This window comes from Peromyscus maniculatus, chromosome 7 (assembly GCF_049852395.1).
Source record: "Peromyscus maniculatus bairdii isolate BWxNUB_F1_BW_parent chromosome 7, HU_Pman_BW_mat_3.1, whole genome shotgun sequence".
NCBI lineage: Eukaryota > Metazoa > Chordata > Mammalia > Rodentia > Cricetidae > Peromyscus > Peromyscus maniculatus.
The window spans coordinates 70,259,888-70,403,195 of NC_134858.1; the positions used below are offsets into that span (position 1 = coordinate 70,259,888).

Below are 143,308 nucleotides of genomic sequence, written 5' to 3' on the forward strand. Positions count from 1 at the left end.
CCGTGTAATGGTCCTGGCTGTCCTGGAACTCACTTTGTAGACCAGGTTGTCATGGAACTCACTGAGAATTGTCTATTTCTGCCTCCGGGATTAAAGGCGTGCACCACCATGCCCAGTGATCCACATTTTTCTTATCCATTCATCTATTGACGGACATCTAGGTTGATTCAATCTTCTAGGTACTGTGAATAGAACGGCGATGAACATGAATGAGCAAACGTCTGGTGTAGGATATAGAGTCATTTGGGTATATGACCAGGAGTGGTACAGTTGAGTCATAAGGCAGTTCTGTTTCTAGTTGCTGCTCGTTTTAACTAAAAGCTCATAAACTGGGCCCGGAGAGGTGTCTCCCCGGCTGCTCTTGCAAAGGTTTGGATCCTGGCACCCACACAATGACTCACATCCATCAGTAGCATCAGTTCCAGGGGATCTGATGCCCTCTTCTGGCCTCTCTGGACACTGCATACACATGGTGCACAAGAATTATATCCTGGCACACACTCACATAAAATAAAAATAAATAAAATTTTTAAAAGTGTTCCTGGGTGTGGTGGCACACTCCTGTAATCCCAGCACTTGGGAGGCAGAAGCAGGCAGATCTCTGTGAGTTCAAGGCCATCCAGGTCTACATAGTAAGTTCCAGACAGCCTGAGCTATATAGTGAGACCCTATTTCAAAAAAAAATTTTTTAAGTAAATGCTTATAAGTTATAGTTGGAAGATGATGCTTTTGTAGCAATTTATATGTTTTCTCAGCTCTTTGATTTTATGAATTTGTTAATAGCTGAAATTTGTGGCTCTTTATCCTTGGCAATGAAAACAAACAATAGTATTTGCTCACAAGGTTTTTCTCCCCTTTGGCTTTTCAAGGGTTTCTCCTCCGTGTAGCCCTGGCTGTCTTGGAACTTGCTATGTAGCCAAGGTTGGCCTTGGACTTGGAGATTCACTTGCCTTTGCCTCCCAAGTGCTGGGACTAAACGTGTATACCACTGCCACCACCAACAGGCTACAAGTTTTTTGTTTGTTTGTTTGGTTGGTTGGTTTTTTTTTTTTGTGTGTGTGTGTGTGTGTGTGTGTGTGTGTGTTTTAAGTGTATGAATGCATGTCTGTCTGTGCTCCTTCCCACAGAAACATGAAGAGGGCATCAGATCTCTTGAACTGGAGTTATAGAAGTGTGTGAGCCACCAAGTGGGTGCTGGGAATCGAACCCAGGTCCTTTGCAAGAGCAGCCAGTGCTCTTAATCTCTGAGCCATCCCTCTATCCCCTGCACACAAGTTATTAATGACAGGACTGGAAAGATTCAGCAGGTTAAGTAAGGAGCTTGCTACCAAGCCCAAGGACCCAAGTTTGCTCTCCCAGACCCACATGGTGAAAGAAGCTATGTGCATGGTGGAATGTACACAGACACACACACACACACACACACACACACACACACACACACACACACACACACACACACCAAAAGCAAGTTCTGAATTTCAGGGTGATGCTGTACATGAGACTTACCTATTGTAGGACCAAGTCATATGCAGTAAGAAAACAACAGAGAACCCACAAGAATACAGACTAATGGAGCAATGTGAAGTTCTCCCAAGTATTCTCCCTAGTGAATGAAAAAGATCTTCCATTCAGTTTTCATTTTACTGGTTGACTGGTGACATATCCACTTAATGATGACACAGAAATTCCCACCTTCAAAGAATTTCCAGATTAATTCAGGGAATACAATAAATTCATAGGACAGTATATTAGGTATTGTGAGAGTGGTATGTGCAATTTTTTGGCTTGTATAGTCTGATGTTTTTGTTGTTTTGTTTTGTTTTTAGGTTTTTTTGTTTGTTGTTTGTTTGTTTTGAGACAGGGTTTCTTTGTGTAGCCTTGGCTGCCCTGGAACTCACTTTGCAGTCCAGACTGGCCTTGAACTCACAGAGCTCCACTTGCCTCTGCCTCTGGAGTGCTAGGATTGAAGGAATGTGCCACCACTGCTTGGCTGGATAGCATGTTTTGAGACAGGGTCTCATGTATCCCAGGCTAGCCTTGAATTTACTATGTAGCCAAAGATGACTCTGAACTCCTGAATTCCTGATTCTCTTGTCTCAACTTCCCTGGTGCTGAGATTACAGGTGTGTGTTATGGAATAATTCTTCTGTACACTGTGAAAATGTGTTGCTCTCATTGTTAATAAAAAGCTGATTGGCTGACAGCAAGGCAAGATGTTAGGGTGGGGGGAGAGAATGCTAGGAAGAAGAAGGGTGCATCAGGAGCTTGAGCCAGATGCAGGAGAATCAACATGGGAAGTTCATAAGTGAGGTAAATGAGCCTCAAGCCAGCACATAGATTAATAGAAATGGGTTAATTTAAGTTGAAAGAGCTGGCTGGAGACAAGTCTAAGCTATTGGCTTTGCCAAGACAAGATAGGACAGTCCTTCAAAATTCACTGCTTCTCAAAAATGTCTGTCTAGGCCTGTAGGGCAAAGTTGGATGCCCCAACATTGCAGAAGAACTTTGGGTGACTGTCCAGGGAGCCAGATGTCCCTGTCATTAAGTAACATTTCACCCTTCTGGGGTCTTTGATGGAATTAAAGACTAAATAACTAAACTTACAGTTTTCCTTAGTTATGATAAAAAAGTAAATTAGGTATAAAACTTTAGAATCACAAAGATAAGATAGATAATAGAGTATTTCTAATTTTGCCAAATACAAATGGATGGGATATTGTAACTGTAATTCTTACATGATGACTATTTTTTTTTTTTTTACTATTTTTGTTATATATAGTTTTACTATGTTAAAGTTAAAACCTTTTTTTAACTAGACAAAAAGGAGGAAAGGTTATGGAATAACCTTTCCGTGTTGCTCTCATTGTTAATAAAAAGCTGATTGGCTGATAGCTAGGCAGGATTTTTCGGGCAGAGAGAATGCTGGGAAGAAGAAGGATGCAGTCTGAGAACTCACCAGCCAGATGCTGAAGAAGCAACATGGGAATTTCATAGATGAGGTAAATGAGCCTCAGCACAGCGCATAGATGAATAGAAATGGGTTCATTTAAGTTACTAATAAGTCTCTGAGTGGTTATTTGGGAGTGGCTCCTGGGACACAGAGAAACTCTTCCTACAGGTATGCACACTACACCCACTTTATGCAATGCTAGGGGCAGAACCCAGGGCTTCATGCATGTTAGGCAACCGCTCTATCAGCTGCATCACATTCACAACCCTGTACGGATAATTTTTGAAAATTTGTTTTATTGTTGTGTGGGTTGCAGGAATTCATACTAAGGGATGTGTGGAGGTCAAAGTGAACTCTGTGGAGCTGATTATCTCCTCCCACCTTTACGTGGGTCCCAGGAATTGAATTTTGGTCTCCAGGCTTGTGCGGTGAGCAACGTTACCTGCTGAGCCATCTTGCCAGCCTTAAAATTTTATTTTTAAGATCAAAAGCTGCTGGGCATGGTGGTACACATCGTTAATCCCAGTACTCTAGAGGCAGAGGCAGTCAGATGTCTATGAGTTCAAGACCAGCCTGATCTCAGAAACTCAGTTCTGGTTTTGGGAGGAATACTGTAAACACCCCAGAATCACTCCAATAGAAACCGGGTTTACATTATATTGTCATGTACAGATCTCAAGGGTCGGGGCCCAGCCTACTAGCTAAGGATTCTATTTCTGTGATAAACAGCACGACCAAAAATAACTCTGGGAGGAAAGGGTTTATTTTAGCCTACAGTTCTGAGGTCACACTCCTTCTCTGAGGGAAGTCGGGCAGGAACTCAATCAGGGCAGAAATCCTGAGGCAGGAGCTGAAGCAGAAGCCATGGAGGAGTGCTTTCTGGCTTGCTCTCTGTGGCTTGCTCAGACCAGTGTGGCAATGCCCACGTTGAACTAGGCTCTCCCACATCAATCATTTATATATAGCCCCACAGCCTTGCCTACTGGCCAGTTTTATGAAGACATTTTCTCCATTTTGATCCATCTTCTCATATACGTCTAAATTTGTGTCAAATTGGCAAGAACCAACTAGCACTGTTAGATAAGGGGAATGCAATCAGCGAGAGGCACACTCTCCCTGAGCTGGTTTAATATCCTGGTAAGGAATGCTGCTCTGGTCTTTGTGGTTGTGATGGAGAATGAACCCGATGCCCATGCACATTATACAACCCTAGATCAGTTTTAATACCCTGTTGAGCAGTTCTCTGAAGTTTGGACATAAGTATGACATAAAGCAAATGATACAGATGTGTCTGAATTGTATCAGTAGTCAAAATCAAACCAAACCGAACTGGGACTTGGGGGGTTAGAATTGATTTGATACATGGGGCAGAGAACTAATCGCCCAATTCTAATCCCTAAAGAGACACAGAGGACACTACGTTGTCGTCTGGTCCCCACAGGTGTGCCGTGTGACAAGTGTGCACTCTCTCTCCATAATAATAAATACATTTTTTATTTTTTTAAAGATTCATTTATATGTACATAGAAGAGGGCAGCAGATCTCATTACAGATGGTTGTGAGCCACCATGTGGGTGCTAGGAATTGAACTCAGGACCTCTAGAAGAGCAGTCGGTGCTCTTAACCTCTGAGCCATCTCTCCAGCCCTATATTTTTTTTAAGATTAAGAAAAAATGCTGGGGTTGGGGATTTAGCTCAGTGGTTGAGTCCTTGCCTAGCAAGTGCAAGGCCCTGGGTTCGGTCCTCAGCTCTGAAAAAAAAAAAAAAGACAAAATATCAAAAAAGAAAAATGCTGGGTGGTAGTGACATACAACTTCAATTCCGGCTCTTGGGAGGCGAATCTCTCGGTTCCAGGCTAGCCTGGTTTACAGAGGGGGTTTCAGAACAGACAGGGATACATGGAGAAACCCTATCTTGAACGCCCCAACCCCCCAAAAAGATTAAGAAAATGATGGATTCTGGAGGAGCAGAGAGTTGTGGACAACCCTACCCGGTGATAAGTTAGCTGAACAATGGTATGGTGTTCCTGGTAGGTAGGAACTACCCCCAAAGGGTAGCAGTGAGCTGGACTGGTCACGATGAGTTGGTGACAGACCCACTCACAGACTGTTTCCTGTCCTCACAGTCAGGCACTCCAGGGTTAGACATCTTGGCTCCTGGTGTGGAGTGGAGAGGATGTGTCTTCCAGGAGAGGCAGTGAGGGATCTGTTGTGCTCCAAGCTATGACTACCTCCCCAGATACTTAAGCTCCCCATGCTCTGCACTTGCAGCACACAGGAGTTACTGGATCAAGGGACGCAGCTCAAATGGTAGGACAGGACGCTTGCCCAGCATGCCTGAAGTCTTGGGTTCAGTTCCTCGAACAGCATAAACTGCGTGCAATGGTACACACCTGTAATCTTAGCACTCAGGGGCGGAGATAGGGGAATTAGAAGTTGAAAATTATCTTCAGCTACCCAGGGAGTTGTGGGCCGGTCTGGGAAACCTGAGACCTTGTCTCAAGGGAAAACACAAAACGTTACCATGTTACCAGTGCTATACTGTACCCTGGGTCTTAAGCTTCTGCCACCAGACTACGTGGTAAGGCTGGGTCTCTATCTCCTGGGCTTGATCCCCAGCATGTCACTACTGGAATGTGGAGGAGTTTTGCGGAGGTGGGATCCAGTGGTGGTCTTTAGATCTCTAGGGATGAGCTCCTGATGGCGACTGAGGGACACCCACCTCTTTCTTTCTTTCCCTTTCTAGCCACGAGTTGGGTAGATAAGCTCCACCAGGCTTTCCCACCATATGCGCTTCATTAACACGGGCCCAAACCACAGAGCCATCCAGTCACGGGCAGAAACATCCACACCGGGAATCAAAGCGCAGCTTTTCTCTTTCCGGTTACTGCGGGCGTTTGCCATACAGATAAAGGGCTGACGCTGGCTCCCGTGAGGAGCCACGGCTGGGCCACTAACGGAGAGGAATAGGTGCTGAACTGGGGGGCAGGGTGCCCTGGTGACATATCTCAGTACCTGCATGTCCACTGCTAACTGTAAATGAACACTGAAGGCAGCGAGTATAATTAATGATTCATACCCTCTGGGGATGAAAACCGGAGTCACTAATAGGCAACAGCCCAGATCTGCTGAATGCTGGCCAAGGGCGGTGACATTTGGAATGGGTAGGCTAGCAGGGAGATGAAGTGTATCAGCGTTGCCCCGAGACCAGTTTATACGGGGGATACGACAGCTCATCCCCTGAACCCTAGCCTCCTGAGTTCTGAAGGGATAAAAGCTGTCCATGACCTCATAGGCTCTGTGACCGACTGGACTAATTCGGGGCAGCACTGGGTGTATCGGATTCCTCTTTCTCTCCGCTGTGTCCTCTCCGTCAGCTTCCTGAGGTCCTTGCTGCAGGCATCAGCTATGTGGAGGATTAATCTGGAAGCTATTCACTTCCAGGGCTCAGCACAGCTCTCTCTCTCTCTCTCTCTCTCTCTCTCTCTCTCTCTCTCTCTCTCTCTCTCTCTCTCTCGCCTCCTCGCCTCTGCTATTCAAGATGCCTGCAGTTGTCTACTCAGTCATTCTCCCCACGAGCTAAATTGGAAATGGTAGGGAGTTCACACCCTAGTCCAGCAAAGATGGAACCTAGCCGGCAAACGTTCTTCCTGGGAAGGAGAATTCTGAGGTGCGCTCCAGATGGCTCTCAAGTCCTAACTGAGAACCCCGACTCGAGAGTACAGGCTCAGTACCCCAGAACCTTTGCACCGCGGTAGCTCTTTGCCATGCGTACTCTTCCCTGTCCTCCCCTGGAGCTTGCCCCAAACACAGGCTGCTAATCGTTTGGTTGCCGGTACCCTGTGGGGACACTGCCATGGTCTGTAGGGTTCCCTGTTTCTGCAAACACACTGGCTGCACGACCTTCCGAGTACAGCCTTTCACCCCATCTGCCACCGACCGACCGGAGAGCAAATATGTACAGCTGGCCCTTGCCCCTGGCAGTCAGTGTGAGCAGATTCAGTGTCTCCCCGGTGGGAAAGGGGCCTCAGAGAAAACCGAGACATGGTAACATTTGTGTTAGACGAGGAGACCAAAAGCCAGGTGGTGGGGGAACACGCCTTTAACCCCAGGACGTGGGTGGATTCTCTGTGAATTCCGGGCCAGCCCAGTCTACAGGGAGAGTTCCAGGACAGCCAGGGCTCCACAGCGAAACCCTGTCTCGGGAAAAAAAAAAAAAAAGCATCAGAAGGTTTGGGTGTTGGCTCCAGGGCCAAGAGTCTTTGCTGCTCTTGCAGAGGACTCAAGCCTTGTTGGTGGCTCACAACGGCCTGTAACTCAAGCTGTAGGGGATCTGACAGGCACTGGTATACAGGTGCGCATCATACACACACACACACACACACACACACACACACACACACACACACACACATTAAAACAAAAAACAAAATAGAACCGGTAACAAACTGACATTAGCTAGGGAACTCAGTAAGACGGAGGTAGAAGGGGAGAGAGCTCCAGCGAGCTCCAGCACGCAGGTTCAGTCTCTATTGTAGGGTAAACTGGTGGAGGGCAGAGGAGAGGAAGGCAGGGCGTATGGATTGAAGTTACTCACCGTATCCTTGGGAAAAGAACAGGTAAGAATGCCATTCCAGAGACCGGGAGTAGGAGCACGGACTTTTCAGATGCACTGGGTTTAAGGCCTCTTCTTGGTATTCTGATAGAGCTAACCAGCATGAAACACAGCCCCAAAGCTTAAGAAATACATAAAAAATGGGGAGGTTATGGCAAGATGTTAATGTGAAAACATATTGTGTGTGTTCATATGTGTGTGTGGTGCACATACGGAGGCCAGGAGACAGCCCTGGGTGTTGTTCCTCATGAGCCATCCATCTTGTTTTCCGAGACAAGGTCTCTCTTGCTTGCCCACTGAGTAGACTGAGGTGGCCTGCCAGCAAGCCCCAGGGACTTGCCATCTCCACCTCCCCGGCACTGGATTACAATCCTCGCTTGTGTTGCGGGGAGTGTGAGTGAACTCAGGTCCCCATGCTCAAGCAGCAAGCCATCTCCTCAGGCCTGCTGTGAAATTTCTCTCTTTCTTTTTTTGAGACAGGGTTTCTCTGTGTAGCCTTAGCTATCATGGAACTCACTCTGTAGACCCGGCTGGCCTCGAACTCACAGAGATTGCCTGCCTTTGCTTCCTGAGTGCTGGGATTAAAGGTGTGCGCCACCACCGCCTGGTTTAAATAACAGCCGTTTTTGTTTTGTTTTGTTTTTTGAGACTGGGTCTCTCTACATAGCTCAGGCTGCCCTAGAACTCGCTATGTAGACCAGGCTGGCCTTGAACTCAGAGATCTGCCTGTTTCTGCCTCTGAGTGCTGGGATTCAAGGCATGTGCCATGACGCCTGGTGAAATTTTTTTGACAATGATTAGTGTTCTGGGAACACCCTGCCACCTTCCCCTCTCACCAGACTGCAGCAGGTCTTCGTATGACTGCCCTCAGGGCAGAGAAAAGAGGCCCCCTCTGATTGGTTTCAATGGAGACCTTTGAATTTCCTGGGAGAGAAAATTAAGTTCCGGAGAAGGCTTTCTTTCTTTCTTTCTTTTTTTTAATAGCTTGGATTTTGAGAACTAAGAGTCAAAATGACACCATCAGGAGGCAGATTTGGGTGGGGAACAATGGAAAAGCCAGCTTTCCACCCTGATGAGAAGACAGATAGATGAATGTTCCCGAGGAGCATTCCCTGCCCATGCCCTCACTGCTGAGTTTCAGTGCGGGGCAACTGTGATCCCTGATCACTGTCGGAGGCACAGAGAAAAGGAGGTCTGCCATTGTGGGCGCCATGGGCCCTGACCCCCGACTGTGAGTGGCTGCTGCCTTGCTTGCCTGACCAGGTGTCCTTCCTATTCAGATTCCCTGCCGGTGTCCTTCTCGGCTTAGGATCATCGGAGAGCTTACCGGAGGTTCTTTGTTCCTACATCCTGCTTGTGATGTAAACAACTTAGGTGCATCCTGTATTTGGTGTAAACAACTTAGATGCAAGAATGCAGAACTTTGGGTCTAGAATGTAGACCATTGGTAGCGAACTTCTGCCCTCAGGGGATCCTCCATTTGTGTTGTAAGCCTGTATTTAAGGTTTCCTCCCTCTTTCAATAAACGGCATTCGACATCCAAACGTACGAATGACTCGCTGTCTCTTGTCTCTATTTTTTAATCCGCAGCCCTTCGCTCAGACATGGTGAACGGTTGGTGGTAACGCAGGCGCTACTGCTACAAATGGAGGTTCCTACCGAGATCTGAGAAAGAAAGGACCAGCTGACGGACACTCTTGGAAGGCCGGCCGGCATTTTACGGTAAGAGTGGATTGGAATGGGTGCTACTAGCTCACAGTCGCTCCTCGAGGAACAATTAATTGGACTGTTGAGGCGGCAAGGCACTATCATTAAGAGCAAGACGGCTAAAGATTTTGTTCAAATCCTCCAGAATGCTAGTCCTTGGTTTCTGGTCTCCGGAGGATTTAATATACCAGATTGGGAACAGGTCAAGGTTGACTTACAGAAATATTTGCATAAAGAAGGACCGGATTCCGTATCCTTAGCTACTTTTTCTTTGTGGCGCTTGGTTAAGGATGCATTGCTTAGTGATGATATTGAAGTCCAAGAACATTTAAATGAAGCTAAAACTGTGTTGGAGGAGTCTCAGATAGAGGAGGCTCTCAGAACCCTTCAAACTTCTGATGTTTCTGATTCGGCAGAGTCGTCTTCCGATTCTGCAGAGTCATCTTTAGAGGGTGATGATGTAGAAGTCAGATCAGAAAAGGATGCTAGATGCCTAAGAGGGAAATCACAGATTTCTCGCAAGGATAGACCTCCAACCTATAATCCTGACTTTTGCAACACGGAGGTCCTTCCTTCCGCACCCATGGAGGGATTGACGGGGGGAGTTGCTTACCCGGTTATAGAGACTCAAAATGCTCAAGGGCAGAGACAAAGGGAGCACAATCCTCTAGATTTTAAAAGCATCAAACAGCTCAAGGAAGCTGTGATGTCATATGGGCCCCATGCTCCTTTTACCATCGCTATACTTGAATCTTTTTCTGCCTCAAATTGCACCCCTAGCGATTGGATGCAGCTGTGTCGCGCCGCTCTCTCTGGGGGGGATTATTTAATTTGGAGGAGTGAGTTTCAAGAACATTGTCAAACTACAGCTAATAGAAATGCTGCTGCAGGCTTCCCGGCTCGTAATCTTGAGATGCTCACGGGTTCAGGGCAGTATGCCACTTTACAAGCACAGATTTTGTATGATCCTGCAGTTTATGCACAGATTAGTGTGGCCGCTACCAGAGCGTGGAAAGGGCTACCTAATAAAGCTGCTGGTGAACAACTATCTAAAGTCATTCAAGGGCCGTCAGAACCATTTGCAGAATTTGTAGATCGCCTGCTTCAACTAGCAGGGAGAGTGTTTGGGGATGTTGATCAAGCCATGCCCATAGTAAAGCAACTGGCCTTTGAAAATGCCAATAAATATTGCAAGGAGGCCATTAGGCCTCATAAAAATAAGAGCTTAAATGATTATCTTAAACTATGTAGAGATATAGATGGGCATCACATCATGGGACAGGTAATGGCCTCAGCCATGAGGGGGATTAATTCTGGAGGAAACCGCCCAAAAACCTGTTTTGGATGCGGCCAGCAAGGTCATGTTAAGAAAAATTGTCCTGGAGCCCAAGCAACGGCAAAGACACCGGGACTTTGCCCGCGATGTAAAAAGGGGCATCACTGGAGTAATGAGTGCCGATCTAAGGTTGATGCTCAGGGAAATAGGTTACCGCCGTCGGGAAACGGGCAGCGGGGTCCGCTCCGGACCCCCCAAAGCCAGGTGTACGGAGCCCTGGATACACCTGTCCCATCCCCAGTTTCCCACCATCCCATCCAGTTTGTTCCTCGAAGGAACCCCTTTTTGTCCAAGACCTTATCAGAGGCACCCCTGGAAGCGCAGGATTGGACCTCTGCTCCTCCACCAGAACAGTATTAACACCTCAGATGGGTCCCCAGGCTCTCGGTACTGGAGTTATGGGTCCACTACCTGCAGGGTCTTTAGGACTGATTCTGGGCAGGAGTAGCGCTCTTATGCAAGGTATTAGAGTAATTCCAGGAGTGATAGATGAAGACTCTGAAGGGGAAATTAGAATCATGGTTGAGGCTGGTAAAGGGGTGACTATTATTCCCCAGGGTGCTCGCATAGCACAACTGCTTTTGATGCCCCGCTTTCATACTAATAATCCTTTTCTTAAACCACACAGAGGTGAGGGCGGATTTGGCTCTACGGGCCCTCTAGCGTGCTGGGTTTCCACCTTAGAACAAAGACCCATGCTAAATTTAAAAGTTAATGATCACAATTTTCAGGGTCTTTTAGATACTGGCGCTGACACTTCAGTTATTTCTTTAAAACATTGGCCCGAAGCTTGGCCCCTTAAAGATTCTACCTCTCACCTACAAGGTATCGGCACAGCTCAGTCGCCATTACAGAGCAAGCTACTTTTAAATTGGAAGGATGAGGAAGGTCATGCAGGAACTTTTCAACCCTTTGTGCTACCTGACATTCCAGTGAACTTGTGGGGACGGGATGTGTTGGATGGCATGGGAGCGGTGCTTACTACACAGCCTGTACAACAGATGCTGAAGAGTCAGGGCTACTGCCCGGGCAAAGGCTTAGGGAAAATGTTGCAAGGAGACCCGCTCCCTGCGGCAGACAAAAACTGTGTCACTAGGGGTCCTGGCGATACTAGAGGATTAGGATCTTTTCCGTAGGGGTCACTGCACAGCAGCCTTCAATAATACAACCGATAAAAATCACTTGGAAGAGTGATGACCCTGTATGGGTGGAGCAGTGGCCCCTTGCTAAGGAAAAATTGGAGGCTGCGTATGCATTGGTTAAGGAGCAGTTAGATGCTGGACATATCATTCCTTCCACTTCACCTTGGAACTCACCTATATTTGTTATTAAAAAGAAATCAGGAAAATGGAGGCTGTTACAGGATCTTAGAGCTGTAAATAAAACCATGCTTCTCATGGGAGCAACACAGCCTGGCCTGCCTGCCCCTGTGGCAATTCCTAAGCATTGGCAGTTAATTGTGGTTGACTTGAGGGATTGTTTCTTCACCATTCCTTTGCATCCCGAGGACAGTCCTCGCTTTGCTTTCAGTGTTCCTTCAGAGAATCTTAAGGAACCTTATCAGAGATATCAGTGGGTGGTATTGCCTCAAGGAATGGCCAATAGTCCTACTATATGTCAAATTTATGTGTCTTTGGCCCTAGCTCCAGTTCGAAAAGCTTTTCCAGGTGTTTATATAATTCACTATATGGATGATATATTAATGGCTGCTAAAGATAAAAAACTTGTTTTTGATGCCTTTTCTTATTTACAAGAGGTTCTTAGCTTGGCTAATTTACAGATAGCCCCAGAAAAGGTACAGGTATCTTTTCCCTATCATTATTTAGGTCATGAATTGTTACGCACGGGCATACGCCCACAAAAGATTACTCTGCGTATGGATCAGCTACGCACACTTAATGATTTCCAAACCTTTCTGGGAGATATTCAATGGCTTCGGCCCACTTTAAAAATTCCAACAGGTCAGCTTCGCCCCTTGTATGATGTCTTAAAGGGCGACCCTGACCCTTCATCTCCCCGTAAATTAACAGCTGAAGGACGTGTAGCCCTACAACATGTGCAAGAGGCCCTGGAACAGGCTCACGTACAGTATATAGATCTTAATTCTCCCTTATTGTATTTGATATTTTGTTTTACTCATTCACCTACTGGAGTGTTTTGGCAAACAGGTCCTATTTTATGGGTACATTCCCCAGCTTCTCCAGCAAAAATCATCACTCCTTATCCACAAGCTGTTGCTCAGATTATATTTAAGGGAATCAAGATCAGTGTTCAAACTTTTGGTAAGGAGCCAGATATTGTGGTGACCCCATACACCCAGTCTCAAGTAACATGGTTGCAAGCTAATGATAATGATTGGGCCATATTGACATGCTCCATGCAGGGTCAGTTTGATACTCACTACCCCTCCAATGATGTGTGTCAATTTTTTAAATTGCATCCTGTTATATTTCCCAAGATAGTACAAATGACTCCTATTCCTCAGGCCCGTGTGGTATTTACTGATGGCACTTCACGTGGTTTTGCTGTGGTGGTTTCTGGTAACATAGTAAAGAGAATAAAAGTCCAGGGCACTTCTGCCCAGGTGGCAGAGGTACAGGCGCTGTTGCTTGCTTTACAGATGTTTTCTAATGAGAGTGTAAATATTTATACCGATAGTCAATATGTGGCACATGCCATTATGCCTTTGGAAACAACAGCCTACATACCATCCATTTCTTCCATTCATGAATACTTATTACAAGTGCAAGGACTTATATGGTCTCGCTCTCATAACCTTTATGTGGGCCACATCAGAGCTCATACTCAATTGCCTGGACCTCTAAGTGAAGGTAATCAGAGGGCTGACGCCATTACTCGTATGGCTGTCACATTAGTCTGTTCTGCCTTTGATAAGGCTACTCAGTTACATCAGCGTTATCATCTTAATGCTGGATCTCTCCGTTATCATACAGGCATAACCCGGGAACAAGCCATCCAGATAGTTAAATCATGCCCTACTTGTGTGGAATTTTTACCTGTTCCTCATTTGGGAGTTAATCCTCGAGGACTTTTACCTAATCATGTGTGGCAGATGGACGTCACACACGTGCCTTCCTTTGGAAAATTACAACATGTCCATGTGTCTATTGATACATATTCTTCTCTAATTTTTGCTTCTGTCCATTCAGGGGAAAAGGTTAAGGATGTAAAAAATCATTGTTTTCATGCTTTTGCTTACATGGGAGTGCCAAAATGCATAAAGACTGATAATGGTCCTGCCTACAGTAGTACGGGATTTTCAAAATTCTGCCAAGATTTTTCTATTGTTAATAAGACTGGTATTCCTTATAATCCTCAAGGGCAGGCTATAGTAGAACGCTGCCATCGTACCTTAAAAACTTATATTGCTAAAGTAAAAAGGGGGGAGTTAGGGGCTCATCTCTCCTCTCCACATTCTATTCTTTCCCTTGTTTTATATATTTTAAATTTTTTATCGGTGGATTCTGCTGGAGTATCTGCTGCAGATAAGCACTGGAGGGCTCCTGTTGCAAATCATCCTCTGGTGCGATGGAAAGATCTTTCTACTGGCACTTGGAGGGGACCCGATCCAGTGTTGGTGTGGGCCCGGGGATCTGTTTGTGTCTTTCCGCAGGACAATGAAATTCCTCTGTGGGTTCCTGAACGCTGTGTACGCTCTGTGGCTGCTGCTGAATCCCAACATGGCAGAGACCTATTGGGCCTTCGTAAAAAACTCTCCCCTTCTGATGCCAATGGGGATTGAGAGCCCAATATGGCCAGCCTTGGCAAACATTATTGTAAGCCTAGGAACTGTAGCCATGTGGTTGGATTCTTCAGAAGGTAATGTATGGTAACTTTTTTAAAAAAACATTGAGAATGTATCACACCTTGGAGATCAAGGATAACTCTGAAGGTCAATGAACTTCATTTGCTAACAGTAGCATGCCAGCTAAGCTTTTCGCATTTTGCAACCCCCCTCAAGCTGGTGTAGTACCTACTTTTCAGGAATGGCTCTGTGCAACATTTATTTGCCTCCTGAAATTCATCTAGCCTTTCTGAAGATACCTCAAAATTTGTGAGCCTGAATGTAGCCATTACTGAGGCCATTAGTTCTGCTCCTTGTTTGCTGTTTTTGTTTTCTGTTTTCTTTATGTCTCTCAGTTGTTCTCTTGCAGACCTGCCAGCCTAAGTAGTGCTGGGATCAAGAAAAATGGGCCTTGGTGGTTCGTGTTCCTGGAGCCGTGTCCATGCCAGTGGACCGTGGCAGCTAGACACAGATGATGCTCACACGCTCCAGAAGAGACACTGACATCGCTGTTGCCACTGCTGCTATTGTTTCTGGGATTGCTATTTCATAATTGGTTACTACAGCTAGCACAATGGAGACCCTGGCAGCAAAAGTAGCTACCACAGTTAGTTAATCTTTCTTCTTATTGGGCATGATAAATTTAATTCCACTTTTATACATTATAATTGGCTTTGTAAGTTGTAAATTATTTAAAACTCAAGTTCCATTTGCTCAGGATACCACCTTACAGGACTCCTATTTGCGGTAAGGCTCGTTTAAATAGGGAATGGTTCAATTGCCTGTAGCCCTCTGGCTATGGGTGGGTTAGGACTCCTGCTGGTCTTTTCTGTGTCGCACAGATTGCAAGCCCAGTGCCACTTTGAGATCTTTGGCGGCAGTCACTCTACAGCTCACATGGTTGAGTCTGTATGATAATGAGTATTCAGAGACGGGTAATGCTTGGGCCGCTGCCTCCAACCTAAGACAGAGCACTTGTGTGGCCTGGGCAAGTGTCTCTATGACGGGTAAGGTGGTCTGCTGGTCCCACGCAACCTAAGTCAGAAGCTCATTTAATAAAAAGGGGGGACCTGTGGGCGCCATGGGCCCTGACCCCCGACTGTGAGTGGCTGCTGCCTTGCTTGCCTGACCAGGTGTCCTTCCTATTCAGATTCCCTGCCGGTGTCCTTCTCGGCTTAGGATCATCGGAGAGCTTACCGGAGGTTCTTTGTTCCTACATCCTGCTTGTGATGTAAACAACTTAGGTGCATCCTGTATTTGGTGTAAACAACTTAGATGCAAGAATGCAGAACTTTGGGTCTAGAATGTAGACCATTGGTAGCGAACTTCTGCCCTCAGGGGATCCTCCATTTGTGTTGTAAGCCTGTATTTAAGGTTTCCTCCCTCTTTCAATAAACGGCATTCGACATCCAAACGTACGAATGACTCGCTGTCTCTTGTCTCTATTTTTTAATCCGCAGCCCTTCGCTCAGACATGGTGAACGGTTGGTGGTAACGCAGGCGCTACTGCTACATGCCATTTCCTGTGGGAGATTCACACAGCTCTGCTGGCAAAGCCCAGCACAGAAGAAAAGGAGGTCTGCCATTTCCTGTGGGAGATTCGCACAGCTCTGCTGGCAGAGCCCAGCACAGGAGCTGCCCACAAGTGACAGTGTGGTGCTCGTAATTCCGTCTCCAGGGAAGTCAGGAAGAGTTTCCACAGTCCCCAAAGGTGCAGGGGAATCGGGAGCCCTTAGAGATGGGATGCCAACTGAAGGATGATGTGCAAACCAACAACAACTGTGCAATTCAACAGCATGGCTGGGGTAAAATACCAGGCTCTCCCCTCCATGGTCATGGGCATACACAAGCGTCCTGGGCTGAGATTGGAACCATTAAAAGACGAACACAGGCACATTAATATTTCAGGGTTCATTTGAGCAAAATATGGTTTACAAACTGGTTGACAGAATTGGAAAAGGGATGGGCGGCGGCGGCGGCGGCGGCGGCGGCGGCGGCGCACACCTTTAATCCTAGCACCGAGAGGCAGAGCCAGGTGGATCTCTGTTAGTTCGAGGCCAGTCTGGACTACAGAGTGAGATCCAGGACAGGCACCAAAACTACACAGAGAAACTCAAGAAAAAAACAAACAAACAAACAAACAAAAAAACAAAAAACAAAAACAGAATTGAAAAAGGTTCAGAGAACTCCAGAGTAGATAGTGAGCTTTTACAAACTAAATAGGAAAGGAAAGAAATTACTTGAGGGCCAGCCTAGTCTACAGGGCTAGTTCCAGGCCAGCCATGGCTACACAGAGAAACCCTTTCTGGGGGAACTGGGAAGAAAGTACTTGGGGGCCAGCAAGAGGGCTCCACAGGCAGCCCTTGCCACCCAGCCTGATGCGTTGGATTTGATCCCTGGGGCCCACGCTGGGGAAGGAGAGAACTGACTCTGCACGTTGTCCTCCGACCTTTGCATGGCTGTGCACACTCATACGTGTGCTCAATCCATCAATCCACGCCGAAAGAGGAGACTTGGCTGGCTTCAGCTAGGTGTGTCTGCATTATGCGGGAGCTGAGACAGGACAAAAACACCGGGGAATATTGAAGCCACTCAGCAGTTGAGAATGGAGAAGCCTAGCACAAGAGCGTGGGCTCATGGGTAAAGGGCTTGCCTGGAAGCATGAGGACCTCAGTTTGATTCCCACGATCCATGTGGAAGAGACGGGTGTGGTAGCATATGCTTGCAATCCTGGGTACTGAGAAGAAGACAGATGAATTCTGGGGGTGGCTAGTTGACCAGCCCTACCTACCTACTGAGTTACAGGTCAGTGAGAATAAAAAATAAGAAGAGTGTGTGTGGGGGGAGAGGGGTCGGTCATAAGAGAAGAAGGGTAAGTTGTTGGGTTGCACATCTAAGGTGAACAGATGGTTCACCGTGTACACCAGCACTCACATTGCAGGAGCACACCACGTACCACACACACACACACACACACACACACACACACACACACACACACACACACACACTGCAACACACCTAACATTTGCTTGAGGCCTTCCCCCACCTCCGGGCTATGCACCTGCAGCCCACTAAGATTCTCATCAGAAACCCCAGTTACAGTAGAAGAACATGTCCCAACTCCTTGTGCAATGCTAGCGGCCCTGATTTTATCTTCCCTGCCTGAAATCCCATCCAGGGTATCTCTGGAGCCACCCTAGAATCTCACTTAACAAAAAGAGAGGAAAACAATTTCCCAGCAACCCTTTGAGATGTAACTTGAGACCACCGGCGCGCTATGTCCTGGGCTTAGACACGTAGGCAGTGTTTTCTCTGAGAAGCCCACACCCACGCTCTCGGTGGCGTATGCTTTCTTCTCTCTTCTATTTGTCATAAACTCCCAGCTCTGCTTCACACAGGTTAATCCTGAAATCCTTTTCTGTGGTGTGGCCGAGGATCTGGTTTTGCCTGAGGACAGGTTAGTGAAAAAGTCCTCAGGCTGCCGCAGGTGACAATGTGAAGCTGGGTCTCCATCCCTACCGCTACAGACAGGAAGGACTGTGTGGGAAGGATCTTTGTGGGACTGCTTGAGGTTCTAGCTCCCAGGTTCCAGCGGGCTTCTCTTCGCTTCCCAGGAAGGCAAGGTGCTGGAGTCTTCCCAGCCCATGACTTTTCAAGCACTTATTTCAACACACTCGTAAGAGAATAAAAAGAGAAGGATTTGAGTTAAAGATCTGAAAAACTGAGGTCTAGAGTACCTACATCACTATACTTAACAGTTACCATAACCATACCACATACATTAGGGTTCTTCAGAAGAACAGAACTAAGAGTATAAGGATATGTAAAAAGGACTATTATGAGGACTCTGGAAACCCATGTTCAATCGACCGACTCCACACTGTTGTGTCTGATCTCCACATGCTCACTGTAGCACACAAGCCACACATACCCCCCCCTCCATGAATATTCCATAGAGCTGAGAGAATACATAGAGAAAAAGGTTTTTTTTTTCCCATTAATTCCTTTTCATTTCAGGAGCTGGCTTCACAGGGCCCCTCCCAGTTTTCTGCGGAGAGATAGTAATCACTCCTGTTTATTGTACCTAAGCACCTGCCAGGTTATTCCTTCCTTATGATTTTCACCGGATGGAAAGAAAAGAACCACGAGTCAAAAACTGGGATTTGGAATTAACATCAAATGCTTCACTCATAATCTAATGGGGATTTCTCAATGATCCTATTGCCAATTTCAAGCTGTCTGTTCTTCCATCATTAAATAAAACATCAGTAACGGAATTGATTCCTGATCTTATTTGAAATAACATGAATGACCTACTTAATATTAAATATAAAAAAAAATACACAATGCCGGGTGTGATGGTGCATGTCTTTAATCCCAGCATGCAGGGAGCTCCGGCCGGCTTGTCAGTGTGAGTTTGAGGGGATTCTTGGTCTACATAGGGACTTCAAGTCCAGTCAATGCTATACAGTGAGACCCTGGTAATTTAAAACACAACAAAACAACACAGTGAGATATTCGGAGAAGTCATTACTCTAAAAATAACAGACCTATGGAATATATTCACATCTTCTTCACCGTCTCCTCCTCTTCCTCCTTCTTTTGATACAGGTCTCACTATGTAGCTGAGGGTGTCCTGGAACTCACTATGTAGATCAAGCTGGCCTCAAACTCAGAGATCCTCTGGCCTCTGCCTTTTGAGTGCTGGGATTAAAGGCAATCGCCACTGTAATTAGCTTATTTTATTCTTAACATCTAAGAACAGAGATATGTGAGTTTATAAAGCTAAAGAGTTGATTCTACAACTGCCTGTTTATTTACTTATTTGTGAGGCTGGGGCTCCAGCCGAGGCCTTGCACATGCTAGGCATCATTTTACCAGTAATGTACACTGCTAGTCCCACGATCGTGGTTAGATTTAAGTCAGCCAACAATTTTACTACTTAGGAATACTGTGCCCATATTTACTTGTCACATCTGTCCTAACACAAATGATAAAATATGGATTACATATTAACAGAATCCCGACAGCTAGTATGAATGAAATGGATTCTGCCGAAGTTCAATGAAATATTACGTAAACAATCGATTGCTCACACTTGTCAATATTTTAAAAGTTGACTCGTAAATTCATAATTTGTTAAATTTTCTTTGGGAAAATTGCAATCGGATCTGTAAAAAGCACGTATTTATTTTGTAGGTACGCGTGGAGGTCAGAGAACAACTTGCTGGATAGAACCAGTTCTCGCCTTCCTCCATGTAGGTGTGGGGCGTCGGGCTCCCTTGTTGTGAAGCTGGGTGGCGAGGGAGGGCCTTTACCTCCATTAGCTCTCTCGCGATCCCTGAAATCAGGTCTCAGAGTCTCTATTTCGGCAACATTTTGCAACTATTGAAAATACAAGATAGCACGTTGGCCTGTAATCGAGGCTCAGGAGTGAGGGGGGAGTCAGAAGGAAGCCGAGTTGGAGGCTGGCCTGGGAGACACACGAAGCCCTGTCTCCAAACAAGGGGACTAGCGGCTCTCCTTTCCCTCCCCCACCCTTTCTTTCTTCCAGCTAGGCGCGCTTGGATGGCTTCCTAAGCCTGGTGGCTGGAATGGGAGCCGACTCCCCCACCCCCCACCCCCCACCCCCACCCCCCGATCGAGGCCTGCGCATTCCCTTCCCGGGTCCTAAGATGGCTTCGGGTCCGCCAGACCACGTTTGCAGAGGTGGCTCCTGGCTGGGGCTCAGCGCGCCTCATCTCGGGGCTCTCAACGCGGGGCCGAGTCGTGGCGGGCTCCCCGGGGGAGACCCCGAGTTGGTGTTGGTGGTTGTTGTGGTCGAACCAAAAAACCCGCAAGGTTGTTTTCTCTGCGCAAGAGGGTCGTGGTCGTCGCCCCTGCGGCCTCCCCTCCCCCCACCTCCCCTCCCCCACCCGCATTCTCCCCTCCGTCCCTCCCTCCAGTCCTAGGCAGGGGCTGCGGGCTGCAGCCACCCACCTCCCCCCCCCTCCGCCCCCGCCCCCGCGCGCTCGCCCCCGCCGCGGGCCCCACCACGCGCAGGCGCGCTGCGGAGCAGCTCCTCGTGGCTGGGGGCCCCGCCACGCTTGCTGCAGCCCATCCCCCCCCGCGCCCGGGCCCCGCCACGCTTGCTGCAGCCCAGCCCCCCCCCCGCGCCCCGGGCCCCGCCACGCTTGCTGCAGCCCAGCCCCCCAGCCCCCCGCGCCCCGGCCCCGCCGCGCGCGCAGCCGCGGTGCGCCGCGCCCCGCCCCTTCCCGCCGTGCGCCCCTGCACTCCCCCCCGTGCGTACCCGGGGTGGGCCTCAGCCGCAGCGCCCGCCTCCTCGCTCTCCTTCTCCCGCCGCTGCAGCCTGGGCGGGGCGGTTTGGTCCAGCGTGAGCTCGGACATGGCAGCCGAAGAGGCGGAGGCGCCGGGGCTCCCGGAGGACGAGGTGCGGGGCGGTTGCGGGGCCGCTCGGGGGGACCTCCATCGGCGCGGGGGAGGCGGGTGATGCGGGCCCGGGCCCCGCCGCGCGCCCCGGAGCGGGTCCCGCGGGCAGGGAGCCGGGGAGAGGGGCGAGCACGAGGCGGCCTGCGGGAGCCAGGCCGCCCACCCCCACTCCCAACCCCCAACCCCGGGGCTTGCTCGCCCCGCTGCCCGGGGCCATCGGCTTCTCGGGCGGTCTCCGGGGGCCCCGGCTGCGGGCTGGGCGCGCGCACCCTCTCGGGGAGGGCGATGGCTTGGCTTGGGTGGGGCGCCATCCCGGGGGGCCCCCCGCATCCCGCTCCTGCCGCCGCGGGAGCGGACAGAACTTGGCGCCTTGCCCTACGATGGCTTCCCGGGGAGGCCAGGGCCAGGGCCAGGGTGGGAGCGCGGGGCGGTGGGATTCCTTGGACAACGCGGCAGTTGTCGGGTGGGGGGGGGAGTGCATGCTTTGTTTCACGGCCTTTGTTAGGGGGGCAGAAAAAAAAAAGCCAAGGCCGGGGAAATATAAATACTTTAAAGAACCCCCACCCCCCCACAGCTGTTGGCTTTGAAAAACCGCAGCCCTGGGATTTGAAGCAGGCGATCTGTTACAGTCGAACAACTTAATCGCGACTTTGCCTGGCGCTCACGACAAGTGAGGCCCTCTTGAGGGGAGAGAGCTTCGATGGAGCTGGCGGTCGTCTCAGATGGGTGGGGCATGGAGGGCCTCGCAGCGTTCCACAGTGACCCTTTCAGAGTGTGTGTGCGTGTGTGTGCGCGCGTGTGCCCGTGTGCGCGTGTGCATCACATCTGCGAGTTCCTGCGGCTTGATCTAGCGGTCCCATGTGCCTTTTATCAGGATCGGACCCCGTTAGCCCGAAATCCCCAACCCCCCGATTTCTATTCTTTCCTCAGGTACCTGCAGACGCTGTTGCAATGCTGCATTCTCTGAGCAAGTTGGCGCCCTCCATTTTCCCCCTCTTCCCCGAAAGCTTTTTGTTTATCAACAGCGGGCACTTTATTAATGTAGAATGGTGACTGCGGGGTATTTTGAAAACCTTTTTTGGGTTGCGGTTAAAATTCGATTTCTTAGGCCATCCTTGTATTTTTCAACATGGGTGGAATGGAAGACGTTACGAGAAATATTTGATTTCTTAGGCGATCCTTTGTTTTTTTTCCTCCATGGGTGGAATGGAAGACATATTGTGTGAAATACTTGATTTCTTAGGCGATCCTTTGTTTTTTTTTTCCTCCATCGGAGGAATGGAAGACATACTACGTGAAATATTTGATTTTTTTAGGCGATTCTTTGTTTTTTTCTTTGCTGTTTGTTTTTCCCCCCCCCTCCATGAGTGGAGTGGCAGACATTTTATGTGAAATAAGCCAAGCGTAGAGAGATGGGTACTTAAGAATCTACCCATGGGAAGAAACCTAAAACGTTTTTTGTTATAAAAATTATAAGTAGAGGGTCTTGAGAGATGGCTTAGTGATTAAAAGCGCTTGCAAAGGACCGAAGTTCAGTACTCAGCACCCTTATGGGGCAGCTCACAACCTGTAATTCCAGCTCCAGGAGATCTCAAGCCTTCCTCCTGCCTCTGGCACTTGCGAAAGCGCGTGGACACGGACGGACACACACACACACACACACACACACACACACACACAAAAACACACAAAAGAATAGATCTTTATTTAAAAAGTTGAGAGTAGATTGGTGATTACCAGAGGCCTGGAAGGGGCGGGGGAGGCAGGCAAAGGCTGATAGTGGGTACTTACTGCGTCATACTTGGGAGCAGTGAGTTCTTAAAGGCACGGTGGTTGAATGTCTACATACTTCAGAATGTTACAGGAGGGGCTGTACAGACAGATGGCTCAGCAGTTAAGAGCAGTTGCTACTTTTGCAGAGGACCTGGGTTTGGTTCCCAACATCCGCACGGTGGTTTACAACCATCTGAAATGATGCCCTCTTATGACCTCTGGAAGTCAGCCATGGACACGGTGCATATGAATACATGCAGGCAAGACACTCTCCTCCACACAAAATAAATAAACCTTTAGAAGAAAGTTGAGTTCTCAGGTCATGCTCAGACTACTGTGGTGATGGGCAGACAGATGGTCCTAGCCTCTCGTCCCCAGAAGCAGTCCTCAGCCTGCTCTAGCGCGGGGTGATAGTCGGACGCGTGCCCGTTGTGTAGAAGGAGTTAGATAATGCACCACATTGTAACCACCCAGTGCGCAGGACCTCAGGCTGGCATCCTGCCCTGCCCTGGGGCTGTCTCTGGCTACGTGGAGGCTGGCTCTCCCAGATTCTTCCCTCACCTCCTTCCAGCAAAGCCAGCTGATCACAGACTGAATATTGCTAAAGCCGTCTTTCCCCGTCCCTCTCGGGCCATCTGAACTAGAAATCTGTGCAGCACCTAGTAGGTGCTCAGCAGCACCCGGGCTAGAAACCCCACCTCTGTAGTAGGGACTGTTAGAGTCCCCCGAAGAGGGAAGGCATAGATGTGTGCCATGACTCAGATTTCCTCCATCTTTTTACGTCTTGTGCACATTAAGGAAATCGAGTGAGGTAGGATAGAGACAGACATGGTGAGCGGTGGTAATGGGGTTATTAATATTTACTCAGCAGACGTTCATTACTGTTCACTGCATTGTGCCAAGCACCAGGGATACGGAACAGGTAAAAGACTGCCTGCCTCCAAGGAGTTCGCTGTCTGGTGGAGAGACAGAAGGGCTCTGTTTTCTGGTTGTCGTTGGCAGCTCATCGATGTCATTTGGCATTTATTGTCTGGTTTATCACAAAACCAAACGGGGGCTTGGAACCTACACCCCCCCCACCCTACCCCCCACCCCTCCACACTTGATTTAAAGAAAAACATGGCTGCTTTGTCACCTTTTGAACTCATAGGCGAGTCTGGGAGTAGGCAGCCCTCTGCTGTTGATTAAAAGTGGTTGGGCTGAGGGTGTGGCTTAGTTGGAGTGTTTGCTTAGTATGCCTGAAGCTATGGATTGGATCCTCAGCACTGTGTAAACCAGATGTGCTAGCCCATACTTTAAATCCCAGCACGTGGGAGACAGGGGCAGGAGGATTTCTGTGAGTTTGAGGCCAGTATGGTCTATATAACAAGATCCAGGACAACCAGGGCTACATAGAGAGACTTTGTCTCAGGAGAAGAAAAAGTCTAAGGTATTCTATCAGTCCATCATAGCACACACCTGTAATCCCAGCACTTGTGAAGCTGAGAGCCAGACAATCACCTGACTGTAAGACCAACCTGAGCTATACTGTGAGCTCCAATCTCCTAAAGAAGGGAATAGATTCGAACCCATTTGAAACAAGGAGAAATGAATAGAAATGGCATGGGATGTGGAGAATTGTGAGGGTTAAAGCATGCTGAAGTGGATCTAGTGCCTCTCCCACTTTTCCGTGAGTCTTAGTTCTTCATTGTCTGCACTGTGGAAAGAGGTCCTATTTGCAGACATTTTACATTAAAGCACTAGCTAAGTGAACAAGTGGGATAGTTTCCACGATGTGCTCCTGTGGCCGCTTAGGATTTACAGTGGAAAGCAGCTCCTGTCACCCATTTCGTTCTGAAACGGGCTCACTGTGGAACCTGGCATTCCGTGTGTAGACCAGGCTGGCCGTGAGCTCAGAGATCTGCCTGTCTGCCCCCAGGAGAGCGCTGGATTGGAGGTGCCAGGCATTTCTCACCAGTCATTGATGGGAGAGAAGGAAGTGGACCTGGGGATGGTTACCTGATATCCTTCCAGCCTCCTCCTCCCAGGGGAACTGCTGCCAGACCTCTAGAGGCTGGAAACTTTCCTAGTTAGTGTTGGTGAGAAGTAGGTTTCTTAGTTAGATGCACCTACTGCAGATAGGGGATGGAATCAAACGGTTACCACTTAATTTCTTGACTTCTGACAAGCATCTGTGTGTGAGGATTGGATTTTCCTACAAAAGAAATAGTGTTGAGGCTGGAGAGAAGGTCAGCAGTTAAGAACACTTGCTGCTCTTGGAGAAGACTAAGTTCAGTTCCCAGCACTCAGTAGGCAGCACGCGATTGCCTGTAACTTGAGCTCCAGGGGACCTTGTACCACCCTCTTCTGGCCCCCACAAGGACACACACACACACACACACACACACACACACACACACACACATACAATTAAAAATAGCAGGAGTAAACCATAACAAAGAGGCCAGTGTTGGAGGCTGGAGGAGAGCGGTTTATTGATGAAGTGCCTGTCTGGCAGGGCTGGTTTATGGAGGTGATAGTACTCACCTGTAATCCAGGTGTCTGGAAGTGGAGGCGGGGTCACTAGAGTTCAAGATGAGATGCTCCTGGCTGCATCCTGCATGTAGGCACACACTCTACCAGTTCAGCTGTCTCCAGCCCTGACTCTTTCCTACTTAACACCATAGAGGTATTAGGAAATTCTTTTGATTTTTTTTTTTTTTTCTGAAATAGAAATTTACTCTGTGTGTGTTATGTTCATGTGCCATGGTGCATGTGTGGAAGTTAGAAGACAGCTTATGGGAGTCAGTTTTCTTCCTCCATGTGGTTCCCAGGATATGAACTCAAGTCACAGGGCTTGCAGCAGGCACCTTAGACTCTCATGAGCTTTTAAGGTTTTCTTTTTCATTTAGACTTACCTGGAATTTTCTTTCTTTCTTTTTTTTTCTTTCATGGTTTTTTGAGACAGGGTTTCTCTGTGTAGTTTTAGAGAGCCTGTCCTGGAATTCACTTTGTAGATCAGGCTGGCCTCAAACTCAGAGATCTGCTCAGCTCACCCTGCCTTCTTATACCATCCAGGACCACCAGCCCAGGAGTGGCCCCACCCACAGTGGGCAGGGCGCTCTCCCATCAATTACTAAGAAAATGCCTTAATGGGGCTGGAGAGATGTCTAAGAGCACTGACTGCTCTTCCAAAGGTCTTGAGTTCGATTCCCAGCAACCACAGGATAGCTCACAACCATCTGTAATGAGATGTGGCGCCCTCTCCTGGCCTGCAAGGACACATGCAAACAGAACACTGAGCCAAAAAAAAAAAAAAATCCCATAAGTGTATTTTTCTCAGAAGCCGAAATGAATCCATACCTATTCTCTTTTGATTTAAACTGTTTCTAATTTATAGGCGAGGTAAGAGAGGGTGTATAACACACACTTCCACAGCCATGAGCTCAGTCCACAGCGTGATAACATTGTGTTGATGCATAGACAGACTCACATTTGACTTTTTATTTGCTAAGCTATTTGAGAATAAGATACAGAATTTGTGCCGTTTCCCCCTAAATGTTTTGGTATGTACCTCTTTAGATAGAAAGTATAATATTTTCTTAATTGGTTGAGAATTTCATAGAATGTATTCTTTTTTAAATTTTTACAGGTGTGGGAATTTTGCCTGGATAAGAATGAAGAAGATGGTGTTGGATCCCCTGGAAGTAATGTTACAGACGATTGTGATCCACCTTGTGGGTGCTGGGAGTTCAATCCGGATTCCCTGGAAGAGGATCACCTGCTCTTAACCACCGAGCTGTCTCTCCAGTCCCACAATGTATGTTTTTAAATTCTTATTTATGCGTATGAATGTTTTGTCTGTCTGTGTGTTTGTATACCATGTGTGTTCCTAATGTCAATAGAGACCAGAAGAGGTCTTCATATTCTAGAACTGGAGTTACAGATGGTTGTGAGCCACCATACAGGTGCTGGGGATTGAATCCAGGTCCTGGAAGAGCAGCCAATGCTCTTAACTGCGGAGCTAACTGCTCAACTACTTCTCCAGCCTACGACTTTCTTTTTCTTTCTTCCTTTTTTATCTTTTCTAGAGATCATCTCACTATATAATCTTGACTAGCCTGGCCTATCTAGACCAATCTGGTCTCAAATTCAGAGAGATCTGCCTAGTGATTCCTCTAAGTGATTAAAGTGGTGTAACACCACACCCAGCCACAACAGTGGATTTTGATCACATTCACCACACTAACTCCTTCCCCTAGTTCCCCTCAGATGATATGTCCTTTTTAAGACAAAAAAGGTCTCCCATAGTCTCATCCTAGTATGATATGCAAAATAATTGGTATATGACATAGTACAGTATGTGTACTCTGTTTATACCTATTTGATGAGCCTTTAAAAATAATTACCTTTTCTTAGTAATTACTACAAATGATTGTGAGTTTTTTTTTTTTTTTTTTTTTGGTTTTTTGGTTTTTTCGAGATAGGGTTTCTCTGTGTCTCTGTGTAGCTTTGCACCTTTCCTGGGACTCACTTGGTAGCCCAGGCTGGCCTCGAACTCACAGAGATCCACCTGGCTCTGCCTCCCGAGTGCTGGGATTAAAGGCGTGCGCCACCATCGCCCCGAGATTGTGAGCTTTTGATTTATGAACACAGCAACAGTGGTAACTTCACTAGTTACAATTTGTCATTAGATTTTCTTGTAATGTTAAATTCTTATTGATTGTAATAACTTTAGTTCTTTGCATGTGATCAACTATCTAAAATAGTAATTTCTGTTTTTATTTTCCTTTATGTAGCTTTTAATCAGATAATTATTTTAAGACTTCTCTAATTTGAGTATTACTATTGGGTTAGATTGTTATTGTACTAGATACCTCATAATTACATGAAAGTAAAACGGAACCATTTATATTTCAGGATAACACCCGAGTTGTAAGAGTGAAGGTCATAGCCGGCATAGGCCTGGCCAAGAAAGACATCTTGGGAGCCAGGTAAGTATAATATACGGGCTTGGCATTTTAAAATTTGACATTTCTTAGTTTTTTTCTTGAACTTTGATTAAATAAAAATTTGAATGATAATATTAGCAAATTTTGATGCACAGCAAAATCATTCCAGATTATATTTCTTGGTATCTGAATTACTGAATTTGTAAAATTAAAGATTTATTATTGAGTTTTGCTCCAAGAAATGTATAAAATTCTAATTCTCTAAACCCTTTAGCGGATAACCATTATACCCAGGATACAATATAAAAAGTAGCTCTCTGGGCATAGAATGAAGAGAGAAGGCCGTGCTGGTGGGGATCTACACCTGGAGAAGAGTCTAGAGTGGTTTGCCATTTTAGCAGTTAGTCTGAGCCGGGTGGTGGTGGCACACACCATTAATCCCAGCACTTGAGAGGCAGAGGCAGGTGAGTTCAAGGCCAGCCTGGTCTACAGAGGGAGTTATAGGACAGCCAGGGCTACACAGAGAAACCCTGTCTGGAAAACAAAAGGAGTTAGTCTGAAGCTTCATAGAATCATAAGCTGGAGCAGTGGCTGGTCGTCACCACAGCCTGAAAATCTGGAGGGTGGTGGGCGCCGTGGGGGAGAAACAGAAGATGGACTCTGAAGGAAGCATGGCAGTGGTGCAGATTCTGGAGGAAAAAGGGCTGGACTCCGCTGACGTCAAAGGTCTGAGCCGAGAGTCATTGCCCAACAAACAGGGTTTGTGACCCTTGTCCACACAAGATAGATAAACAGAGGAAACATTCTCTGCAGCCCAGCTTACAGTGGTTATGGTGCAACATGTCATCACCTGGTCTGCAAAGATCCAGGGAATGGAACACAGTCAGTCAATAAGAGTATATGAGCAGGATGCGGTGGCGCACACCTTTGTTCCCAGCACTTGGGAGGCAGGTGGATCTCTGAATTTGAGGACAGTCTGGTCTAGAGTGAGTTCTAGGACAGCCAATACTATATAGAGAGACACTGTCTCCAGAAAAACAAAAAATACAAAAAAATTTTAAAAAAAAGAAAGAATATATGCACATGGTAAGTCAAAACATTAGAAGTTCCAGGAATGAAGTAGAGACCAAATAAACAAACAATGAATTAAAAGGAAAATTCTACAGGTATAAAACGGTATTTGAAATGCTTGGGTGGGGCTGGAGAGACAGCTCAGAAGTTAAGAGCACTGGCTGCTCTTCCAGAGGTCCTGAGTTCAATTCCCAACAACCACATGGTGGCTCACAACCATCTGTAATGAGATCTGGCGCCCTCTTCTGGCCTGCAGGAACACATGCAAACAACATTGTAAATGTAATAAATAAAAAAAAAAATCTTAAAAACCAAGAAAAACATGCCGGGCGGTGATGGTGCACGCTTTTAATCCCAGCACTTGGGAGGCAGAGCCAGGCGGATCTCTGAGTTTGAGGCCAGCCTGGTCTACAGAGCGAGATCCAGGACAGGCACCAAAACTACACAGAGAAACCCTGTCTCGAAAAACCAAAAAAACAAAAACAAAAAGGTAAGTGTTGAAGCTGGGTGGTGGTGATGCACATCTTTAATTCCAGAACTTGGGAGGCAGAGGCAGGTGGATCTGATTTCTGGCCTACCGAGTGAATTCCAGGACAGCCAGGGCTACACAGTGAAACCCTGTCTGGGGTGGGGTGGGGGGCAAGGATAAGTGAAATCAGTGAATCACAGTTTTCTATTCGCAAAAACCTCAGGGGCTGGAGGTGGCTCCGCAGTTACCCTGTACTGCTCTTGCAGAGGACCTTTCCAGGGAACTGCCTGTGACCAACTCTAGGGGATCTGATGCCCTCATCTGGCCTCCGCAGGCACTGCACTTAACATGCACATGCATCACTGAATTACTGAATTTGTAAAATTAAAGAAGTGATAAATACAGACATTTGTTGCCAGATGGAAGATCAGATCCTCAGAAAGGAAAAGAGCATCAGAAACAATATCTACAATCTACAGATACTTCTCTTTTAATTAAAATGTTCATGTATGTATGTGGGTGTTCTGTCTTTGTGTATGTGTGCCTGATGTCCACAGAGGGCAGAAGAGGGTGTTGAATTACCTGTAACTGGAGTTACCCATGGGTTTGAGCTGCCATGTTTGTGCTCCCTTGCAAGAGCTGCAAGTGCTCTTAACCTTACCCAGGGCCCATTGGAGTCATGATTCCCAACCTTGTCTTTTGGATTCATGTTATAGATAAAAGGAACATCCATGGCGAGTACAGCATAAAGAGCGTTGTACCACGTGTGTCTGCTGTGACCCTGTAGGGAAGAACAGTGTAACAGCAGAAAGCATGAGTGAAGTGAGTCATTAAGGGTGTGTGATAAAAGACATAGATAAACCACCCACAGGGACGCAAGGAGTTACAGGTTTGTAAAAGCACAAGTTTGGTTTCTGTTTTTTGTTTTTTGCTTGCTTGTTTAGAGACAGGAGACAGAGTTTCTCTGTGTAACAGCCCTGGCTGTCCTGGAATTTACTCTGTAGCCCAGGCTGTCCTGAAACTCAGAGATCTACTTGCCTCTGCCTCCTGAGTGCTGGGATTAAAGGAGTGGGCTGTCATCCTGCCAAAAAAGCCAAAATTTTAAAATGAAATTCTTGAAAAAATAAAAAAGCCAGTACAAAACACATTGTTTTCTGAAAAGGATTAGGGCAAGGAGAGGAAAACCTACAAGGAGTTATAGACTTGTGTCCAGTCATGTTGGTCATGACATGACATGTTAATGAAGAGAAGCAAACACAGGAAACTAGAAAGTTACACTCTTTAGACATGGCGTCCCATTCCTGTAATTCCAGCACTCGGGAGAATTGTGAGGTCTAGGCCATCCTGAGCTATATAGTGAGTGACACCTTCAGAAATCCAGACTGGGGTAGTCTATGTTGAATCCCTGGTAGTGAGATGTATGGGGTGGGGAGGGCTCAAGGATCCTGGTATCATGCCATTAAGTAGAAGGTTTGTTGGCAATATTTAAGAAGCTGGGACTCAGGTTTTGGTTTCCAGGACCTCCATCAGCTGGCTCACACCTATCAAGAACTCCAGCTCCAGGAGATCCACTGCCCTCTTTTGGCTTCTGCAGGTACTTGCATGTGTGCACATTTAAGTGAAGCAACTCTTTAAAGATAGACTTAAAATACTTAAAATACACAACTAAGTTGGGAAAAATGAATTCAAAACTGGTATGATAAAGATTACAGAGTATACATTTAAAATCTGATGAAATAAAGGTTCACTGTGAAACTATTTCCAGATCAGGATTATAATAGTTAGAAATGGGTGTATGCCTATCAGAACTCTGAGATGTGTGGCTCAAAATTTGACAATTAAAGGAAAAATGGAAAATTCTATAATGGATAAAAACACTCATGCCTTTCAAAATCGTTAAAACAGATACTTGAAGAAATATCCCATGAGCCTGGAAAGAGAAAGCTCAGCAGATAAGAGTGTTTCCCAACACCCATGTCTGTGAGCTCACAGCTGCCTGTGTCTCTAGTTCCAGGGACTTCCAAAGCCTCGGCCTCTGCAGGCACCAGCACTCATGCACAGATCCTACACACAGACCCCGACACACAAATCCCCCGTACACACACACAGACCCCGACAGACACAGACCCCGACACACAAATCCCCCGTACACACACAGACCTCTACACACAAATCCCCCGTACACACACGGACCTCTACACACAAATCCCCCGTACACATACAGACCTAGACACATAAATCTGCCCATACACACACAGACCCCTACATACAGACCCAGACGCACAAATCCCCCTGTACACCCACAGACCTCTACACACAGACATCTACACACAGACACAGACCTATACACATGGACCCAGACACACAAATCCCCCCAATACACACACAGACCCAGACACACAAATCCCCACTTAAACACACACAGATCCAGACACACAAATCCCCCCTGTACACATACATGTAATTAAAAATGAAAAATCAATCTCTGAAACATGTTTAAAACAAATTTGTATAGTCTTTGTATAACTGCCCTGAAGAACACATCCTAATTCTTGACTGTAAGTAGATGTTCAAATGCACACAGTGAATTGACAGTCACAGGGCGTGTGAGGATTATGTGTCTCCTGCTGCCTGATGATAGGAATTCACAGCCCAGTGTCCCACCTGGGCACATGCTTATGATCTCCGTCTGGGGGTCAGAAGCCCCTTGATTCTTGAGTCTGACCCACTGCTTTAAGGTCTTAGCAAGTGGCTGTTGTGTGCTTGTTTCTAATTCAGTCATGAGGTCTTGCAGGGATGTCTATAAACTCTAGCCCTGCCCTCATGGTGCTCTGGGTATCTCGTATTTTCAGAGTGCCTTTGTGGTCCTGCCTCTCTTGTAGAACCTCAGGTCACCAGATGTGCTTCAGGAAATTTGTGTATCTTGGACAATGTGCTGTGACTCTTGTCTGGTCTGTGTCCAGGTTATTCCCACCTAGGGAGCCAGTCTTGGGGAGAAGTTAGTTTCAGAGTGTCATTCAGGTAAACACAAACGAGGCAACTCAACAAAATTACAGAAACAGGCTGTAACTTACTAGATCTCAGATCAGCGAAGTGTGCCTCACTGGGCCAGTGATAACTGGGGAGGCCCTGGGTGTATATGTGCCAGTGTGTATGGGCAAGGGCATGGCAGGCTGAGGTCTTTGGGGGTCAGGGTGTAACCCACGTTAATTTCCAACAGGGAGTTCTAACTGATGGAGTTTAGAGCAGGCTGCTGTGAGTTTTGTGGGGCCATGCTGCCCTGAGAAGTGGTCACTAATGATACATGTGACCCACTGAGTGTGGGTCAGGGGGCTCAAGTATTGTCTAACTGTGATGTGTGGGCCCCAGGAAGTATAAGTCAACCACACTGAGGAAAAAGAAGGAAATAGAAGTCTGTTACGTTGTATTTATTTATTGTGTGTATGTGCGAACACTGAACATGTGTACATGGCGTAGCATGGCATGTAGATGGAGGCCAGAGGACAACTTGTACAAATCAGTTCCCTTTCCCACCATATGGCTTCTGGGGGAATTGAACTCACGTTGATTGAACTCACGTTGTCAGTCTTGGAAAGCACCTTCACCCACTGAGCTATCTCACTGACCCAAGACTGTGACCCTAGTGTATGGTACCTAAGAGAGACCTTGGTCGGATGAAATGGTCATACCACAGTCAAGAAGCAGTCATACATCTGCCAAGACTTGTAATTTTAACTAGCTTATATATTTTATAACTAACTCAGTACTAATATAATAAAAAACAGAACCACTGAATGGACCAGACATTAAAAAGTGTCTAAATGGCAATCTATATCTAGGTAGGTTAGAATTAGGTTTTTTCCTCTTCTTTTTTAAGATGGTCGTACTATGTAGCTCTTGCTGACCTAGAGCTCCTATGTAGATAGACCAGGCTGGCCTTGATCCTTGAACTGCTGAGATCAAAGTTGTGCACCATCACACTGAGCAATTTTTACAGTTTTTATTTGACATGTAGTTAGTCGTAAAGACTATGGATGAGATTAGAGATGCAGAGGCCAGGAGGCCAGGTGAATACCTTAGGGAATATCAGCATGAAACTTGCAGCCAATAGGAAAGAGGCTTAAGAAAGACTGAGAGAGCCGGGCGGTGGTGGCGCACGACTTTAATCCCAGCACTTGGGAGGCAGAGCCAGGCGGATCTCTGTGAGTTCGAGGCCAGCATAGTCTCCAAAGTGAGTTCCAGGAAAGGTGCAAAGCTACACAGAGAAACCCTGTCTCAAAAAACCAAAAAAAAACAAAAAACAAAACAAAACAAACAAACAAAAAAAAAAAAAAACAGAATCAGGTCCTCCTCAATGACATGGAGAGCTGAAGGGGATCTGGGCTACGTGAAAGCCTGTCAGGGAAAGAGGAAGAGAAAAGAGGAATTTAGGGTAGGGTCACAACCCAGAGATGAGTATTTTCAAAGCATTTTCAGAATAGATCTGAGCACAGAGAAAGTAGACTTCGAGCTTCTAAAGAGCCTTGGGAATGAAGGGAGGGAGGGAGGGAGGTCCCCAAGGTGGTGGTGGTTCTTTTTTGTGAAGCATGTACACAGAAAAGCCCTCTTAGCCCCGATCTTCCCCCTACCATGTACACCGTGGAGAAAAGGATAATAGCTCATCCTGATCCACAAAAGCTGTTTTGGGCAGTGCTTGATGTGGAGTAATTGCTGTGTGAGTGTTATTACCAAGCATTCTCTTCCGAGAAAGCAAGAAAAAGCATGTTCCCCTTTGCTAGAGGAAGGAGGGTGAGTCAGGAATAGAGCAGTTTCCAAACACATTCATACACCTAGAAACACTAGGTCTCAGGGGAAGCCGGAGGATGAAGAGGTTGGTGAAATGCCCGCTTCTGGTCTGGAGAGCGCTGGACAAGTGGATCAGCTCCACACAGGAGGAGAACAGGAGGGAGGGTGGTTCTAGTTAGTGCCAGTGTGCTGGGAGTGGGCTTGGTCAGTCAGTGTGAAGGGAGGGGAATGAGCACATGGGATTGGAGAGGAGGGCATGAGAAGGGTCAGTACCAGCTCTGAAATACACAAGAGTAAGCGGGATTTGACTGGGTGAGCAGGATGTCCTTACTCAGTCTGTGTACTCTTCAAGAGCCCATGTGTCACAAGATTGTCCCCTTTCATGTCTCCTTTTTTTTTTTTTTAAGATTTATTTATTATGTCTACAGTGTTCTGTCTGCATGTCTGTCTGCAGGCCAGAAGAGGGCACCAGATCTCATTATAGATGGTTGTGAGCCACCATGTAGTTGCTGGGAATTGAACTCAGGACTTCTAGAAGAGCAATCAGTGCTCTTGATCTCTGAGCCATCTCTCCAGCCCTCATGTCTCCTTTTAGTAGGGTTTCTGGGATTGGAGAGATGACTCAGCTGTTCAGAGCACTTGCTGCTCTTGCAGAAGACCTGAGTTTTATTCCTGGTACCCATGTCAGGTAGCTTTGTAACTCTAGCTCTAGGGGACATACACACACTCACACTCACATACACAGGAATAAAAAATAAACTAAATCTTGGGCCGGGCAGTGGTGGCGCACGCCTTTAATCCCAGCATTTGGGAGGCAGAGCCAGGCGGATCTCTGTGAGTTTGAGGCCAGCCTGGTCTACAGAGCGAGATCCAGGACAGGCACCAAAAATACACAGAGAAACCCTGTCTCAAAAATCCCAAATCAACAACAAAGAAATAAAAAAAACAAACTAACAAACAAAAGAATACCAAAAAACTAAGTCAGTGTCTCTCTCTCTCTCTCTCTCTCTCTCTCTCTCTCTTTGGTTTTTTGAGACAGGGTTTCTCTGTGTAGCTTTGCACCTTTCCTGGAACTCACTCTGTAGTCCAGGCTGGACTCGAACTCACAGAGATCCGCCTGGCTCTGCCTCCCAAGTGCTGGGATTAAAGGTGTGTGCCACCACTACCCCAAAAAACTAAGTCTTGAAGAAAGTGGAAGGGCTTTTATAACATGCAATCTTATTTATTTATTTATTTATTTATTGAAGTGGGGTCTAACCCTGTAACCCTGGCTATCCTCAAATTCATAGAGAACTTCCTGCCTCTGCCTCCTGAGGGCTGGGATTAAAAGGTGTGCCCCACCATGCTTGGAAAGATGTAATTATTTTTAACTGCAGTTTATTTTATTTTAATGTAATTAAAAATTTAATTTGACTACTTAAACATTTAAGATTTACTTATTGTCACTTACATATATGTCTGTTTGCTTACATGAGTTGATTGCCACACGTGTGTGAGTCTTTGCTATATGTAACAAGCTTTACACCATGAGATGGTTTGGGAACACCTGTGGTATTGAGAGGCTAGTTTTACAAACCCTTGAATTAGCCGCCTACGCTCGAAAGAGACGCTAAGGTTCAGAGACATTTTCAAAATACCTAAAGAGTTTGTAAATCACCAGAACTGTGGGTAAGAGATCTGCACTCTAAATCATTGCTGGTTTTACTGACCTGGTCCTTAAGCTTTTTAACAAAATGTAAGTTTTTGCAAATGCTTAGCCTGCATACAGATCCCTGGCTTTAAGCATACAAAGTAATAGAAATAATAAAATAGTAGCAACTGTTAACAAAGAAAACTCTGAAAATCTGATAATGTGAACAGTTGGACTGAACTACTACCAAAATGTCTTTGTTTTTAACAGTGACCCTTACGTGAGAGTGACATTGTATGACCCGATGAGTGGAGTCCTTACCAGCGTTCAGACTAAAACTATCAAAAAGGTTAGATTTAGCCAGCTTCCAAAATTTTTTCATAAACTTTGTTTTTTATATGACAAATTATTAACAAATAAATAACACTATGTTTATTGTCTTTTAGTGTTTGAATCCAAAATGGAATGAAGAAATACTATTCAGAGTAAGTATTCATTTTCTTTTATTTAAAAAAAAAAAAAATACATTTTTTTCTCCGTAGGTAATATTAAGTACTCACAGTATTTTAAAATACATCTTGGAATTTGCCTCGCGTTTGGAATTTTATTTATTACTTGTGTGTGTGTAATTTGAGTGTGTGTGTGAGTGAAGACATGCACGTGACTTTGGAGGTCAGAAGACATCTCTGAGCTTGGCTCTCTCGCCACCTCTTTGTGGGTCAGACATAAGCTCCAGGCTTGCATAAAACAATCTAGAACCTGCCGAGACAGTTCATTGGACCCCCAATTTATTTTAAAGATTCATTTATTCATTATGTGTACAGTATGCCTGCAGGCCAGAAGAGGGCACCAGATCTCATTACAGATGGTTGTGAGCCACCTTGTAGTTTCTGGGAATTGAATTCAGAACCTTTGGAAGAGCATCCAGTGCTTTAAAAACCTCTGAGCCATCTCTCCAGCCCTGGGCCCAAAATTTTTAAAAGAAAATTGAAAAAAATTTTTTTCTGAGATAGGGTCTCACTGTGAACTGTGACTTTCCTGGGACTAGCTATGTAGACCAGACTGGCCTTGAACTCACGGAGATTCATCTACCTCTGCTTTCTGAGTGCTGGGATTAAAGGTGTGTGCCACCATTGCCGGGAGGCAGAGCCAGCCGAATCTCTGTGAGTTTGAGGCCAGCCTGGGCTACAGAGTGAGATCCAGGACAGGCTCTAAAGTTACACAGAGAAACCCTGTCTCTAAAAACCAACCAACCAAACAAACAAAAGGTGTGTGCCACCATGCCCAGGTACACAGCAAAAATTTTTAAGAGAGTTCAAATTAGCGGTTGAAGAGAGAGTTCAGAGGTCAGAGCACTAGTGCCTCTTTTTGGAGACCTGGGTTCAATTCCTAGCACCTGTTTGGTGGCTCACAACCATCTGTCACTCCAGTTTTCATCTCTGAGTGAACCAGGCACACATGCACTTACACACTTAAAGTAAAACTAAATATATCTCTTAAAAGAGTTAAAATGAGGAACCCTCTGATGAAAAATAAATGTAATGTGACGGTGGGTAAAATACTATTGTGAGGCTGGGATCACCCCGTTCTAATAAACTCAAGTAATGGAGACACTTTGAGTCTCTTTCTCCACTTCAGCAGAACCATGGGGGTGGGAGGCTGCTCTGGTGGCTGTGGTGGGTAGATGCTGCTGTTACACACCCTTCCTCGGCCTGCCAGCCTTCTTACCGCACCTCAGATTCCAACCCCGTTATTCCAGCTCCCAGCAGATTCTCAGGGGCCTGTTTCCCCACAGGTTGGAGGGGCATTACCTCAGTCTCTGGGCTGACTCCTTTCTGCTTGTGTTACTAACAGCGTTTTCCTGGCTCAGTTTCCCCATGGCCACTGTTCTGCCCATTTCTTTTCTCTGGGGTACTCTGCACCACGCTGACCTCGCTCACACCCAAGGTCGCAGTGAGCGCTAATCTCCAGTGCTCTCTGAGTACATATTTATTTTGTTTTATTAAAACAACAAGGAAATTTGGATGTGGCTGCAACTGGGGAACACTTGGTTTCAGTCAGGGAAAGGAGCCTCCTGCCTGCGTTGTTCAGTCCAAGGTTACGGCTGGTTTCCTTGGTTGTGCTCCGGGGAAACAGAAGGAAGACATTGCTGAAGGTGGACACAGGAACCTCTCTGAAGGTCCAGTGCCATCGCCAGCAACGTGCTTCTGGTGTCCACGTCCAGAGACAGCTCTCCTCGTCCACTCAGCACGGCACAGTCAGCAGTGGAGGCCGGCCTGAGACTGGATTCTTGAAGAAACGGCCCGGCGTTGGTTAGAGTCACTGGAGGAAAGGGAAACTAACTTTTGGGTTACGCTTGGAGCCAGAGGCTGCCCTGGACCGTTCCCTTGGCATCTCTCTCTTTTTTTTTTAAGATTTATTTATTTGTTATGTATACAGCATGTATGACTGCAAGCCAGAAGAGGGCACCAGATCTCATTTCGGATTGTTGTGAGCCACCATGTGGTTGCTGGGTATTGAACTCAGGACCTCTGGAAGATCAATCAGTGCTCTAAAACCTCTGAGCCAACTCTCCAGCCCCTCCCTTGGCATCTTTATTGCCTAGGGATTTTCAGAGTCCTCCCAAGTGCCTCAGTTGCTTTTTTTAAAATTTATTATTATTTTCCTTACTGTATTTTGTTGTGATGTTTGTGCATTTTTCAGTGTACCAACATTTTCTTTGCACACCATTTTCTCCCTCTTTTTTTGGAGAGAGGATTTTGCTCAGGCTCAGCTCTTAGAGAGCCACCTTCCTCTACCTCCTGAGTGCTGGGATTAAAGGTGTGTGCCACCATACCCTGCTCTGCTGTTGTATACGAGTCACAGTACTGATGACTGTCTTTTTTGCATTTTAATTTATTTATGTTTTTAGAGACGAGACTCCTGTTTAGATTAAAGGCATGCACCACCACACACAGCTATTTATTTTTAATTGATTGACTTCTTCCACAAAAGCACTAACATAAACATGTTACAGAAAGGAATGAACTAAAAACTCAAATTCTGCTGTTTGTCTTCATCTCTGCCTGCCTTGAGATTGCTTTGTTATTCTTGCTTTTTTACCACAAAAAAAATGTGAAACTTGACTATAAAAATGTCCTTGATGACTTCAGAATTTCTTTAAAATTAATTTTTTAGGTTAACATGCACACTAAGTCATTCCCTAATGTGTTCCAACATGTCTTTGTTCTCATGTCCCCTGCCCCAGCCCTCGTGGCACTCCCCACTCCCCCCCCCCCCACTGGTTCCCTTCCTTTGCTTTCTACTTTCTGACCCCACGGCTTTTCTTGCCCTCTCCATTGCCTGCCCCGTTCAGATCTCTTCCTGCTTACTGGTTGGATGAGTTGATTCTTTCAGAGGTTAGTTTTCGAGCACTTTGTGTTTATGAGGTGTCTTTGTGTTTGGGAGGTGTCTTATGATGTGACTGCACAAAGTTTACCCTCTCCACAGGTTCTCTTTTCTCTGGCAATGGATTTCTTTGCTCTTTAAAAGCTTTTTAATTTTATATCATCAACCCCATTTGTCAATTTTTTGTGATGATTTCTTACATAATTAGCATCTTCATTTTTTCCCTCGATGTTTATTTATTTATTTATTTATTTTCCCTGGAGCTGAGGACCTAACCCCAGGCCACCATGGAGCTAAATCCCCAACCCAATTAGCATCTTTATTAGCAGCAGAAAATCCTTGCCTGTGACTGCATCTTGAAGTGTGTTCCCTGGGCCCTTCACCTAATAGGTATTTGAATTTTTTGGTTAGATTTTTTTATTTTATTTTATGTGTACGAGTATGTTCCTTGCATGTATGCATGCAAAGCACTCGTGCCTGGTGCCCCTAGGTCAGAAGAAGGTATTAGGTCCTCTGGAACTCATTGTAAGCCACCATGTGGGTGCTGCTAACTGAACCCTGGTCCTCGGCAGGAGCAGCAAATGCTCTTAACGGATGAGTCAGCTCTCTCTGGCTCCACAGGTCTTTTGTTTTTTCTTTTTCTAATTACTAAAAAATTCTTGCTGGTATCTAGGAAATCTATTGGTTTTTGCATGTTGATTTTTCTGGTGGAGGTTTTTTTTTTTTTTTTTTTTTTTGTTTATTATATGTATATAGTGTTCTATCTGCACAAATCCCTGCAGGCCAGAAGAGGGCACCAGATCACATTACAGATTGTGAGCCACCATGTAGTTGCTGGGAATTGAATTCAGGACCTTTGGAAGAACAAGCAGTGCTCTTAACCTCTGAGCTATCTCTCTGGCCCCTGGTGGAGTTTTTCAGGCCTTTGAAATAAATGATCAGTCACCTGCAAGTAGCCACAATCTGACTTCTTCACTGCATCTTTTCTTTCGTCCTCTTATTGCCGCGGCCGAGGCTTCTAGTACTAAGCAGAGCAAGAGTGGAAAGTGGGCACCCTTGTCTTGCTCAAGATTTTCGAGACTGCTATCAGTTTAGCATAATGTTGGGTATAGGTTTGTTGTGGCAGCCTTTAATATGTTAGGGTATGTTCTTTCTACTAGTTTCTCAGGGAACTTTGCCAAAGGCCTTTCTACATTGGTTGAGATGATCACGTGATTTCTACCCTTAGGTCTACGTTTGTTCTGATTCAGCTCACTGATTTGCCCGTGTTGAATCAAGCTTGTTTTCAAGGGCTTCTACCCTCTGAGCTGTGCATCTCACCAGCCCCTTTCTGGGTTTCAAGAAAAGATTTATTTTAAATTTATGCTAAGGTGTGTAGGAGAATTGAGTGCGATGCCTACGGGGGTCAGAGGTGGAGGATTTCCTGGAGCTGGAGTTAAACCAGTTAGTTGTAAGCTACCTGATGTGGGAGCTGGGAACTGAACTCGGTCCTGGAGGAGCAGTAAGTGCTTTTAACCACTGAGCCATCTGAGTCCTTCCCTGCTTTTTAATATCAGCACCCTTACCTGTAAACTTGGCTCTTAGAACGTCCCTACTCATGCCCCAAAGCCTGCTAAGACATGCTTCATCATCATTTGACCCAAAGCCCTTTTGGTTTCCTCCGAGTTCATCAATGATACAGTGGTGGTTATTCAAGAGTGTCTCAGAGTGTGCGTGTGTAATTTCTTAATTTCTGGGTGTTCTTCTTGCACTGACTTCTATTCTAATTGCACTATGGTCTGGTAAGATACAAGAGCTTACATTGATTGTTTTGTATTTGGTAAGACTTAATTCATAGCTTAGAATGAGATTCTATTTTAGAGATGGTTCAAGGGCTGCTGAGAAGAATGTATATCCTGTATCTTTTGGATAGAATATCCTGTGGGTATCAGTTAAGTCAGTTTGATCAGTGACATACATTAACTCTGTGCTATCCGTGTTGATGTTTAGTTTCGATGATGTTTCTAGAAGTGAGGAGTACTGAGTAAATCGCCCACGGTTACTGTCGGTCTGACCCTTTATGTCCTTTTGTGTTCGTTTTATGGGATTGGGAGCCTTAGTATTTGCTGTCAATGCATTTACAAATATTACATCTTCTTGATGAATTGTTGCCCTTCTTAGTATGTAGTCATCTTAAAAAAACAAAACCAGAAAGAGCTGACTAATTTGGCAGGAGGTCTACTTTGTCAGATACTGGAAGAACTGTAGAGTTTGCTTTGTTTCAACTCACTGTGTAGACTGTGCACCATCCTTTGTTTGGAGAAGGAGGTGGGCATTTTGTTTGGTTTGTTTTTGAAACCGATCATTAGATCTAGTTTTAAAACCGGTCAGCCAGTCTGTGTCTCTTTGTTGATGAGTTGAAGCCAGTTACAGTTAAGCTTATTATAGAGAGACCTGTACTGATTTCTGTAATTTTGTGGTTGGTTGGATTGCTGTTTTTCTTTACTTGCTCCCTGTTAGTATCAGGGTGCCCCTGTGTACTGTTAGACATGATGGGTTCCTTCCTAGCTCTCTATTGTTCATCTGGTCCTCTTCTGAAGTTATTCCTTCTGGTGCTATTGTGAGTGACTGTCTTTCCACCCCCTGTATGTAAAGCATCTTCTCTAACGCTGCCTTGATGATCGTGAATTGCTTGTGTGGAAATGTCCTTGTTTCTTCCCCAGAGTAGACTGCTTTGCAGGTCTAGCACTCTTGATTGGTGTGCACTTACTTTCAGGACGTAGAATGTATCTTTCCACACTTTCCTGGTTCCAAGCTTGCTAATGAGAGAACTGGTATTATTCTGATGTTTCTGCCATAGGTGAACTTTTTTTTTCTTACAGCTTTTCATGTTAATTCTTTGTATTCATGTGTAAGACGAAGATCAGGAATAGGCCAAGCCACAGCCAACCTCTTCTCACCAATACCTCAGTATCCAAGAGATCTACTTCCTGTGTACCCACGCCTCTATGCCTTTCTGTTCTGCCTCCTCATTTCTTCTCTCTATCCATCACTTCCTTTTCCTGCCCAGCTCTGTCACTTTCTGTCTGTCTGTACAGATCTCCAGACCTTTATGGTTAGTGGTGGGATTAAAGGTATGTACCACCACGCCTGGCTCCGTTCCCAGTGTAGACTTGAACTCACAGAGATTCAGACGGATCCCTGCCTCCTGAGTGATAGGATGAAAGGTGTGTGCAACCATTGTCGGACCTCTACGTTTGCTATAGTGGCTGGTATAGCCACTGATCCTTACATAAACTTCAATCGTGCACAGTATTTTGGGGGTCACAATATATCACCACATTCGTGTGTGTGTGTGTGTGTGTGTGTGTGTGTGTGTGTGTGTGTGTGTGTGTTTAGATGTGTGACCGTTCAGAGGATGGAATATGAACCATTCTTATTTGAAGAAGAGCCCCCCCCCCTTTCGTTGACTGATGTGATGGTTATCTTTGTCAGCTTAATACAATGTAAAGTCTGCTAGACAGTGGTGGCACACACCTTTAATCTCAGCACTTGGGGAGGCAAAGGCAGGCAGATCACTGAGTTTGAGGCCAGCTTGGCCTACAAAGTGAGTTCCAGAATACTCAAGAATTCACAGAGAAACCTTGTTTCTGAGCTTCCCCACCATCAAATGCAATGTAAAGCCACTTGGGAAGAGAGTCTCAATGAAAGATTATCTAGATTGAGCTGGTTTGTTGGCATGTCTGTGGGGGATTGTCTTGATTATTAATTGATGTAGGAAGATCCAGCCCACTGTGAGTGTCGTCATGCCCTACAAAGACAATCCTAATATATATAAGTATAGTGCCTGGGACTAACATGTTTGTATAGTGAATACTATATCCACTGACCTCCCTCCAAAATATATTGTTTGCCTTTTGAGACAGCGTCTCACTGGGTAGGCCTGCCTGGCCTGGGACTCATTCTGTATAGCAGACTGGTGTAGAACTCCCAGAGATCTGCATGCCTCTGACTCCAGAGTGGTGGAGCTAAAGGCATGTACCATCATGCTCTTCTTACATGTATTTTTATGTAGCATCTTCAACCTCTGGTATATTTAACAAAATAGTTTCGTTTATATTTGGTATTAAGTAGATTTTTTAACTACGGAAATATTTCAGTAAAAATGGAAGATAGTAGCTTTGAAAAAGTCTACATATTGTTACAATAACAAAAAGTGTTTGAACTCAGGAGACCATGGGTGAGGTGAGTCTGGCCTCTGAATTTCACAGCATAACAGGTCAACAAGCGGCCACATTTTGAAGATGTTTCTTGGCGTCTGTGGCTAGATGTTCGTGTTTTTAAAGAAAGGTTGTTTCTCTTAGGTCCTTCCGCAGCAGCACCGTCTCCTGTTCGAAGTGTTTGATGAAAATCGTTTGGTAAGTGGAGCTACACTGCATGAGTGCGAAGGATGCGTGGAGGGTGGACCTCGGGAGAGGGGGAGGAGAGACAGAAGGGCTGCTTATGGAGGGGCCTGGAGTTGATCCAGCCATTCTCTTCTGTTCCCGCCCACCTCTCCTGGTGGTCTAGACTGTAAAGTTTCCCTCAAAGCCTATGTGACAGAAGATGGAGGAGGGGAATCCGCTCTTGTTTTCCATGCCATGTCCTCTGAATCTTGAATGTCTGTACTTGTGTGTATTAACCACAGTGTTGTATCTCCCCCCCATCCCCTTGTGTGTGTGTATGTGTGTCCACTGGTTTCCGTGGAGGTCAGAGAACAACCTCTGGTGTCATTCCTCAGGAGACTCACAGCTTTTGTTTAGAGACAGGGTCACATTGGTTTGGAGCTCTGCTAGGTCGGCAAGGCTGGCTATACCTCAGCGTGTCCTGGAACCTGCCTAGCTCCACCTCCTGTCTCCTAGTGCTGGGATTATAAGTGTATACCACTACACCCATCATTTCACTGGGAATCAGTACTCAGGTCCTCATACTTGTAAGGCATCCCTATGGTAGCTTTTCTTTAGGTTACCTGGGCTCTGTTCCAGTGTCCAGCCACTCTCTTATCCCGACTCATTTACAAGCCTTTCCACACTAGGGGATGAGCATCATTCACAAAGGCCCCAGCAAAGCCAACCGGTATTGCTTTTGTTGTTTTTGAGACAGGGTCTCCGTAAGTATCCCCTGCTGTCCTGAACTCACTGTGTAGGTCAGGCTAGCCGTGAACTTGCAGTGACTCTCCTGTTACTGTCTTCGAAGTGCTGGGATTATGGGCCTGAATCTCCGTGCTCAGCCTGGTTTCATTTTTATTAAACGATCATTCTGCCTCCTGCCTTCCTGAAAAAACATCTGGAAGCTCTGTAGTTCTCCTGCTTTTCCCTCTTTCGGATGCATTTTCAAACTTTCCCCCAGCTGGCTTACATTTATATTTTATACCTGTAAGGTCTGAACATGTGGGTTGCGTTAGCTTTCCAGCTCACTGACACAATAACTGAGAAATCCGTCTGAAGGAATGAAGACTTAACTTGGCTCATGCTCTTAAGGGTTTTAGTCCATGGGCACTTAGGACTTACGTGGGGGCCTGTGATGAGACAGAGCATCATGGGAGAAATGTGTGGTGAAACAGAACTGCTCACCTTTGTAGTGGCAGGGGCGGGTGTCACTTTCGTAATGGAGTCCCATTTAGATGTGAATATATAAAAGAATCCCTTGATGAGATCAGTGCTCTCATGGTCCAGTCACATCCCAACTCTGAACAGTGGTGCGAAAGATCAATTTTGCACATGAGCTTATGCACACAGAATCAAATCTTAACACATAAGACATAGTGTTAAGGATCCAGTCTGTTTTGGTTATCTGATATAAACACCAAAAGAGGAATGAAATGATCTGAATCACTCTGTTTTTTTTTTTTAATTTTTAATTTTTTTATGTATATTGGTGTTTTCCTGTGGAATTGTAGTTACAGTTTTGAGCTACTATATGGGTGCTGGGAATTGAACCCAGGTCCTCTGGAAGAGCAGTCAGTGGTCTTAACCTCTGAGCCATCTCTTCACCCCCCTGAATCACTTTTTTAACTAACAAAGAAACTGAATTTGAGGGCTGGAGAGACGGCTTAGTGATTAAAAGTGCCAGCCCTACAATCGTGACACTTGGAGTCTGGATCTCAGAACCAGGATGGCAGACCAGGTGTCCTGTGAGTGCCAATAACCCCTGCTCAGAGGGGAGTGGAGCCAGGAGGATGGCCTCCGATTGCTGGAAGCCTACCAGAGAAACCATGAGGCCTGGGCTAGGGAGGTGACTGCCTTAAAAGAAGCAAGTGGGAGTGACAGAGGACACCCACACTGTGTGTGTATCTGCACATACGTGTATACGTAAACTCACATAGACACACACATGAACAAATAGATAATTTTTAATGAAACTGCTTTAGAATAAAAGAATCTATTGTTAAATTGCATAACTTTTTTTTTTCTTTTCAAGAAATAGCAATTGAGTCTGGCCTGGTGACACATGCCTGTAATCCTAGCACTCTGAAAGCCGAGGCTGGGATATTGAGAGTTCGTTCGAGGCCAGCCTGTACTAATGTTGGGAGACCCTGTCTCAAAAAATAATTAGAAGCAGGAAATTAGGGTTGTACTAGTGACTGAAGATATTGCAATCTTGACATCACAATAGTCAATGGACATTTTTACCAAGGGGCCTCTGTCTTACCAACAGGCAGTGTGCACAGTAAGATCTTATGGTACATGTGGTTTCAGTGGCTTATATGGGCATTTCTAAAACCTTTTGGCTTTTTGCTTGTATTTTTGCTTTTTACTGTGATACAGGAATTTTTTTACTTTTCTCTTGTCAGTCGGTTATCCTGTGATGCCAGGTGAAATTGAGTCTTGGTGTGTTTTTTTAAAGGCTTATTATTTATCTCTGTGTGGCGTTTGCATTCTTAAGTGTGGAGGCCAAAGGAAGGTATCAGACCTATTGGAGCCAGAGTCACAGACATTTACAGGACACCTGACTGATTATGTATGTGTGGACTTCTGAACTCTGGTTTTTCATGATGTCGAAGCAAGCATTCTTAACCACCTCTACAGCCCTGATGATTTATTTTTACGCTATGAAATGTACATATGAATAAGAATACACAGTGCAAATACATTTAGTAGACAGACAAATGTCTGTACAAGTGCTTCAGCTGAACATCTGCAGCTCAAAGGCCTCCTGTGCTCTTTCCCGCACTGGCCCTTTTTCTTCCCCCATATGTGCTGGCACTATCCTAACTTTTCTGTTTAATACTCTTTTGCTTTCTAAAATATTTTATTATGTACATATATATGTATCTTTAAAAATATTATTTCCTTTTGCATATTTTTAAAAGGTTTGATTCATATTTTAAAAATGATGTATATATGTGTTTATGTGTCTGTGCACATAAAGTGCAGTGCCCATGGAGGCCAGAAGATGGCATCAGATCGCCGGAAGTAGAATTACAGGCATTTGTGAGCTGCCTGCCATGGGTGTTGGGAACTGAACTCAGTCCTCAGCAGCAAGGCCTCTTAATAGCCAAGCCATCTCTCTAGCTCCCTTTTGCATATTTTTAAACTTATACACCTCTGAGGGTGTTTCTGACAGGCTTTTTCCTTAGTGTTGTAAGCACCTCTGAGGGTGTTTCTGACAGGCTTTTTCCTTAGTGTTGTATTTGTGAGATTGACCTACAGTGACACATTTTTTTACCCAAAGTTTTCCATCACCTGCAGGTCATAGTACCATCCTTTATGCATTAACCCTCCGTGTGGAGTATCAGACTTGGTCTGAATTGCTTTCCTTGTTACTGATTGATAGGTGTCCTTGCTCTGTGTTCTTGTGCTCATGTCTGAGTGCATCTCTAGGCTGGGGATTGGGAGCTGAAGTTCTGATTACTTGGACTGCCTGGTGCTCGGTATGTACTACTTTAGGCAAGGTTGTTGAATGTCATCCATAAAGAAGGACAGCTCCTGCTATCTACTGTGCCTGGCTGTCTAGTCCTTCCTTGCAGTGACTGTCACGGGTGTGACTGTTTCTTCACTGCCAACATCGATGTTTGTCTAACACTGTGTGGTGCTGTACTGTGTGCCATGGTGAGCTGGGAGGGTCAGAGAAATGTCTTTGGTTTTAGTGATTGAACACTTAAAGACGATAAATGTGGCACTTACAACTTTGATGCTTTTTTAAAAAACCTGTTTTTATTCTTATGTGTGTATGTACAGCTGTGTGCAGTGCCCACAGAGGGCAGAAGAGGGTATTGGATCCCCTGAGGCAGGAGTTAAAGAGAGTTGTGAGCTTCCCAGCATGGGCTCTGGGAACTGAACTCTGGTTTTCTACAAGAGCAGTGTGCAGTCTTAAATGGCACATCATCCTTCCGGGCAGCTCCAAATAATTAAAATGTTAAGGAAAACCAAAGCCATGTATTAATAAGGATGTAATAGATCCCACTCCAAGGACTCTGTAGTTCTGTAGGGTTTTGTCTCTGATTGGCACGTTAGTGGTAACCCTAGGCAAATCAGAAAGTGTTCTCTCACTTTAGAAAATGAGGATTCAGAAACGGCATGGATGTGCATTCCTGTCATCCCAGCCTTTGGGAAGCAGAGGCAGGAGGATCCAAATTTCAAGCTTGTCCTCAGGTACATAAGGAGCAATGGAGTCAGCTTGGGCCAATAGGAGATCTATCTCCCCCCCCAAAAAAATTATTTAAAATAAAAAAGCAGATGTCAGTATTTGCCTTGCTTGTCTCATATAAGACAATGGCTCTGAAAACACTCAGAAAAATCTTTTTTCCTCCAAAACAAGATTGTAGCAGGAATCTTAGAGAGTCTTATTAATAAAACAAACCCAGAGCAAAGTATTGGGGTGAAGCTGAGAGAGACAGAACAAGCCACAGCTACCTCACCTCTCCGGATCCTCAGCTGGTCCTGTTTCCTCAGACTAGAGGCCTCTGAATCCTCATCCTGAATGGGACTCAGCTGAACTGTGCTGCTAGAAGCCTAAAAGCTTAACCAGCCAAATGCTTAACCAGCCAAATGCTTCTAGTTTCTGGTCTTCACGCCTTATATACCTTTCTCATTTCTGCCCTCACTCCCTGGGATTAAAGGCTCACTTTCTGGGATTAAAGGCGTGATGAGTCACCATGCTTGTCTGTATCCTTGAACACATGGATTTCTGCCTCTGGAATGCTAGGATTAAAGGCGTGTGCTACCACTGCCTATCCTTTATGTTTAATATTGTGGCTGCTCTGTCTCTGACCCCAGATAAGTTTATTAGCATGCACAATATTTGGGGGAACACAATGCCACACAAGATCTCACTATGTAGCTCTCTGTTCTGAAACCAGACTGGCTCGAACTCACCGACATTTGCCTGTCTCTCCCTCCCAAACAAGTGTTGGGATTAAAGTCCAGCTGTTTCTATTTAATATTTATTTATTGAGTCAAGGTTTCATGTATGTATCTCAGTCTGACGTCAAGTTCCTTTGGCATTTGAGGATGCTGCCCAGTGCGATATGCTTTCACACCTCGGGCATTTGTGGAGTTGAAGTTCAGATTCTGGGCTTCTTGGATGTTAGATAAGCAGTCCGCCAACTGAACCTCATCCCCAGCCTCAGAAATGTCTTCATGATGATACAGATTTAAAACATTTAATTGCAGGTGGTGGTGGCACACACCTTTAATCCACCACTTGGGAGGCAGAGCCAGGCGGCTCTCTGTGAGTTTGAGGCTAGCCTGGTCTACAGATGAGATCCAGGACAGGCACCAAAATCATACGGAGAAACCATTTCTCCAATAAACAAACAAAACCGTCATTTAACTTTTAGTGTGGTACCCATTCTTATGTTAGGTGTATCTGTTTTGTTGATCCTCATGTGTGCTGTAGAAATAGAGCTTTTTCTTTTTTTTTAAGATTTATTTATTATGTATACAGTGTTCTGCCTGCACATATGTCTGCAGGCCAGAAGAGGGCGCCAGATCTCTTTGCAGATGGTTGGGAGCCACCATGTGGTTGCTGGAAATTGAACTCAGGACCTCTGGAAGAACAGCCAGTGCTCTTAACTACTGTGCCATCTCTCCAGCCCGAAATAGAGCTTTTTCAAGAAGTGAATGTGAGCAGCTATCAGGGCCAGTGGTGTGATGAGCACCACCCATACAATAGTACATAACTGAAGTTTAGAAATCCTCTGATGCGGTGGGAGCCATAGCCACCATAGCATCCAGCCACAGACCTCCATCACTGTAAATGTCTGTCCTTGAAACTGACTTGCTTAGCAAATCTCTTTGGAAAAGTAGGGTGGAGAGTACAAGTACAATTTTAAGTAGAAATAATTTCCAGTCATCTGGAAAGTGTTTCCTGAATCATACATGATACTTGCTTTTAAGAAAAAATGGGGCTACACTCCTTTTTTTTTGGCTGATTTTAACCATGATCTTAGTTACATACACCGGGGTTATGTGCCTTCAGGATGATGTGCCTGAAAACAAAATAAAATAAAATAAAATAAAATAAAATAAAATGGTGCGCAGGTACCTGTGTATCATTAGTTTCCGAGCCAACCTGCACACCTCTGCCACTGAAGGCTTATTGGTAGACACTGTGCTTCTGAGACTTAGTAGTTATTCTCACTGGGATCTGATAGGGGGAGATATTGTGGGACTGGTTGTACAAGCTGATGGGTCTGGAGGCTGGGGAAGCGACATGAACGTAGGAGGATTTCTCTAGGGAAGACAGGCAGATCCTTTTAGGGGCTGGAGAAATGGCCTTGTGGTTAAGAGTAGGTGCAGATGATCCGAGCGTGGCTCTTAGTACCCACAACAAGCAGCACACTGGAACTAGCTCCAGAGGGCTCTTGTGCCTCTGAGGATACAGCACTTACATACATATGCGGGAGCGTGCGCGCGCGCGCGCACACACACACACGTAATGAAAAATATTAAAAATAAATCTTAAAACCAAACAAGCCAGGCAGTGGTGGCACATGCCTTTAATCCAGCACTCTGGAGGCAGAGGCTGGTGGATCTCTGTGAGTTCAAGGCCAGCCTGGTCTACAGAGTGAGATCCAGGACCGCCAAGGCTACATAGAGAAACCCTGTCTCAATAAACTTTAAAAAGAAAAAAAAGATTAAAAAGAAACAAACAAAATTGCCCCTTTGAGAAACCTGTCTGCTCTCTTGAGGCCTTCAGCTGACTGGATAAGGTTCACTCACTGTGGAAGGCCATCTGCTTTTACTAAAAGACCCCTGGTTTTCATCTCACATCTTTAGAAATACTGTCAGCTATGTGTAGATTGGAACTTAACCAAAAACCCAAGTGTCATAATGTGGTCAAATACGTACCACAGTAGATACCAGTCCTCAAGGTTTATCTACCGTTAGCTGTTGTACCCCAGAGACCACCTAGAGACCAAATCTGATTCAAAAGCAAAGAGTCTTTTTTACTGTTTTCAGTTAACCCAGGCCTCTGTGCGTCTGATGCAGCAGCAGAGCAGGAGCGACCGAGTAGCAACAGACAGGGATTTTACAGAGAGGAAAGCAAGGGGCGAGGCCTTTGGGTCTGCAGACTACATCGGAGCAGCCTCAGGATCGGTTATGTGAGTGGCAGTCATGTTAGTAGCTTTTAATTGGCTAGGTTGAGGGTTACAGTTACCCATTTTGGGGGAGGCCTGGACAAGTCCCAGGCTTTGTCCTTGAGCTGCTGTGGAGGCTGGCTGGCCTAGCATGTACTGACTGGGGGCTGGTTCAGTGGCCCAGTCTTGGTACGTCCTGTCTCCTTGTCCATGCTGGCCAGGGCATCAGTGATTAATTGTCTTTTGTTCCTGGCCCTCTCAGAAACTGCTTGCTCAGTCTCAGGAAACTGAAATTGAGGCCTGATCTCTGAGAGAAGACTGAGCAGCCTGTCATGGCGTCTGCTTGGGCCTTCCATTAATGTCACCTAGAGCTGTCCACACAGTGTAGATGATTACTGTAGTCTTTGGAAATAAACAGTGCTCAAACAGCTCAGAGTCAGGCCAGCCTCAGGGCACTGTCTACCAGCCAGTGACCAAAGAGCTCAGAGCAAGGCCCCAGCCTCAGTCCTCAGCTCAGGCACTGTCCCGTGCTTTCCAGACTCTGGATTTCAACAGGAAGAGCTCAGAGCCCTCCCAGATGAGAACGGCCAGCACATCCCGTTCCTCCAGCTTGAGGTCAGTTGGCACTGGCCTGCTAACTGCCCTGTGGCTCCTCCACTGCCTTAGACCTGAGCCCACGAAGCAGGGGATTCAGCATTTTGGAATTTCAACACATGATTGTCTCGCCTGACTCCTCTTTGGCTAATTTCTCCCTAAATTCTTCAAGCATCATTGCTTGTCTTCTGCCTGTAGAACTTTTAAATAGTCCTTTAGAGGTTGCAACTAGATTATCTTTTTGGTTGTTGATACAATATCTCATGTAGCCCAGGCTGTCCTCAGACTTGCCATTTTTTGCAAGATGACTTTGAACTTCTTATCCTTCTGTTTTCACCTCCTGAATGCTGGTGACAGGCCCGTGCCACCATACCAGGTTTATAGGGTGCTAGGGACCCATGCTTCCTTCATGTTAGGCCAGCAATCTACCCGCTGAGTTACATTCCCAGCCCTGGATCAGCTTCAACAAACAAAACCCACCAAGCTAGAAGAACGAATTGGGTGTTGAGGGTGGCTGCAGTGCCAGTATCTGCCCATCACCCCACCCTCTCCCTCCCCCTGGAGTAACTTGGTGCCTGTTTTATCCTCAATAGGATGTGGGGGGTGGTGAGGAGCCTGGTTGTGGTCTTCACAGTCTGGAAGCTCAAGGTCTTTTGCAAAGCTGTGTGTCGAGGAGAAAAACTTGTCAAGTGCCGGGATAAGACTTACATACTGTAAGTTTTATCCCGAGGCCTGCTGTACTTAGATCTTCCCGTTATCCTATTACAAGTGACCTATTTAAGATGGCAGACTCCTAACTTAATCTAAAAAAATAGTTAAAAGGAAGAAGTAAGATTAGGACTTGTTCTTCTTTACAGAAAAATAATAATCAAGGAGTATTTACTGAAGTCTGTAAAGGCATAATGTATTAAACTAGAGCATAATTATATGTTCTAGTTTATATTTAATTTACATATAATATATATAGTTTATATATAATTATATTATGCACCTTCTAAAGTGTGATGTCTTATTCCAGTCAAATAAAATTTAACAAATTCTAGTTTATTATGGCTTACCTGGTTAAAAAGACTATTAGAAAATTGGGATTAAAAACAGGTCTAACTTAAGCAGTTTTCTTTTTTAAACAAAAGTAGGAGTATATGTTTTACATATTTGCTTTTACCTAGGGAAAAAATACCTTACTTAGAAAAATACAACTTGGGTGTAGTACCATGAGGTATAAACAACTGAACCATTTTCTTTTTACTTTTCCTATGAATGAGCCAGTATATATATATTTTATTTTTGCTGGAGTTTTCACTGTAAAATTCAGGTAAGGAGTTTAAATATACCCTAGAGTATTATTTAAAAATAAATTTGTTTCTTTCAAACTGAATACCAACATTGGTCTCTGACATTTAGGAGAGAAATTAAAATATTAAACTTTTATTGCCAAGTAAGCAAAATACAGTAAAGGTTAAGTAAACACAAATCAGAAATATATATCTATATATACACAGAATCACAACCTCTGAAGGACAGGCCGTCTACTGTTCTCTGCTGTGAGCGTTTTATCAGCACTTGTAATTCCACCGCAAAGGCAGTGCCAGCAGGCAAAAATGTCAACAAGTGCCCGCCTTGTTTATAGAATGGAATAGGTGCCCTGGGTTGGGTTTCTTTGGAGGTGTCTAACAGCTGCGTGGGTTGTTTCAAAGCACCGGTAGGGGCCAGCAGAGACCTCTTTCAGAACAGAATTGGCATTGAGATATGTTTATTTGATGTGTTAAATCCTCTTTAGACTTCTTTCCTTACCACAACACTCTTTAAGTGAATGAATTGCACACAGTGGAATAAAATGTCCAGTGTGTCCAAACTATATTGGGGTATAGCTTTTCTGTCTAATCTGCATATATTTTTAATGGAATGTTTGCCTAGTCTATTTCTTGGCAAGGTTTTAATAGTCAAATATAAATGGCTTCATTTAAAGACTGTACTTCTTGGCTGCAGCAAGCCTGAAAATTACAGGACAAAATGGTTGGTTAAAGCTTCTCTTCGGCCACTTTTTAAATTTCCCCTTGAGGAGGTTATTCAGTGTTTACAGCAGTGTTATGAGGCCCATTTTGTAGTTCAGTTTGTCAACTTTCACTTTCATAATTGTGTTTTGCTAAAATATCTGTTTAATTTAACACTTTCATTCCTCCCCCCAATTTTCATACTTCCAAAAGTATTCAAGTGTTTACACTTACTCTTTAAAAAGTATTACAGTCCATATTCCCAGCATTAACTAACCTGACTAAATTCCTCAGTACGGCTATTTGGAAAGTCAACCTTCAGTTTGATACTCAATCACACGGGTTTTATTCTTACCCACTTCCTGTAATCCTATACCTTTGGGTGAAAATATTCGTGGTCAGGATCACTGGAGAAAGTGTAGGCACTGAGATTTCTGGAGTTAAATGTTCGTTTTGTTGGGCTGGGTTAAAAAACACGGTTTCAAGATGAAATGCAAGAAGCTTGTTGTTCTTGCCTTACTCATTCATGCAAATTGGCGAAGGTATAATTGAAACAAGGTTGGCTGTGTTTGAGTCAGGGCTGCAGCTGAGCTCAGCTTAAAGGTCGCTGGAAATCAAGTGCTTTGTCAGTGCAGGCGTTCTGACTCCGAGAGATTCTGGACACTTGGGAAATGTCAATTTCGGGCATGGGTCGCCCTTTTCTATGAAATCCGGTGTCTCACGTTGTCCTAAGGTTAAAGACTCCTCCTGACCAGCTCTTTCAACACCACCGATGGTTTTTCTCCGGATGCAGCACAGCTGCTGCTAGCCTGTCTCCAGACAGAGACCTTTGTTTTGACTCTCAGCCCTGAACATGCTTGGAAATGAGAACAAATGGCGCAGAGTTTACGATTGCACTTTGCAGCCAGAAGAAGCAAGACTTACCCTCTGTCAGAACCCTCTGGAGATGACTTGGAGAGCCACGTTCACACACATGGCACGAGGCCACCCCGAATCTCAGTGGCCAGCGTGGTTCAAATGAGGTTGACCCCCAGACAGACGCCACTGGCTCCGTGGATAGAGCACAGATCCTCTGACAGTAGTGACAAAAAGAGCAGCTGCCTGCAGATCTCGCTGCAGCCCAGGTACGGAGGGAACCTTCTGTCCAGCCCTGTCGTAGCCGACAGGGACGATGCCTGCTGTGTTCTGAAGGATGGGATTCGCAGCAGCCCCGGGGTTGGCAGTGAACTGCCCAGTGCCAGCGATGGCAGCCTCTTAGGTGCTTCTGCCGTGGGCAGCGGCAGCGTCAGTAACTCCTCAGCCAGTGACAATGGGTCTTGCAGCAGTGACTGTGGGTCGTGTGCAAGCATCACAAGTGGGGCCTCCTACAGCAGTGGTGTGGTCAGTGACACCAGTGGCCATGAGAGCTTCTGGAGTGGAAACTCACCTTCTGACAGCCCCTCCAACAGAAGTGCGCCCGTCACAACCCCGCCGCCCGAAGCTGTGTGGAGAAGTCCCAGTGGGACTCCGTTTGCCCAGGAGCACCTGGACCATGGAGCAGAGGTTCCGAAACTGCCAGTGAGCAGGAACGCAAAGGTCCCACTGAAGCGCTGCACGTCTTTGGTCATTTTTCCCAGGAGTCCTTCGAGCACCCCGCCGGCATCCCCGACAAGCAGGGGTGCCTACCAGACCTCACACCAGTTGGTGGTCTCTCCCACCGAGACCGCACATCACGACGATGGTTCTGGCACCAAAGGCTCTCTGTCGACTGCTGTCAACGGTCTTCGGTTATCTAAGATGGTTTGCACTCCGGGGGAAGTCAGAGATGTACGGCCACTCCACGTCAAGAGCTCGGTGCAAAATAAAATTGTCGTTTCGAATAATAGGCCCAACCACACTGTGTGTGAGAAGTCGTGTGAGGGATTTTCCTGTGTTTCTGTGCACTTGACCCACCAAAAACCAACCACATCAGACTGTGAAAACCCACGTGGTGGTTGGACATCAGAGAGGTCAGAGCTCCAGGTCCAGCCTGATTCAGACCATGCTGTACTCACACAGAGGTTATCTCCTTTCTTACCAACCATACCAGACATGGATCACCATGTAAACATCCGTGGACGGTTGGAAAGACCAAATTCACAGATAAGCAGAAACCTTGCTGCCTTCCAAAGAAGTGTGTCCCTGGGAGGGACACATCCGAATGTTGCCTGTTTATCCAGCCAGAAGCACAGTTGTTCGAGGGGGGGACCATCTCATTTACTCATAAAGTTTGCATCTGGGAATGACGGTAAAGTTGATAGTTTGTGGAGAGAGAGCGATTTGGCAAATGAGCTGTCTGCTGTCTATAAGGTAAGTGTCCTTTGGTCTTGAAAAATACTGATTTGGTTAGAGTGAGCTACAGAAAACGTTGCTTAGAACAGTATCTTTTCCTTCTGGCCTTAGCGAGGGAGTGTTTGGAAAGCATCGACTTTATATTTGTAAATCTGAAGGCTCTTCTTTGTTTTCCACTGTTATTTTACCAGTGAATAAACTACTAAAAATAAAAAAACTTTCCCATGATGACTTAAATCATGAAACTCCTCTAGAACTGACTGGACGGGTCTTATAACACTCAAATCTGGGGTGTTTGTTTTTACGCAGGGGCCCATGTGCTCTTCCCACCTTCAGAAATGTCCATTTTCTTCTCTCCCCTCTTTAACATTGTGGAAATAAAGGCATGATGGAGTTCCTTTAAAAAAAATGTAAGCTTCAAACACCAAAATGTGACTACCTGCTTATAAAAGAACATAGAAGAAATTCCTTTAAAATGTATGCATTTGTAAGATCGGTGATAAAAAAGACGGTTCCGTTGCATGTTTTCAGCAGAGGAAACTAAATGGGTTTTGTGTTTATATGTATCCTAACCACAGGAGTGTTGTTCTCCCGGTTTTCCTCGAGTTTCCAGTTAATGCTGCCGCCCAAATGTAAATCCCTTTTTTCAACAGTATTGATTTCTAAGTTTTACGTGTTTGAATTGGCTTAAACTTACTCGGTAATTCCTATAATTTTCTATTTACTACATTAGTTTGTTGTCTTGACAGTGTTGCTTTATTTTATTAGTAATTTAACTCTAACAGATCTGAGCCAGATTGGCTCTTTATATAACTTGGCCTTTCTAAAGCATTTAAAGTGTTTTTGAACTAAAGTAGCCTTCAAAATTTCTGTATTTGGAAGGTCTTGCTAAATTCCAGGAAATTTAATTGTTTTTCTGACTACATTCACTCTACATTGACAGCACAGAAATCCAGATAACTTCTAGACAAGTGGCGTTAGAAAATTAGGTAATTGGGTTTTTCTTTTGAAAGCTGGTAATATAATCATTGTTCCCAAGGTCAATCTATGCAGCTACTTTACTGGGGATAGAGAGAGATCAGATTTCAAATTCCGATATGTGTTTTGGAGTTTTCATTCCATTTACAAATTCTTCTCAGTTTTTAGGGCATTGTAATCTATTTAATCTCCCACCATCACCACCACACCAAAAAGAACTGGAGCCTTAAAGCAACACTAGTAATCGGGTGTGTCAATCTTACAGACTTTACATTCAACCTGAGGAAGTTATTAACCTGGAAAGAACGAAAGAAATAGTCTCAAGACAGCTGTTATTGTGGTAACATTATCGCTTGTCACTGATGCTTTCCAAAGGGGCACTTTAAATGTCTCCAGTGAAATAGAAACTAAATAGTATGTGCGTTGCTAAGAATATATACTTTCACGAACTATAGACTCTCTATCAAACTAACAAATACTGCTTTGTGACAACCTAATGCCTAGCTTTGTGCCCAAACTTTGTTGTTTATGAAAGACTCCAGAAGGTACCATGCGTCTGAGAACTTGAAATTGTTCTTCAACATGCAGTGAACAATTTCCTTATGAAAATAATTAACAGTTATAGTTACTGTCTACTGTGTCTAAATTGATTTCACTGATAAATGGCAGGATGAGGGCTTATGCTAATTCCTTTTCTAAACAGAACGGCCACAGTAATGACATTCTAGAAGTAATGCTGTGTTTATCAATAATGATATATTAATCTAATTATAGTGGTTTATTGTAACTCACTTATAAATAAACAGCTCCCAAAATATTTCTCATGTCTCCACTTCGTCTGGGTTCATGTTCAGATACGCTGAGGCTGCATTCACATTTAACAAGTTGATACTGGAGTCGCTCTTGGTAATGTCAGCGATCTGTACTGAGCAGCAGTGAAATCAAATGACTGCTTTGGGCAGCGACCCTGGTGTCAGAGGTAGAGAGGCCTCCAGTGTGTTTAGCTACCAGCTTCCAGCAGCCTTGTGTCGAGTTTAGAGCTCTTTTATTATCCCAGTTCGTAAATGACTAACACTTAACGTCTAGTGAAGACGATCCTCTGTCCTGACAGCAGAGACTAAAGACGGGCTCTTGATCCCCTCATGTGTCTTGTATTTTCTGCCTCTGTACTTTGTGAGTGCATTTGAAATGCAGTGTTGTGTAGGGAATGCAGTATGATGGCCCCTGACTTGCCTAGAGCACTGTGGTGTTTCATGATGAGTCTAGCAGTCTGTCCTCTTACTGAAGAGGAGCTGAGAGACATACACAGTTCTGAAAGTCCTGTCAGTTCTGAACTCTGTCGTTTGCAGCTTACTGGTGGTTAGTTCCCTTTCCCCTGGGTGTTATGTTCTGAATCTCCTTCCTTATGTTGTTAGGATGCTCAGAGCCTCCTTTGCCTTGTTTAGTAAACTTTGAACTCAATCCTGGCTTGTATGTGCCTCCCATCAGCCATCTACGTTCTCGGTTCGGTTTCTTCTCCTTTCTTTTTTAGAATTAAAGGATTTCTGTTTGTTGTCTAGTACTTAATCCTAGATAAGCATATTGCTTAAGGCTAAAGGAGTAGATCTTAAAATATTTTTATGTCTTAATTATTATAGTTATTACTAATCTCAGTCATTTCAATTACATTCATTACAATTCAGTCATTTCTTTCATAATTCCTCCTAACATCAGTGTTTTAAATTTCGCATATTGTAGCAGCCATTTTTCCAGTATTTTAAATTTTATATAGTTTAATGGACATTATCTAAGGACACTTAATCTTTCTTTTTAAAAACATGTAAAATTAAAAAAAAATGTATAAATAAATATGAATGCTGAAACTGTGATCCAGCAATGTAAGTAACCAGTTTTGGAGATCTGGCCAAAAAAAATATATAATTTTGACATATTAACAGAGACAGACAGTAAATAATAAATATGTCACTAATGAATATTTGACTTGCTGGGGTAGAGAGTTGCATGAGGAAGAAGCATGGCGTAGAAGGGACGGAGGAGGCAGGGGACAAGTGAATTGAAGTTCACCAGAAAAGTCCAGATAGATATTCCAGGGCAGGATTCTCCATCCCAGCACTGTTGATGGTTGTGGCCGGAAAATTCTTTTGTTGAGGGTGGGGCTGTCTTGTGCACAATAGGGTGATGAGTAGTGGGCCTGACCATCACATACTAGATGCCAGTTATACACCCCACCAGAGTGCCAACCTAAAATATCCCCAGGGCAAAAGTGCCTCCTACTAAGAACTGCTGCTTTAGACAGAAGCCTTGGTGCACGAAGACCAGAGATGTGTAAGGGCCCTATGATGTAAATTGCTCAGTATAACTCTGTAAGAGGCACGGAGGCTGTGGGGGAGCCGATGCTTGGATTGGGGTTGAAAAGAAAGTCCTTTGTATCCTGTTAACAGACAGAACTTAGCTGATCTTCATTTTATTTAAATAATTTTAAGTGTGTGTGTCTGTGTTTGTGTCTGTGTGGGTATGTGTATGTGAGTGCAGGTGTCCTGAGAGACCAGAGGTCTCGAATCCCCCGGAGCTGGAGTTACAAGCGATTGTGAGCCACCTGTCGTGGATGTTGGGAACCCAACTCAGATCTTCTGTAAGAGCAATATGTGCTCTTCACTACTGAGCCAGCTCTCCAGCCCCATCAATGGGCATCTTTATTCAAAGGTGTTCACTTTTGTGTTTTTAAAAGATAATTATTTGTGGCAACGTGAATTTTGAGTGAATCTAACTTTCCTTACCTAGTGTGTTTGGGTAAACACTGATGTTGTGAACTATCACAAGATAGTCGGCAGGTGGGGCCAGACTGATTATGAGAAGGATGTGGTACAGATACAGAGAGACCCTGGTCGTGCAGTTGGGTAGAGCTGGAGTATCAGGAGCTGATCCCGGGGAGGACCTCGGAATCTAGACTAATAGGTAGGAGTGTGCTTAGTGCTTCAGGTAACGATCAGCTCAGCCAGGCCATGCATCACGTGAAACAAGATGGGATGCGGCGTCTGAATCTTGGGGATTGCTAATTTTGAGGATGGGGAAAAGAAGATAAAAGGAGACCCGGTGAATCAGTAGACAGGCCAGGAGAGCTTGGTGACATGCAGTCAAGGGAAGAGTCAAAAGAGAGCATGCACTTCTAATAGAAGACTCAGTTGTCCATTCCATGTAGTAGTTAGGAGCAAGAGTCAGCCAAGAACAAACCCCAGGATTGAGGCCCAAGTTGATGTAATAAAATACCTAAGATCAGCAAGCACTGGGGCGGGAGGCGAGATGTCAGAGAGGGAGTGCGGTAGGATGTAGACAAGGTGTGATTTACTGACTCAGAGTGGGGTGACTTCAAAATGAAGTAAGATGAACTCGGGCTCTACAGAGAAAGTACTGTCTCTTCTCCCAATGCGAGCGCTCTCTGTTCTCTCACCTTGGAACTTGAGATGAGAGAGTGTTGTTGAGAAGATCCAGACCAGATGCACAAGCTGTGTCATGTGAGGGAACAGAAAACATCCAGTGGGAGCTCAGGATTGCTGTCATAGCCACAGTTAATCTTTATAATATTTTATTACTTTCATAAATACTTTAAGAATGTAGTATTATTTTGAAATTTCATGCATAATGCAATGTGTTTTGATCACATTCACCCCTTACTGCTACCCCTAACTGCTGCCAGATCCACTCTCACCTCCTCCCCCTCTCAACTTGGTGTCTTTTTTTTTTTTTTTTTTAAGTAGCCCACTGATTCCAGTTTATGCTGCCAATATGCTCGCGGGTGTGGGCAGTCCACCGGAGCGTGAGCTAAACAACATTGTCCTGCCTTTCCCAGCAATAATAATAAAGATAAAAATAATATAATAAAAATAATAAAAATAAAATAGAGTTGACAAGGTGCCCAGCAGGTAAAGTCACGTGCTGCCAAGCCTGAGGTCCTGAGTTCACTCCCTGGGACCCACATGGTAGAAGAAGAGAATCAACTCCCAGAAGGGCCCTCTGACCAGCCAAGCTTTTTTAGGCGACTTCCTAGACACTGTGGCGCATAGGCAGGCACGTCAGTTTCTTGTAAGATGTGGGGTCTGCTTGTGCTAGCTGTTGTAAACCGTTCTGGATCATGAAGGGTGACAAGACAAGATTAGATCTGGAGAGCCCAGGCCTGGGAGCCTGGCCAAGCAGGAGGCTTGGCAGAGTTGCTGGGTGTGGCCAGGCCGCATGCTGAGGGTGGGGAGGTGATTAGCGAAGGGTAGCCTGGGAGACGGGGAAGCATAGCCCCAGAGCATCCTCCAAAGCATTGCTGGTGTCCGCTTCAGGCTCCAGTTGTGGCCCGTGTGGGAGGCTGGCCGGCTGGCTGTAGTCAGGTGTGATGACAGGTGCTTAGAGATCACAGGAAAATATCCAGAACAGCAGAGGAGAGGGTCTGTGACTGGATCTGGGGATCTGTCCAGATGGGGGTGGCTGTCTGCAGCGGTCTCACCTGGCTGAGATGTAGCAGGTCTGAGCGTGGACAGGGAAGGGAAGCATGGCATCCAACAGTAGCTCAGTTTGCCAGCCAAAGAGAACGCCTTGACTAAGTGAGCCCAAGGCCTTCCTACAGAGGGTCTTGGATGCCTGTGAGTGGAAAAAAGGATCAGGCCTTCTTGACTTAGAGATCGCAGAGCCATAAGCCATGGTGCTTTCTAGAAAAAATATGTTGGCCAAGTAAAGAATTTGCATCAAAAATATTGAGGACATGGCCACATCTAGGTATGTTTGTGGGTATTAGGGAGAGCATGGCCAGAGGCATCTGGAAGGGCCCAGACTGCACTGGGCCGGGGTGTGGGTGTGTGGTGGGGGTGGGAGGGGAGGCGGGGGCAAGGTGAAAGAGGACCAAGAGAGGACATCACCAAAATCAAGGCTGGGAAGGGAGGGCCATCTGCTGGGCTGTAGGGTTAGGGTAGGAGGCGAGGTGAGAAGCGCTGGGACGAGCCACAGGTACTGAGTGAGACGTGACAGATGGTACCGTACACAACATCTTTTTTTAAAATTTATAAGCCTTTATTCAGATTAATCAATGAATTGACAAAACGAAGCTTATTAATTATAGGAAAGAGTGCCATCACTATGTAGCCTACAGATATTAAAGAGGATCTAATGAGATAGTTTGAATTTCTAAACAACTGTATGTAACCACCTACAAGAAGGACGAAATAGAAAATTTGCCAGAAATTGTGGCAGAGAGAAAAGTAACCTCACTTCAACAAACACGCATACACAACATCTTTAAGTGTGGAAGGGAAGATTCCTTTAATTCCTCAAGGCCACCTTGGTGACACATACTTGAGTCAGAAGCTGTTGGATGGATCCAGGACAGCCAGAGCTATGTAGAGAGACCCTATCTCAAAAAATTAACAAAACAAAAACATGTCCCTCGGGGCTTGGCTTCTGCTGCAGCGCACCAGGATGCAGTGACTACTGTCTCTGTCAACATGTAGTACTGTCTACATTACAGGTCAAGAATCTAGAAAGTGGGAGGCTGGAGTTCATCATCGAATACAGAAGAATGGCACAGAAGAGAGGAAATAGATTAATTACTGTTCAAACCTGTTAAGACATAGAAGTCAATGGTTTCAGAGATGGAATTTGAAAGGAAGTGGAGCCTTCCTAACTTACTGGATTTGGTTATTTTCTGTAGGAAATAACACATCAATGATGATGTAGATTAGTTTTATATATGTAAAATAATTGACACTTAGTTTATATCCAGATGTTTAGACCCTGAGTTCAGCCATTAAAAGTGGACACACAGAAGAGCCTTTGTGTTTAGTATGCCATCAATCTTAATGTAAATAATGACATTAAGACTTTATACATTCTGAGATGGTGAAGTGAGTTCTTATGCCATAGTGACATTTCATTAGATGTTGAGCAGTATTGTGTACTGTTCTTTTGTTAATGGAAATAATTGGGTATTAACCAAAATCTGCCATTCAGAAGCATTTCTGTTATTTTTAATTTATTTGTTTTTATGTTATATGTACGAGTGATTGGACTACATGTATATAGTACACACGTACATGCCTGGTGTCCCCAGAACCAGCTCTTCAGCCCCTGTTGGTGTTGCTTTAAAAATGGTTCTTATGTTGTTTTCCCTTCTTAGCATGAGGACTGGAAAGTACAAAATTTGCATGTTCTGTTTTCCTTAACTGTTCTGGCTTCCTTAAGCAATATTTGAATCCTCGAAACATACTTTCTTCTGGCAAGCGAGTCAGTACACTATTGAGACTGTTTAACTTTTAAACTGGACAGTGTAGTTAATTGAAACATTATATACTGTAAGGGCACTGTTGACTTCTCTTCTGGCTACCGTAAGGAGAAAGTCTGAAAATTATTTTTCTATACTTTCATAATGCTCCTGAAAGCCATATATTACTTTTCAAGTATAAATCGACATTTTAAAAACTTAGCAATTGCTCTCTCCTTTGAGCAGTTTAAGTAACTTTATCTGGGGCTTGGAGAGGTGGCTCATGGGTAAAGTGTGCTTTCTGCCCTTGCCGAGGACAGATTTGGTTCCCAGCACCCACATCAGGCAGGTCACGACATGGTAGTTCACAATTGACAGTGTTGATTAATGAATAAGGTCATGGCCTCTTTGGGTTGAGGTAGAGTGAATTTGCTGGCTGTGGGTGACCTGACAGCCTGGCAGGGACAGATAACCAAACTAGGCTATTTAAGTGATGACTGAACGCTTCTCCTAAGTGAATATCTTGTCCCTGGGGTGAGTGCCAATGGAATATTGTGATCCTGACTCAAGGATTAGTTTCCACATAGACTCTGATTCATAGCCTACGCATTCCACTAACTGGTACCCTAGAACTCCATGCTTTCTGCAAGGAAAATTGAATGGAGAAAGACTTTAAAGGGCATTGCAACAAAGGCCATCAGTCTAGTTTAAAGTTAGTGTTGTTTAATAACAAGAGTTCCTCTGAGCCTGAAGTTGGGATCCTCCTAATAGTTGCTGGAGTTCCGAGGGACTATTTTGCTAAGAATGATCTTTCCTCATGACCCATTCTCAGCCCTCTTACAGGGTCATGGAGCTTAATGGATACTTTGAGCCTCACGTAAGAAGCAAAAATTATTCTAGGGTTTGAAGAGCTTTGAATTGAGATGGGAGGAGAATATAATTTATTATATTTATTGTATTCTGCTATAGTACTACTCAAATTCCAGGGTGTGTGATGGACCCTATTAAATTCTAATCACGGTGACAACATGCCTGACTGCAAAAGGTTCAGGATTACTCCTCTTCGGATTTCCTTCCTCTCTGTTCTGTTTCTAGAGTTCCTCCTTACCAAAGTTGGCACTTTTAGATTAGCTGTATAATTGACTTCCATCTCTTTTTATTTCTTTCTCATTTTATTTTTATCAAATTATTCCCAAGTTTTCCCTTTAATTTTGAATTAAAAATTTTTTTTAATTGTTAAAAGTTTCATTGGGGGGTGCACTTCTTTTTTGTTTGAGACAGTGTCTCATGTTCGAGGCTGGCCTGGAAGTCACTGTGCAGCCAGGAGTGACCTTGACTGAATTCTGCTGCCTCCGCCTCTTCGGTGTTGGTTTTAACCTCGTCTCCAGGTCTTCTATTAGACACAGAACCTTGATCTTTAGCCCAGGCTGGATTAGAATTCACTGTGTACACAAGGCTAGCTTCGAACTTAGAGCAATCCTCTTGCCTCTGCCTCCCAAGTGCTGGGGCCCCATGCTTGTCTGTCTTTTCTGATCCTTCACTTACAGCTTATATACAGGTTCCTCTGTTGCTGAGAGTCCCGAGTGCGGCATCTTTGTTCTGTGTTGTTTGGGGTGCTACATTGTTTCTTTACTGTCCTTGCAGTTTATTCTTTATGGCACTGCTCACCCTGTGCCTGATGTTCTTTATTGTTGTTGGAGACAGGGTTCCTGTTCCTATCCCTGGCTGTCCTGGAACTCACTATGTATAGACCAGGCTGGCGTCAGACTCACAGAGCTCTGCCTGCCTCTAGCTCTTAGTGCACGTGCAGGATTTAAAGCCTGTACCACCAGGCCAGGCTGTTTCTTGTTTTGGAAAGAGAAGCACTGTGAAGTTACTTTTGGGTTCTGTAGTGTAGTGCTTTTCAAACTGGGGGAGGGGAGCTCCTACAGGAAGGAATCTCTGCAGCTGGCTCTGGTCACTCAGGTCACTTCCTCTTCAGAGAAGACAGACACCTTGTATTGTCCTGTTTTACACACACAGTGGTGGACACGGAAGGTCCTTTCTGTCTGTTGGTTTCTGTAACCATTAACTCAGGTAAACTGGATCATAAAAGTGAGATTTAATCTGATTCTCAAGGTGCTAGTGGGAATTAACTTGCAATAAATAAGATTGCCTTACCTTCACGTTTATTGTCTGATATACCTAGGTACATTCGGGAAGCCTATCTACTCCTGGAGCGACTAATTGAAACAAACGTCATAATATAAAATAAGATTTCCTACCCTAATCAAATGGTGGCCCCAGATGCCCATGAATATGGGTAGTGCCTAAGGAATGATTTCCACTCTTGTCCTGTTGTCTACATACTTGTGCCCACATATGTCTCCCCAAGTGTGTTGAGAGTAGGACTAGGTGATAGATGATACCATAGTGGCTTCCTGGTGGAGTCTGGTGTGGGACACTTGCCCTCATTTTGTCTAAAAGCCTCATCTAGCAGTTTAACTGAAGGAAAGCTTGATGGATTCTTCCACAAGGCGTTAATTGGGGATATGTATCATATGCCGTAAAACCTGCCCGCTCCTTCCACATGACAAAGGAAGGGGTAATGTCCCCTGTGCACTGAGCTCATCACAGTTAGGTTCTAATGTGCACTTGCTCTACCACAGGCTGACGGGACTCCCCTGCAGTAGGAAAACCCAACCAGGGAAAAGCTGCTTAGGAAAGGTTATTTTGGTTTAAAAAAAAAAAAAACAGCAGAAGGAAAAAAACAAGTGTCTGGAGGGAAAATTCCATCAGAATGAGTACAACCTGATGAATAATGTTCCCGGGTGAATAGCATGAGGCACAGGTCAAGGCCATTCGGACCGCCATCATTGAGTGATACCTAAGGCTAGAGATATAACCTAAGATTCCTGGAAGATCCATTTTCCGGTTATCAGTTTATCTTTTCCCTACTTGTGGCCAAAGGTGCGGAACTTGTTTTCTCTCATTTCTTTCTCCATGGGTGCACATGTGTGCACTTGCTTGTGGAGGCCTGAGGGTCATAGCAAGAGTCATATATATCTCTCCGAACTCCACCACTTCCTGGCCTCTGCATACATTCACGCATGCACATGTGTATAAATCACATACACACACAGTTTCATCTCACAAAGAGAAGAAAGCATGTATAATTTTAATAGAAATTTGTTTTAAAAAGTGAATTTGGATTTTCCCCGTTTTTATGTTCTAAACAGTCTTTTTGGGAACATATCATTGGAGTGTGCCCGCTACTGATGGGGATGCAGAGTCACTGCAGCCTGAATTCTTGCTCATATTTTCAGGCCGTCTTAAATACCTTACATTTCCCCAAGTGTGGTTTGCTCCTGAAATAAGCTGCTTGCCCCTCAGATGTCGGAAATGACAGCCACAGAGACATACTTGGTACTCAGGGTGTGGAACAATTGCTTGGCCAGGAACTCGGGAATGAGGATCTCAGATGAACTTGCAGTCATAGGAATGAGTTTAAGACAGTTATTTTTCCTTGGTGAATGGGAAAAGCACCTCGGGTTGCCATGTGTTCACAGCAGCCGCCGTGTGCCTGGACTTTTCAGGGAATGCCCCTGGTTCATATCATCCTCCTCAGACCACCGGACAGATTGTTACTTTGGGAAAGTTGTTCGTTCTTCTGATACTGGAAGTTGAGTTGCTTGGGACTGTTTTATTTTATATAGTAGTTCCGAAACTGTTCAGAGACCAGAGGGATGGCTGGGGAGGCGCTTGCAGCATAAACTAGGAAAGACTTGTGTAATCCTAGAGCCCAGTCCAGAGTTGTTCTCTCACCTGTGTGCGGTGGCGTGCATGCATCAGCACGTGTCCACTCCTTTCCAGTCTTAGACACACACACATGCAATAATAAAAGCTCAACTCAGGCTGACAGGTGGCTCAGTCATTAAAACACTTGCTATGAAAGCATGGAGTTCTGAGATTGATCCTCAGACCCCTGTGAAAAACCAGGTGTGGTGGCATGGGTTTATAACCCCAGCACTGGGGGGTGGAGGGTTCATTAGCCTCTCCCTCTCCCTTCCTTTCTCCCTCTCCCTCTCCCTCTCCGTCTCTCTTTCATTCTCTCTCTCTCATAGTTTATATGTATGGGAGCTTTGCTTGTACCTATTGTCTGCACCACATGTGTGTCTGGTGCCCAAGGACAAAAGGGGCCATAGGATCATCTGGAACTCGAATTTCAGGTTGTTGTGAGCCACTGTGTGAGTCCTGGGAATCAAACCTCAGGTCCCCTTAACTGCTGAGCCAACTCTCATTCATTCATTCATTCATTCATTCATTCTTTTTTTTTTGAGACTTTATACTGTATCGCCCTGGCTTCCTTGGAACTAGCTCTATAGAGCACATTGGCCTCAAACCCACAGAGATCCTCTTGCCTCTGCCTCCCAAGTGCTGGGATTAAAGGCCTGCGCCACCAGTGCCCAGCTTAGCTCTCTATTTTTTGTTTTAGTTCTGGGATTTGAACTCGTGTCCTTAAGTTTGCAGAGCCAATACTTGGACCCTCTCAGCCACCTCCCAGCTCCCCAGCTAGTGGTTTTCATGCTCCTCTCTTTGGACCTGAACTTCCCTCAGGTGCCTTTCACCCTGTGAGTTCTCCTCCCACTTGCTCTGCCAGCCTGCTGATGGCAGACCTGTCTCCTTCATCTGCGTTCAGCCTGTCTGTCTTCCTTTCAGTTTTGAGAGATGTTTCTTTGCTACATGAAAATTCACATTTTGAGCGTTTGATAGGCAGTATTCTTTTGTCTCCTCTATTCCAGTGTGTTTAATCAGTAACCTGCCATCATTTATGTTCTTTCTTCAATTATGTACGTATGGGGGCTGGAGAGATGGCTCAGATGGTTAAGAGCACTGGCACTCATTTGATTCCCATCACCCACATGGCAAGTCTTTAGTGTCTGCAACTCCAGTTCCAGGAGATCGGACTCCTCCCTCTTTTGGCCTCCCCAGGGACTGCATGCACATGGTGCATGTACAATCATGGACACTAAACAGCCATATGCTTAAAATAAAATGTAAGCCACCCATGTAGGAGCTGGCAACCACACTCGGGTCTTGTGGAGAAGTCGCAAGCACTGTTAACTACCACGCGCTCCCACCATGTGTGTTTTTGGTCCCTGTGTAGAGTCATTTTGTTGTTTTTGTTTTAATTTGGCTCCTTTCAAGATTTTCCCTGTATCCCAGGACTTCATTACGATATGCTTACTCATCCCTTTTCCTAGTTATCAGTGTGGGTTCAGTGACTTTATCTAAACTGAAGCTGTTTTCCCAAACATGGAGAAGCTTTGTCTGATTTTAGTTCTTCAAATAATGTCCTGTCCCTTTTTTTTCCCCTTTGAGACAGGGTTTCTCTGTGTAGCTTTGCGCCTTTCCTGGAACTCACTTTGTAGACCAGCCTGGCCTCGAACTCACAGAGATCCGCCCCCCTCTGCCTCCCAAGTGCTGGGATTAAAGGTGTGCGCCACCACCGCCTGGCTCGTCCTGCCTCATTCTCCCCATTGTTTCATGTCTAGTAAGTTTCTATGCGATGGTTCTTAATGGAGAGTGTTGCGGTCTTTCCTTGACAAGCACTCACCCTCATTGTAGCACGTTAACTTGGTTGGATTATAAATGCTGCCTCCGCTCGGGTGAACATTGCCTGGTGTCAGTACTCAGTCCTTTGAGCCTTTACCTTTAACTGGGGGTGGGGGGAGTTTCAGGGCTCAGTGAGGGTCAGGTGGATTTGGAGAGCTATCATCTTTTTCATGAGATTTTCTCCCTTTCCAGTAATGTTGCTAACTAGCCTTGGCTCTCCCACCTCCCACACCAGACAGAACATTGCAGACGTTTGCTTTAGGCCTGACGAAGCACTCCATGTGTTCTGTGTTCCTGTGTGACTGCGTCCTCCCTAGCGCTGTTCTGTGTTCAGCGTGCCTCCTCTCGTTCCTTCTGCCATTCTGTCGTGCATTCGTGGGGTTTGCCCTTTGCCTAAGTATGCAAATACACTCGTTATGTGCAGAAGGACTGGTTTGTCACTGTGTCCATGCCATCCCGGACGTGGCGCCACGTTACTTTGCACGCTTTTCCTTGATTTTCCCTCCATGCTGCAGCGGATTAAACAAAAACTTTTTTGTGAGTGAATGATGAGTTTCTCTTCAAAACATAATAATGAAATTGAATGTGTCAGTAATGCTGTTTCTCCTTTCTTTTACAGACAAGAGATGATTTCCTGGGTCAAGTGGATGTCCCTCTCTATCCTTTACCGGTTAGTATAGGTGTCCATAGTTTTGTGTTTGTGATTTTTTTGTTTGTGTGTTTGTTTGTTTGTTTTTTTTTGCTTTTCGAGACAGGGTTTCTCAGTGTAGTTTTGGTGCCTGTCCTGGATCTCACTCTGTAGACCAGGCTGGCCTGGAAACTCAGAGATCCGCCTAGCTCTGCTTCCTGAGTGCTGGCCACCGCTCCCTGGCCTGTGTTTGTGATTTCTTTTTTTTTTTTTTTCTTTTTCTTTCACAGGCATGTAGACTATTAACAGCAAAGGCCCAGGGACCCATTTGCGTGTCATCCTTGCGCAGGGGCCATGCTAATCTTCTCTGTATCGTTCCAATTTTAGTATATGTGCTGCCGAAGCGAGCACTTGTGATTTCTAATTTAATTTTTAATTTAATAACTGCCAATGTGAGTCTTTAGTGTATGAGCTGTTTCCTAAAATTCATCTCAATTTTCCATTTCACTGTCTATAAGATTTCTTTATATGAGCTCCAACAAGAAACAGACCCGCTGGGATTGTTAGCTAGATGAAAATAGGCTTTAAAGGAGAGGGTTTGGAAGACCCTTCTAAGGAGAGCATTGAGAGCCTAGGCTTACAGACGGAAGTAAGACACTGCGCATCAGCAACAGTGGAAACCCCAAACCCTGAGAACCGCGTTGGAAATACCGCAGTGGGAAGGGCTTAGGAAGCCTTTCAGAATCAAATGTTGGGGGGAGGACTGTCAAAGAGGACCTGAGTTCAGTCCCAGCACGTGTCTGCGACTCACATCCACCAGAAATCACAGGCCCGTGGGATCCAGTGCCCTCAGTGCCCTCTTCTGTCTTCTGCTGGATCATTTTGGACATGTTAATTTCAATATGAAGTTGGAGAAATGCAAGTTTACATAAGCGGTTAATAGCAGCACACAAGTAAATTGTGTGGGAAAAGAAGCAGGAGGTTTGAGGTTCTCACTGTCCGGATAAGCCAGACAGAAGGCCAGATGAAAAACCTTACTCAACATGGGTGGATCAAAGGGAGTCAGAAGATAGAGTGGAAAGAACCAAAGAAAAGAATGCCAAAAAGGTCGCCCGTTCTGTAGTCCTGACACGTGGCAGGCTGAGGCAAGAGACTATCTACTTTGAGGCATGGAGGCTTCATAGTGAGACTTCCCTATAAATAAATAAGTGAAGCCGGGCGGTGGTGGCGCACGCCTTTAATCCCAGCACTCGGGAGGCAGAGCCAGGTGGATCTCTGTGAGTTCGAGGCCAGCCTGGGCTACCAAGTGAGCTCCAGGAAAGGCGCAAAGCTACGCAGAGAAACCCTGTCTTGAAAAAAAAAAAAAAAATAAATAAATAAATAAATAAATAAGTGAAGTTTCCAGGTGTGAGGGTGGCTGGTGCAAAGAAGCAGAGTCGGAACAGGAAGCAGAGGACTGAGGAACTTTGAGGGTGGAGGGGAGGCCTGTCCCTGCGCAGTGTCGGGTGCCTTAGCTTTCAGGAAGACATTGGACCACTCTTACCTTCCAGGCTGTTGACGGTTTCGTTCTAGAGTGCTCTGTATGCTCTAACCATGCCAACCTGCCGATGCTATCCATCTCCCGTGTTCCTCTGGGCCAGCGTCTGCCACACTGCAGGGTTGCTCTCCTGACTGTCCCCGGCGGCCCCCACCCCACATGTCCTTGCCCCGCTGGGTCCCCACCTAGTGCTGGTGTTGCTGTAGTTGGGGTTTCTGCTCACCCTCCTCGCCAATTAAAACTGACAGTCCTTTTTTTTGCCAATTAGCAATAATCGCACCTTGGATAAACCTATTGGCTGTGATACTGCCACTGAGCAAAGCTATAACTGCCTTTTCTCATTCTTGAGTTATGTCTTTCATTATGGATCATAAATATTCCTGAAAATACCTGATCCCCTCTTTCATTTTAGACGGAAAACCCGAAAATGGATAGACCATATACATTTAAGGATTTCGTTCTTCATCCAAGAAGGTGAGTAAATGCAAGATTATAGTATATTAAGCTTAAAACTTTTGAGTTTTTTTTTCTCTATTTTATGTATATAAGTGTCTACCTAAATGTTTATCACGTGTATGTAGTGCCCAAGGAGGACAGAAGAGGGTGTTGGATCCCTTGGGACTGGAATTACAGACTGTTATGATCTGCCATGTGGCTTCTGGGGATTGAGCCATCGAGCTATCCCTCCAGCTACATACATTAAGTTCTTTATATCTTCATTAAACCTTTACCTGCCCTTTTGAAAGTCTAGTATTTAAACACCCTATAAAAAAGCAATTCAAAAATACTGTATTTTTAAAAGCTTTAGTTATCTTAGATTTTAAAATACATTGAGGTGATCTGAAGAGATGATCAGTGGTTAAAAGTGGATCCACCACTCACTCATGTTGGGAGGCTTACCACTGCAGCCTCGGGAGATCTGATGCCCTCCTCTGGTCTTCTTGGACACAACACACACACACACACACACACACAGATGCACATAGAAATAAAAAGAAAATAAATCTGTAAAACTGTAAAATACTTGGTTCACATTGCAAATAATATTATAAAAGAGATACAGACAATAGGAAGAACAACCCCCCATATTTATCCCATAAATAGGGGTAATTCATAATGTCAACCCGTTATTTATCATGTTGATAGGGGTAATTCATAATGTCAACCCCCATATTTATCACATAGATAGGGTTAATTCATAATGCCCAACTTGATAGGCACACAAGCAAATTCAAGAAAAATTAACTACATTTTGAAGATTTTAATTAAAAAAATACTTTAGAGCCGGGCGTGGTGGCGCACGCCTTTAATCCCAGCACTCGGGAGGCAGAGCCAGGCGGATCTTTGTGAGTTCGAGGCCAGCCTGGGCTACCAAGTGAGCTCCAGGAAAGGCGCAAAGCTACACAGAGAAACCCTGTCTCGAAAAAACCAAAAAAAAAAAAAAATACTTTAGAAGACTCATACATTCAGAGAAAATAGCATGAACAGAGCATAGATTTTAAAATCAGAGTAGCATACTTGTAATACCATTTTCCTGAACTGAATTACATGGTTTACATGTTTTTTGTTTGTTTGGTTTTGGTTTTGGTTTTTTGAGACAGGATTTCATTGTGTAGCTTTGGAGCCTGTCCTGGAACTCACTCTAGACCAGGCTGGCCTCAAATTCACAGAGATCCACCTGCTGAGATTAAAGGTGTGCTCCATCACTGGGCGGCCATATGTAATCCTTTAAAAAGACTTACTTATTTTATTTTATGTATGAGATGTTTTACTGAATGTGTGTTTGTGTCCGCCCCACATGCATGCAGTGCACTCCAAGAGGGTGTCGATTCCCCTGGGACTGGAGTTACTGTTGTGAGCTGACATGTGGGTGCTGGAGATTGAACCTGGGTCCTCTGGAAGAGCAATAAGTACTCTTAGCTGCCGAAACATCCCTCTAGTCCCCTTTCTAATAATCTATTTTTATTTTATGTGCATTGGTGTTTTGCCTGCATGTCTGTCTGTTTTGTGTGAGGAGGTCAGATCTTGGAGTTACAGCCACCTGTGAGCTGCCATATGGGTCCTGGGAACTGAACCTGGGTCCTCTACAAGAACAGAAAGTGCTCTTAACCACTGAGCCATCTTTCCAGGCCTCCAAAATTTTAAGCTGTAAATGTAAAATCGATTACCCAGGTAAAATCGATTTAGAATGTGTGATTCGACATCATGAGTCCAAGTAACAGATGGAGGACATCTGGGGAAACCGTAGTGTTTACTTGATTTCTTTCAAACTAAGAAATGCATTTGAAGAGTGTATTATGGGCACTTAATTCTTTTTTCATTTCAAATAACTGCTTTAACCTAGTCTTTATAATATCAATATCGAACAAAGAAAAGGAGCCCATGCTTTGTGGTGTGTTACTATTTATGCTCTCTGTGAGAGACGTCCTGTACTTAATTCCTGTAGAAGTCTAGGAGCTGCATCTGTTTGCTTCCTTTAATTTTGTAATGATTGCAGTGGGTGCTTACAAAGAATAGCTAAGTACAAATTTTCCCTCTTGTTTGCCTGCCCTGCTAGCCGGCCCTTCGATTGCTAGAAACACTGTATAGTATCTAAGAAAGAAATTGCATCTCCTATCTGCACTGAGGGTGCTGCCCACACTAAAGCCACCTGGCTTCCACTGTCCCCTATCCCTCTCCCCCTGGCTTGGAGCTCTTAACTGAGCAGCCTGGGTTTTCTCTGACCCTCCCCTTAACCATCCAAGCATCTTTTTAAAATTTATGTGCAGTGGTATTTTGTGTACATGTATCTCTGTGTGAGGGTGTCAGATCTTGGAGTTACAGACAGTTGTGAGCTGCCATATGGGTGCTGGGAATTGAACCCAGGTCTTCTGGAAGAGCACTCAGTTCTCTTAACCGCTAGGCCATCTCTCCAGCCCCCCATCCAAGCATCTTACCTCTGGTGTAATGGGCTCCCTTTCTCCCTCTTCACCTCAGCCCTCTCCTTTCTCTCCACCCCTGTTCTCTCTGATGAACATCTTCTATCTTCACTGAAGCTTGACATTGCACCCCATTCTTAGAGCCCCTCAAAGCCAGCAAGGTGTTCCATAAACTCACCAAATGAATACTTTCTTCTTGGTTGTCAAGTTTTGTGAATAATTATTTTCTTTTCCGCAGCCACAAGTCAAGAGTCAAAGGTTATCTGAGATTAAAAATGACCTACTTACCGAAGAACAGCGGCTCGGATGATGAGAATGCAGATCAGGCGGAGGAGTTAGAGGTGAGATTCCCTCCGAGCGAATTTGCTGACGCGCAAAGGACCTGTCTGTTGGCATTCCACATACTTGGTAGAAAGACAATCTTCTTCAGAGAAACTAACACACGTAATAAAAGTCACTGGGCTTTGATTTGACCAAATGTTCCTTAAGCAGCTCTTTTCTCTAAAGATGAGGATCTCTGTAGAGTGGTAGCTGTTGGTAAACTTAAAGGTTAAAAAATAGGAAATGTAATAGTTAGCAACACAAGTGTTTAGTATAGTTACATCATTGAGTATGTTTAGTTTTTCAAAGCCATATCCTAGTCACCTTTAGAATAAGAAAATGATTTAGTATTTGTAAGGCTAAATAATAGACATCTTACTATATTAGAATTATTATATCTTATTACATAAAAACATTATTATAAAAAAACTCTTACAATACGTAATTCTTGTTACTTTTTTTGTCATGTTTATTTGAAATAAGTATAAGTTCATGATTTTCATGGATGTCAGGGATAACAAAGTCCAAGCTGGGTGCCTGGCCAGAGGTCTACTCATCTGTGTATGTGGAGGAAGAGAGCGCTGGGGTGGAGTTGGCTTGGACAACTAAGCCTCAGGTGCAAGGTCTGCTGCCTGCAGCCATGTGACCTGTGAGAGACAGTGACCTCTGGATCTAGTAGGTGAACTCAGGACCACTGCAAGAGCAGCCAGGTCCTGGTATCACTGCTCTCTTTTGATCAGAGCAGACCCTCAGCTGAAGAGACAAACCTGGGGAGGAGCACACACAGAACAAAGAACAGTTGGGGACAAACCCTGTTTGCCGTTGAATAGTTGGTGCTACCTTTCCATGAACTCTGCCAATGAAGGACCCAGGAAGGAGGTGCTTTGTCTTTCAACCTAGGGACCTCCTTGCAGTGGTCCTTAGGTTCAATTCCCAACAATCACATGGAGGCTCACAACCATCTGTAATGAGATCTGGTGCCCTCTTCTGGCCTACAGGCAGAACACTGTATACATAATAAATAAATAAATCTTTAAAAAAAAGAAAGAAAAATAATGTTCTAGAGCAGGGAGTGAATGAGCAAAGCTTTTATTTAATGCACTAATGAGATTTTTGCTTTGTGAGAGAATGTCTGAAAATAGAATGAAAGCTGTTATTTCGCCGGGCGTGGTGGCGCACGCCTTTAATCCCAGCACTCGGGAGGCAGAGGCAGGCGGATCTCTGTGAGTTCGAGGCCAGCCTGGGCTACCAAGTGAGCTCCAGGAAAGGCGCAAAGCTACACAGAGAAACCCTGTCTCGAAAAACCAAAAAAAAAAAAAAAAAAAAAAAGAAAGCTGTTATTTCAAATCACAGAATATAGATGACCCCTCAGCTTGTGACTGAAGCTAGTTACTCTCTTAAATCGGGATCCAGCTGCTAGGTTACTCTTTCTTCTGATCTGTTTGTCTCTTTTCTTATAATATTTTTTCAGATGTACCCTTGTTTAATATTTTGGTTTTTTTTTATTGTGTGTGGTTGTTTAGCTTGCATGTATGTCCACATGCTATGTGTATACACTTGGTACTCATGAGGTCAGAGGTGATGTTGGGACTGGAGCTACAGGTAATTGTGAGCTGCCATGTGGGTACTAGGAATTGAACCCGGGTCGTCTGGAAAAGCAGCCATCTCTCCAGACCCTGTTCCTATTCATTCATTTTCCTTCCCTCCTTCCCCCCTGCCTACCTCCCTACCTCTCTTTCCCCTTCCTTCTTCCCTCTCTCCGTGTGTGTGTGTGTGTGTGTGTGTGTGTGTGTGTGTGTGTGTGTGTGTGTGTGTGTACACACCCTAGAAGAAGTCAGAGGACCTCTTCTGAAAGTTCATTCTTTCCTCCCCCATGAAGGTCATAAAAGTTGACAGCAAATGCCTTTACCTCTGGAACCATCTCACTGACCAGAGTTTAAGCTTTCAAGTGATTTGTGGGGAGAGGTATAAATGTGTGAACGTGGCCGTGTGGTGCATTGGGTGTCTGGCATTGTGGAATTATGTTTGAAATGAAGAGTGTCTGCTATGAAGAAAGAGAAGACCTTCCTAGAGACTTGACAATTTAGCCACGTTTCATTCTTTGAGAACCTGCTCCGGGGTTTGCCTGCACACGGATCACAGGCCCCTCATTCACTGTTGGCTTCTGTGGTAGACACTGGCTTTGCTTCATGCTGGGGCCTCCCATCGCAATGTTTGAATTCCTCCAGAGTCCACCTTATAATTTCAGGAGATGTAAGAGTGTCTTTATTTATGAAACAGCAAAGGAATTCAGACACACAAATGTGCTTATTTATCTTATGGGCAGTCAAAGACCATAGAAGTCTTGCCTGGTTCTTTGACATCTAGTTTGTGACTAAATATTTAAAATTCTGCTATTGGAAGAAAACAATTGTAATTATGGAGAGAGGCGCCCTGGGCAGCTTACATTTCTGAGTGCGTTGTGGCTCTGAACAGCAGTTCTGTAACATTTCCTTTTGTGCTCCTGGTGCCTTGGGGTGAGCTGTGTGGATTTTACAAGATGAGGGTGACATGTTTGTTTACGTACTCTGTCCTCGCTTTCTGGCCCTGTGACTCCATTAAATTGTAGGTATTTGCATATTGGCTTCGAAACTAGTAATTAGGATTCCTTGACTCGTGGAAAATTATTTCATGAGGAAAATAGATAATCCATGTTTCTTAGAGAGGAATTCTACCCAACGACTAAAAACATTATCTTTCCCAGTAGTATTTGGGGTACAATTGTACTTCCTCAAACTTGAAACCATTTCATTTCTTAAAGCCCTAAATTAAGTTACATTTTTTTCATTTTTCTTATTGAATTTACATGGACACCACTAAAGCAGATCTTTCAGGGAGAAATATACATTTTCAAGGAAACATTTTGGGGCCGGGGAGCTGGCTCCATGGGTAAAAGCACTGGCTGCAGAACTGAAGACATCCTGTGAACCCCTGGGATAGCATTTCTACAGTGAGATGGGAAAGACGGAGGGTGCCTGGAGGCCCGAGGGCCAGCCAGGCAGAGATGGCAGGAAAGATCATGCCCAGCGAGGCAGGAGGAGAGAACCAACTCCAAAAATGTGTCCTGTGATCTCCACATACATGGCATGCAAGCACCTCTCCTCCCCCCCTTATTCAGGTTTTTTTCCTCTCTCACAAACACTCTCACACATACACACACTAATGAAATAAAGAAGAACTTTAGCACTATGTCCTAGCTTTAAATAGTTTTATATTCCTTTTTTTTTTTCTAAGTTTTGTATTCATCTGTGTATGTATGTCGCTGCTTGAGTTTTGTGCACTGTGCATGCAGGTGTCTGGAGGCCAGAGGACATCAGATGTCCTGGAACTGGGCTTAGAGGCACACCTTTTTTTTTTTTTTTGGTCTTTCAAGACAGTGTTTTTCCATGTAGTTTTGGAGCCTGTCCTGGATCTTGCTCTGTGTAGACCAGGCTGGCCTCGAACTCAGAGAGGTTCACCTGGCTCTGCCTCTCAAGTGCTGGGATTAAAGGTGTGTGCCACCACCGACTGACTTTTGAGACACTTCAGTCACCTAATGTGGGTGCTGGAAATGAAAGAGCAGCCGGCTGTGTTAACCACTGAGCCATCTCTCCGTCTCTGACCGTCACTTCCCGCAGTGAGAAGATCCTTTTTTAAGTGCCCTTTCTTGTTCCTGTCTCAGTCACAGAAGGCTGCTCTCGTTGGGACATATCCCTGCATGTATGCTGTGCCTTGGTCACAGACGCTGCTATTTCGCCCTCCCCAGTCCCTGTATACACAAGATGAGAGGTTTTTATTTTAATAAGGTTCAGGTTCCATATTAGGATCATGTACAGGCTGAGACAACATGAAGATGAAGTGAGAGAGGAGAAGAAGAAAATGCAATGTGAACAGTGGGGGAATTGAAGCCCCAGCTCCCATAGAAGCAAAGAGAAAAATAGATCGGAGTAAATGAGAAGGGACTTAATTTAGCTTTCCAGATAGAATCCTCCACCAGGTAGTTCTGTCTCTCTTTCCCTGCCCCCATCCCCTCTTCCTCAGCCCCTTCCTCCCACATCTCTTCTTGACCACCACCACCCCACATTGTGGGGTGCACCCTCCCAATAGTGCAGTATCTCTTCCCAGCCTGCATCTGCCCGCACATGCAGCACAGGCTATCTGTCAGTTCCGGAGACGGTTCCCGAGTGCCCTTCTTTGCTTTGGTTTGGCAGGGCTTGGGCACATATATGTTCATGGTTTTCACATCATGTGTGTAAGTCTTCTCCCTTGTGCTTTCTGAATTTGCTGTCACATTTAACATTTTTCCGCGCTTGGAATATATTGCTTTAAATTTTTGCCAATTTATTCAAATACTCTTTAGGTTTGCTATTTTTTTCTTTTAACATTACTGAGTCTGTAGTGTATTCTGGTATAAGGTAGGGATCCACATTAATTTTTTTCCTAACAACGGCCCATTATCTAAACAATCTTCCTATTTCCCCATATATTAAAAATGTGTTTGTCATATGCTGAATTCCTCTGAGCTTTGTTCTTTCTGGGTTTCTTGGTCTGTTCTTCTGAGCTCTGTGTACCACCCTGCTCAGCGCTAATGACTGCAGCCCAGACTGTTTTCTTACAGTGATGTTGGTTATGTCTTGTTTGTATTGCCATTTGAACTGGAGAATTGACTTTATTTAAGTATCTCTAACATATAAAAATTGGCCTGGGGAGATGCTCCTTTATGCCCGATGTATGTGGTATTGTGACTGGAACCCAAGGCTTCATCCAAGGGCTTTCCTGAGTTACAAACCCTAGGCCCTGGTGTGTGTGTGTGTGTGTGTCTGTGTGTGTGTGTGTGTGTCTGTGTGTGTGTGTGTGTCTGTGTGTGTGTGTGTGTGTGAGAGAGAGAGAGAGAGAGAGAGAGAGAGAGAGAGAGAGAGAGAGAGAGAGAGAGAATGAATGGGTTTCTCTGTGTAGTCCTGGCTGTCCTGGAATACTCCTTGTAGACGAGGCTGGTCTCAATCTCACAGAGATCCACCTGCCTCTGTCTCCTGAGTGCTGGGAATAAAGATGTGCGCCACCACCACCCATGAAGAGATCTTTTTAATTTTTTATTTTTATTATTAGGTGTGTGTGTGTGTGTGTGTGTGTGTGTAAGTAAGTAAGTACTTGAATGCATGTACCTGCAGAGCCCCAAGCTATCAGGTCACCTGATGGGGCTTCTGGGAACCAAATTCAGGCCCTCTGCAAGAATAGTATGTATTTAATCACAGAGCGATGTCTCTAGGCTGTGTTATCAGGGTTTTGTTTTTTGTTTTTTTTTGTTTTTTGTTTATTTTTGGTTTTTTGAGACAGGGTTTCTCTGTGTAGCTTTGCGCCTTTCCTGGGACTCACTTGGTAGCCCAGGTTCGCCTCGAACTCACAGAGATCCGCCTGGCTCTGCCTCCCGAGTGCTGGGATTAAAGGCATGCGCCACCACCGCCCCGGCCCTCAGGTTTTTAATATAAAAGCATGCCATTGATACCTCTTTCACATAATTCCTTACTGTAACTACCTTAGGGCATTTTGCATTTTTATCCTGGGCATTTTTTTTAATCCCTTATTTAACTTTGTTATGACCTGCACAATTCCTGTCCTGTGTCCTGGGGACAAAGAAATTGCAGACATGAGTATCAGAGTGGTGTGCCCATCACTACACACCTCGGTGTGTGTAGTGCGTGTTTCTCAGTGACCCTCCTGTGTCTGTCGGCCTCTGAGGATTGGACCTCAGTTGACAGGTCTTTTGGTCTCTTGTGTGTGTTGATTTCCACTGTAAGCAAGGCATCTCTGTGGAGAGATGATGACCAGCGAGGCCTCTTCGCTGCCTTGTTCAGTTCCTCGTGCCTTAGGCCGTGGGCAGTGTCAGACTGGTCTCACTTGTGTTTCTCGTTTCCGCCGTTCCTTTGACATCACCATCCTTCTTCGGGTTTTAAAGGGTTTGGGGTTTGTTTTTTGTTGGTGGTTCATTTTTTGTGGGGGGGGGTTGATTTGTTGTTTTGTTCTTTTTATTTCTGTTTTGTATTTTAAGCCTTTTGAAAAGTTTTAAAGCATTCTCAAACAAAATTTAAATGCTTATCATCTTGCAGGAAAGCCTTGGTTACAAAATCGCACTCTGGCCTCGAGAGTTGAACATGCACTAATTTTGTTTCTGTATAATTTCTGGAATTGCACAATGTGAAATTCTTCTTTAATTTCCTTTATTTATAATTTATAAATTTTAAAAAATTATCAAGTCTAACTTCATTGCTTCCATTCTGTTTTTCAGCCTGACTGGGTTGTTTTGGACCAACCAGATGCTGCTAGCAATTTGGAGCATCCAGAACCTGCTCCCCTCCCCCCAGGATGGGAAGAGAGGCAGGATGTCCTTGGGAGGACCTACTATGTCAACCATGAATCTCGCCGGACACAGTGGAAAAGGCCGAGCCCTGAGTATGTGCCCATCTGGGTGTATTGGCTGCCCCTTTGCATGTTGATGCCATGGCTTGAGTAGGTTCACGGAGACACAGGGTCACAAACTGTCAGATACGTGTTTCTGAAAAACGGTCTATCTCGGCTGAGGTGGGTTTTTTTTTTTTTTTTTTTTTTAATGATTTGATAATATTTAAAATTATTTGAGTGCTCACAAGTTGGCTTAGTGTATGAAGGGCATTTGTAACCAACCCAGGTGTGATCCCCACGTCCCACATAGTGGAAATAGGGACCCAATCTCAGAAGCTGTCTTCTGACCACCAGATGTGTGCCGTGCCATGCTCACACCTGTACACACACACAAATGACCTGAGGAGGCTGCAGCTGTGCTCAGTTGGTAGAGGACCTGCCGCCACGCAGGAGGCCTGCGGTCTGTCCGGGGCACCACATACAGCAGAGATGGTGCTGCACACCTGTGCTCCCAACACTGAGAGGAGGAGGCAGGAGGATCAGAAGTTCAAAGTCATGTTAACTACAGCAAGGTTGAGAGCAGCCTGGACTTAGGTGTTTCATGTGTATGAGTGTTTTGTCTGCTTGTATGTCTGTGCACTAAGTACATGCACATATAATAGAAATTTTTGTGGTGGGTTGTTAAAATCTAAAATCTGATGGAGATTGAACAAGTGTCTCATTCATGCTGAGCAAGCATTCGTTTTTAAAATATAAATTCTTTTTAAATCATAGAGGGACCACTAATAATGGTCCTATAGTAAAGACCCTTCGCCAGTTTGGACAGTGGACACAAACCTTCCCACATAGACAGTGCAAGGACGGAATGACCTTTGATATGTTCGAGTTCATATCTCCTTAGTGACTTTTTTATACATCTGGGGTTGGAGGTTTCGCTCACTAGTAAAGTGCTTGGCTATCAAGCTCAAGACCCCAGGTTCAGTCCCCAGCGCCAAAACAAATGAGCAAACCAACCAACGCTGCCCATGCTTGCAGACACGTCGAGTCCATCACTGTCCTATCTCCCTCTCCTGAGCCCTCCCCTGGCTGTTCTCAGTGTTTGGGTGTTTGACACACGCTTAGTTTCTCTTACTAGTCCATTACCCTCCTGATACTGTACATCTGGTATTTCTCGAGAACTTCGGTTGTGTCCTCAAGTCCCTCCAGAGTAGACCAGAGGCATCACATGCCGACTGGAAAGTGGGAGAGTCTGCAAAGCCACCCTCTTGTCTTTGACAGGCAGACCTGCTGAGCAGAATCATGCATGTGTCTTTGACTGTGGCTAGTATAAAAATCAGATGGAAAAAAAATTTTTTTAAACATTCCTTGAAAGGAAACATCACAATTAATGTTTTTACCAGCCACAGCAGAGTGAGATGATCTGGTGGCTGAGTGGGTTGGGAAATCAATGACTGTGGGCAGAGGGACAGTTGGACCCAGCTCCTGTGCTCTGTGGACTAGTAAGAGGCTGTGCTTGGTCTGTACAGGCAAGAGGAGAAACTAAGTGTTCAGCTCCAGCAGTGACCCACGAAGGAAGTGGTGATGTGCCAGGCTTGTTACAAAGTCATCACAGTGTGGACACCCATCAGTCACACAGTACCCCAAACTGTCCAGTGTACTTTCTGTTCCTTGTTTTTATTTTATTTTGTGTATGTGGCTGTTTTGCCCACTTATGTGTCTGTGTGTAAGAGAGCGTGGTGTAAGAGACCATTACCTGGAACTGGCGTTAGAGACATTTGTTCAGCCACCCTGTGGGTACTGGGAAGTGAGCCTATGTCCTTAGGAAGAGAAGCCTCTGCTCTTAACCACTGAGCTGTCTCTCCAGACCCAGAATATGCAATTTTTTAAATGTTTCAACTTAAAAGTAATTACATCTAAGAGCTGGGGTGTAGTGGCGCATACTTTTAATCCCAGCACGTGAGAGGCAGAGAGAGGCAGCGCACACCCCAATAAGTATATTTTTAAAGAGCTAGTTTTCTGACTGTCCTGGTCTAATATGACATCCAACAAATTAATGTTTTGGGGGCCAGTCAGATGGCTCAGGAAGTAACGGTGCTTGCTGCTAAACCTGACAACTTGAGTTTGGTCCTCAGGACCCTGAAGGTCGAACTCGAGAACCAATCCTTGCAATTTGTTTTCTGACCGCCCCATGCATGCCCCTGACATTGCAGGTACACTCACATACATACACAGAGAAGTACTTATAAAATGTCTTAATTGACATTTTTGTTACCGAACATGGGAATAAAATTCCCGATTTGATAGCCTATTTATATTAGCCAGAAGTAGCTGGGATAATGTAACTCAGAAATGCCTAACGTTTATGCCTTTCCTGGACTCAGATCCCTGGTCCGTTCAAGTTTCTGGGGTCAGGTCCTTGCACTGCCTGCCGTTTGCCTTGTGCATGTGGTGTGGAGAGTTCTTGTTAATAAGAGCAGTTCTATCAGTCATTCACTTCATTGGGTTGTGGTACAACTGTAGCACTGCCTTGGGTTTCATTCTCATGCCCACATGGTAAAATAATAGTAAATGAGTTCTAAAGTGATCTGTGGTGGTCATTTTGTCAGCGTGAGGCGTGCTGAGTCAGCTGGGAAGAGGGACCCTCATTTGAGGCGTTGTCTCCATCTGATCTGCCTGGGAACATGTCTCGGGCTTTTTCTGGATTGATGATGGATGTGGAAGGGCCCAATCCACTGGGTGGTGCCCCCCCAGAGCAGGTGGTCCTGGGTTGTGTGAGAAAGCAGCCTGAGCCAGCAGCCATGGCGAACAAGGCAGTCAGCAGCTCCCCTCCTTGAGTTCCTGCCCCGACTTCCCTTGATGATGACTGGAACCCTTTCCTCCCTGAGTTGCTTTTGGTCACTGCAATACTATCCTCGGTGCAGTGACGAAGTAAATATCAGCTGTTGCTTGCACATTTGCACGAGATTTCCACTTTTCCCTCTGCCCTAGTCCCCCAGACCAGGTACCAGTGTGCTGACAATATGATCAACATATTGAAATAGCTTTGGGCTGGAGAGATTACTCAGCAGTTAAGAGCATTGTCTGCTCTTCCAGAGCCCCAGGTTCAATTCCCAGCACCCACATGGCAGTTCACAACTATCTATAACTTTAGTTCCAGGGTGCCTGACACCGTCACACAGATATACTTGCATACAGATATACAAGCAGGCCATACACCAATGCCTAAAAATAAAAATTTTTAAAAAATAGCTTTTCACCAAAACCAGTCCATTTAATCAAAGTATTTACTAAGCGCACACAGACTCTTTGATTGTGATTCTAACTGGTGAGGCAGGAGTAATGCCTTCTTCCACTTCTGCCCTAGCGATGACCTGACAGATGCCGAGAACGGCAACATTCAGCTGCAGGCGCAGCGGGCATTTACCACCAGGCGGCAGATATCGGAGGAAGTGGACAGTGCCGACAACCGCGAGTCCCCCGAGGTACGAGCCCCTGTCTTGTTATGTCTCCAGCATATCTTAAAGCAGTGGATGAGTGTACGTGTGGCTCAAGTGGATTCTGCTCTTTTTAGAATTGGGAAATTATACGAGAAGATGAAAACGCTGTGTATAGCGGTCAGGCCTTCCAATCACCTCCGTCGGGTCACGTAGATGTGCAGGCTCGCCTTGCAGAGGAGTTAGATACCAGACTCGCTGTGTATGGAAATCCGGCCACTGGCCAGCCAGTCACCAGCTCTGTAAGATATCTTAGATTTTGTCATGGCTTTGTGACTTCATATTATAAGTATGATTCAACAGCTCTGTTTATGTAAACCTTTGTCTTAAATAGCATATAATGACAACATGTTGGGACTTGATAGTGTAGTGGTTTTTTCACTTATCCCACTAACAGTATGGAGCAGAGTGTGGATAATCATAATGTTCACTGTAGTCAACCATCCTCCACGCAAACCCACCAGAAACACTGAAAGCAGAGCTGAGTTCCTTGAACATTTCAGCAAGAGAGAACACAGTGATTGGTGAAAGGCTGACAGGCAGGACAGTAGATGGTGGCTCCTTGTGGGTAGTTATAAAGGAGGGTTTAAGGAGACAGGACTTCCGTTTGCATGCTGTTCGGAAGTGGAGAGAGCTGTGTGCTTGGATATCTCAGAGCAGTGAGGAGGAGAGAAGAGGGGTCACTTCCTTGCCACGATGGGGCAGCTGTTCCTTGTTTTGTGGCTTAGGGTTTTTATTTTACCTGTGTGTGCCAGACTAGCTCGTGGGTGGTGAAGGATGCTTGTCTCTCCTGATTATATGAATGGTTTTGTTTTGTTTTGTTTTGTCCTAATTTATTTTTATGTGTATGAGTGTTCTGACTGCATGTATGTATACCATGTGCATGCCTCATGTCCTCAGAGGACACAGTGAGTAACTGATCCATCCCAAGGAACTGGAGTTGGAGACAGTTGTGAAATACCGTATGGGTGCTGGAACTGAGCTCAGGTCCTTTGGAAGAGCCAAATGAGCTTTTAGCCATGGAACCATCTCTTCATCCTCTCTGTGAGGTTTTACCATTACATCACAGATGTCACCAGTATACATGTGTAAATAAGCCCTGTGGATGAAATGAGAGGAGATGGTTTCACTCGTGTCTGCAGGGTCCAGGAGCAAGCATCCCAGTAGACAGCACCCCTGTGAGAAACTCTGACTGGTCTTCTCTAATCTGTATTAGCATGCAGATTCAGTAGAAGGCAGAGTTGACTCTCTGTGGATGCTCTGGTCATTTTCTGCTTTATTCAGTAAGTGACTGTTTCCTGTGGCTGGCCAGGTGCTAGGCACCATAACTAATCCCTCTCTGGGAGTCCATCTGCAATAAAGCGGACAAAAGCCCTGGCTTGCACTCGACCTCCGTTCTAGTACAGGGGTCATTGCTGTGCTCTGTGGGCCAAATCTGCAGCTACCTGTTGCCATCAGTCAGGTGTCATTGGAATCCAGCTGTTCTACTTGTCCATGGCCACGCTCACACCATATCTTAGAGTCGTGCAGTTAGAGGAACCAGCATTCAGTGTTGGACCTCAGCGGGCAATGGTTGCGAACTTCCAGCACCTTCTTCAAGAAGCTTCCCTCCACAGCTGAGTGCGCCTACCTATATGAATGTCCATCAGCTCACCTGCCCTTCTTCCCTTTCTTGCTCCCCACCTGCCTGTTCTGTTTCCCATTCATTTAATGAATTAGTCAGGGGGCTGGGCAAGAATTTTTCCAGAATAGGTATGGGGAGAGACTGAGTAAAGTGTTTGCCATGCAGATGTGAGTCCCTGAGGACGATGCTTGGAACCCATGTAAAGTCAAAACCAGGTGTGATGCCGTAGACTTGTCATGCATGCTCAGGCCATGTACAAGTGTCACCACTGAAGAGTATTCTTAGCTTGTGTTTAAACCTGAGACAATATTGAGGTCTAAAAACAATAAATGGTTCTCCCTTCTTAACTTGAAATTATGTTCCCTCGGTGACTATTAATGGCTTGGGATATAGTATCCTAAACATTTTAGATACATTCATAAACATACATGTATACACATATATTTTTTAAAAAATTTACAGATTTATTTTTAATGTATATGTGTATACATCTGTATGTATCTGTATACGGGTTTGTGCACTTGAGTGTCTTACCCATGGGGGCTGGAAGAGGTCATCAGATCCCTTGAAGTTGGAGTTACAGGTAGTTGTGAGTCACCTGATGGGTGCTGAATTCCAAAATCTGGTCCTGGAAGAAGAGCAAATACTCATAACTACTGAGCTATCTCTTCAATCCCTCTACGGAATTGTAAGTGGTCTATTTGTATGCGTATTACTGTTTTGTGTTGGTGGGTGGTTGGTTTGGGGTGTGAGAATCAAACTCAGCCTTGTGCTTCCAGAGCATGTGTCCTACTTCTCTGAGCCAGCCACATCCTCTCCCCGTGAGATCATCTTACATATGCCTTTATGGACTTTTGTTCACTTGCTGATTGGACTGTTTCCATGAATGTCGATGTACTCCTTTTAAAATCACCAGAAACAATCTTCAGGTTCTGGTATGGCTCTTGTGCAAGTTGTCTTGAAAGTATCCACTGTTTTCCTGTTGTGATGAACTTAGATTGTTGACCGTCTGTGTTACCATAAACAGTACAGTTTAGGATATTCTGATTCCATGTGTGTTTGTAAGTTTGGATGTCATTTAATAACAAATACAGGATATTCCAGTTAGTGTGAAGAGCTTGTATATCAAGGGAAAGGAGATGAGGGAATACAAGGTTTCCGGGAAATAAGTCATTGGCGTGGAATGCCCAGTGGTGGACTGTGAGGCCGGATGTGACTGGAGATGAGGAAGAGGCGGGCCCAGGGCGGAAGTGCTGTTTGGTGCTGTCCATCGAGTGGTAGTTGAAGTTGTGTAGGAGGCTGCAGCCAGAGAACCAGGGGACTTGAGCAGCCCCCTGGCAGCAGCAGGAGGAAGTTTTTGATTTAGGGAGAGCAGGAGCCACACACCCCCCATCAGGAAAAGTGAATGTAGTGAGCACTAATTAGAAAGACTGCTGAGGCTGCCGGAATGAGTTAGCACAGGAAGATCCAGGTCCAGCCGAGGGGTCAGGAGAAAGTGCACACACAGAGCGGGTAGAGGGCGGAGAGAAGGCATCCTCCTGTGGGCCTCCCTGAGCTCAGCCTGCTTTCTTTGCTCCATCGCCATCACCCTCATCCTACTCTGCTCTGAGGGAAGACCTAAAGCCTTACCTGTTTCCTCCCTCAAGAATCATTCCAGCGGAAGTGGCGGCTTGCAAGCCTGTATCTTTGAGGAACAGCCTGCACTTCCTGTGGTAAGTTCCCTCCTCTCCCCTCAGCCAAGAATGAAAGATAAAAGACTCGGTCATTTTTTAATTGTTGCCTATCTCAACACTTTGAGTGTGAGTGACCGCTGAGCAGAGTGAGGAGACTCGGGGCACACTCTTGAAGTCACACCTCAGAACCGTTGCTCCTCTAAAGCAGGCCCTCTGTGGCCGGCGGTGGGTGGGGTTTGGCTTCTCAGCTGGGCCTCTGTGCTGCTGGGGGCTGCTAGACCACTGCCTCCTCCTACACGGTACCCAGCAGTCAGCTCTGCCCTGTGTGTGAGGTGTCTACCAGAGACCCCTGCCACCTAACAGTGATTCTTTCTCTCACCTCTGTCTTCTTTCCTACCCCCTCATTATACCAAGTTCTCATTGCTTTGTGTGGTCACTTGGGTTTCGTTTGTGACAGGATCTCCTGACTCTCCTGCCTCCACCTTCTAAGAACTAGAATTCCAGGCCGAGGCCCCCATGCCTGCCTTGGGCTGTGCTGGGGACCAAACAGATAGTTTCTGCTTGCTAGACAAGTCCCCCAGCAGCTCAGCTCTGCCCCAGCCCCTCTTTTTCTTCTGCCTTTTCAGCCTCCTTGTTTGCCCACCACCTGCTGTCTGCTTCCCAACTCCTGGCTCTCCCTAAGTCCTGCTTGTCCTTCTCTCTCCTCTCTGCACATTGCACTTCTCGTGGGAGTCCCCCTCACTTTCCCACCCATCATCACACCTTTGAGTGGCCGTCTGTGTATCAGTTAGGAGAAGGAGGTTTGTGCGTTCATGGAACCACAGCATGGGGATGCTTAGGCTCCAGAATCATCAGCTCAGGAATGGCTTATCTGTCTTCAGAAGACGGTTCCCCAGTGAAAACATTCCTGTAGTGAGACTTTCTTGTGGGACTGCCAGCCTGCAAATGACATGGAGACTTCTTATTAATTACGAAAGCTTGGCCTTTAGCTTAGGCTTGTTCTCAACTAGCTCTTCATCTTAAATTAGCCATTTCTATTAATCTGTGTAACCCGTTTCTAGTGATCTATGTTCTGCTATGTGGCTTTTACCTCTCTCTCTCCCATTCTGTATGTCCAACTTGTTCCAAGTCTGGCTGGCATCTCTCATGTGACTGGATTCTTCCTAAACTCCTCTCTCTCCCCGGAAGTCCCACCTCTTCTCTCCTGCCCAGCTATTGGCCATTCAGCTCTTTATTAAACCAATCAAAAGTTACCTTAGACAGAGACCCATCTTTACAGTGTGCAAAAAGATTATCCCACAACAGATTCCTTCCATCCTGTACTAAGGATTAAGGGCCACTGGCCTCGTCGCCATCATAGAAGCCACAGAGGGACTACCCTGTTACTCTGTTTTGGGATCCACATCCTGTCTTGTCTGACCTCCTCTATCCCACCAGAGCATGTGTAAGCAGAGACAAGACCTCACTATGTATTCCTGGCTGGCCTGGAACTCACTTGGCAGATGAGGCTGACTCACAGAGATGCCCTGCCTCTGCCTCCCTGCACTTAAATGTGGTTTCTGGGGTTAGTGTGCTTCTGTTCAGATATCAGCTATTTCCTTAGATGCAGTCTCAATTTACACTCTGCAAAGTGGGCCAGCATTAGTAATAATCTCATCAATTTGTGTGTGTGTTTGCGTGTGCGTGTACGTGTGTGCGTGTGTTTGCGTTTGCGTGCGTGCGTGCGTGCGTGCGTGTGTGTGTGTGTGTGTGTGTGTGTCCCTAAGTATATGGCTTCTAGCGTTCACATGTTTTATCCTGTTCATTGTCTGTTTTCTTTCTTCCCAAGTGAACTGCTGTTTTTTATATATTTTAAAATATGATTTAAAATGAGGTTCATGGTTCTAAATTTAAAATGTATCATCTGCCCATTTTCTGTTGTGATGAGTGATTTTAGTCCAAAATAAAATGAGGGCCGTTCCCGAGTCCTAGCAGTGAAGAAAGGCCAGGAGCTTCCATCAGGAGCTCTCCCTGGTTAACACGGAGTTTTCTTGTTACCGTTAGCTTTTGCCTACTTCATCTGGATTGCCACCAGGTTGGGAAGAAAAACAAGATGAAAAAGGACGGGCCTACTACGTAGACCACAATACCAAAACAACCACGTGGGCCAAGCCCACCCTGCAGGTACTCTGCACTCTAAGTGGGTCTTCTTCCAGCTTCCCGGGGGAGCTTAGGCAGCACACTTCCTGTCCACTCCAATTGGGCCTAGGAGAAGAGAGTAGTAGTCTAGTCCAGTGGATGCCTGGTGATTGTGTTGTTGCGTGCATGCATGAGAGAGTGTGTGTGTGTTCATTGACGAGTGCATGCATGTGTGGAGGCCTGAAGGTGATACCATGTATATTTCCCAGTTGCTGTCCATTTTATTTACTGAGTCAGGCTCTTGTGCTGAATTTGGAGTTTTGGCTGGGATCTGGTCTCTCTCAGGCACTGGGACCATCAGCTGGCCGCCATGCCCACCTGGCTTTTTTGTGTGTACTGTGGATATGAACTCTGGTCTTCACACCCATGGAGTGTCTTATCCATGGAACCATCTCCCTGGGCCCCTGTTCAGATAGCTTGCTAATGGGTAGTCTTGGTGATATTTGTGAAAGAAATTGATGCTTATGGAGCTAAGAGTTGGTAGAGTGTTTTAGAGCACTTGTTGTCTTGCAGAGGACCCAGGTTTGATGCCCAGCACCTAAATGGAGGCTTACCCCCATTCATCTTCTTTCTGCCTTTGTGGACACCGTGTGCACTTGGTGCACAGCCATACATACCAGCAAAACATACACATATAAAATAAGTAACATTTTAAAAGAATTTATAATTGTGACCTCTTCCTTGTAGCAGCCTGTGTTTATCTTATCATTTCTTTCACTGAATTTCTTCTTTTTACTTTATTATGAAAGGTGGACACCAGGCTCTGTGTGTGTGTCTGTGTCTGTGTAGAACAAAGGACAACTTCCAGGAGTTGGTCCTCTCTTGCCATGTGGGTTCTGGGGAATCAAACGCAGGTCCTCAGGCTCGGCAGCAAGTACCTCTGCCCACTCCCCCGTCTCCCTGGCTAGAGCCTCTTCCGTGCTGGGGTGTCCCACTGTGAGTCTTAGCGGGCAAGGCTAGTTCTCTGCCCTAGGCACTGTACCTCCTCACAGCTCTGCTACAGAGGCTGGCAGCTGTGCCCATAGTGGTTAACAGACATCTCACTGGGTATTGGTTAGCTGAGAAAATGAGTATAACTTAGTTGACTAAATTATAAAAACAGATTGACAAAAAACTTGACTTAAAATTCAAGGGGAAACGATTAGAATGTTGGTGATTTGGGCCTGGAGGGCTGGCTCAGCAGTTAAGAGCACTTGCTGCTCTTCCAGAGGACTCAAGTTCAGCTCCATCACCTCTAGCCTCTCCATAGGCCCCTGCACTCATATAAGCGTACAGACACACACACCACCTCCACATCATAAAAAGTAAATGTTTAGGACTGCTTTACCAGAGTCCCTTCTCTTCATGGGTTACGCTAGCTATTTTAATTATATTGTTTATTTGTGAGTTCTCGATAGTTTTTCAGTCTGACTTAATAAATATGCCAGGCCACAGCGGAGTCCACTCAGCTACCATCGGGCCAGGGCTCCGCAGGCCTTCAGCCACAGGGACCCCCAGGGACCCCCCGGGACCCCGCACAACAGGCAAATCCGCCATCTAACATTGAGCAGATTCCTTCCTAAAGGGTGGGAAGTCCGGCATACGCCAAATGGGAGGCCTTTCTTTATTGACCAAAACCACCAAGACCACCGCCTGGGTGACCGCTGTGCTCCTTGATAGCAGCAGTTGCTTTTGCGACTGTCACGTGTTAGTGCAGTCTGGCTTTCCTCATAGTCAGCGAGGTGCATGGAAAAGTCTCAGTTTGGGCCTGGGTTTCTTGCTGTTGTTGTTGTCCTGGGTTTCTTATTGTTGTTGTTGTTGTTGTTGTTGTTTGAGGAAAGGTTTTATGTAGTCCAGCTTGCCCTAGAACTTGCTGTATAACTGAACTTGAACTCTTGATCTTCCTTCCTCCACCTCCCCAGTCCCGCACATGAGGCCGTGTTTCTGCTGGGAATGGAAGCCAGCGCTTTGTGTATGCTATGCAAGTGCCTTCCGACCGGGGTTTCCTTTTTATTCCCCCAGAGACAGGGTTTCTCTGTGTAGTTTTGGTGCCTGTCCTGGACCTCGCTCTGTACACCAGGCTGACCTCGAACTCACAGAGATCCGCCTGGCTCTGCCTCCCAAGTGCTGGGATTAAAGGCATGCACCACCACTACCTGGCTTGCTGATGATCTTTAATATATGTAAATTTATACATATTTATGTTCATATTTAATACCAAATAGGTCAACTGTTTGCGCGGCCCAACTGTTTCTTAATAATATTATTTGTGTTCAAAGTAAATTTATGCTTCTTTTTGAGATTATATTAATTTTATGAAGGTATTCATAAACTCATGTTAACCTCCTGTTCCCAGGTTGTGGCTCAGTGGTCATAAAGACTTAGAAAGATTTTTAGTTACAATTTTTTACCTTTGTGTGAGACTTTCTATTTTCAGAGCACTTTTATCTCATTTATTCATATTAGCAGAAAGACTCTGGAAAACTAGGCATGACAGATTTGTTGTTATTGTTAGAGTTTATTTACATATTTTATATGTATGACTGCCTGTACATATGGCTATATACCCATGGAGGCCAGAAAAGGGTGTCAGACACCCTCAGATTAGATTTAGAGATGGTCGTGAGCCACCACATGGGTGCTGGGAGCCAAACCCTGGTCCTCTGAAGGAACAGCCAGTGCTCTTAATTGCTGAGGCCTGATATTTTTAGTTTAAATCTTAAAGTTGTTTGGTGTTTAGCTCATCACCAACAAAAAAGTTCTCCAAATTTGTAACTCGAGATTTAGTAACTAATTTAAAAGATCAACATAGCTTAAACAAATCTAAAAGAACTTAACTTGACTAATATAATAATATTAAATTATCCATTAACTAATCCAAATAAATTTAACTTTGTTCCTTTTTTTAAGATGTGAATTGATCTTACTTATTTTCTTTTAAGGAAAAGTTACTGTCTTTCAAGGAAAAGAAATCAATACCCAAACAGATACCACAACCTATCCTACTTTTTATTTATTCGTTTGTTTGTTTGATTATACCCATGCATTTTTTTTATCCTGTATGTGTACATGTGTGTGGAGGTCAGAGGGGGCAGCTTGTATGAGTCTGTTCTCTCCTTCCATGTGGGTCTGGGTATCGAACTCAGGTTGTCAGGCTTTGGTAGCTGAGCCATCTCACCAGCCCGGATGTGGTCAGTATAATGCACCATCTTAGACCAGTTTCTATACAGAGAAAAAATTGATGTAGTTCAGGTTCCAGCAAACTGGATGGATGGTGGGCTCTGGGGTTAAGTGGGTCTCATTGGAAGACGTCAGTGCTGATCTCCTGGGAAGTGATCTTATCCACCTCCCAGCAGGGCTACCTCACACTGTTATCTTCTAGAAGGGGAAATAAGCGAAGGAATTACGACTGAGTGAGGTGAGGTGGCATGTGCGTGTAATCCTAGCACTTGTGAGGCTGAAGTAAGAGGGTCAGGACTCTAATGCCAGTCTGGACTGTGTGAGAGCTGTCTGAAAAAAAGAAAGACAATATCTAATTTCATTATTTTCCATTTTCATGTCTGTGTGCTGCATGTGTGTACATACGTATGCTTGCTGCCTATGTGCATGTATGCATGCGTGTCTGTGTGTGAGTGTGACGTGAATGTATGTGGAGGCCTGAGGTTGATACCAGAAATCATCCTCCATTGTTCTTCTCATAATTCGATGAGGCAGGCTCTGTCACTCAAGCCTGCAGCTTGTACCACTAGTCTCCCGGGCTAGCTTGCTTGGGAATCCCCTTTCCTCCATCCAAGGCTAGAGTTACAATGGTGTAATTACCATGGTGCCGCCCTGGCATTTACATGGGTTCAGGGGATCCAAACTCGGGTCCTTTCTCTGTCATGGCAAATGCTTTACCAAACACTGAGTTGTCTCTCCAACTCCAGAGAGAGTGTTTTAAATGTCCATCATCTTTACAAAACAGTTATATCGCAGTGGTATCATCATTTTAAAATTTGTGTGGTTTTTTTTTTTTGTGTGTGTGTGTGTGTTTGTGTGTCTTAACCAAATAAAGGACGATCCAACATCCAAAGTCCCTGCTGAACTAAAAGCGAAGACACCAGTCGACCCGTCCAATGACCTCGGACCTTTACCTGTAAGTTCTGCTGCTGAACTAGCTTGACGAACTCAGCCATTTGTACCTTCAAATGCAGGAGTTGTCTAACTGTTATTAAACTATTGAGTCCTCTGCTCACAGTGATATGTGCAGTGTAAGCATACAGCCAGTGCCGGTGGTTTGGGTTTTTCTTTTGTTGGCTTTTTATTTATTTATTTTTTTATTATGGGGTTCTTTTTTAATAACCTGTACATCTAAGGCCTGGTGCTAAAATAATCGGAATAAATGTTTCCTTACAGCCCGGCTGGGAAGAAAGGACCCACACGGATGGGAGAGTCTTCTATATAAATCACAGTACGTGCCGAGCCGCTCTGTGTTTCACTCTGTCTGGGACTTGGTTGTAGACATGAGGAAGGTGAACATCTCTTTTCTTTTCCCTCTTAGACACAAAGAAGACCCAGTGGGAAGACCCTCGGATGCAGGACACCGCAACAGCTGGACCAGTAAGTCGCCTCATTCCAGTGCTCCCGGTCAAGGGTGGAACCGAGAGGAACAGCCTGAGTCAGGATGAGTGATTTGTAGTCACATCGCAGAAGCCCACTATCTAAAACCTTACTCATATCTGTAAAATATTACACTGTCCCATGATTATACTTACTGCTCCTGAGTCAGGTTTACTATAGGAAAAAAATTTTTTTAAGATTTATTTATTTATTATGTATCCAGAAGAGGGTGCCGGCTCTCATTACAGGTGGTTGTGAGCCACCATATGGGTGCTGGGAATTGAACTCAGGACCTGGAAGAGCAGTCGGTGCTCTTAACCTCTCAGCATCTCTCCAGCCCCGGAAAATCACTCTTATATAGCCAACTTTTCCATTTTTGTTTCTTCAGATTTTGTTTGTTAATTCACAGAATTAATAAGAAATTGAACATGAGGTTTTTTAGATTAGTGTCTAGTATCCCAGTGTGTACTTGCTTAAAATAAAGAGTAACAAAGGCAACTCCTGGGAGTTCCAGGAACAAATGCACTTTTCAGACAATCCCTTTAATGGCAAAAGCACTTTCAAAGCCTTTTCAGAAGTAGAAATTTTTAGAAATTACTTCTAAATTTTCTCTGCCTGAAAGATTTATTTTGCTTCTGGCATGTCACATTTTAAGAATATTGTATGGTGGGCAGGCAATGGTCTCACATGCCTTAACTCTCATCACTCAGGAGGATCTCTGTGGGCCGAGACCAAGTTGGTCTACATAGAGAATTTAAGGATAGCCATTGATACATAGAGAGACTCGTTCTCTTATTTTAAAAAAAATTGCATGAAGAAATTTTAGCTATAGTGACTGCTGAAATGCTATTTTATTTTAAAGAGAAATTTTGTAAAAAATATTGTTTTCTGTTTGCTTTTCTTCAAGTAAAACATTAATTTCCAAATAATTCTTTCTTTTTGTATACTCATAAGATATCCATGGGGAGCTAATAATGCTGTTGCAGATAAAAACAACCTAAACTTTGTTTTTCCACTTTTTCCAACTAAAGGCCGTGCCCTACTCCAGGGATTACAAAAGGAAGTACGAGTTCTTCCGCAGAAAGATGAAGAAGCAGGTTAGTGACATTGTATCAGCTTCTCAGCCATTGGGGGCGGGGATGACTGGAGACTGGAGACTGGGGAGCAGGCCAGATGCATCCTACTGTGCAGACTGAGTGGTTGCTTTTTCTCATAGGGAAAGGGTGTGTGTGTGTGTGTGTGTGTGTGTGTGTGTGTGTGTGTGTAAAGAAGTGTTTAAAGAGTGATTTATTTTATTGTGTGCATGAATGTTTTGCCTATGTGCATGTACCTGATCTTGTGCCTGTGGGGCCAGAAGAGAGGGTCGAGCCACCATGTGGGTTGGAATCCGGGTCTTCTGCAAGAGCAGTGAGTGCTCTTAAGCACTGAGCCATGATCCTTCTCTTCCTTTCTCCTTTTGTTTATTTTTATTTTATGTGCATTGGTGTTTTCCTTGCATGTGTGTCTGTGTCAGGGTGTCAGATCTTGGAGTTACAGACAGTTGTGAGCTGCCACGTGGGTGCTGGGACTTGAACCCAGGTCCTCTGGAAGAGCCGCAAGTGCTCTTAACCACTGAGCCATCTCTCCAGCCCTAGCCCCATGATTTTTAAGATTATTTTTTCTCTTTTCTTTCTATTTTATAATTTGATTTAATTTTACATATCAGCCAGGGATTCCCCTGTCCTTCCTCCTCCCGCCCCAGGCCCTCCCCCCAGCCCACCCTCCATTCCCATCTCCTCCAGGGCAAGGACTCCCCTGGGGATTGAGTTCATCCTGGTAGATTCAGTCCAGGCAGGTCCAGTCCCCTCCTCCCAGGCTGAGCCAAGTGTCCCTGTATAAGCCCCAGGCTCCAAACAGGCAGCTCATGCACTAAGGACAGGTCCAGGTCCCACTGCCTGGGTGCCTCCCAAACAGTTCAAGATAATCAACTGTCTCACTTATCCAGAAGATTATTATTTTTAAAGGCTGGACATTGTGGCTCAAAGCTTTTTTTAATCCCAGCATCCAAGAAGCAGAGGCAGGCAGATTTCTGAGTTCAAGGCCAGCCTGGTCTACATAGTGAGTTCCAGGACAGCCAAGTATACATAGTGAAACTTTGTCTCAGATAGATAGATAGATGGATAGATAAACAGACAGACAGACAGACAGACAAATTTTTAATTGTGTAGGGGGGTAAGGTGTGTGTCTTTGTCTCAGATAGATAGATAGATGGATAGATAAACAGACAGACAGACAGACAAATTTTTAATTGTGTAGGGGGGTAAGGTGTGTGTGTGAGTGCAGTTATCTGAGGAGACCCGAGGCATCGGATTCCCTGGACATGGAATTACAAGCGGTTGTGAGCTGTAATTGGGTCCTTTGCATGAGCACGCTTTTAACTGCTGAGCCATCTCTCCAGTCCTAGGAGGTGTACATTTTGGATAACTTATGAAACAGCATACTTATATTCATGTTTATTTTTCAGGAGTCTTTGACATTTGCTGAAGTGTGTTTCCTTCATAGGGCTTCGTCTTTGTGACTTTGTGCTTTGGAGATTTTCTTCTTGCCTTGTGTTTGATTTGTGTTCAAGACTTCTGGATTCCTGTCCCACATTGAGTGTTAATAGCCACCCATTCTTCATAGCTTTGAATACAACACATATCCACATAATTTAAAAATTAACAGTGAGCAGACATCCAAATGGTGGTGTTGTTACTTATTTCCTTATGCTTGGTAGATATATTCATTGCACTTTTTCCATCACCAGACTGCAAGTATATTTAGAATTAAACTCATCTGCCCATCCTTGGGTGTAACTAACATTTTAAATGTCTTCCTCATGTGCCTGTCCTGTCTTTCCCTGCAGTTTAGGAGCATGGACACTAGGTGGCAATGTTGGGTTGTACTTTCTAGGGTTCCAAGCTGGTGACTTAAATTGATTCAAAATGGTGGGTTGGATACCAGACTGTTTTTCAAAATTTGACCAAATAAAATACTACATTTTTTTCTGTGTAAATATTATACCCAATAGAATTTTTAAAGAGAAAAGGAATTTTAAATTCTCCAGAACTTTGGTGTCTAAATTACTCTGAAAATTGTCTTCTAGTTTTAGGCATTCTGATTTTAAAGCATTTGATGAGGGAGATGGGTAGATATTCCAGTTAAGAATGTGCTTGCTGGGCACTCAGGAGGCAGTGGCAGGCAGGTCTCTTGAATTCCAGGCCAGACTGGTTTACATAAAGAGTTCCAAGGCATTCAAGGCAACACAGAGAAATTATCTCCCCCGCCAAAAAAAAAACAAAAAACAAACAAAATTTCAAAAGATGGGAACTTGGGCCTGGTGGCACACACCTTTAATCTCAGGACTTGGGAAGCAGAAACAGACAGATCTCTGTGTATTTGAAGTCAGCCTAGTGTACAGAGAGATTTACAGGCCAGCCAGGGATATATTGTGAGAGCAAACAATTCAATAAACAAGGTGAATAGTTGAAGAAGACATTAAATATTGATTGACCTCTGGCCTGCACATACAATATCCCACATTTATAGATATTAAATACATAAATCACTGGTGTTTTGAAACAGTCTGGCCTGGAACTCAGGCCAAGAGCTCAGTCTCACACACTCACGCTGATAGCTGTTCTTAGGAGCTCCTGTAAGTTTGGAGGTGACAGTATTTCCAGTTACCTCTACCCACACTGTACTGTACAGTCTTGGAGGAAATACATCTGACACCGAGTTTTAGTTGTCTTTCCCATCCCTAGCCCCACTGTGGGGCCTGTCCGAGTACAGGGTATTTAAGTTGCCTGGTAATTAGTCTGTCTCTCTCCTCTTTTCCTAATAATTTTTTATTTTTATTTCATGTGCATTGGTGTTTTGCCTATGTATATATCTGTGAGGGTGTCAGATCTTGGAGTTAAAGACATTTGTGGGCTGCCATGTGGGTGCTGGGCATTGAACACAGGTCCTCTGGATGAGCAGTCAGTGCTCTTAACCACTTAGCCATCTCTCCAGGCCCCTGGTAATTACTCTTTGAAAACCACTTTTCTCCAGTTCTACCACTGTTTAACTTGCCTGAGCAGCAAAGGAAACCGGTACACTGCTTATATTGCTTCTGTGAGCTGTTTATTTAGTTCCTGTGGGGCTTTCTGTTTTCCCTAAATACCCCAGCAGAGTCGTGTGCTTCTAAGAACTTGTCTGTCTTTGAGCTGACAGAAGCCTGAGAACTTCCCTTCTCCTAACATTACCCACTAGACACTTGTCACAGAGCCCTCGGGAGAAAACACTTAGGTACATTGTAGTGTTTACGTGGGGTCTGAGGCATAGTTGCCTGCATTTGTCCGTGAAGCATGGACATAGAAGAGACGAAGGAGCCAATTGTGCTACAGTAAGAGCAGAGGCCGGAAGTCAGGTCCTTTCTGCTTCTGTTGTCTCAGGTTTCTTCGTGTTAAAATGGAGACAGTACTTATTGTAGTGTTGTTAGGAAGAGTGATGAGTGAAGCCATCAGATAGAGAGGACAGTGCCTGGGACGGGAGTAAGGACAGGCTGGTAGTGAGTGGGTGGCCGGCCGTGGGCGGGGGGCAGCTGTGGAGCATTGATGGCAGAATAAGCAGACCATGTACAACATGGAGTGCACTACTGACTGGCACAATGCCTTCTAGGGTTTATTCCCGCCAGCTGTAGCTTCTTTAAACAAAGAAGTCAGAAGTGATTAGGGGGGGAAAATCTACATTCTACCACTGTAGAAGAATGTTAAGACCATAAATCCAAACTAAATGTGGGGAAACACACCTGTAAGTTCTGGAGGTGGAGGAGTGCTCATGCTAGAAGATCTTGAGTTCTGGGCTAGCCTGAGCTATATAGCAAGTGCATGGCTAACCTGGGTGCCAAGAATGGACCCTGTTTCTTGAGGAAGGGAGGAGATAAAACGGTCAGTACACCCATGTGGGTTTTCTCTGATGGTTTACTTAAGAAAGGGAAAAGGACTGTGGGCACAGAGTGAAGTGTGGTAACACTGGGCTGATCGAACCCATGTCTCTCTCCTGGCTCTGCAGAATGACATTCCAAATAAATTTGAAATGAAACTTCGCCGCGCAAATGTTCTGGAGGATTCTTACCGCAGGATTATGGGTGTGAAGAAAGCGGACTTGCTGAAGGCTCGACTCTGGATTGAGTTTGATGGCGAAAAGGGACTTGATTATGGAGGAGTTGCTCGGGAATGGTTCTTCCTCATTTCAAAGGAGATGTTTAACCCTTATTATGGGCTGTTTGAATATTCTGCTACGTAAGTTTTTCATTATTACCAAGTCTCTCTGTGTTGCCCAGGGTAGCCTTGAATTCCTGGGCTTAAAGAATCCTGCTTCAGCCTCCTGATTAGCTAAGACTAGACCCACATGCCACCACACCTGGCATAAATACTTTAAATGACTGTGTGTAGAAGGTGTGTGTGGGGGCGGGGGGGGGGGAATTCACACTCTCCAAAGTTAGGTTGCACGTTAGAAAGCATGGGCTACATGATTGGTGTCGTGGGAGACTGTAACTTGTATGTCAGGGGTGACTTCTTAAATTGTGTTACAATGTGTATAACATAAAAATTGCCATTTTACCTTTGCGTGTGTCTGTGTGCACTGTGGATTGCACATACTTGGCAGGACCTCTTCCACAGAGCTCCCCCCCCAGCCCTCACTTGGCTGGCTTTTCAGGTACATATTCTGCATCATTGAACTCTTGTCCCCCACCTCCCGGCAGCTACCAGGTTACTCTCTCTGTGAATCTGACTGCTCTAGTTATACCAGATACATGGAACCATGCAGCATTTGGCCTTGGAGTGTGCATTATTTCACTTAGCATACATCAAGTAACATTTCATTGGAAAGCGTGAACAAACCTCTCTTCACCTGAGATAGGGGCGGACAACAGACCAAGTTAGGATCTACCAAAGCCCAGCATGGCAAACCATGAAATTGTTTGGATTGCTTTCAGAAGACAGGTGAGGGTGATAGACAAGCTCACCCTCACCTGGGTGAGCACCCACCAAGGCTCTGTCCCTGTCCCTAGTGCTCCTGCATGACTTCAGGTAGCTCAGTTGGTCAGCATTCCTCTCCCCTGGAGAGGGCTTTGTGCGTCTTGTAGGTTTTGATAACATCCTGGGTCTTTGTTCTCTATTTCATTTAATGTGTTTAGGTGTTTGCCTGCATGTATGCCTATGCACCAGAAGCATGCAGTGCCTTCACAGGCCAGCAGAGGGCATCAGGTCCCTGGAACTGGAGTTACAGATGGTTGTGAGCTGCCATGTGGGTTCTGGCAATCCAACCCCAGGCTTCTACAAGAGCAGCAAGTGCTCTTGAGCACTGAGCCGGCTCCCCAGCCCCCCTTCCTGAGGCTTATGAGCCCCGCCCTATGTCCAGGAGGGAGTATTTGAATTCAGCTCAGAGGAAGTTGCTGTAGAGCGGCCTATCTTCAAAGTCCTTTGTCTTTTGAACATAAAAATGAGTAGCTTTTGCCTTTGGGATTTTTTCTATCTTTTGACTGAAATGGATATTTTTTTAAAGACCATTATCAGTGCATTGGTTTTTAGTAGAGGAAAATAAAAAAAGAGGGGACATTTTCATAATCACTTGCCTGTGTCAGTTTTTTTTCCTATGAAATGTCAAGAATTTCAAGAAATGTGGTTTGTCTTTACAGGGATAATTACACCCTCCAGATAAATCCAAACTCGGGCTTGTGTAACGAAGATCACCTCTCGTACTTCAAATTCATCGGTCGTGTGGCTGGGATGGCAGTTTATCACGGCAAGCTGCTGGATGGTTAGCATCACAGAGCAAACTTGTTTGGATGTGGGGTTGTTGTTGTTGTAATTGATAACCATCTTAAATCTATTTTGTTTTTTACAAGGCTTTTTCATCCGCCCCTTTTACAAGATGATGCTTCAGAAAGTGATAACGCTGCACGACATGGAGTCCGTGGTAGGTCCCTCTTACGCACTTACTAGGCTTAGAGATTTGGGGCTCGGTGGTTGTTGTTGGATTTCAGTGCTGGATTTCAACACTCCAGGGCCTTGCACGTGCTGAGCTCATGCTGCCCCGCTAAGCTGCTCATACTGTCCAGAGAACTGGTCTTCAAAACAGAAAGTCATACCTTTCATTGTTTGAAAATGGAAATGGGGGCTGAAGGGATGGAGCGGGGCCTGTGTTGGGCACACTCAAGGATCCGAATGGACATCTTCTCGCCACATAAAAAGCTGGGCATGGCTGTGTGGGTGTCCGTAACCTCCGAACTGTGGGAGGCGGAGGCTGGAGGATTTCTGGGATTTGCTGCTGCCCACGAGCTCAGTTCCAGGGTCAGCCCTCAGTTCCCGTGTCTTTGGAATCAAATGGACCGTGACAGAGCAGGACACTTGACACGTGCTCAGTGGATATGTGCTCCATTCCCCTACACGGTCATGCATAAGACTCACATACACCGCACACGGTCATTGACACACAAAAATCCACAAGTGAACGTTTGCTAGCGTGTGAGACACTGGAAAGAACTTGGCAGTCAGTGGTTGCATATCCATTGCCCACTCTTTCTCTGATGAGATAGTTTTCCTGCCTCATGCCTGTGTCCATCAGTACATCTTAGATTTTTCGTGCATTGCAAATACTAGTTACACCTTCTGCTGAATTATTTTATATTTATCTTTTACATCTACATATTTTGTTGATGTGTTCATTTGGGCATATGAAGGGAGTCGGTGATCTCTATCATGTGGACTGCAGGGTTGAACTCTGCTCCTAAGGCTTACCTCCTGAGCTGTGGCCAACTGGCTGCTACATTTTAAATTTGTATGTATTTATTTTTGTTACATTTATTTATTTAGGGGTTGGGGAGCGTTGCTTCTACCATGGAACATCTGTGAGGTCAACAGACAGGTCACAGAGGTCACATGTGGGTCCCATCAGTTGAACTTGGGGGTGTTGACCCATTGAGGCATCTTGTCAGACCTCCCCGCGTTCTGTTTGCCACGCAGTAGTTTACATATCTTTTACACCAGGTTTTAAGTTGTAACTGTTTGTGGTGAATGGTATATGTTTAAAGCTGGCGCTCCAAAGGCAGGGTGGGGTGGGCTCCTGTAAAGAAACAGAAGCCAAAGGACCAAGTTTCATCTCCACTGCTGGTGGCCCGGGGCATGGCGGATACATGTGGGTTCCAAGGTCAGGTCTTGAGTTCTGAGTACATTGTTATTCCCTCTTGATATCCTTTATTGGTACAAGCAGTATGATTTATAAAAAAAAAATTATTTTTATTTTATGCATATGAGTGTTTTGTCTGCATGTATGAATGTGCACTGTGTGTGTGCCTGGTACCCTTGGGGGCCAGAAAAGGATGCTGGGTACACTGAACCTGGAGTAACAAATGGTTGTGTGCTGTAGTGTAGGTGCTGAAAATTAAACCGCAGTCTTCTGCAAGAGTAGGCAGAGCTCTTAACCACTGAACCATCTCCCCAGGTCCCAGCTGATTCTTTGTTGTGTTTTTTTATTGTTGTTTGAGACAGGGTCCCAGGGAGCATAGACTGGCTTCACGCTCACTGTGTAGCTAGGGATGACTTCTGAGCCTCCTGCCTCTGTCTTCTGGGTGCTGAGATTACAGGTGTGTGCCACCACACCTGGTTCATGCTTTTCTAGGGATCACACCCAGGGCCTTGCACATGCTTAGAAGTACTGCCTAAGCTGAGCCACATCCCCAGCTCCAGCATGATTCTTTGGAAACTGTAAGAGCACATAGTTACTGTGTGGGTCGGTTAAGATTTTATATTTAATTTGAAACTTTTCTTTAGTGTGGGCCAGCAATGAACTCAGACACAATCCCAGAAGGAAAATGTCTGGAAATCCAGGAAAGTTAACTTTATTTGGAAACTGTTTTACTTAGCCCTATGATTAAAGTCTCTTCTACCACTGCCTTCACACAGAGAAGTGGGCACCAGGTTTCCAGCTGGCATGCTTTCACTTGGGCAGCTTAGCTCAGTTTAGGTGAGAGTGGATAAGATGTGCAAGTAACATTTTTATCTTTTCCCCAGTTAACCAGATCCTTGCTACAGCATGTACATGTCTGTGTGTGTGTATGTGTGTGTAGACATCCTCATGTACTGTGTGTATATGTGTACGCATATGGTTTGCACTGGTGGAGAACAGAAACCAATGTTATTGTCTTTCCCTTTTTCTCCATCTTACTCTTAGAAATAGTGTCTCTCACTGAACCTGGCTGGAGCTTACTTATTTGGCCAGGCTGGCTGACCATTGAGTTCCTGGGATCCTCCTGTCTTCACCTCCCTAGGCCTGGGGTTTCAGGTGTATGCCCTGTGTCCAGCTTTTCATATGGGTGCTAGGGAATCCAAACTCAGGTCCTCAAGCTTGGGAAACCAGCACTTGCCTGACTGCCAGCTCCCCAGCAGCACCAATGTAGTGGTGTGGACGTTCAGCTATCTTTATACAGATTTTTTTAAGTGCAGCTTTCCCATGCAGCTCTGTATATACTTGCCTATGATGTACAAGGTCCTGAGTTCACTTCCCAGCACTGCAAAACTAATTAATTAAAATGTTATTTCCCTTCTAGGATAGTGAATATTACAGTTCACTGCGCTGGATTCTTGAGAATGACCCGACGGAGCTGGACCTCAGATTTATCATAGATGAGGAACTCTTTGGACAGGTCTGTAGACTTTGAGATAATCCATCGCTTACAAAAGCGATGCTGTCACCTAAGCGTATGCACCGTCCTGCACCCGAGACACTTTCTGAGCTCTGGTCACAAACTCTCTCTCAGCCAGTATTTGGGCTTTGACGGTGGCTCATTCTGTATTCATTTTAGTACAACTAATATTTCAGTTTTCTTAGCTTGTAGCTTTTGAATGGATTTAATTTAAAACACCCGGCTTCTGGTGTAACTCATGTACACTTTTTTTTCCCATATCATGTTTAATGTAGACACATCAACATGAACTGAAAACTGGAGGCTCGGAGATTGTTGTCACCAACAAGAACAAAAAGGAGTATATTTAGTGAGTCCTTTGTTTCTAAGTGTTTCCTAGCAACAATTCTCTGCTGCTTCCCCCCCCCCCCCTTGTTTTAGAAGGTTTTTCTTAACTTGTTCTCTCTTCCCTCATGGCCAGAATCTCAATTTTCTTAGAAAAAAAACACACCTTAGTTTTCCCTGTCTCTCTTCAGCTTTTGCTGTTATAACTGGAGTATGCATGTCTTAAAAGTGTTTCTTAATGCCGGGCGGTGGAGGCTCTCTGTGAGTTCAAGGCCAGCCTGGTCTGCAGAGTGAATTCCAGGACAGGCACTAAAACTACACAGAGAAACCCTGTCTCGGGGAAAAAAAAAAAAGTTTCTTGGTTTATGTGCAGGGAGAGAAAATGTTTTTTGTTTTTGTTTTTTTTATTCTCCTTTCAGCCTTGTTATACAGTGGCGATTTGTGAACCGAATCCAGAAGCAAATGGCTGCTTTCAAAGAAGTGAGTATGATCGTCTGCTTGTCTTCCCGTAACTTCAAGGACCCACCCTCCCATAACTCTGAGTATTAGGCTTCATTGGATCTGAGACAGATAAGATGTGGCGGGCTCTTTCAACCACTCTCAGTATGTTTTTAGTTTAATTTTATATTTTTAAAATAGTGTGTACATGCATGCCTGTGGAGGCCAGTGAAGGATCCCCTGGAGCTGGAGGTCCAGGCGGTTGTGAGACGCCAGCATAGTTGTAGGGCCGAACTCAGGTCTCCCGAAAGAGCAGTGTGTACTCCAGCCCCCTGAGGCACATATTTACATTAACAAGGCACTATTGGAGCAGGTAAACTGTTGAAATACAGTCATTCTGATCAGCAAACACTGAGAAGGCTGGGGAGATGCTGACCAGAACCCCCAAGTGAATGCTGGGCGGGTGTGGCAGCTCCGCTGTATCTAGCCTTGTTAGGTAGAAATGGGAAACCCCTACAACCTCATGTCATGTTTTTAAAAAATTGCACATACATTTACACACACAACTGTAATTTTTTAGAAGCAGACAAAATCAAAGAGGATAGAAATGGGAAGTGTTTAGTAGGCAGCTGCCAAGTTGCCCTTGGCTTTTCCAAGGTCAGTGCAGGTGGCAGGTGGTGGAGGGAGAGTTGGGGTGTGAAGAGTTGGATTTGGCTTTACCTACTGTGTGTCCTGGCTGTGAAGGAAGAAGAGCGAGGTGTCTTTAAGGCAGGTCTGGCTTGGACAGACTGCAGTGGGTGAAGAATAGTTGGGAGGAGGGAGCTGAGGAAGCAGCAGCAGGTGATGAGGCCTGCACAGACCTCTGCAGGAGGCGTGGCCAGGATGGGGGCTTTGTTCAGCCTCAGTCTTTGCTCTGTTCTGTGAAGAAGGATGATGAGAGAGGAGGAGGCTTGAGAAAAAGACAGAGCATGCTGACCAGGGCGTCTCATTGTCTCACTGGGATCCCAGTGAAGAGCTCACGAGTGTATAGCGGCCTCTGTAGAAGGCAGAGTGCTTCCATGCTGCAGGGTGCTCACGCGTGGGGCTGAGCCTGCTAACCTGCTCTGGACACCTTCCTTTCCTCGCAGGGATTTTTTGAACTGATACCCCAGGATCTCATCAAGATATTCGATGAAAATGAATTGGAGGTAAGAAATATTTCTGTGTGTGACTGGGAATGTAGTTCAGTGTTAAGAATTCCAGGCCCTGAGTTCAGTCCTTAGCACCATGGGTTTGGGGGGGCGGGGAGAAAGAAGGTGGCCGAGGAGTGGAGAAGGACTGGGGAGGCGAGTATACAGCTCAGTTGGTGGGGTGGTAGAGTGTATGGAGAAGAGGGAGGAGAAAGCTTCTTAGTGTGCATGAGGCCCTGGCTCCATCCTCAGCAGGAAACCAGCTCTTGAGAGCTGGATGCCAGTCAGTAGCTCAGTGTCATCCTCAGCTATGGTAGGAGTTCGAGGCTAACCTCAGGGCACTACAGGCGACCTTGACTTTAAAAAGAGAGCTGGAGAACCACCAAGGTGGCTCAGGAAAGAAGGGCATTTACCACCAAGCCTGACAGCTGGAGTGTGATCCCTGGAGGGAAACCAACGCCCACCAGCTGTCCTCTGAGTTTCTCACTCAAAACAAGGGGTACACACGCCACCACACACACGGCTGAGTAAATAAAGACATAGATCACACTCAAAACAAGGCATACACATGCCACCACACACACGTGACTGAGTAAATAGAAATAGATGGAATAAAAAGATGAAGAGAGAGATATTTTATGTTAAAGTAGAGTTTTGGCTGGGCATAGTGATGCATGCCTTCAATTCCAGGATTGGTGGGGGGCAGGGGCAGGCAAACAGTTCTCTGTGAGTTTGAGGCCAGCCTGATCTGTATAATGAGTTCCAGAACAGCCAGAGCCACACTGTGATACCCTGTCTCAGAAAAACAAAAACAGCAGAGCTCTGTACCAGTTTTCCTGCTGGAGGTTCTGACTATGTTATCTTTTTTACAGCTTCTCATGTGTGGTCTGGGAGATGTGGATGTGGGTGACTGGAAGGATCATACAAAGTACAAAAATGGCTACAGCCCAAACCACCAGGTCATCCAGTGGTTCTGGAAGGTAATCCGAACTTACTTGTTAGTAGATTCAATTATACTATGCCACTTCTAGAATAACTTTCAGGTGTGCATAGCACAGGGTTACCCAGAAAAGCACCCCAGCCAAGCAGGTGTAACTTTTAATTTTGTATGATGTGCCTTTGAGTGTGATTCCACCCTCCCAGTTATTCAGAGGTAAGTAGGGAAAGCATTCAGAATTGTGCTAAATGAGCTGAAATAGACACATTAGCTTTCTACCAACATGTGGATTCTTTCAAGAGCTTGTAGTAACCCACAACGTGGCTCCTTTAAATTCTCTTATACATATGCCATTCAGTAATGTCAATAAATGTAATTGTTAAAGGTTTGTTTTTAATTGCGTGTGTGTGTGTGCGTGTGTGTGTGTGTGTGTGTGTGTGTACACACTTGAATGAGTTTGTGCACCACATGTGTGCAGTGCCTGCAGAAGCCAGAGGAGGGCGCCAGATTTCCCTGGAACTGCAGTTATAGACAGTTGTGAGCCAGCATGTGGGTACTGAGAACTGATTCCAGGTTCTCTGCAAAAGCAGTAAACATTCTTAGCTACTGAGCCATCTCTGCAGCCCCTAGAGAAATTGGGTCTTGGAAATAAGGTTTTTGAGAACAAAATTAGTCATTATTAATTTTTTTTTCTGGATAATTTTTCTGTCATTTCTAGGACTCTCCTCTAACAGAAGTCTTTCTGCTTTTCAGGCTGTTTTAATGATGGACTCAGAGAAAAGAATTCGCTTGCTTCAGTTTGTTACAGGCACATCCCGTGTGCCTATGAATGGGTTTGCTGAACTCTATGGTAAGGAATCTGTGTAGATCTCTCAGAAATGCAGGCATTGACTGTCATTTTCATGGCCAAGAAGTCTTCAGGCTTCCTCCATTTTCACGGTGTTTTGCTTAATTTTAAAAAATTAAAGTTGAATGCTTAGAAAACAGCTTGGTTGGTAAAGTGCACACCTGGCAAGCACAGGAGTCTGTCCCAGAACTAATGTTAAAATGTGGGGCATAGTCGGGCAGTGGTGGCACACACCTTTAATCTCAGCACTTAGGAGGCAGGGGCAGGCCAATCTCAGTGAGTTCAAGGCTAGCCTGGTCTACAAAGTGAGTTCCAGGACAGCCAGGGCTTAAATTTTTCTAGACAGGGTTTCTCTGTGTATCTGTGTAGCTTTGGTGCCTGTCCTGGATCTCACTCTGTAGACCAGGCTGGCCTCAAACTCACAGAGATCCACCTGCCTCTGCCTCCCGAGTGCTAGAATTAAAGGCGTGCACAACTGCTGCCCGGCTAAAGAATTGTGCACAACAATTGTGCAAACAATAAAAGAATTCTTTTATTGTTTATTAAAGTGTAAAATCCGTGCACAGATATTAAAGAGTAAACGGGGAACCTGAACAGAGTTGCAGGTCTCCACTTAGACCTGCTGCTGCTTCCTCCTTGCTCCAAAAAAGGACTACCCCTTCCTCAGTCACCTCCATTCCCAGGCAGTTGGCCAGTGGCCCGGTGGCCGAATTGCTCTAACATTTCCCCCTTTTTGTCTAATTAAGAAGGGAAAGTCTCTTAACATAGTAAAGCAACATACAATAAGAATTATTATCAGGCGGGCGGTGGTGGCACACAGCACACCTTTAATCCCAGCACTCGGGAGGCAGAGCCAGGCGGATCTCTTGTGAGTTCGAGGCCAGCCTGGTCTGTAGAGTGAGTTCCAGGATAGCCAGAGCTATTACACAGAGAAACCATTCGTTATTTGTTAGTATGAGGTGTGCATGTATGCATGACACCAGCTAATATGGCTCCATACTATCCACCACTTGAGGTATCCACAGGGTCTTGACACATTCTCTACAGATATGGAAGAACTCAACGATTTCTTTGGAACTTGTTAAAAACAAAAAACAAAACCCCAGGTTTTCCAAAGCTTTCCTGATCATGGAATCTCATTTTCTCTTTGTGGTTTGTTGTGAGCTGTGGGGTAGTCTCAGTAGACTCTTCATTCCTGTGGGAGATGCCGGGACCCCAGAGAAGACCACAGCTCCCTCTCTTTTTCACTTCATTTTATGTGTAATGGTGTGTTCCCTTCATGTGAGTCTGTGCACCACGTGCTCGCCTGATGCCCTTGGAGGCCAGAAGACCGTGCCGGATCCCTCAGAGCTGGAGTTACAGGAGGTTTTGGGCCCCTCGTTGTGGGTCCTGGGAACCTAACTTGGGTTCTCTGCAAGAGCAGTGTGGTTCCTTACAGCTGAGTGCTCTGGGCGTGGCCCTGAAGGTCTAGCTGTGAATCTGATCATGACGGGTGAAATATAAAGTTAATCCTGGAGAAAAGTTACTGCTGAGAATAATAAATATCCTCTCACTGCTTCTGGCAGCTGTTCCCACACATTTGGAAGTAATTATGAGAAGTAAGGAGAATGGAAAGGCACAGATCAGGATGTGAGCCTGATTATCTGGCGGTTGGGGTGTTGAGGATTAGAGAGAGCTAACTGCAAACTGAAAAAACAGGACCCTGAGATACCTCCGCAGTCAAGGCACTGGCCTCCAAGCTAGATGACCTTAGTCCAGAACCCACAAAGTGGAGAGAACTCCCACAAGTTGTCCTCTGCCCTGCACACACGCACCTTAGCACATGAACACTAAGGTACACACACAAAATAGTAAATATTATTTGAAGTTTTTAAAGCTCCAGACTGAGACCGGCTCAGTAGTCAAGTGCTTTTATGGCCTAACAGACAAAAAAACACAGAAGGAGCCCTCCCCAGACTTAGGATCTAGGATAAGCATGACCTACATTCTTCAGTTATTTTTCAAGTTTTACAGTGAAGTTATGTAAGAAAGGAGAGGACAAATTTTTTCGATGGGAAACAAACGTCTTCACTTCCTCTTGTGTACCTGTGAAGAAAATCCTCGTTGGAGGTGCAGCTGGGTCAGGATTAGCTGCAGGTGTCCCCAGCGGGGCAGACCAGCGCCATTCTCACAAATGAAGTGGCGGGCAGTTTGTTTACGACTCACCAGTGAATCCAAGCACAGCAGACTTCTGCGTGTGCAAGTTCTGTATATAGGAAAAGTGTGTTTTTGCGATGTCTAGGATCTTGTGGATAAAGTATATTAAACCACAGAAACTCATCTTTCCCATAGGCTCGAATGGACCACAGTCCTTCACAGTTGAACAGTGGGGCACCCCTGATAAGCTGCCGAGGGCGCATACCTGGTGAGTAACTGGGCAGAGATCCCCCTATTGGTCTAGGAGCAGCCCTGGGATGCTCTCTTGGGATGGGTGTGTGCCAGCCTTAGAAGAGAGGAGGAAACAAACACAAACCCAGAAACCCATGCTGCTTGGACTCAAAATCCAAATAGTTAAGGACAGAGATGCCCATCTGAACTGTTGGCCATACATATTGCCCCCATTCCATGGGTGATGGAAAAGGTGCTAGAACATTCCATGTTGGAGGCTAACACAGTCAAGGAACCCACCTATCAGGAGTGGGAGGTGTGAATACGAGGCTGCATAGGGGTCAGGAAATCCTCCCTGCCTGTTGTGACCTGAGAGCAGTGACGGAACATATTCCTGACGAGTAGCAATGGTACTGCAGTTACCATGGGGACGTTTCCTGCGTCGCTGTCGGTCCTAACCAGATCCTCTCCACCCTTTCAGCTTCAATCGTCTGGACCTGCCGCCCTATGAGTCATTTGAAGAACTTTCGGATAAGCTTCAGATGGCGATTGAGAACACTCAGGGCTTTGATGGGGTCGATTAGATTATAAGGAAGGAACAAGCTATGGTGTCTCAACCACCCTAGTTTTTAAGTAAAAGCAAAAAGCAAAATTGCATCTTACCATTTTCCAGAGTACTTCTAAAGTTAGTTACTGGCTCCTCCTAGAGACCAGAGAACAGTGTATCCGTAGTTCCAGCCACCACCATACTGAAGTGTTGTTCATTCGTCCCGTTTTGTCCTGGTGTTAGGGTTCACGCAGCAGGACATTTGAGTCCTGTGTGCCTGAGTTCTGACCATATCTCATCTTTCTAGGCACATCTTTCTGTAACTACTGAGATTCCAACTGTGAAATATCTGTAATGAGTATCCGGTGGAAAAATTCGATGCTTTTTTGAGATGAAATTTGGACAAAGATAGTCTTCAATATTGAGTAAACTGCGACACACTTAGTGTTTCTTGTCGCTACTTATTCTGTAGAACTTGCCTAGTGTACCTTATTGCCTAGATCTTTGGGACAACTTTGGAAGATGTGTCACTATGTTTTTAGTCACTTAAGTCACTTGCAAAAAAAAAAAAAAAAAAGTATTACTCTTCACTCGGATGTATTTCACATTTGTTAGCATGCAGCTTGAATCTCCAGTGATTCAGAAGACTAGTGGAGCAAGCTTTATTTGCAATGTGTAGTGAATATTAGGGCCTCCTTCCTGCCTGTGCGTCCTCAAGGCTCAGTCACGGGCTGCAGTTATTATGTGTTAGTGTATTTAGAGTTCCTCCAAACACAAAACAAGCTCCACAAAGCAGTGTTTCTAAGCATGCCGTGAAGAACCGAGTTACATGTATGACTTGCCCTTACCAGCCACTTCACGCTTGCAGTCACGTAGTACATACGTGTTTACGGAGTTCATTATGTTTACAGATTAAGCGAATTTCTGTAGTTGCATTTTTATATTTTTAGTATCACATTAGTATAAAAGGATTTGTTTAAAATAACCAAAGAGTAGTTCAATGCATAATTTGTATAAATTTGTTACCAGGTTTCTTATGCTTTCTAAAAAATACTGTTTACTATGAGAATTATGTTTTATTAAAAGTCAAAAACCCCTGAGGCAAATGCTACAGGTGGTGAGAACCACATTGAAGTGTAGGAAGAGAACCCATGCATGAATCAACACACGTAGACAGTGCCAGCTGTGTGCCAGGGCCCTAGAGAAAATTGTCAGCAGTGAAATCAGCTCCTTCATCCACAAGGGACCTGGAGACACGGAGATGACTTTGTAAACAGTGAGAAAGTTGGAGCGAGCAGTCTGGGAAGGCAGGAGGAGGGGGAGGCGAGGTCCACTCCGCCTGCAGGGCACGTGTGCCCAGACTCCTTTATTCATCCTTCCATTGGGTGACAAAATTTAAGTCTGCTTTTCAATGTGCTTGCATAAATTAATGTAAGCGTGTCTTCTAAACCTTGTGGATGCCGCTTAATGCCCTGTGGGAGCTGTCAGAAGTACATGGGGCCATTGGCTTTAGCTTGTTGGTTCTAACAAGACAAGTGCCTGTCAGCGCATGGTAGGGATTTCAGTGACTGTAGCAAAACACTTTCCATAGGCCACACCATCATGTGGGTCAGGGGAAGTAACCCCCATGCCAGTGCATGCTTGCTTCCCAAGTGTCTTTACCGAGTCAGCCAGGCATGGCCGGCCATCTGTGCAGTCTTGATTTTATCATTGACCATCTGTGAACCTGCACTCTGGCTCCAGTGACTTTACTTTATAACCGAATAACCATGCCCACCCTTTTGTCCTTTGAGGCTGTTGTAAGTTCTGGAATGCTTTCCTGCTGGCCTCTACCAGAGTCTGAGTCAGGTGCCCAAGCTGCCCTTCCTCCCAGTGAGTGTGTTCACCCAAAAGAGTGATCTAGAGTGGGGGAGGGTCAAAGGCCATCACTGGTCCCAAATACGTGCTGGCATGTGTCGTATTCATGTATGGATCTTAGCATCAGAGTTCACTTTCTCTACAGTGGCAAAGCAACACTAATATGGGCTGGTGTCTTATCTGGAATGTCCCCCATTGTATGAACTAAGGGTAAAACTGTCTTTTGAGATGGACTTGTACACACTTGTTCGGTGCCACCTCTGAGAACATCGACAGCAGAGCTTAGGAAACACAAGCTTTCTTTTCATTAGGCCGGTATCCCTCTGGATGGTCAGTGACTTCACTAGAACCTGGTGTCAGAGTCCAGGCGCAGTCTCCCCCACACAGCCCCTCATGCCAGTCTGCGTGATTGTCTCATGCCAGACTGTCTCAATGACATCCTAATGCTGGGGAGTTGTGGGGTCCCTTTCATGAAGTGAAGGCTTTGGACTTTTCTAGAAAAGTACTTTAGCCTTCATTTTCTCTAATTCTCTGCCCCCCAAACAAATGAAACACACTAAATTGCATTAATAATGCAAACCCAAATGCCATTTGTTTTAGCTTTTAATTTATAACGAACGCCCAAGTTACTCCTTACAATTATCAAGTTAAACGCAATTGGGTTCGATGATAAGCTATTTGACCTTGTTTTTTAAATTTTTTCTTATGGTAAATGTATATCCAGATTAATGTATCAAAATCTATTGCATAAACTATAAAATCATTTTCAAATCTCAATTCCACAAATAAAGTTCTATTCTAATTTTAAAGACAAAGCCGTGGCTCATTTTATATAGAAATGTCTTCAGCCTACTTTACTGAGGGACATCTTCAGGTTCTCAAGACGGACTTGGGGTGTGTGTGTGTGTTTGAGAGAGAGAGAGAGAGAGAGAGAGAGAGAGAGAGAGAGAGAGAGAGAGAGAGAGAGAGAGAGAGAGAATGTTTCCTGCAGTTAACTCTCAGAGAGAGAGAGAGAGAGAGAGAGAGAGAGAGAGAGAGAGAGAGAGAGAGAGAGAGAGAGAGAATGTTTCCTGCAGTTAACTCTGATGGACAGCCTAGCTCCACTTCACAGAGCTGCCCTCCCACCTCTAGGCAGGCAACCATAGGAGGCAGTTTTGTGCTCCCCATTTGGTTTGGGGTTACACATATCCTCCTATAGTGATGAATTCAAGTCTAGTTCCTTCTGCGTGTACTGTGTGGACAGACCCCTCTCCAGACAACACACCCAGCACCCCTTGGAGTCTCACCTGCCTTGGGTTGAACATTCTACTTGTTCCTGATAAAAATCAGATTTAGTCAGTATCTATGTGTACACCCAACATACCATTAGAAGGCATGGTCTGGCTTGAACTGGTTTGGGGAGCTTATGCGGTAAGGCAAAGCTATGTCTTCTAGTAAACTTTGGGGAGAGTCCCCTATTTACCATCTGTGACTGCATAATGGGTGTGCATAGGGCTAAAATCAGGTGCATTGTGGGAAAAGTGCTAGATGACCTAATCTGTCAATCAAAATAAGGAGCTACCCAAACTCCACCCTTTAGTGCCCAGCCCCTCCTTAGACTGAAGCCTGGGCCCTCGGATTCTCTCTCATGCCTCTGTCAATCTTCACAGTACTCGCCCTTCGCTCATAAAAAACATCTTTAGAAATTGTATCAGGCCTCACTCAGGCACCCTCCACTGCTTTCCCCGTCACTTTTTTGGGCTATGTGACCTCAGCATTGATACACACTAGTACCAATAACCCAGTTAACGGTTATTTACGTAAGTTTTGCAGACATTTGGGCAGCTTAAGGACAGAAGGCTTTTCATGCATCTTTTCCTTACAAAAGAAAAAAGACTGGTTTTTATTTCTGCATCTATGCATGTATTTATTTTAATTATTTATACATGTCTGTATAACAGACCTGAGAGCAGGTACCCTCAGAGACCAGAAGGCAGCATCACGTCCCCTGGTGCCAGAGTTACAGTTGTGAGCTGCTGCCAGATGTGGGTGCTGAGAACTGAATCAGGTCCTCTGCAAAAGCAGGTGTTCTTAGTCACTGAGAAAAATGGATTCCCCGGGAGACTCCCGGATAGCTACTCATTGCTGGGGGAGGAGGTGTCATTTTCTTGAGTGGTGTAGGCACTGACGTTGACCATGCTCTGGTCAATAACCTCCCCTCTCAAAAAAAAGAAAGAAAAGAAAAGATACTGTGTTGAAATTAATGATTTTTTAAAAAGATGTTTAAGTTGTGTGTGTGTGATGTATGTGTTTATGTGCATACATATGAGGGTGTCATTGCAGGCCAGAGGCACTGGATCATCTGGAGCTGGAGTTTCAGATGGCTGTGAGCCACTGTTTGGCTGCCGGGAATCAAACCCAGGTCCTCTGTAAAAGGATCCAGTGCTCAACCACTCAGCCATCTTTCCATTCCCTAATTCTCTCTTATATATTGATCAGTGATCCTTGAAATCTGTTTTCACAACCTATTACATGTTGTTTTTGCTTTTTGTTCTTTTGAGGGGCCTACCACCCAGCTCCCAAAATCACACAGAATCTTATTCTTAAGAACGCCCGGCTTAGCTTAGTTTCTAGCCAGATTTCCTTAACTTACTCCGTCTACCTTTTTCCTCTGGGTTTTTCCCGTTCTCTTACTTCTGTAAATCTTACTCTTACTCCGTGGCTTGCTGTGTGTCTGGGTGGCTGGTTCCTGGAGTCCTCCTCCATCTCTGGCTGCTGGATCTTAGATCTCTCCTCCCAGATTTCTCCCTCTATATATTCTCTCTGCCTGCCAGCCCCGCCTGTCCTTTCTCCTGCCTCGCTATTGGCCGTTCAGCTCTTTATTAGATCATCAGGTGTTTTACACAGGCACAGTAGCACAGCTTCAGAGAGTTAAATACAACATAAAATAACGCACCTTAAAATATTCTACTACACTTGCATTTTTTTTCTCTTCCTACGAAGATCAGGAATTTTTTCCTGCCAGCTGCACCAATGATATTGGCATGGATGATAAAACAACTTGACCATATTATCATTGGTTATTAAACAATTTGTATTTGTGAAGATACCTTAACACAAATACTCTTCAAAGAAGTAAGGAGCTGAGGAAAAAAAGGAAGAATGAAACTGAATTACCCGGGTATGCTGCTCTTCTTTCGAAAGGAAAGAAAGGAAAACCTTCCTCTTCACAGTTTAAAAGACAGGAAAGGAAGGACTGGAGAGTCTGCTTTAAAAACGCCCGAGTCAGACGAGAACGATGGCTTAGCCATGAGAGGCTGGGTTCACAACCCGAAATATAGAACACTGAGGTGTCTAATTGTGTAGTGCGCAGTGTGCTAACTAGTTTTATATCAACTTGACACAAGCTAGAGTCATTAGAGAGGAGGGAACCTCAATTGAGAAAATGCCTCCATAAGATCGGGCTGGGCTGGGCGGTGGTGGCGCACGCCTTTAATCCCAGCACTCGGGAGGTAGAGGCAGGCGGATTTCTGTGAGTTCGAGGCCAGCCTGGTCTACAGAACGAGATCCAGGACAGGCACCAAAACTACACAGTGAAACCCTGTCTTGAAAAAACAAAACAAACAAACAAAAAATCGGGCTGTAGACAAGCCTGTAGAACATTTTCTTAGTGAGTAGTGAGGGAGGGCCCATCCCATTGTAGGTGAGGAAGCCCCTGGGCCTGTAGTCCTGGGTTCTATAAGTAAGCAGTGCCTCCAACTCCAGGTTCCTGTCCTGCTTGAATTTCTGTCCTGACTTCCTTCAATGATGGACAGTGATGTGGAAGCATATGCCAATTAAATTCCTCCCCAAGTTGCCTTTGGTTCTGGTGTTTCATCACAGCACAAGAAACCCTAACTAGGACACTCTGTTCATTGTCAACACAAGGCTGCATAAACAGACTCAAACACCAACTGGTGGGACTCAACACTCCAGTCACTCCTCGGTTAAGCCCCTGATGCTTCGTCTCAACACCATGGAGGGCACATTGGCCTGAGGTTAACCTTACCTAACCCTCGTGTGTTTCCTTGGTATGTAGAGAAACGCAAGGCCAGAGCTGTTCCTCTTGTGATCTGAAGGTTGACACTCTTTGCGGCATTAGTTAATGGGTCCAAGTCAAAACAGTCCAGGGGCTGGAGAGATGGCTCAGTGGATAAGAGCACTGATTGTTCTTCCAGAGGTCCTGAGTTCAATCCCCAGCAACCACATGGTGGCTCACAACCATCTATAATGAGATCTGGTGTCCTCGTCTGGCATGTAGACAGACATGCAGGCAGAACGCTGTATACATAATAAATAAATAAATACTTTTTAAAATGTTAAAAACAACAAACAAAAACAGAGTCCAGAAGGGAGGGAAGCAGGAGGGGAGGGCAGTGGGTGGGCTTCCCACCCTAGCATCGCTGGACCATCCTCTGCAATCAAGTGGCTGTGGAGCAGACATCTTCCTCCTAGTCCCGTTAGCCAGAGACTAAACACACAACAGTAGGTATGGCGGCACTGTCCAGTCGCTTATTTCGACCATAATTTAAGTTCTGTGGGGAAAAAAAAAAAATTATCAAGGCAAATTGTCTGTGTTCCTGAAAATAGTTTCCCTTTAACAAGATTTTTTTTCTTTTTTTTTTTTTTTTTTTGTTTTGTTTTTTGTTTTTTGAGACAGGGTTTCTCTATGTAGCTTTGCGCCTTTCCTGGAACTCACTTTGGAGACCAGGCTGGCCTAGAATTCACAGAGATCCGCCTGGCTCTGCCTCCCAAGTGCTGGGATTAAAGGCGTGTGCCACCTCTGCCCTGCAACAAGAAAAATTTTAAAATGTGTGTGTGTGTGTGTGTGTGTGTGTGTGTGTGAGAGAGAGAGAGAGAGAGAGAGAGAGAGAGAGAGAGTCTGTGTATGTGCACCACCTGTGTGCAGTGCCCACAGAGGCCAGAAGAGGGCGTTAGATCCCTGGGAACTAAAGTTACAGATGGCTGTGAGCTGCCTTATGTGTGTTCCTGGAACCAAACCCAGGTCCTCCACAAGAGCAGTAGTGCTCTTAACCGCTGAGCCATCTCTCCAGTCCCAAAACAAGTGACATTTTACACAGAAGAAAGTCAAGAATAGTCACTCAAACTAAGAGGCAATAAACTCAGCAAACCACAGCTAATCTCTGTTTAAACAAACAGGGTTTTCCCTGATGCTAGACTTGAAAGTGCAGCCCAGACAAATGACTTTGTTAATACTCCATCCCTGGGCACCAGTCCAAGAGCAGCATAAATATTCTCCCCGGCTGATGACAGTGAGATATCTTATGTTTAGCTTCTGATGGGATAACCATGTTCTCGGTGATGAATGGCTAGCCACCAGCTGCGTTTGCTTGCTTAATGTTGCTGTTGCTCGTAATGGGGGAGTGCTTGCCTTTCCGTGATGCTGGTGTGTGGGTTGTGGGTTTTTTGTTTTTTTAGCCAGGAGGATTCAGAGACATTTTCACCTCATCTACTTCTTCAAAAGAATTGTGAGAAGAGAAAAAATATATATATATAGGGAGACAGTCACTACCAGGATTCTAGAATCCATGGTCGCCCAGGAATTCGGTTTCCTTGCTTGCTCCATTTCTATTGGGGGACAGTGTGGAGAGGAATTTGGGGGGAGTGTCAAAACCTCTGGTCAGAGAGCAGGTATGGTGGTGCACATATGTAATCCCAGCCCTGGGGAGGTGGATGCCGGAAGATCAGGAGTTCGAGCTCACCTTCAACTACATAGGCCATTCTAGGGCAGCCTGAGCTACATAAGACCCTGTCTCAAACCCAACAGGAAAAGATTTGTAATTAGTCATGTAGACAATGCCAAGATAGGAGAAAGAAGAAATAACACAGACTTTGGAAGCTATGCTGAGACCTGTGTGAGGGCCCCACACGGCAGCCCTAACCAATGCGATATATAATTTTAAATTTTCTAATAGCTACATTCAAGCAAGTAAAAAAAATAGAATGGGAAGTCCTTTGTAATGTTTATTGAACCCAGTGTATACAATACACCATTTCAATATGCAATCCATATACAATGTTAATGAGTTGATTTTTCACTTGGGGGTGAAATTAGGTCTTCAAAGTCCAGTATTGTCTTATACCATACCACATCTCACTTCAGACTGGCCACATTCCAGATAGCCACGTGTGGTTGGCGCGTGTGTGTCAAACAGCTCTGGCATTGATGTAGAAGGCTGAAACTGTGTAAGGGAGAGACAGCGAGAAGCTGATGTGCTGGATTCACTCTCTTCCTCAGGCTCCAGGAAAGCCAAATGCTGAGAACCAAGCCAAGCGCTACGTACGGACTGTTGCTTTCTGCAGCTCCAGCGTTCACACTTAGAAGGTTCAGAATGGCTGTCTGGTTGGACGGGGATTCCTGTTTCCCCAGAAGCAGTTTCCGCTTCACTGAGATGATACTAATGGCAACCGGGGTGAGAGGCTGATACAGAGTATGAGGGCGTCTTGGTCACTGTTCTATTGCTGTGAAGAGACACGTGACAAAGGCAGCTCATAAAAGACAGCATTTAGTTAGGGGCTGCTTACAGTTCCAGGGGCTCAGTCCATTACCATCGTGGCAGGGAGCATGGCGGCAGGCGGTAGGGCGCCAGAGAAGGAGCTGAGAGCTACAACCTGATCTGCAAGCAGAGAGGGAGGGAGAGATGGAAAGAGACTGAGACTGGCCCTGGCGTGGGCTTTTGAAACCTCAAAGCCCACCCTAGTGACGCACTTCCTCCAGCAGGGCCACTGCTCCTCCTAATCTTTCTCATTTTTCCAAATGATTCCACTTCCTGGTAACTAGGTCTCCAAACATACGAGCCTAAATAGGGGCCATTCTTATTCAAACCACCACAGTGGGGAAGAATTTGAACCCTCAGCTCACGCCAACGTCTGCCAGAGTGCATGCCGGAGAGGAATAGGGGTGTGGGGCGAATCCATCTCGGGCTGGGGTGTGAGTCAGTTGATGGAGCGCTTGCCTATCATGCAGGGAACCCTGGATTCCATCCTCTGTGGCAACTGGCTGCGCTGTGCACGCCGGCTGCAACCCTGACACTCGAGAGGAGAGAGGGAGCATCAGAAGCTGAAGATCATCCTTGGCTATACAGCAAGCCTATCCTGGGATAATACATGAGATTCAGAGAGAGAGAGAGAGAGAGAGAGAGAGAGAGAGAGAGAGAGAGAGAGAGAGAGAGAGAGAGAGAGAGAGAGAGAGAGAGAGAGAGACCCTGAGCTGAGGTGGTCCCCAGCAGCCACGCTGAAGGCAGTTGTCATACTGTGCAGAAGCAGAACTCAGTGAAAGAGGCCACGCACAGCACAGCTGGGAGGTCAACAGGAACAAGGCGGTTTGCCTAAAAGAGCGAGAAACGGGAGGTGACAAACTAGAATGTCCGGAGAGGGCAACAGTCTAAGGCAAGAGCTCCCAGGGACGGGGGTGGCAGGGGTCACTGGGAGCAAACCTCTGACATGCAGGGGCAGGCAGAGGCTGTGGGAGAGACATCTGTTTGTTTTCTTGGCTACGAGGATAATAACAAGATGCGACCAGACCAGGAGGGCTAATGGGGTGCAGATGGAGCACTGGCTGGGAGCTGGGTCCAGCTGGAGGCTTTGAACTGGAACAGCTCGCTCATTTTCAGCTGTGCGTGTGGCCTGTGAAGTAAGACAGGGGTGCCTCACAGATAATTACGAGTTAACTCCTGGCGGCGGCGGTGGCGGCGGCGAGGGAAGAGCAGAGATGATTTTGGGGTGGAAAAATAGAAACAGAGGATTGTGGGAACAGCCCATCTGTGTGCCATGGGCGATGACCACGGTGAGAGCTGGTGTGGGGGCCATTTGTGCACCTTTTCGGTGACCTCCCATTCCGTAAGGGCAGCAGGTAAGAAATCAGAATCTCCCGTTAGGCTGGTGAGAGACATTCATCCTCCACGCACACACGTGTATTCACTTGGGCAGCCTGACCCCCATTGGCGGCTAGGGTTCATATTCCCATCACCTGCGTTCCCCTCTGAGGGTGTCTGAGCTCCCTACCCCACGCCTGAGCACCCTACCACCACCCCACCACCACCCAACCCCTGGGCCTGAGACCCCCAAATAATGGCAGTCTTGTTCTACCTCGTGCTAGCATCTAGGACTAGGAGGCCACTGCTGTGGGGAGCCCAGCCTGCACCCGCAGAGGACGTGGGAAGGGTACACGACACAGCCCTATTACCTCCATGAAATGATTGAGTAGATAGAGAAATCAAGCCGGCCAGGTGGCCCAGGCAGGAAGAACAGTGAGATGCTCTCAGAGCCTGGAGAAGGTGGTGCGGAAGAGGAAGTAGAGCCCGGAAGTGAGTTACTATAACTGTACAGATGCAAAGACCTCTGGAGGGTGAGGCCTGAGAGGAAGGGTATACACTGCCACCTATTTGCTAATAACTGACCTGAATAATTTCCACACAGAAATTATTCGCCAGGGCTGAGGAACAGCTCAGCTGGTAGAGAGTTCACCTAGTATGCACCAGGCTTTCCCTGGCTTCCATCCCCAGCACTAATACCCGGGTGTGGTGATATGCGCCTCCAATTCCTGTACTCTGGCAGTAGGGGGGGAGGAGGATCAGGAGTTCAAGGTCATCTTCAGCTACATGTTGAATTCCTATAGTTTTTGGACTACATGAGACCCTATCAGAATGGGAAAGAAATTATAACCCAAAGGAAAAAGGATTTCTTGGCCCCAAATGTACCCATAGTCAACTATTGTTCCAGAGTTGGTTACTTAGAAAAGAGACACTTTCCTTAAGTTGGAAAAGAGCCCCCGAGGCCTGAGGGAGTCTTGGCTCCTGAAGCCAGTCTTGGGCCAGGGGGGTCACCCAGGACAGAGGTGCAGGCAGGCAGTGTGTTCTCCACACAGCACAGGCCACTGGACTGCGCCATCTGCCTGAGCTCTCCCTTGGGGCTGCTGAGTAGGAGAATTTTGCAATTCTACACCACAAAATGCTCCTGAATATTGAATTACCCGAAAGATGCTTAGTGTTCTCGGGCACGGGTACAGAGAACACTTGCCTGACACCCTAAGGGGCAGCCATAATTGTGAGGGTTGAAATGACGTGGGTTACCTAATTGAATATAAGAAATGTTGTTTCTTGGAGGCCATAGAATTTCTGCCAGGGTAGCAATAACCATTTCCCTCAGCCTCAGGGTGCCCTGCCAGCTGCGTGGCAGAGGGACCGCCTCCCTCTAAAGCCTGTTTGCCAAGTTATGGGGCTTGGAAGTGTTTTGAACCGGTGGGATCCAGTCCAGTCCCTTAGCCTTTTTTTTTTTTTTTTTTTTTTTGGTTTTTTCGAGACAGGGTTTCTCTGTATAGCTTTGCGCCTTTCCTGGAACTCACTTTGGAGACCAGGCTGGCCTCAAACTCACAGAGACCCGCCTGGCTCTGCCTCCCAGGTGCTGGGATTAAAGGTGTGCGCCACCACCACCCAGCCCCTTAGCCCTTTAAATTGGCCGTGTGCACGCACACAATGGCGCTCGTAGGTACTAGGGTTGGGAGGCTCAGCCCCCAAGTGAGAGGATCATTTCCAACCCCATGACTCTCTGACTGTAGCCTGATCTTCCCGGTGAGTGCCATTGAAGAGCTGGATCGCAGCCGGGCGGTGGTGGCGCACGCCTTTAATCCCAGCACTCGGGAGGCAGAGCCAGGCGGATCTCTGTGAGTTCGAGGCCAGCCTGGTCTCCAAAGTGAGTTCCAGGAAAGGCGCAAAGCTACACAGAGAAACCCTGTCTCGAAAAACCAAAAAAAAAAAAAAAAAAAAAAAAGAGCTGGATCGCAACTCGGAATCACTCTGACCTTTAGATGGTGCTTTTGATTCTCTTTAACGTGGTTTTCCTTTTACTGTCTCACCCACCGAATGCCAGGGAAGCTGGTAAAAGCACACGCCCTCATTCTCATCTGAGAGTTAGGACGGGAAGCCAGGAGCTGGCGGGCTTGCTCGCCCACCACCCACCATTGCTCACCCGCTGAGGAAATGAGAAGCAGGTCTAGAAGTGAGGTCAGTCTCTTTGGGTGGTCTCCTGACTCCGGCTTTAGACAGATTCCAAGCTCTGTAGAGGCCTAATGTGTGCCCCTTAATCTCCCATGCCTGACCTGTAAGTGAGGCCGGAGGCCACCCTTCTATCTGGAGTCGGGTCCCCAGTCCTCTGCTCTGCGTGGGCATGTTTGCATACATCTATGTGTGTGCGCTGTGTGTATGCATGTGTCCATGTATTGTGCCTGTACACATATGTATGTGTGTGGACTCGTGTGTGCGTGTGTTCTGTATGTTCATGCCTATGTGTGCACATGTGTACACAGTCCTCTGCGGCACAGCTGGTGCCTGGCCGGGCCACACATCCCTACACTACACTCTTGTCCTCCTGCACTCTATTCTGGAAGAGTCTGTCTCAGATTATCGACTGTGGGTTACATCAGCCTTCTCACCTCAAGAAGAGAGAAGCTGTTTATGTTTCTCAAGAAATTGTGTGGTTTAGGTGGTAAAATCTGGCTTCCTGCAGAGCACTGAGAGGCAGATCCAAAAAAGAAAACAGCCCTGTGTCCCTGGCATTTCCTGGTTGCCCACCGCCTCCCTCTGCAGCTGGCATTGATAAAAAGCTCATCATCAAAGGAATCAGCCGGCCTCACTGTGGGCTTTGAAAACATCACTCAGTGTGTGAGGCGGAATCCCACTTAAGATGCAGATCTCTCTTTCCACAGAGAATGTGACATACGACATTGTCTCCATCTTGTTGGATATCACATTCCTAAAAACTCAACACAGCCTCGAAATCAGTTGAAAACAAGTATATTTTAAAATGTAATTTGACACTCCTGGAAAGTGTGGTAGTACTCTTGAACAAATGGAAGACACCCCTATTCTTGCAGGGAATGATTCAACATTACAAAAATCATTATAACTCCAGATCCAGGGGATCTGATGCCCTCTTCTGGCCTCCATGAGCACCTCTCTGGGCCCTCTCCTGGAACTTATTAGCTTTCTTGTGTATTTATTCCACCAATTGTCTTTATTACGTTTCCATTCATTTTCAGACTCTTTGTAACTGCATGTCCGTGGAAGTGGCTGTGGAAGTGGCTGTGTTCCCTGTAGACCTGTCTCTAGGATTTCCGTCTGGACAGATTGCTCACAACCCATCTGGAATCCTGAGTCTCTTCTACACTGGACCCAGTCGTGGCTCCTTTTGTAGTTTGCTTCCTTGTTTTTCTTTCTTTTTATTTTCCTCTTTTAAAGATTTATTTATTTGTGTATATGAGTGCTCTATTTGCATGTGTGACCTCATGACAGAAGAGAGAACTGGAGCCCATTACAGATGGTTGTGAGTCACCATGTGGGTGCTGGGGATTGAACTCAGGACCTCTGGATGAGCAGCCAGTGCTCTGAACTACGGAGCCATCTCTCCAGTCCGCTTCCTTGTTTGTCCAGAACACATCTTAGGGTAAATTCCTAAAACACAGATCGCATAGAGGTTATAAAGTCTCGAGAGGATCTTGGCTTTGTCCTGATGTTCAGACGATAGTTGGGTTGGGTACAGATTTCTAATTAATAATGATTTACCCTTAGAGTCTTCGACATTTGTCCTCTTATGTTCTACCGTTAATGGTTGTGACCACCACCCGAAGGCACATCTCTTCAAATATGCAGCTTTATTCTCCCTTTAACCACTTACAACCTGCATTTTTGGTTTTGTGAGGGTTCATGATACATGTATGTATGAATCTACTTATTTATTTATTTTTTAAAGATCTATTTATTTATTATGTATACAGTGTTCTGCCTGCATGTATGTCTGCATGTCAGAAGAGGGCACCAGATCTCATTACAGATAGTTGTGAGCCACCACGTGGTTGCTGGGAATTGATCTCAGGACCTCTGGAAGATCTGTCAGTGCTCTTAACCTCTGAGCCATCTCTCCAGCCCCAAATCTACTTATTTAGAGGTAGATTCTCACTATGTAGCTCTGGCTGACCTGGAACTCACTATGTAGAAACTGGCTGGCTTCAGACTCACAGAGCTCTGCCTGTTTTACCTCCTGAGTGCTGGGATTGAAGGCGTGGACCACCATACCTGGTCCATTTCCTAGATTTATTGTTAAAGGTGTGTAAATATGAATGGCTGGGACTGTACCTGGAGCCTCTCAGAAGCTAGGCAAGCTAATGACACCCTGGTGCCGGTGTATCCGTTAACTCTTACATCACCTGTTACCATAATGCTAGTCAGCTTTAGAACTGGTTTTCCTTTCATAGTCTCCTCTCCTGCCTATTTGTGGTTCTTTCTGGAACTTGACATTCTAACCTTGGGCTCATTGGGCTTCTAGCTCTCCATTTTGTATGTTTTTTTTTCTTTTCCCAAGAGAGGGTTTCTCTGTGTAGTTTTGGTGCCTGTCCTAGATCTCGCTCTGTAGACCAGGCTGGCCTCGAACTCACAGAGAGTTCGCCTAGGCTCTGCCTCCCGAGTGCTGGGATTAAAGGTGTGCGCCACCGCCGCCCAAGGCTGTATGTTTTTTATTTATGTATTTTATGTTTTTTATTTATGTATTTTATGTTTTTTATTTATGTATTTTACTTTGGTTTTTTGAGGCACGGTCCTGACTGTCCTGGAACTTGTTAAGTAGACGGAGCTGGCCTCACAAAGGTCCACCTACCTCTGCCTCCCCCTACAAAAGCTGAGATTAAAGGCATACGCCACCACACCTGGCTTTCACATTCCTTAATTTTACCATCTGAGAGGTTTCTTTTCTCTTTGATTGAGTTTCTCTTTCAGCAATCTGTGTTATTTTTCCAGACAGGGTTTCTCTGTGTCACCCTAGCTGTCCTGGAACTTGTTTTATAGATCAGACTGGCCTCGAACTCACAGACATCCACCTGCCTCTGCCTCCTGACTTCTGGGATTAAAGGTATGTGCCACCACCACCCAGCTTCAGCAATTGTTTTAATGTCCAGCCCTTCTTATTTTTCTTATGTTTTTAATGTTCTCAAAAGATTTTTTTCGTGTGTGTATGTGTGTGGGGGGGGTGTGGGGGTGAGGGGGTGTCCCAAGACATGCCTGTGAAGATCAGAGGACAACTTGTGGGAGCTGGCTCTCTCTTCCCACTCTGTGGATTCCAGGGATTAAAACCCAGGTTGTCAGGGTTGGCGAAAGCTCTACCCACTGAGCCATCTTGCCAGCTCTATTTTTCTGGTATCCTGTCTTGTTTGATGGACAGATGCCCTCTGACAATATTCACGGACTTCCATGTTAAGTCTCCTGTTCCCTGATTTAATTTTGCTTCTCCTCCCGGGATGAGTTTTTCTGTTTATTTTAGTTGTTCTTCACTCACGCTAGCCTGTGGGTGCTGCTCACGCTTCTGTCTGTGTTTATGGGAAGAGCTGTAGTTGGGCAAGGCGGTGCACCAGGACAGGAAGCTAGGCACCCGTGTGAGACCTGCCTGATCTACAGAGTGAGCCCCAGGCTAGCCAGGGCTACCCTAGTGCTAACCCTGCCTCAAAACAGGGAAAGAGAGAGAGGGAAAGAGGCCAGGGTGGGGGTGGGGGTGGGAGAGGACACACACACACACACACACACACACACACACACACACACACTCGACAGGAAGGGGTGAGGAGAGGGAGACAGGTGTGTAGGTCTGCTAGCCACAGCCATCCTGGGCTACAAAGGCTTAATTTTGGTAGGGGAAAGCTACAAAAAAAAAAAAAAAAGAAAAGAAAGAAAGAAAAATTAAGTGTTTAAACTTTTCCGATGGTGCAGAGCTTCCAAGCATTTGTGGCTAGGAGAAGAGAAAGGATGGTGGATCTGCTGTGTCAGCCCAGCCCAGCTTCCATCCTCAGAGCCCTGCTCAGGGGAGGCTCTGGCCTGGACCCCAGCCTCAGCCCCTGCTGGGACAGCTGTGTGCGCACGACTGCAGGGCCACAGACCCAGGCCTCCTCCAACCCAAGCTTCTGCTGGACGCTGGGCCTTCAGCTCGCTGGGCCTTCAGCTCGGGGCGAAGCCAGCTGCTGCCGCTGGCCTGCTGCTCGGTTTCAGGAGCTCTGGGTCTGGGCCTGTGGGGCCCGCGCTATAAATAGCCCTGATTACAGAGTTGCCCCTTGTTAACTGCTGGCACTTTATGGCTCTCCATTCAGAATAGCCTGGCCGGTGTTTAGTCTCTCTGGGGGGCCGCTGTAAAGGCCGCCTCGTTTCACCGCTAAGCAGAGTGACAAGGCTGTTAAAATATTTTTGTCTCTTCTCTCTTATGATGATTATTCCCCTGTGGCGGCCACAGCAGAGCGCTTGCTGTCCCTTCCAGGGGCAGAGGACTTCAGGGACAGCATCCAGCCACACTAGCTTAGACTAGTTTAGAGCTTGCGTCACAGCTTGTCTGTTATTCTTTCCAGGCTGAGAAGAGAAGTCAGGAATGGAATGGTCTGGACGCACAGGCAGGCGGCTGTTATTGAGCCCGCAGGGAACATCTCCCCGTCCGGAAGATAAATACTTCTTGTGGGGAAAGGATGATATGCCCGAAAATCCTGTGCGTTACCCCTGTGATAACTGAAGTTTTTGCACAAAATATAGTGTCTGTTCTAGCCACGTGGAAGTGTTTAGAGAAAAGCAATGTCGCACACCGTCTAGCTCTGGATTGTAGTAAACAATAATCTATTAATGCTGGCCATGAAAATAATCATTATATGGAAAGTGGGGCGATCATAATCTTGACATGGGCCTGGATGTGTACGGCATCCTCTTCAGCACTCAAAATTCCCCGCTGACTGGGATCTGAGGAGGTGGTTCTGTGTCTTGCAAGTACCAGGACCCAAGGGCAATCCCCACCCACATTAAAAAAACACCGAGTGTGGTGACATGCACTTGTAAATCAGTGCCGGGGAGGAAGAGATAAACGGATCCTGGGGGGGCACACAGGCCACGTAGTCCAGCCTATTTGCAAGTTCCAGAAGCCTTATCTCAAAAGGTGGCAGTCACCTGAGGAACACCACTCATAGGCACACCTGCACGCACATACGTGAACTTGAAATCAAATCCCTGTTTTGACTTGTCGGGGTTGTCACTGGGCAGGCCAGGCATGCATCACTACCACAAATGACCACACAAAGCCCCAAGAAGTCCTGAGGTGAGGAAGTGGCCCAGGAGGCACTGAGAGGCCCGAGGAAAGGCGAGGAGGAGGCGGGAAAGAAAAGATAATATAAACGAGTCTTCAACTCAGGCAGAAAAGCTTCTGCCAAACAGGAATCCGCAGCCGTTATGAAATTTCTAGGAGGGAAAGGATTAGATGCAGATGAGGCACAGATGTGACTGAAAAATGCTTCTGCCCTCCCCAGAGGGACCAGCGTAGGCGCTCAGAACTACTGAGATGATGCCAAGAGGGCTTGCATCAGAAACTCAAAGGTCCCTGAAGTAAACAGGCCCACATCCCCTGTTTTATGGATGAGATGGAAGGCAGGGTCCAGGCAATACAGAGTTACCGATAATTGCAGCCATCACAGCATTCCCTGAAGAGCCAGGTACAAAGCAGGCCCTTGTGCCCGTTAGGAGCAGTTGGTACAAGCCACGGTCAGGTACAAGACCTCTTTCCAGGCCTGTCTTCCGGCGGAGGCAGGGCTGACCCTGGCTGGGCCTGGGGTATGAAAGGGAACATCCTCCCTGGCTGACCTTCTCAGCAGGCTGCCCCTGGGACCAGGGACGGGGGCTGCGTGGTGGGAACAGGAGCCCCAGGAAGAACCTGTGGAAGAAACCAAGGCAAGCTAAAGGGAAGCGGATAGGAGGAACATGGCCGCCCCTCTGGAGAAGACAAACAGACCTCAAGAACGGACCGTTAGGACCAGGGACTGCAGTTGTCTGCCCAACTGAGCCGACAAAGGAATGACTTTAGTTGTAGGAACATGCTAAGGATAGGCAGCCTCTGAGATAAGTGAGATTTCCCGAGCTATTCAGGCTGAACGAGGAACTGGAGAGAGAATGGATGTAGGGGTGGTGTGTGTGTGTGTGTGTGTGTGTGTGTGTGTGTGTGTGTGTGTGTGCAAGAGAGAAGTGAGCAGTGCCCATATTCCTTTGTGGATAATCCAATATGTATGTATGTGTGTACTCTAGTTCTCTCTGTGTGTGCATGTGTGCAAGTGTGTGCCAAGGCGTGTGTGTAGGGGTCGGAGGACAGCTTTCAGGAGACTGCTCTCTCACGTGGTTCCCGGGGATCGAATTCAGGTCACTCACTGAGCGGTCTCACTGGCCCAATCTATGATATTTTAAAAATGTCTCCTGAGTGTGCACTGGGTTGCACAACACAGGAACTACTTTCTCCAAAGAAGACACTGCTCTGGCATTTGTGAAAAATCTCACAGAGAGGAAGCAAGGTGTCTGGAGAATGTTATTTACCGACTGACTTCTCACCAATCCCTTGCCTTCTTAAGATGCCCCGCCACTGCTTCCTGGAGGCCCCTCCACAGGCCTCCAGCCAAAGAACAGGGCCTGTGTCCATTCAGGAGCTCCGGAGACATGAGCAGATGGAGCGGCAGCATTTTCCAGACACTCTGGAGCCTAGGTTGAGTTTCTGTTGCTCGAGACATTTGTGCGTATGGAAGGCCACTGGGACATGTAATTAGCCATCCTAGAAGCCTCCCTGACCTCTCTTTTCACACGGAGGGTGTGAGGATATATTTGTGCTCAGCCCTAAGGGAAGAAGAGTCAACAGGTAGGATTCGGTTCATGTAGTTCCTCCTCTCCGCTCTACCATGACTGCTGTCAGCTCCCTGCTCCAGCCTTCCATTCGCTTTCCCATGAAGTGAGAAGACTGGACCAGATCAAAAAAACCAGTCCTGGGATCTCTCCCAGCTCAGAATCTCCTAGAGCCTCCAACAAAATGTCGGTAATGTTTTCCTCAGCTACGCTTGAGGTCATTCCTGCCAGAAGATGGTGCCACTGTCTCGTGTTCCCAGCAGAACTGTGGACTGGCCGTTTGTGAGGCCCCTCTGCTTCCAAAGGCTGCAGGAAGCTCCCCCATTCACCAGCTGCCGAGAGAGTAATCTTAAAAATAATGGTGCTCGTGCTCCCAGGGTGTGGCCGCCCTGTCTGTTCCTTTGCTTACTTCAAGCACATCAACATCGTCTTCCTTTAGTCAGTCATCTGGCTTCTGGAACCCGCTATCGGAGCTGGGGATGAGCATGTGCTGTTGAATTGCACCCATGATCGGCCATTTGCACGCTGTTCAGAGGTACAAATGGCCACTGAGCTTGGCAATTGCCTAATTGCTGCCCGGGGAGCATGAATACAATTTTGCAACTTCAGATCTCTGGCAGCAGCTAAGCTGGAGGGGCCCAGAAAATGTGGTTTTCTAGTTGTCTCAAGTTACTGTGAGCTGGGTCAGTTTTGTGAAGACGGATCGGGACAGACAAAAAGATGTTAGGCCAGCAGGGCCATGTCCTTGATGCTACCCCAAAGCCAGTCCGGAAGACATAGAGTGAATTTGAAGTGAAAATTCCCCAACAGTACCCTAGGCTTTGATTTTTTTTTTCTTACACGTTAAACAGAAGAATGGGGGTGAAGAAGAGAAGGAAGAAAGAACGGCAGGAAGAGAAGTGAGGGGTAGTGGTTGGGAGATACAGCTCAGTCAGTGAAGGACCTGAGTTAAATCCCCCGCCAGTCAGGGTGGCACTTGTAATCCCACTGCTGGTAAGGAAGGGACAGGGGGGTCCCTGGGGCTCACCAGCCACCCAACCAGCCTCCTCGGTGAGTTCCAGCGCAGTGAGAGACCCTGCCTTCCAAAGCAAGGCGCATGGCTCCTGAGAAACAACTCGAAGGTTATCTTCGGGTTTCTATATACAAGGCCACACAAGTGACCCCTCCCATACACACAGGAAAGAGAAGGGGGGGGGAGGCTGAGAGGGAGGAGAAGAAAGAGATCGGGGGCGAAATGTGGGTTTGTGAAATCGTTCTGATTCAAATACGTCATGTGGCCTTTCTTTCATAAAAAGTAAGTACCTTTAAGGTTCGAGTAGAAGATACACAGGTATCATTTGACCTTTGCTTCAAGAGTGCCGCCTCTCCTTGGCATACGGAAGTAAGCACTGGCACTTCCTGGTTGTCAGGCTGGGAAATCAGATTATCCCTCGGACAGATTGTGGCCTTGTGAATGTTTGGTTGTCAAAACTCGGTTCTCTGGTAGTGGCCTCAGCAGAACCTTTAAGATGTATCTGTTTGGGGACCGTGGAGATGACTTGGTGGATGAAGTACCTCCTTGTGGGCATGAGGATCTGAGTTCAGATCTCCAACACCCATGGAAAAGCTGGGCAGGGAGGCAGAGACAAGAAAATCCTGGGGGTTTACTGGCTGGTTAGTGTGGGGTTTCTTTATGTATATGAGTGCTCTACCAACTTCATGCCAGAAGAAGGCATCAGATCTCTCTAGAAATGGTTGTGAGCCGCCATGTGGTTGCTGGGAATTGAACTCAGGACCTCTGGAAGAGCAGCCAGTGCTCTTAACTTCTGAGCTGTCTCTCCAGCCCCTGGCAAAATTTCTTTAGTCACCTGAAAAAAATCAGAGAAAGGCTTGCTGATTCTCTTTGTGGTAGAGGAGGCAGAGGAGGCAGGGTGGTCCTCCCTGGTCCTGTGGGTCAGAGCTGACCCTGCTGTTCCAGGTTGCTGAGAAATCCCCTCCCATGCTGTTCAGTTAGGTTGATGGTCGTTGGTTGTCGGTAAGATGATTCTTGCCTGTTGGATTCCTGAACAAGTGGCAGGGGCTGTTGAAGGCTTTCCAACAGAGCTGGAGGAGGACCAGGAGGCCGGTCCTAAGACCGGGTAACTAGAAGTGTTTTATTGCAATATAGCTGAGGAGGTAGAGGGTGCTCAGGGTTCAATTCTTAGCACTCGTCTCTGGGGTCTCACAACCACCTCTAATTCCAGGCTCCTGCCACATGTGGCGTATGCACAAGTAAACATAAAAATAAATCTTTTAAAAGGATGCATCTGAGGGGAGAAGTCAGCTTTGTCAGGGATGGAGATACACTGGGTACCCTTCAGCTCCAGCCACACTGTGGCATATGATGTGGACTTGACACCCAACTCTTAGCTACGGATGCTGTCAGAGGGACTGTGTGCCTTGTTCTGAGTTACACCGCTCTGCGCTCTGTGTGTGCTGGAAAGAGAACTGAAATCTGAGATCATCTTCTTTTTGTATGCCTTATGGCACAAGTGATTCACAAATGCAAAACTGTCCCTCATTCTGTAACACTGGCTTCCTGCTGGGCACCGTGTTAAGTCCGGAAGGCCCCACCCGGGGTGGTGAAGAGAGAGTGTATCGCTGGGAAAACAGGGTGTAGGAAGTGGGCCAGGGAAGCAACAGAGCTCTCAAAGGTGAGCTGCCTTGGGGCCCATGGCGAAGAAGCAGCTGGCAGGGTTGGTCCCTCAGATCTGCACCAGAACCAGTGTTGCAGATGGACTTAGAGCATCCCTGGAGAAGATGGGTTCCCTCCCAAACTGAACACCACTACCCAATACCAACTCTGCAAGGTTGCTGAATGTCCTCTGGCCACATTCCCTTCAGTGTACTGCTCAGGAGTGTGGCTTCCATGTAGGTCCACACATCACATCTGTGTCTGCCTAGTTGCTATATGACCTTGTTCCTTCCTCTATTTCCTCATCACTAACAAGAGCTGTTGTGTCCAAGTTTTGAAAAGATGTGTTAAGCCCATGTCTGGTGTGGCTTAAGCATTCTACATGTTTTCTTTTGATTTTACACTTTTAGTTGTGTTGTTCTTCCTGACATTTTAAAAGATCCATTTATTAGTGGTGTGTGTGTGTGCCTGCATGAGTTTATGTGTACCATGTTCATGTATATGCAGGTACCCACAGAGGCTAGAAGAGGGCGCTGGTTCTCTTGGAGCCAGAGTCACATATGGTTGTAAGCTGCCCATTATGGGTGCTGGTTCATCTGCAAGAGCAGCAAATGCTCTTTTTTTGAGGGGGGCAGGTAGTTGAGACAGGGTTTCTCTGTGTAGCTTTGGCTGCCCTGGAACTCTCTCTGTAGAGATCCGCCTGCCTCTGCCTCCCGAGTGCTGGGATTAAAGGTGTACACCACCACACCTGGCAAATGCTCTTAACTGCTGAGCCGACTCCCCAGCTCTCTGTCATTTTTTTTTTTAAAACTCTCCCCGTCTCTACCCCCAGTCCCTTTTATCTTGCATGATGGTTGGAATCTGAAAGGCCCTCCACAGCATCATGATGAATCCTTAGCTTGTGGTGTGTTGTGAAACCAATGGAACCTGTAGAAGCCGGTCTCAGTGATGGCAGTGGGGCATTATGGGTGGGTTTTAATGATTCTACCTTCCTCCCCTTCCCTGTCTGGTCAACCATGAAGTCAGGAGTTGACCACATGCTCCTGCTACGGTGACTTTTCCCCAGCCTTTCCCACCAGGATGGGCTACACCCTCTGAAACCATGAACCAAAATAAGCATTTTTTCCCTTAAGATGCTCGTACAGTTGTCATAGCAACTCAGAAGTCACTAAACACAATGAAAATCGTAGGGTCATCTTAACAGCTACAAAGTGAAGTATCCCTTCACGTTAAAAACTTTGAAGAAGGTAGGACTAGAAGGAGAGGCAGAGCTCAAGCTGTGGTTTGAATCGCTTGAATCAACCTGCCGCCACCCACGGCTCCGAGAACATTGTGGAAAAGGAGGCGGAGAGAACGTAAGAGCTGGTGGATGGGAAGGAGGGCTGTGAAATGCTGTTCTCTGGACATGGCTCGGCCGTTGCCCAGATGAACTCACAGCAGCTGCAGTGACCTGCACAAGATCACGCCAGTTAAAGATCCCAGCATGGAGTGGGGAGGAACTCCTGAGGCCCCGACCCTAGCTATCGGCAGTTGACGACTTCGAGGGAGGGAGAGTCCACTCTCTGGAGATGCAGCCCCTGGTGGGTTGTCTGTGCCCCGTGAATGGCTCCATGTGCATATGGGCAACACTAACTGGACTCTGGGTCATTAATGACAGTCGAGGACAGGAAGTTGGGAGGGGGACAGGGTGGGGGCGTGGTGGACATGTTGAAGGCAGGTAGTGGTGGATGGATGTGATCAAACATACATAGACATATGAAGTTTTTTAAGAATAGAATTTTGTTTTGGAAACAAGTTTTCTTTGTGTAACTCTGGCTGTCCTGGAAACTCATTCTGGAGACCAGGCTGGCCTTGAACTCATAGGGATCCACCTGCCTCTGCCTCAAAGAGTGCTGGGATTAAAGGTGTGCACCACCAATGCCCAACTTCCAAGCTTTTTATAGTGTTTAAAGTCATATTTATAGCAACAAAAGGAATACAAACAGGGAAGGAAGAAGTCAGATTATCCAGATGTATAGGTGACATGATTCATTCTCTCTCTCTTTCTCTCTCTTTTATTTGAGACAGGGTTTCTCTGTGTAGCTTTGGAGCCTGTCCTGGAACTCACTCTGTAGTCCAGACTGGCCTCAAACTCACAGAGATCCACCTGGCTCTGCCTCCCAAGTGCTGGGATTAAAGGCGTGCGCCACCACCTCCAGGTGTGGCATGATTCTTAAACTCCACCAGAAATCTCATAAATCTGATTAACACATTCAGCAAAGCAATGGGAACAAAAATCAACATACAAAAACATATTTCCTGTGTGTCAATAACAAACTTACTGAGAAAAAAAATCAGAAAGCCAGTATGGATATGCACACCTTTAATCTCAGCATTCAGGAGGCAGAGGCAGTTGGCCAGTCTGGTTTACATAGTGAGTTCCAGGTCATTCGTGTGAACACCGTGAGACCATGTCTCAAACAAACAAAATAAACCACTCACAATACCTCAAACGAAAATAAATATACAAGAAGTAAAACTCCGGGGGCGGGGGGGGGGGGGATGCCTTTAATCCCCACACTCGGGAGGCAGAGCCAGGCAGATCTCTGAGTTTGAGGCCAGCCTGGTCTACAGAGTGAGTTCTAGGACAGGCTCCAAAGCTACACAGAAAAACTCTGTCTCAAAAAAAATCAGAGAAAGGAAGGAAGGAAGGAAGGAAGGAAGGAAGGAAGGAAGGAAGGAAGGAAGGAAGGAAGGAAGAAAGAAAGAAAGAAAGAAAGAAAGAAAGAAAGAAAGAAAGAAAGAAAGAAAGAAAGAAAGAAAGAAAGAGAAAGAAAGAAAGAAAGACCAGTGGTTGGCCTTTGATCTTAGGCCTCAGGAGGCAGAGGCAAGTAAATCTCTGTGAGTGTGTGGCCATCCTGGTCTAAAGGGTGAGTTCCAAGACAGCCAGAGCTGTTACACAGAGAAACCTTGCCTTGAAAAACAACAACAACAAAATAAAAAAGAAAGAAAGGAAAGGAAAAGAAAAAGAAAAAAGAAACAAGAAACTGGATGTGGTGGCACATGCCTTTAATCCCAGCACTCAGGAGGCAGAGGCAGGTGGATCTCTGTGAGTTCGAGGCCAGCCTTGGACTACAGAGTGAGTTCCAGAACAGGCTCCAAAGCTACACAGAGATAGTCTGTCTTGAAAAACAAAAAAAAGAAAGAAAAAAGAAAACTAACCAAGGAAAGTTAGAAAGCTAACTCTACAATAAAAATTTGAAAACACAGTAGAAAGGAATTAAAGAGACCCAAGATGGAAAGACCTCCTCTGCTCAGGGATCGGCAGAATGCACACTGTGAAAGTGACCATCTTATCAGAAGCAATTGACAGAGTCAATGAAGTTGCCATCAAAATTATGACATTCTTCACATTATTAGGGGGAAAAAAGCAATTTTAAAATTTATGTGGATACCCCAAAGATCCCAAGTCACCAAAGGCATCCTTAGCAGATGGAGCAAAGCTGGAGCCATAGCAATACCATATTTGAAAATAATACACTGCAGAAGCCATAGTAACAAAGACAGCGTGGTGCTAACACACAGACACAGAAACCAAAGGAACAGGAGGGAGGGGAAAGGAGCAAGCGTGGACAGGCATCGCTTCCTCATCTTGGCAACTGCGTCAAAGCACGCATTGGGAAAAAGACTCCTCTTCAACTGACGGCGCCGGGACAATGGGAGTTCACGTGGAGAAGAGTGAAATGGTATTGGCATCTCTCCTCCTGTGGAAAATCAAATCAAGGGACTCCAGCTTGGCCTAGTGTTGAAGATCACTTGCTGCTCTTGCAAAGGATCTGGATTCAATAACTGATCTATAACTCAGTTCTAGGGGATTGGATACCCTCTTCTGGTCTCTGTGGGCACTGCACACGTGAGGTACACATAGATACATGCAGGGAGACACTCAAACATGTAAAATTAAAAAATAAATCTTGTGTACTGGGTGGTGGTAGCACACACCTTTAATCCCAGCACTCGGGAGACAGAGGCAGGAGAATCTCTGTGAGTTCAAGGCCAGCCTGGTCTACAGAGTGAGTTCCAGGACAGGCTCTAAAGTTGCACAGAGAAACCCTGTCTCAGAAAAAAACAAAAACAAAAAGAAAACATGTTTGCCTGAATGTGAGGAAAGAGGGACCCTTAGACACTCTGGTGGGACTGTAAAAGTGTAAGAACTGTGAACCACTCTGGAAATCAGGATGGATGTTTTTCATAACACAAAGTAGAACTACCTGTGATCCAACTATCCCACTCCCGATTCCTGGGAGAGTACCCGAAGGAAGCCAAGTCAGCTTGTCCCACAGACACTAGATGCCCATGCTTGTTCCTACACTATTCACAACCCCCATGTGATGGAAGCAGCCCCGGAGCCCGTCAGCCAGATGGTGAAAACGTGGCACATAGACACAATGGGATTTTATTCACCGTAAAGACACTGTGTCAGGCCGGGGAGATGGTGCACCAGCCTGACAACCTGAGTTTAGATGCCCTGATCTAGGTGAGAGCTGGGCACAGTGGCACCGGTGGCTGTAATCCCAGCAGGAGCCCAGGGTGGGGTGGGGAGGTGGGGGGGTGCGGGGTGGGGGGGATGAAGACAGGAGACTGGCTGGCTAGCCTCGGGTACACAGAAGAAAGCAACCAAACAAGAGATCTCAGACAAGCTGGAAAAGTCAAGACTGATGGCCAAGGTTGTCCTCTGACCTCCACATATACACAGCAGCATTTGTATACCTGTGTACACACACACACACACACACACACACACACACACACACATACACACACACACACATAGAAAGACAGAGACACACACATACACAGAGAGATAGGGACAGACACCACACACACACACACACACACACACACACACACACACACACACACACACGCACACGCACACACATGCACACATGCACATAGAGAGACAGAGACACACACATACACAGAGAGAGATAGGGACAGACACCACACACACACTCTCTCACACATGAGAGAGAGGTGTTTGAGGGGATCCTTTTTCCTACACACAGTAAATGCTGAAGTATTATTCCAAGGAACACAGACAGGGAGAGACTCTCCAGTTGCTCTGTTATCTGCTTCGTTCCAGAGTCCTTTGAAGTGTTGGGAGGTCACCCCTCCTCGATGGGGGTGAGTGGCAGAAGACAGTGAGTGTCCCGGAGGCCTGCCCGGTCTCAGCAGCTGGAAACAATCCTCCCTCTTCTGATGTGTTTGCTAAGTCTTGTCCCTGGTTCTGAACAGAGTGACTTCTTCCTATTTTAAGTTAGGGTTATTTATACCTGTGTCTGTGCTGCTGACCACCCTCCGAGGCCAAGGGCCTCCTGTCCTCCCTCAGGCTCTAGCACAGGGCCACGCTGTGGACCAGCTGTGAGGACTAATGATGGAAAAGGGGACGACCTGGGTAACCATGGAGACCGTGCTATGGGGAGTTTTAGGATAGGCTCTTTCATTCCCAGTGTGCTTAGAAACGCCCTACCATGTGCTAGCCTGGGCACTGCAGGGAGGTTAGGACAGTGGGTAACCCTGATTGCAGAGACCTTGTTTATAGTCTCCCTGGGACAGCCAGACACACATGCAGAAACAGTAGTCATTCAGAGATAGAAGAAGAAAAAAACAACAACTCAGAAATAAAACCACCACACGCATCACGCAAAGAACAAATACCTAGGGAAGTAATGTTCCTTGAATAGCAGTTGTGTGTTCTAGAACTGTGGGGGGCCAAGGGCAAATTCCGGGGTTGCAGTAATGAGAGGTGGCTTCAGGAAGCAGGTGGGAGGGGCTGGAGAGATGGCTTTGCAGGCAAGGGTACCAGCCACTCGTCTGTGAGACCTGAGCTTAAACCCCGGCATCTACATGGCCATTCGCAACCGCTTGTAACTCCAGTCCTAGGGGATCTGATGCCCTCTTCTGGCCTCTGTAGGCACTGCATGCATGTGATGTACAAACATGCGTGCAGGCAAAACACCCATTCGTATAAAATAATAAAGATTGAAAAAAAAAAAAAGCAGGTAATAGCAGGGCATGGTTGGGTACTTCTGTAATCTCAGCATGCTGGAGGTCGAGGCAGGATTGTCTGAGGCCAGTCTGCGTTAAATCATGAGACCTTGCTAACGAGGAAAGGAAGGAGAGAAGGACAGAAGGACAGGAGATGGGGGAAGGAAAGAGACGTGCTGGATTGTTTTGAGGCGTCTGTCTAGTTTGCGGGATACCTGCAGACACACCCGAGTGTCATCTATCTAGTCTACACACTGCAAACTGTGGATGCTGCCCTCTTTAAAGCCCAGGTGGGTCCAAGCAGGTGTGACAAAGAGGAGAAGCTGACCCCATCAACAAGACCTGGTTTTTGAGTCCTGACTGTCTCTGGCTGTGATAAGTCCCTCTAAATCTAAAGCTCAGCACTGTTGAAGAGAAATCATGAATCAGTTTTCTTGGCCATCACACAGCTTCTGTGTGTGGGAGCCTGTTGTGAGTGAGGGACACATAGCAGAAAGGTGACCAGCGTCCTCATCGCCCTCCTACAGCCTGAAGAACAAGGAATATTCAAAATGAGAAGTCCAGTGCCTGGTCCAGTAATGGTTCCTGGAACTGGCATTGACGTCCTCCAGGAAGCTGATGCCACCGTGGTCTCATTGCTCAGGCCCAGTCTACCTTCTCTCTATTTTGACACGGTCTCTGTCACCTTCTCCACAGTGAGATCGCTGATCTCTGAAGCCACAGTGGATGTCTGATCACCAGCCACCGTGTGGGTGTAGCAGGAATCTTAAACGTTCTTATTAATAAAATCAAACCCGAGGCGAGTTATTGGGGTGAATACTGAAAGGTCAGAGAGACAGAACTAGCCACAGCTTTCTCACCTCGCCGGATCCTCATCTGGTCTTGTCTCCTCAGACTCGAAGCTTCTGTGTCCTCATCCAGAATGAATCTCAGCTGAACTGCTGCTCCAAAGCCTGAAGCTTAACAGCCACATGCTTAACCAGCCAAATGCCCCTAGTTTTCTGGTCCTCATGCCTTATATATCTTTCTACTTTCTACCACCACTCCCTGGGATTAAAGGCTGGCTTTCTGGGATTAAAGGTGTGTGTCACCATGCTTGGCTATTTCCAATGTGACCTTGAACTCACAGAGATCCAGAGGGATTTCTGTCTCTGGAATGCTAGGATTAAAGGCGTGTGCTACCACTGCCTAACTAGTGGCTTGTCTGTTCTCTGACCCCAGATAAGTTTATTAAGGTACATAATATTTTGGTGAACACAATATCACTACATCTCCTCTCTTTTTGTCTAAAATTAAAAAAGCTTATAACTAATACAAGAAAAACTATCCAATAAGCATATACAATATATACAGCCAAAATTACATTATTGATGTCTAGTCCATTAACATTTGACAGATTCAGATAAAAAACTCCATTATATATATTAACAATGTCCAGTCCAGTAACATCTGATAAACTCAGACCAAAAAAATTTTCATTACTTATCTTATTTAAAACAAGTAGTTCCTTTTTAAAAGTAGATTCCATAATCTCCCTTTTTATCTTATCATATCCATATTTTCTCTTTTTTCTTTTCATAATAGATTCAGTAGTCTACCTTTTGTCATTTTTATATCTTCCCCTTTTTCTTCAGTGTAGATTCAATGATCCACCTATTTATCCTATTATTTCTTTACCTTTTTTCTCAGAGTAGATTCGATGATCTATCTCATATCTATATTCTCTTTTCCTTTTTGCTTTCTAGGGGTGAAGATATCTTTAGGGAATCTTGAAAAGAAAATTTTGGGGTTAATCATCAAGTCCTGTATCATTTGTCCAGTCTCTGCATAATGGAAAATTCAGGGCTTGTTTCAAGTCCTTGTTTGAGTAGTCTGTCAGGCTGGATCATCTCAACTAGTCCTCTCGAAATTGTTCTGACCAGTTTGTAGTCCAAAGTCAATTTTTCCATGGTGTTAATCGGCTTAATGGCTTTATCATAGTCCATGTGGAATCATCGTTGTAGGATCCTGTCATCTTTTTGAAGATTGCAAAGTCACTGTTAGGCATGGTCATGGTTTCCTGCAGACTTTTTTTTTTTTTTTTTTTTTTTTTTCTTTTTTTCCTCCTCTGTGGTTTGGAGCAATCACAGTCTGTCTCTCGGAACCATAAACATTCTCCCCTAGAACAGAAAATCTTCACAACAGTTTCTCCCCACCATTTGTCTTGCCAAACTTTTCCAAACTGACCTTGGCTTTCTTGTAACGCGATGGTCCTGGCAATTCTTCTCTGAACCAGCAGCAGTAAACCATTCGTCCCAGGTAGCAGCATCACCACAGTCACCAACACGATGAGAAGGAGCTGGCAATGTGGAGCAGTAGCCACTGCTTCCATGGTCCCACCACTGTTTGTGGCTCAGTCCGGGCCAAAGCTTCTCCCAAACCTCCTAGGCCGGCCTCAAACTCGGGATCCTCCTGCCTCTGCCTCCTTCAGCAAATCCAACCGGGGTGTGCCACCACAACCGCCTGAGTGTAGCTTGGGCCTGAGCTGGGCCTCACAAGGCCACAGGCAAACAGCTTTTTCATGAATTCGTAACACGAACGTTGGGCGCCAGATGTAGCAGGAATCTTAAACGTTCTTATTAATAAAATCAAACCCGAGGCGAGTTATTGGGGTGAATACTGAAAGGTCAGAGAGACAGAACTAGCCACAGCTTTCTCACCTCGCCGGATCCTCATCTGGTCTTGTCTCCTCAGACTCGAAGCTTCTGTGTCCTCATCCAGAATGAATCTCAGCTGAACTGCTGCTCCAAAGCCTGAAGCTTAACAGCCACATGCTTAACCAGCCAAATGCCCCTAGTTTTCTGGTCCTCATGCCTTATATATCTTTCTACTTTCTACCACCACTCCCTGGGATTAAAGGCTGGCTTTCTGGGATTAAAGGTGTGTGTCACCATGCTTGGCTATTTCCAATGTGACCTTGAACTCACAGAGATCCAGAGGGATTTCTGTCTCTGGAATGCTAGGATTAAAGGCGTGTGCTACCACTGCCTAACTAGTGGCTTGTCTGTTCTCTGACCCCAGATAAGTTTATTAAGGTACATAATATTTTGGTGAACACAATATCACTACATGTGGGTTTGTCATCTCCTAACTTGACTGGGCCTGTGGGCGGCCAGGGAGCAGGGTGCCTACTCCCGGCATTTAACAAGGGGGCCCTGACTGAACCAGACACCAAGATTCATTTCTACACAAACCCAAATACCAGTTCTAGCTTGGTCTGGGCTTGGGCTTGTATCCAAAAGGCACAGTGGCAATGTGACCTCGTGCTGGGCTTTGGGAGGAGAATGCGGGTCACACAGCAGTGTCTGATGGCCAGTGGCCACCTGGTCTCTCACATCAGGCATCTGCTGCCTTGAGTTAACATGAACCTGGTCCATGTCCAAACATGTTCTTCTCACGTGTGCTGGTTAGGTTTTTGCTAACTTGACATAAGCTAGGGTTATCTGGGAAGAGGGGATCTCAGTTGAGAAATGCCTCATAAGATCAGCCCACAGGCAAGTCTGTGGGAGCATTTTCTTGATCAACCATGGACATGAGAGAGTCCAGTCCACTGCGAGTGGTACCACCCCTGGGCAGGTGGGTCCTGGGTTGTATAAAAAAGCAAACTGAGCAAACCCTGAGGAACAAACCAGTAAGCTGTGTTCCTCCCCGTCCTTTGCTTTGGTTCCTGACCCGATTTCCCTCAATGCTGGACCTTGACCTGGGAGTCGTAAGATGAAATAAACCCTTTCTTTCCCAAGTTTTTTTGTTTTTTGTTTTTTGTTTTTTTTGAGACAGTGTTTTTCTGTGTAGTTTTGGTGCCTGTCCTGGAACTTGCCCTGTAGACCAGGCTGGCCTCGAACTCACAGAGATCCATCTGGCTCTGCCTCCCGAGTGCTGGGATTAAAGGTGTGTGCCACTACCATCCGGCTTTTGTCAGTGTTTTATTACAACAACAGAAAGTAAGCTAATGTGTGTGTGTGTGTGTGTGTGTGTGTGTGTGTGTGTGTAGGTGTGAAGGACAGAGGTCAAAGTTGGATGTCTTCCTCAATCACTTTCCACTTTATTTTTTTAATTACTATGTTATTTTTGTGTGCGTGAATGTTTTTTTCCTGCATGTATGTCTGTGCACCACAAGTGTGCAATGCTCTCAAAAGCCAGAAGAGGACATCAGAACTCCTGGGACTGGAGTTATAGACTGTTGTGAGCTGCCATGTGGAAGCTGGGGACCCAACCAAGGTCTTTTGCAAGAGCAGCTAGTGCTCTTAACCTCTGAGCCATCTCTCCAGCCCCCTACTGTAGCATGAATCTTAGAAGGTCTTATTAATAAAATCAAACCTGAGGCTAGTTATTGGGGTGAACGCTGGAAAATCAGAGAAGCAGAACAAGCCACAGCTTCCTCACCTCGCCAGTTCCTCAGCTGATCCTGTCTCCTCAGACTGGAAGTTTCTGAGTCCTCATCCCAATGGATCTCAGCTGAACTGTGCTGCTCGAAAGCCTGAAAGCTTAACCAGCCAAATGCTTAACCAGCCAAATGCTTCCAGTTTCTGGGTTCCATGCCTTATATATCTTTCTGTTTTTGCCACCACTCCCTGGGATTAAAGGTTCACTTCTTGGGATTAAAGGCATGAGTCACCATGCCTGGCTGTTTCTAATGTGGCCTTGAACTCACAGAGATCCAGAGGGATTTCTGCCTCTGGAATGCTAGGATTAAAGTGTGAGTGCCACCATTTTCTAGCCTTTGTATCTAGTGGTTATTCTGTCTCTGACCCCACATAAGTTTATTAGGGTGCACAATATTTTGGGGAACACAATACCACCACACCCTACCTTATTTTTTGAGACAAAGCCTTTCAAACCCTAGAGCTCACTAATCGGCTAGACTAGCTGTCCAGCAAGCCCCAAGGATCCTCTTGTTTCCTGCTCACCTGCACTGGGATTACAGTGGACACCTCTGTGCCTGGCTTTTGATGTGGGTGGGGATCTGAACCCAGGTCCTCATGATTATGCAGCAAGCACTGCATCCATTGAGGCATCTCCCCAGCCTGGTCTACAGAGTGAGTGAGTTCCTGGGCAACCAGGGTTATACAGGGAAACCTTGTCTAAAACACAAAAAACAACCAAACAAAGCAACATTGAGGCTGGGCAGTGGTGGCGCACACCTTTAATCCCAGCACTCAGGAGGCAGAGGCAGGCGGATCTCTGTGAGTTCGAGGCCAGTCTGGGCTACAGAGTGAGTTCCAGGACAGCCAGAGCTACACAGAGAAACCCTGTCTTGAAAAGAAAAAAAAAAAAAAAAGCGTGCTGGGAATGCAGTCAGTTGATACAGTTTGCCTAGTGCGCACTAAGCCCTGAGTTCAAGTCTCCCAGCCTTGTTTAACAAAGAAAATGGACATGACAGGGCTGGAGAGATTGCTCAAAGTACTGTTCTTGAAGAGGACCAGAGTTTGGTTCTCAGCACCCATAGTGGGTAACTCATAACCGCCTGTAATTCAAGCGTCAGAGGGATTGATGCTTTCTGGGCACCGTGGGTACTCACATATGCATAGCCACTTACAGAAAACTTAAAATCTTAAAAAAAACAAAAACAAAAAACATCAACCCCTGGGGATGGTGAAACATGATTGTAATCCCAGCATTAGGGAAACAGAAGCAGGAAAATCAGGTGTTCAAGGTCATCCTCAGCTACCTAGTGAGTTCTAGGCCAGCCTGGGCTTACTGGAGACGCTGTTTCAAACACCAATGAGACCGAAATGAGGAGTGTGAGGTGCTCAGGATGGTCCTGGTGTGCAGCCAGCATATTCTCCTGTTCTCTGTCAGACCAGGTACCTTAAGATCTTCCCATATTGGGGCTGGGGAGACGGCTCAGTAAAGTGTTAGCCATGCCAGGGTGAAGTTTCAGATCCTCAGAAACTGGGTAAAGCCAGATCCAGCAGGACATAGCTGTAATCCCAGCATGGAGGCAGAGACGGGAGAATCCATGGAGGTTTACCAGCCAGCTAGTCTGCTGGATGCAGCAGCACACAAGAGATCCTGTCTGAGGCAAGGTAGAAGGTGAGGACTGACAGCTGAGGTTGACCTCTGACCTCCACATATGCACCATGACACTTGTGTGCACAGATGCGTGTGTGTGTGTGTGTGTGTGTGTGTGTGTGTGCGTGTGTGTGCGCGCGCACACACACAAAAGATTCTTCTTTTAAAGA

General features: G+C 45.7%; 2 protein-coding genes and 1 non-coding gene across 11 annotated transcripts; 1 reads left to right on the plus strand and 2 right to left on the minus strand.

Annotated features, from left to right (window-relative positions):
* Positions 1 to 17,959: 17,959 nt before the first annotated feature.
* LOC143274278 (uncharacterized) lies at positions 17,960 to 21,221 on the minus strand. 2 transcript variants are annotated; one of them, XM_076576664.1, is made up of 3 exons: positions 20,708 to 21,221; positions 19,737 to 19,803; positions 17,960 to 18,091 (listed from the first exon to the last, which is right to left on the minus strand). In XM_076576664.1, exons 1-2 carry the CDS (start codon positions 21,156 to 21,158, stop codon positions 19,766 to 19,768), a joined length of 489 nt encoding a protein of 162 aa, XP_076432779.1. In that variant the 5' UTR covers positions 21,159 to 21,221; the 3' UTR covers positions 17,960 to 18,091; positions 19,737 to 19,765. The 2 variants fall into 2 exon arrangements, with proteins under 2 accessions (XP_076432779.1, XP_076432780.1); XM_076576665.1 differs by lacking the exon at positions 17,960 to 18,091 and adding an exon at positions 18,828 to 18,896.
* Positions 20,719 to 112,516, plus strand: Nedd4 (NEDD4 E3 ubiquitin protein ligase). 8 transcript variants are annotated; one of them, XM_076576657.1, is made up of 29 exons: positions 20,719 to 20,848; positions 26,252 to 26,419; positions 27,520 to 27,593; positions 35,777 to 35,855; positions 35,953 to 35,991; positions 43,237 to 43,290; positions 68,761 to 68,811; positions 70,719 to 70,780; positions 73,463 to 73,565; positions 79,847 to 80,010; positions 83,324 to 83,441; positions 83,531 to 83,695; positions 86,724 to 86,789; positions 88,794 to 88,913; positions 92,962 to 93,042; positions 93,303 to 93,357; positions 93,448 to 93,506; positions 94,538 to 94,603; positions 98,580 to 98,809; positions 100,210 to 100,331; positions 100,420 to 100,490; positions 103,120 to 103,215; positions 103,491 to 103,564; positions 103,959 to 104,019; positions 105,105 to 105,164; positions 106,019 to 106,126; positions 106,837 to 106,933; positions 109,262 to 109,334; positions 109,779 to 112,516. In XM_076576657.1, the coding sequence occupies exons 1-29, from the start codon at positions 20,804 to 20,806 to the stop codon at positions 109,879 to 109,881; spliced, it is 2,664 nt and encodes an 887-aa protein (XP_076432772.1). In that variant the 5' UTR covers positions 20,719 to 20,803; the 3' UTR covers positions 109,882 to 112,516. The 8 variants fall into 8 exon arrangements, with proteins under 8 accessions (XP_076432772.1, XP_076432773.1, XP_076432774.1 ...); XM_076576658.1 differs by lacking the exon at positions 88,794 to 88,913; XM_076576659.1 differs by lacking the exon at positions 83,531 to 83,695.
* LOC121831185 (U6 spliceosomal RNA) lies at positions 69,074 to 69,180 on the minus strand. Its single transcript, XR_006074572.2, has one exon. It is a non-coding gene; the product is annotated as a U6 spliceosomal RNA (small nuclear RNA).
* Positions 112,517 to 143,308: the final 30,792 nt, after the last annotated feature.

Bases quoted from the DNA above. Each gene is read 5' to 3' on its own strand.
- LOC143274278 (XM_076576664.1), bottom strand. From the start codon at position 21,158: ATGGCGCCCCACCCAAGCCAAGCCATCGCCCTCCCCGAGAGGGTGCGC. The intron at 19,804-20,707 runs GTACGCACGGGG...TATTTTCAATAG, and splicing joins GCGGCTGAGGCCCACCCCGG to TTGCAAAATGTTGCCGAAAT.
- Nedd4 (XM_006973775.4), top strand. From the start codon at position 53,897: ATGGCGCAGAGTTTACGATTGCACTTTGCAGCCAGAAGAAGCAAGACT. The intron at 80,011-83,323 runs GTATGTGCCCAT...CTTCTGCCCTAG, and splicing joins TGGAAAAGGCCGAGCCCTGA to CGATGACCTGACAGATGCCG. The intron at 98,810-100,209 runs GTAAGTTTTTCA...TTGTCTTTACAG, and splicing joins CTGTTTGAATATTCTGCTAC to GGATAATTACACCCTCCAGA.